At 39.2% G+C, this 144,179-nt stretch overlaps 8 protein-coding genes and 2 long non-coding RNA genes across 14 annotated transcripts in view; 4 read left to right on the top strand and 6 right to left on the bottom strand.

Annotated features, from left to right (window-relative positions):
- The window catches only part of LOC146481970 (exonuclease 1-like), a 2,720-nt gene extending 1,150 nt beyond the window's left edge, over positions 1-1,570 (top strand). The window contains exons 1-3 of the mRNA XM_085108042.1: positions 1-486; positions 579-698; positions 766-1,570. The exon at positions 1-486 is cut by the window's left edge and continues 1,150 nt beyond it. Of these exons, the coding sequence (XP_084964168.1) occupies positions 335-486; positions 579-698; positions 766-892 (399 nt within the window). The 5' untranslated portion in view covers positions 1-334 and the 3' untranslated portion in view covers positions 893-1,570. The remainder of the gene's footprint in view (positions 487-578; positions 699-765) is intronic.
- Positions 1,571-5,700: 4,130 nt separating this feature from the next.
- On the bottom strand, positions 5,701-10,510 carry LOC146481969 (uncharacterized). The gene is made up of 2 exons (XR_014864369.1): positions 7,295-10,510; positions 5,701-6,973 (listed from the first exon to the last, which is right to left on the bottom strand). It is a non-coding gene; the product is annotated as an uncharacterized LOC146481969 (long non-coding RNA).
- Positions 10,511-34,704: 24,194 nt separating this feature from the next.
- LOC146481968 (uncharacterized) lies at positions 34,705-35,612 on the bottom strand. Its single transcript, XM_085108041.1, has one exon. It carries the CDS (start codon positions 35,468-35,470, stop codon positions 34,871-34,873), a length of 600 nt encoding a protein of 199 aa, XP_084964167.1. The 5' UTR covers positions 35,471-35,612; the 3' UTR covers positions 34,705-34,870.
- Positions 35,613-40,015: 4,403 nt separating this feature from the next.
- Positions 40,016-42,376, bottom strand: LOC146481967 (uncharacterized). The gene is made up of 2 exons (XM_085108142.1): positions 42,244-42,376; positions 40,016-41,715 (listed from the first exon to the last, which is right to left on the bottom strand). The coding sequence occupies exons 1-2, from the start codon at positions 42,329-42,331 to the stop codon at positions 41,351-41,353; spliced, it is 453 nt and encodes a 150-aa protein (XP_084964268.1). The 5' UTR covers positions 42,332-42,376; the 3' UTR covers positions 40,016-41,350.
- Positions 42,377-42,520: 144 nt separating this feature from the next.
- LOC146481966 (ankyrin repeat and IBR domain-containing protein 1-like) lies at positions 42,521-69,764 on the top strand. Of its 2 annotated transcripts, XM_085108078.1 has the most exons (26): positions 42,521-42,644; positions 42,742-43,163; positions 45,392-45,448; positions 47,188-47,313; positions 51,453-51,509; positions 51,628-51,708; positions 52,778-52,817; positions 53,236-53,319; positions 53,458-53,528; positions 53,618-53,712; positions 54,771-54,852; positions 54,992-55,054; positions 55,856-56,028; positions 57,317-57,417; positions 57,721-57,802; positions 58,380-58,428; positions 58,621-58,694; positions 59,719-59,779; positions 60,215-60,301; positions 61,156-61,225; positions 62,361-62,512; positions 63,101-63,291; positions 63,601-63,643; positions 64,937-65,192; positions 65,954-66,217; positions 67,873-69,764. In XM_085108078.1, the coding sequence occupies exons 2-26, from the start codon at positions 42,780-42,782 to the stop codon at positions 68,049-68,051; spliced, it is 2,922 nt and encodes a 973-aa protein (XP_084964204.1). In that variant the 5' UTR covers positions 42,521-42,644; positions 42,742-42,779; the 3' UTR covers positions 68,052-69,764. The 2 variants fall into 2 exon arrangements, with proteins under 2 accessions (XP_084964204.1, XP_084964205.1); XM_085108079.1 differs by lacking the exon at positions 42,521-42,644 and having other exon boundaries at positions 42,780-43,163; positions 57,317-57,411.
- LOC146481965 (ras-related protein rab-11.1-like) lies at positions 68,905-76,267 on the bottom strand. 2 transcript variants are annotated; one of them, XR_014864385.1, is made up of 3 exons: positions 75,967-76,255; positions 71,439-72,769; positions 68,905-71,359 (listed from the first exon to the last, which is right to left on the bottom strand). XR_014864385.1 is itself a non-coding variant. In XM_085108124.1 (2 exons), the coding sequence occupies exons 1-2, from the start codon at positions 76,156-76,158 to the stop codon at positions 72,302-72,304; spliced, it is 660 nt and encodes a 219-aa protein (XP_084964250.1). In that variant the 5' UTR covers positions 76,159-76,267; the 3' UTR covers positions 68,905-72,301. The 2 variants fall into 2 exon arrangements, 1 of the variants encoding a protein (XP_084964250.1); XM_085108124.1 differs by having other exon boundaries at positions 68,905-72,769; positions 75,967-76,267.
- On the bottom strand, positions 68,905-86,114 carry LOC146481964 (uncharacterized). Its single transcript, XR_014864398.1, has 2 exons — positions 85,895-86,114; positions 68,905-70,229 (listed from the first exon to the last, which is right to left on the bottom strand). It is a non-coding gene; the product is annotated as an uncharacterized LOC146481964 (long non-coding RNA).
- Positions 76,706-100,121, top strand: LOC146481963 (la-related protein 7-like). Of its 3 annotated transcripts, XM_085108099.1 has the most exons (14): positions 76,711-76,736; positions 76,885-76,946; positions 77,708-77,829; positions 78,349-78,427; positions 86,258-86,358; positions 86,991-87,071; positions 87,882-87,958; positions 89,129-89,216; positions 89,634-90,253; positions 91,301-91,592; positions 92,280-92,339; positions 94,008-94,101; positions 97,867-97,958; positions 98,469-100,121. In XM_085108099.1, the coding sequence occupies exons 3-14, from the start codon at positions 77,731-77,733 to the stop codon at positions 98,550-98,552; spliced, it is 1,767 nt and encodes a 588-aa protein (XP_084964225.1). In that variant the 5' UTR covers positions 76,711-76,736; positions 76,885-76,946; positions 77,708-77,730; the 3' UTR covers positions 98,553-100,121. The 3 variants fall into 3 exon arrangements, with proteins under 3 accessions (XP_084964224.1, XP_084964225.1, XP_084964223.1); XM_085108098.1 differs by lacking the exon at positions 76,885-76,946 and having other exon boundaries at positions 76,706-76,819; XM_085108097.1 differs by lacking the exons at positions 76,711-76,736; positions 76,885-76,946 and having other exon boundaries at positions 77,213-77,829.
- LOC146481962 (uncharacterized) lies at positions 99,577-104,412 on the bottom strand. The gene is made up of 2 exons (XM_085108138.1): positions 103,876-104,412; positions 99,577-100,293 (listed from the first exon to the last, which is right to left on the bottom strand). The coding sequence occupies exons 1-2, from the start codon at positions 104,189-104,191 to the stop codon at positions 100,082-100,084; spliced, it is 528 nt and encodes a 175-aa protein (XP_084964264.1). The 5' UTR covers positions 104,192-104,412; the 3' UTR covers positions 99,577-100,081.
- A 6,168-nt stretch (positions 104,413-110,580) lies between these two features.
- On the top strand, positions 110,581-125,673 carry LOC146481961 (uncharacterized). Its single transcript, XM_085108110.1, has 7 exons — positions 110,581-110,661; positions 110,925-111,238; positions 119,647-120,059; positions 121,063-121,174; positions 121,773-121,907; positions 123,609-123,767; positions 124,479-125,673. Exons 2-7 carry the CDS (start codon positions 111,020-111,022, stop codon positions 124,599-124,601), a joined length of 1,161 nt encoding a protein of 386 aa, XP_084964236.1. The 5' UTR covers positions 110,581-110,661; positions 110,925-111,019; the 3' UTR covers positions 124,602-125,673.
- Positions 125,674-144,179: the final 18,506 nt, after the last annotated feature.

Raw genomic sequence — 144,179 nt, 5'->3', positions numbered from 1 at the left:
AAGATTTCAGATAGCACTAAAAAAAATTGTTATCTGAAAAGTTGAAGAGGCCGATATAGCATCTGTAGATTTTCATGTCTATACTATTAATCTTCAATGAGATTGCGGATGTTTATTTACCACAGATGTGAATGTCTAAAAAATCCGCGTCTTTGCAAAGTTGTTCATTGTTACCTCTCAGTACCAAGAGCTATGGCTTCTTGCGGTTGTTTTTAGCTCTCTTGCTTTGTGGCTTCAAAACAGGTGGTGTTCGCAGTATGATGGCGTTGCATTGTGGTCGTTCAGTCAAAATTTTGTCATTTGCTTCTTGACGCGGTAGAGTGAACATCGCACAATGGGGATTCACGGTCTGCTGCCATTTATTGTTAAGTATTGCAAAAAAAGGAATCTCCGTGATCTTTCTCGTCAAACAGCAGCTATTGATGCTTCCTGCTGGCTGCACAAGGGTTTGAGTGTGTCTTTCGCGCAGAGTGGAAGGCGAGATAGGTGAGAAGTATTTTGAAATTGTCAATCGATCCGATTCTTTGTTTCGGTTTTCTCATGTAAAAAGTTTCTTATTTTGTAATTTCCTTCATAAGGTTTGGTGAAATTTTCCTGAAATGTTTACGTACAGTGAAAAAGGCTGGTGTTACCCCATTTGTCGTGTTTTACGGTTTGTCTTCGGCGGCCAAAGCAGGCGAAAATGATAGGAGACGAAGGTGGGAAAAATTTTCTTCCATCAGTAAATGTAAACTTATGAGTCTTTTTTTTTCTACGATCACTTAGAGAAAAAGAAAATCTCCTCAGCAAAGCTGCGCAAGGTAACATTTCTTCCGAAGAAGCAAACAAACCCCGAAGTCAAGCCGTAGAAATTACGTTCGACGATATCACCGAGTGCATAAATGTAAGCTAAAGTATTCTTGTACATGTAATCTTATTACGCTTTTCAGAATTTTGCCCATGCAACGTTACTGAATAAATAACACTGATTAGACCCGATAAGTGTTTCGCTTATGGCTTTCAAGGCGAGATTTTAATGTAGAACTGCTTTCATTGAGCTCTGTCTAAGCTTCTAGTTCTAGTGACAACTGACATGTCCTTGTGTTTTTACTTAAAACTACATTATATCGATGTGTCACGAAGTACGCGTGATCACCGAATGTGATCTCTTGTTACATCCTTTCTAGACTGTTCACAGTCCCCCTATTTTTCCGTAGGATTCTCGAGACCGGTACGCTTCGATGGAACCGCCGCCATCTTGGTTTGTAAAAGAGAGCGCGATCTGGGGAGAGTGTCTAAACTACCGAGGGGAGCGGGAGTGGGTGTTATATAGTGAGGGAGGGGAAGCGAAAATTTTTTCCCGCCGCCTCCCAACTCCGCTCCCCTCCCCTCGGTAGTTTAGACACTCTCCCCAGATCGCGCTCGCTTTTACAAACCAAGATGGCGGCAGCTCCATCGAAGCGTACCGGTCTCGAGAATCCCACAAAAAAATAGGGGGACTGTGAACAGTCTACATCCTTTCTTTTACACGAAAAATAAAAAATCACTATAATCACGGTTTGACAAAATTTAAGTAAAACGAAACCTCATATCCGGTCTCATCGGCTCCTGATCCGGTAAAGTCTCTGTCCCAGCCTTGGCTTACTTTTGATTTTTGTAATTAGCAAACATAGTCATTCAGATAGGACGGAGGTTTGACTACTCGACCGCAACGAGTAGCGTGTTTTTCTCCTGTGACTTGAGGTGTTAAGTCGGCTCCAGATTGGGTAATAGCTGGGGCTGGAAATGTTTCTTTCCCTGGGCTCGAGAGAACAATTCCAGCCTGTTGCTTTTATGGTTGGCAGATTCCTCTGTTTGAGAAGGGGCTATCTGCTCTGGCAGTGTTGGCTCTACTGGAGGTAGCAAGGCCACAGAGCAAACGGAGGAAGAAATATCGAATCGAATCTTAGCCGTTAAACCCAAGTAAATCCCACAACGTTAGCGTACACAATGGCATAAAGAAAAAACTTATCCAAACCACTCCGAACGACAAGAAATACTCCATTCAGTACTTTACTTTACTTTATTGAATTCGTTGCAACTATTTCATAGTAAATTTGAGTATTTATTAAGGTAAAAAGGTAAACACCATTGAGCAGGACAGCCTTTAATATCACATTTTTGATCATAGGCGCGAAAAATCTCTCAGAAACCTAATAAATGGGTGCGAGCAAGACACGTTTCAGTTTGGTTTTGCTTCGGATTGGTTGACAAAGTGGACCGAGTTTTTGTCAACCAATCACAGAGTGTGAGTGCATATTTCCAGATAGGGCCTAACAAATGCTTTGTAAAACGGTATAAGCACTTCTGGTTTTCTAGATGCTACATTCCTAATGATCCATAATGTCATTTGGTTTGTTCTCTCAGTCATTCCTCTTATGCATTCCTCACAACAAATATTATCACCAGCAGAGACAACCACTCCCAGATCTCTTTCCTTTCCAGCCACTTGCAGGGGTGTATTACCCATCGTCAGGTATAGCAACACCTGGGATTGTCTTTACCATGATGTAAGACACGACACTTTTATTCGTTAAACTTCATTTGCCAAAAACAGCCCAAGTCTGATTGAATTGTTTTCGCGGTCTTGCTTTCCCTATTAGTTTTGAGTCATCACCAACAAAGGATCCAACCCTTGATCCTCTCTTGGTCATCAGCAAAAAGCGTGGTTGTATTCGTTGTGATAGAAAGTATATTATCAATAGACAGGAGAAATAGTAGGGGCGGTGGGTAAAACGGAGCCTTGTGGGACTCTAGACACGGGTTCCCATGCAGATACTCAGGTACTCGAACTTTCTTTTGTATACGAGATCCACCACATCGCCATTTTCTAAAATTGTATCTCATCTTAGAATGTTGTTTTGCCCGTGTTATTAGACGGGAATGGGTAGCCATGGTTCCATTTTAATCGCTTCTTCGTAACACGGTGGAGGGGTCCTAGGGGTATCTTCTGCTTCGAGCCCCATACCCAATGATGAATAAACTTCATCGATATTTTGTACAGCAGTAAAATAATCCGGCAAATCTATAGAAGAAGAAGTTTCATCAAATGGCTGATGATGAGGCACGTTGCAGTAAGTCAGCATAGGGGCTGGCGATTTTTCCACGTCCTCTGCGGGAATCTCGGAGACGACAACTTGAGCAGTCATCGAACTGTTTTGTCTTGCTTCACGAAGTCCACGAGATATTAGCTCCCATATTGTAATTAATCCAAATGAGAAGAAAATAATGGAAGCTACTACGTTTGCCCACATTAAGATCGAGCTCGGCCGGGGACAATCAGGACAAAATAGCACAAATGAGACTGTCATGCAAACGACACTTCCCACAAAACAGAACAACACCAGTATTGTAGCGAAAATGTTCAAGCTCCTTCCAGACAGACACTTGCACAATTCACGCGATATTCTGCTCTCCATGTTCATTGTTTCAGTGGTATTTACATTAGATGATGATTATAGTCTCTTTTTATGTTGTTTTGAAGGTCAGTTGATAAACACGTCCTATGTTGCTGTAATCATCTTAGTAATTTGTCGTTTTCCTTCAGACGTCATCACTTTTCCTTTTAAGCTTAAAAGCTTCAGAATTTTGTCATGTATGAGGGACATCCGTCCAACTATGCTTTCCAATATCTAACCAATCCATACAATAACAAGTTAAAACTCCGCGTGGTCCAATGGTATTTGAGCGGAAGTCCATGCAAAGCGGAACTGAACTGTAAGGATCCCTTTAGTTCAAACGGAACTCCTATAGGATGCAAAAATGGTTTTCATCATAAGTGAGAAAACGTAACAAAGTTTCTCATTTATATCTAATGTCCTCTTATAATTTAACCAAGGCAGACGTTAGTTTTGGGTTTATAATTATCAAACTAGTCAGCACTCAAGTTCTTATATATAGCTCAGGGAAACCAGACGTCATTTACGACCTCATTTGACCTAAGTGCGTTTACCTTGTTTCGTTCTTGGCGACAAAAAGTAGTTCCTCGTGACAGACAAACAACAACTAAAGTTCTTGTCGTTATTCCTAGAAACATTTTCAACCATTCAGCTTCAGTCCAGGAAAGTTACTCACCAATAGTGAAACAAGGCCACCAGAATTAGAAGATGACACCAAGAGGAAGTTTTTAGAATTTTCCTTTCGATAAGATTTGCTATATTTCACTTTCGCCGAGTGTCGCCGCGGATGTCACCAGCTGGATAGAAACCAACGTTTACCTTTTTCTGTTCAGACTACCACTGTATTGCCGGTTTTCACTGTCGATTTTTGACACGCCATTGAAAAAAAATCGAAACCATACCAATTAGATGATAAGTATATAAGGAATCAGTCCAAGTGTCAGTTCTGTGCGGTATTCCGTACTTGAGTTAAGTGACAACATGTTTCACACAAATTTATAGAGCCTAATATGGAGACGCCATGTTGGTGTCCATCGGAAATAGGAAAAAACATCTGTTCACTTTTGCCAGAAAAGAATTTTTGATATTTAGATGAGTATTTTCCTCAAACTTAAATTGTTTAGAATGCTGAAAATCACCCGAAGACAGCTCTGTCACGGCCGTCCTCATGATGTCACGCACGATGAAAAATTGGAAATTGAAATTGTTCGATTTTCAAAAGGAAGTACGACATCGAGCTAAGAAATTGTGAAAAGACATATTTTTAGGTAATCTTTCCTTGAAGAAGGGTAAAAATTTTGTAGGCCTGTACAGGCCCGCAAATGATCCCCGGACTGGAAATATCCCCAGATTGAACCGCAAATGATCCGCATCCCCATATTGGACCGCAAATGATCCGCATCCCCATATTGGACCGCAAATGATCCCCGATCGCCTCACCACAAATATCGAATGGAATGAACTTAGATTTGGGGATCTCTTGCGGGCCTGTACAGGCTTCCCAGTTTTGAATTCTAGAATTTGGCGATGTCACGTGAAAACCAAGACAAATTATACTCGAAACACAGTGATAGAGCGAATTTCAATTTGGTGTTGAAACCAAAAAAAATGCAATTACATTACCAATCGAAACAGACGTCAACAGCGCAATGAACCAATCGGAACTCGAAGTTTTTGTGGATCAGATCAATGAAGAAAGAGGAAGTCTTTCTCTCAGTACAGTATGACAGCCATAAGTATTAAAACATGAAGAGACTTCTTCGTAATGTTTTAATACAGCTTGCCATTGATTAAATTTAATTGTTTATAACATGTTTCAGCCGATGAGTAGCAAGGAGTAGTGAGCAAACGGAGGAAGAAAAATCGAATCGAATCTGAGCCGTTAAACCTAAGTAAATATCACAAAGTTAGCGTACACGACGGCATAAAAAAAGCTAATCCAAACCACTCCGAATGACAAGAAATCCTCCATTCAATACTTTACTTTACTTTATTGAATTGATGGTAAATTTGAGTATTTATTAAGGTGAAAAGGTAAACGCCATTGAGCCGGGCAGCCTTTAATATCACATTTTTGATCATAGGCGCGAAAAATCTCTCAGAAACCAGAGCCTCTAGATAACTCTAGATAACACGGGTTCCCATGCAGATACTCATGCACGTACTCCAACTTTCTTTTGTTCTACCAGTACTAAAATTCCGAATAGTGTTCTTGCATTGGCCGGTTATCCATGGTCCCATCTGTTTTACTGGAACTTTGTCAAACGCCTTCTGAAAAATCCAGGTATACGAGATCCACCACATCGCCATTTTCTAAAATTGTATCTCATCTTAGAATGTTGTTTTGCCCCGTATAATTAGACGGGAATAGTTAGCCATGGTTCCATTTCAATCGCTTCTTCGTAACACGGTGGAGGGGTCCTAGGGGTATCTTCTGCTTCGAGGCCCATACCCAATGATGAATAAACTTCGTCGATATTTTGTACAGAACTAAAATAATCCGGTACATCTCCTGATGAGACTTCATCTCTATTTTGTACAGCAGTAAAATAATCCGGCAAATCTGATGAAGAAGAACTTTCCTGAAATGGCTGATGATGAGGCACGTCGCAATGAGATAGCATAGGGGCTGGCGATTTGGACACGTCCTCAGCTGGAATCTCGGAGACGACAACTTGAGCAGTTATCGAACTGTTTTGTGTTGCTTCATGAAGTCCCCGAGATCTGATTAGCTCCCATATTATAATTAATCCAAACACTGACAGACTAGTGGAAGCTGCTACGTTTGTCCACAGTAAGATTGAGCTTGACCAGGGACAATCAGGACAAAACATCACAAATGAGACTGCCATGCAAACGACACTTCCCACAAAAGAGAACAACGCCAGTATTGTAGCGAATATGTTCAAGCTCCTTCCAGACAGACACTTGCACAATCCACGCGTTATTCTGCCCTCCATGTTCATCATTTCAGTGGTAGTTACATTAAATGACGATTAGAGTTTCTTTTTATGTTGTTTTGAAGGTCAGTTGATAAACACTTCCCTTGTTCCTGTGGAGTAACTAGGGAATACCCCGCCACTCCAAAAGTGACCCTGGATAGAGTCGGGATACGTGGCTACGCAGATACACAATGGACAATACCCGCCTGAATACCATAGGGGCTACGCGGCTACGCGGCTACGCGGCTACGTGGCTTCTCACAGAAGGAACGAGGCATAATCATACAGTCATGTACTTCTACGCGGCTACATGGCTACGCAGCTACGTGGTATCTGCGTAGCCACATAGCCACTCTTTTCAGGGTTACTTTTGGAGTGGCAGGGTATTCCCTAGATAAGCCGTTCCGGAGTTTCGTTTTCCTTCAGACGTCATCACTTTTCCTTTAGCTTCAGAATTTTCTCATGTTATGAGGGACATCCGTCCAGCTACGTTTCTAATATCTTACCAATAACAACTTAAAAGGCGTCGTCCAATGGTATTTCATAATTCACGTTTCCGCGTTTCAAGTGGAAGTCCATGCAAAGCGGAAGTGAGCTTCAGTTCAAACGGAACCTCTATTAGATACAAAAATGGTTTGCATCATAAGTGAGAAAAAGTAACAAAGTTTCTCGTTTATATCTAATGTACTCTTATAATTTAACAAAGGCAGAGGTTAGTTTTGGGTTTATAATTATTAAACTAGTCAGCACTCAAGTTCTTATATTGAGCTCAGGGAAACCAGACGTCATTTGCGACCTCATTTGACCTAAGTGCGTTTACTTTGTTCCGTTCTTGGCGACAAAAAGTAGTTCCTCGAGACAGACAAACAACAGCTAAAGTTGTTATTCCTAGTAACATTTTCAACCATTCAGCTTCAGCCCAGGAAAGTTACTCACCAATAGTGAAACAAGGCCACCAGGATTAGGAGATGACACCAAGAGGAAGTTTTTAGAATTTTCCTTTCCATAAGAGTTGCTATACAGTAAAAACCCGCGTGTAAGAACCTAGTGGTTTAAGAACCTGCTGGCAGAAATTTGCCATTTTAATACCCAAAAAAATAAGAACCTGTTTAGCCAAGCAAGATCAAGCAGGTTCTTATATATGGGTAACAGTTAAATTATGATAAACATTTTAACCAAGGAGGTGACTTTGAGATTGCAAATTTATATCGCAAGAAAATACCAAACCGTAATTTCAAATAAAAGTATTGATTTCTATAACAAAAACGGGTTTATATGAGTACAGTTGTGAATATATACTGTATATTTAAGGGCGAAACCCAAGTTAATTTATTTTTCTGGTAATCAACAACCATATCTTCTTCATAGAAATTAAGAACCTAATTAAGAATCTACTTACACTAAATTGCCAATAGCTACCCCAAAATACAAGAACCTATTTAGCCAGACTTAAAAAATGTAGGTTCTTACACGCGGGTTTTTACTGTATTTCATTTTCGCCCAGTGTCTCAGCGGATGTCCGTCACCAGCTGGATAGAAACCAGCGTTTGGGGATGGACCATTTTATTTTTGAGGGGGGGGGAGGTTGGGCAATTTTGTCCTGTTAAGAATTTTTTTTTTCGCCTTTGGGCTGTGCAAGAATTTTTTTTAGCACCTTAAGGTTGTGCACGAATTTTTTTCCGTCAATTTTCAGTTTTCGTATTCATATTAAAGTATCACCAAAAACGAGCACTATGAGGTATGCCTCTACAAGCTGCATTTAGTTTATTCAGTGTTACATGTTGGGTTACAAAAATAAATGAGAAATTCTATTCAGCTGAATTTCAATAAAAATGCCTAGATCTTTTTATCCAATGCTAGGAAATCAGTATTGAAGATCTTATTTAACCCTTGCAAATGTGAAATGGAAAGTGATATTTTGTGAAATGAATTTTATATTATACCAGATTCAGTGAAATGATTTAAATTCTTGTTTTAATACAAGAGATAGATGGAAATGATGTATATATGATATTTATGATATGAAGCACAAAGAGGTGAATTGTTATACAAATAATTACACAGCATTTTTGTCTGTTGAAATTAAATTATGACAAAAATTACAAATTAGTTTTTCATTTGCTCTTACGGGATCCTACAAGTAGAACGGCTCTCTCGAGTTTTTAGATCGTGTTTAATGGTTTTAAGTACAATCACACTACTAATAATTGGTAGAGTGGTTGTACTTAAGGTGGGGGTTCACCTGAAAGCCGTTTTCACGCCGCTTAAAATAGGTCAAATGGAAATATCTTATTTGCATTTCAAGCAATACAAAAACCCTCCATTCATAACACAAATCAATGATTTGGGGTGTTTTATGAATTTTTGGGTGATTTTTAGGTATATTTGGAGGGAAATAATTTTTCTTGAAGGATTAGTAAAATTAAAAGAAATAAGAAATGTTGAAGATTTAATGAAATTTTAAAATTAAAATTTGTAGTTAATAATTAATAGACGGATACCAAGCAAGTTAGTCCACTAGCAACCTGGGGTGCTCTTGCGTGGTCATCGACTGTCTGTTAGTGTTCCAAAAATCATTTTCTTTCTTCTATCCATTCTTAAAACCTCTTCAAATTTCACTCAAATTCAGGTAGAGCCCCACCTTAAACCCATTAAACGCCAAAGGACAATTTTAATAAGTCTCATAAAGGACGGATGTTCCAGTTTATAAGTAAATTGTTCTGTTGCACTGAGCTGCTACATAATTTTCAAAGTTGTGAAATTTGCATGCAGATAGTTTAATACAACGCCTGGTGTTATTAAGAAAAAAAAATGAATTGTATAAAGTTTAAATCCACTGTCCAAATTTGAGTCCATTCCATTCTATATTTGTGGTGAGGCGATCGGGAATCAATTGCGGTCCAATCTGGGGATCATTTCCCGTCGGGGGATCATTTCGAATAGTGTTGTTGTATTGGCCGGTTGTCCATGCTCCCGTATGTTTTACTAGAACTTTGTCAAACGCCTTCTGAAAATTTCAGGTATACGAGATCCACCACATCCCCATTTTGTAAAATTGTATCTCATCTTAGAATGCTGTTTTGCCCCGTGTAATTAGACGGAAATGGTTTGCCATGGTTCCATTTCAATCGCTTCTTCATAACACGGTGGAGGGGTGAGGCGATCGGGGATCAATTGCGGTCCAATCTGGGGATCATTTCCCATCCGGGGATCATTTCGAATAGTGTTGTTGCATTGGCCGGTTGTCCATGCTCCCATATGTTTTACTAGAACTTTGTCAAACGCCTTCTGAAAATTTCAGGTATACAAGATCCACCACATCCCCATTTTGTAAAATTGTATCTCATCTTAGAATGCTGTTTTGCCCCGTGTAATTAGACGGAAATGGTTTGCCATGGTTCCATTTCAATCGCTTCTTCATAACACGGTGGAGGGGTCGTAGGGGTATCTTCTTCTTTGAGCCCCATACCCAATGACGAATAAGCTTCATCGATATTTTGTACAGCAGTAAAATAATCCGGCAAATCTATTGAAGAAGGAGTTTCATCAAATGGCTGATGATGAGGCATGTTGCAATAAGTAAGCATAGAGGCTGGCCATTTCACGTCCTCAGCGGGAATCTCGATGACGACAACTTGAGCAGTCATCGAACTGTTTTGTATTGATTCACGAAGTCCACGAGATATTAGCTCCCATATTGTAATTAATCCAAACAAGAAGAAAATAATGGAAGCTGCTACGTTCGTCAACATTAAGACTGAGCTTGACCAGTGACAATCAGGACAAAATAGCACAAATGAGACTGTCATGCAAACGACACTTCCCACAAAACAGAACAACACCAGTATTGTAGCGAATATTTTCAAGCTCCTTCCAGACAGACACTGGCACAATTTACGCGTTATTTTGTCCTCCATGTTCATTGTTTCAGAGGTAGTTGCATTAAATGATAATAGTCTCTTTTTATGTCGATTTGAAGGTCAGTTCATAAACACTTCCTGTGTTGCTGTAATCAGTTTAGTATTATAAATTTGTCGTTTTCCTTCAGACGTCATCACACTTCAGCAGAATATTTTGTCATGTCATATTTTGTCAATAACAAGTTGAAAGACGTGGTCCAATGATATTTCATAATTCACATTTCCGTGTTTCAAGAGGCTATCTCTAAAACAGGGAACGGGGAATGGAGGAATGGGGAATGGGGAACGGGGAACGGGGAATCTCTAAAAGGGGGAATCTCTAAAATAGGGAATCTCTAAAAGGGGGAATCTCTAAAATAGGGAATCTCTAAAATAGGGAATCTCTAAAAGGGGGAATCTCTAAAATAGGGAATCTCTAAAAGGGGGAATCTCTAAAAGGGGGAATCTCTAAAATAGGGAATCTCTAAAAGAGGGAATCTCTAAAATGGGGAATCTCTAAAATAGGGAATCTCTAAAAGGGGGAATCTCTAAAATAGGGAATCTCAAAAAGGAGGAATCTCTTAAATCTCTAAAGCTTTTTTACAACCACTAGCTGTTTCGGCAGGCTTTTTTGTTGTCTGATACTGGGTAATAAAAACCGCGCCAACTGAGCCTTGACCAATTACTTCCTGGCTCGTAATCTCGTCCCAGCTAAATTTTGGGAGCCCATCAAACGCTTCAAGCTTTTTTCTTTTGCTGGCAAACGCCAATGAAAACTTGAGATTGTTATCCATGTTGACCTGAAGCCACCGACTTGAAAAAAGGTCGACCGAAGGTCGGGATGACATGTCTTATCTTAACACGTTCTTGCAGCCATTCCCCGCCATTTGGTACTACTTTAAGAGAATTTGTCTTTTTGGTATAAAAAAGCAGACGCTATTAAACCTTATATTCTCATTACTAGTCGTGTTAATTACGCCATGAAACGTAACCAGCCAGACACAATGAAAACATATTTAGCATTTGCAATTTGGGTGGCTTCCGGCCCACGTCAGACATGTCTTTATCCCAGGGAGATAAGCATGTCTGGTACCTGAGTGATAACATCATAGATAAGGTGAATTTTTTCCTTGACCAGTGAAACCTTTTTTTTTCTTGAAAAACATTGAGGGCGTTTGTTGCAACTTTCGAAAGGCATAAAAGGAAATTGGTTAACTTAGTTTTGGACATAAGAAAGGGGCGGCTTTTTTATTAGACATCGTTGTAAGGCCATTAGGGCTGATGGATCAATCGCCGAACACAAACACCGCGAATTTCACAATTGGCATTTTTGAACTGATCACTAGATAAGCTTTATGCAGGCGTAAAGACATCTGTCTGGTCCAGTCAATGATGGTCGACCCGTGTGACAGATGCCAGGCCCGGTTCCAGTTCCAGTCATTTTGAGTCTACGGCTTATTCAGAGATTCAATTGCGCTTTCATCTTTACCGTTTTGCAGTAAGATGCTGTAGAAAATTCGATTTCTCTTGCTGTATGTGGCCCTTTGGTATCGATTGGCATAATTTTTTTAGACCACCCCTACCGAAGATATTGCGGCAAGCGACGACGACAATTTATTTTTATCTTATATATCTAGTAATTATAACAACAACTGTCAATAATATTATTGGTTGTTGGCAAATGCTGTTAATGTCTCTTAGGAAAAACTTTACTTCTAAAACGTTCATAGATTTATCCAGTTTGTTGATAGATTCTCCCTTTTAGAGATTCCCCTTTTTTGAAATTCCCCCTTTTAGAGATTCCCCCTTTTAGAGATTCCCACTTTTAGAGATTCCCTATTTTAGAGATTCGTCCTTTTAGAGATTCCCTATTTTAGACATTCCCCCTTTTAGAGATTCCCCCTTTTAGAGATTCCCTATTTTAGAGATTCCCCCTTTTAGAGATTCCCTATTTTAGAGATTCCCACTTTTAGAGATTCCCACTTTTAGAGATTCCCTATTTTAGAGATTCGTCCTTTTAGAGATTCCCTATTTTAGAGATTCCTCCTTTTAGAGATTCCCAATTTTAGAGATTCCCCCTTTTAGAGATTCCCCCTTTTAGAGATTCCCTATTTTAGAGATTCCCCCTTTTAGAGATTCCCTATTTTAGAGATTCCCCCTTTTAGAGATTCCCTATTTTAGAGATTCCCCCTTTTAGAGATTCCCTATTTTAGAGATTCCTCCTTTTAGAGATTCCCTATTTTAGAGATTCCCCGTTCCCCGTTCCCCGTTCCCCATTCCCCATTCCCCATTCCTCCATTCCCCGTTCCCTGTTTTAGAGATAGCCGAACTGTTATAGTCTGAAATGTCAGCCGTCTCCTCTCCCGCGCCCCCTGTGGGTTAGGGAGAGGAGACGTCTGACATTTCAGACTAGAACTGTTAAGGATCCCTTTACTTCAAACGGAACTCCTATTAGATACAAAAATGGTTTACATCATAAGTGAGAAAAAGTAACAAAGTTTATCGTTTATATCTAATGTCCTCTTATAATTTAACCAAGACAGACGTTAGTTTAGGGTTTATAACTATTAAACTAGTAAACAATCAGGTTCTAATGTTGAGCTCAGGGAAACCAGACGTCATTTGAGACCTCATTTGACCTAAGCGCGTTTACTTTGTTGCGTTCTTGGCGACAAAAAGTAGTTCCTCGTGACAGACAACAACAACTAAAGTTCCTGTCGTTATTCCTAGAAACATTTTCAACCATTCAGCTTCAGTCCAGGAAAGTTACTCACGAATAGTGAAACAAGGCCACCAGGATTAGGAGATGACACCAAGAGGAAGTTTTTAGAATTTTCCTTTCGATAAAATTTGCTATATTTCGCTTTCGCCGAGTGTCTCCGCAGACGTCGGTCACCAGCTGGATAGAAAGCAATGTTTACTTTCTTTCTGTCAGTTCAGACTACTACTGTATACTAGACAAATTGCATTCGCAACACAGTGATAGAGCGAATTTCATGACAGCATGACACACTTTTGAAGTGAAGTTTGAGGTGTAAAGTCTGAAGTCGGAAGTCGGAAGTCGGAAGGCAGAAATCTGAAGACTGAAGGCGGAAGTCAGGAGTCCCTTCTTGGCTCTCGTGATAGAGTGGATTTTAATTGAGTGTATACAAACCAAAACCAATACAATTGCTCTACCAATCAAAACAGACGTAAACAGCGCCACCAACCAATCAGAACTTGAACCAAGCGCGGGAAAACGGGTGCGACCAAGCCACGACTAGTACTAGTTTTGCTTCTGATTGGTTGACAAAGTGGACCGAGTTTTTGTCAACCAATCACAGAGCGTGATAAGAGCAAAACCAAAGCAAACTGAATTGCTCAATTACTTTTGTCACTCAATAGGACATTTTCACTATGGCGTCCGTTGATTACACTACCAAAATCCCTCAGTTTTTTTTTTTTGTTTTCTCATGCTAAGTAGAGCTATTGAAAAAGGAAAACGAAATAAATGAATTCTGGTAATAATAGTAAATGACGCCATCATGAAAATGGCCTATTGACAATCGTTCAAGAGGTTTGGCCTGTACCCTGAAATAAGATTTGAAAGTACTAACCACCCCCCCCCCCCCCCCCCCCGCCAACAAATGAACATCTTCAGGGTCATAAGCTCCTGACATCTTCCTGGAATTGTCAATCACAATTTAGTTCCGTTTTAATTGTCGTTGCCGTTTATTCTTGAATTCCCTTTAAGAAACCACAACGGCAACGCCAACGACGTCGGTTGAAAATATAAATTTGCATTACTTGTACAAATGTCGTACCCAGATCTCAGTCGTTTCGGGAATGTCGCCTGACCGTGGGAGATCTGGGTACGAGATTATACTTGTACTACTTCACGCGCAATTCTTGACTTCCAATTCGTCAGTTCAACTAGTACAATGTTGCCGTGCTATCCAGTAACAGAACAGGTGAGAACTGTGTTCAAGTTGAGACAGAGAATGAAAAATTTACCGTCATGTGCTCGCGTTCTTCACAAAACCTGAATTAAATTATTTGGTCATTTTTATTATGATGCACGTGCAGTGCCTTTGTGTTTCTCGTTAAAACCTATTGTTCTGTGACGTTTCCGTTGCCGTCGCCGTAGCAGCTTCTTAAAGGGGAAGTATTACGGGAATTTGGTGTTATATCAAAAACTCAAAAACGTTTTCGATCAACAGAAACCTAAAAGTATTGCTGAAAATTGGTGTAGATTGTCACCCCAGTGTACTAAGACTATCGGTGAGTGTCTCTGGCCACAGATGGACTGGGTTAGAATGGACCGCAACTTGAAAAAAGTTCGGATAACTGTTTTCAAGTTCTTGCATTTTCGTTCCCAAAATGCACTAGAGCAGGTCACGAGTTGTTCCTTTCAAGAATTCAGTTTTTTTTTATTTTTCTTGATGTTCTAGAATTATTTTGTGGCAAAGTGAAGGTGTGGTAATGCATCATTTTCACCCCAAAAGGTCAAAATACCCGTCATACTTCCCCTTTAAACTAACTGCCGAGTTGTCGTAGATTAGATGGTGAATTTATCTGTGTCCCATCAGGCAATAAGAAAAGACACTGAATATAGATTGTGGGCGAAATATATATTAATTCATATCATTACAGTGCTTGCAGAAATCTCAGCCTCCATGAGAAACAGAATACGCCATGTTTGTTTGCACTGTTTCAATAGATTTGTGACAGCGAATCAGTTTGCACAGCTTTTGAAAGTTCCTCCCAAACTTTCATAATTCCATTCCATAATTCAGTGGAAGCAGGGAAGGCAACTTTTTAACCTTTCATTTTCATTGATTATATGAAAACGCCAGACTAGTTTCTGTTTCCATAGCAATAGGGCAAACTGTGTTTTTAGCCAATCACAAACCGTGGTGTCCAGTGTTTTTCTCCTGAGCGAGCTTTAGCTCAAGCATTATGAATGAGGAAAAATCCGTCCTCGATCATGGCCCGGTTGTTCAAAGAGCGTCTAACTTTATCCGTGTATAAATCGCTATCCAGCGGATAAAATGTACTCCAACCAATACATTTTATTCACTGGATAGAGAATTACCCACTGGATACAATTATCCGCTCTTTGAACAACTGGGAACAGAACCAAGGGATTTATGACTCCAAAAACTGAGATAATTGAGAGAAAAAAAAGGTCTTCCGTCTTCGGTATCTCTCTGTTTGGAAGATATAGCGATAGCCAGCAGTCTTGTTACAGTCAAACCTCTCTATGGTCTCGTCTCGGACTCGTCCGCACTCATTTATATGAATCCTCTCATTACAAGTGAAAACTCTAACGACGATGTCCGGCATCTCTCTCTATCGACCGGAACAGTTGTGTTCAGAGCTGGCCGTCTCTCCAACCGGAAAATTGTATTCAAAGGCGGTCGTGGAAGAAAGGTTCTTCATCTGCCTTTAGGCGCTTTGTCGTCAGACGGTGATGAGTTTTCGGGTTCATCTTCGGTGCAAAATCTGTCAGTCCTCCAATTATACATAAAGGAACAGCAAGAAGCCCTAAGACAGCCACTAAATTGGTGGAGTCGCCTTCTTCAACCGGCGAAGCGCATCCAGCACAATTGCCTAACGAAAGAAAAATGACCGCCAAAATAACCATGCTCCCCAAGAGGCAGACACATGCGAAAACAGGCGCTAATATGTACCCCAAATAAATTCTTGCCATGCTCTTTGAAAACATCGCGTGCCGTCTTCGGTCTTGTTCTTCTTAAGTCGTGTTATAGGTGTTCCTTACTTCGTTGTTTATCGGACCTGTTGTAAGGTCTTTAAGTCGATTCAGTTGGCCACCCCTTTGTTTTAAAACAAAAGATAGACTACGTGTTGTTTTACATTGCCTGCGTACAGAGGTTCAAAGTTCTGCCTTCTTAATTTCTACAACCGGAACTTAACAATACGTAAGAAGGAATAGTCTAATCCAAGTGTTTGACGTAATTTTAAAAAACAATATGGGTCAAGATCAACTAATTTCACAACATCATAAGTCAATATTAACGTCTCTGGACCATTAATTTGCATGAAAACGATCGTTTTACGGAAATTTCCTAAGGCAATGAATATGACTTTATTGCGAAAGCAAGGACGTGGCGAAGTTGTGCGTAATTAAAGTTTCATGGCGTTATGCTCGATCAAACTCCCAAGGTCAAAACGTGAGTTTCGTCATCTTTAGCCAGGAGGAAAAAAGAAAATCAAACTTTTAGATGCCGAGTCTTGCATGTTAGCAAGAGAGACTGAAGAGAGAGGGTTTTTTATGAAGATTCTAGGCCAAAGTAAATTAATCAAAACAACGTTATCATTATTAAAACTTCTAGTTAATTATGAAAATTTCCATAATTGAATGCAACTTTATAAATGCCTTGGATGGCTTTTTGAGAGGAAGACATTCTTATGAAAAACACTTTCACCTATGTCATAGTTCAAATAAAGATTAGATGAAGATTTAATATCCCTAAAGTATATTGACATTTTTAAGCAGGCTTTATCATCACATCGATTAAACCATCTCATAGAGGTCTCGGCTTCAACTCGATGATTTTTGAGAATAGGGGCTCTGTCACGAAGATTTTGCTGTTATGTTGAACAAAACTGCCCAAATATTTGACAAATAACCCCTTCTTTAACGTGGAATCACTATTAGAGCACTGGGAACAAAAGATTTCTCCGAGGAAAAAATAAACCACAATTAGTTTTTAGTGTTTTCTTGAAAATACACGAGACGAACTTGAAAAAATTCAATCCATTTCCATCCTAGCCATCCGCAGACAAAGATGATTGATAATGGTTCCTGTGCACTAGTAGGGTTATTGTTAACAATACTGAATAATTATTTCAACGTTTCCATCAATACAAATATGTTTTTTTGGCTATTCAAGGTGACACTAAAATCAGTTGGTGACACTGACAATGGAGATAACAATAGAGTGGAAAACGTCAGAAAATGAATGAACAGGACCGATTCACCATCAGTTTACAGATTAAATTTTGAGTTATTAGTAGACAGTTGCCATAATATTGGTACCGTCAGTGCAAATCTGATTGGTTAATCATCGTTGGCTATCATAGCTATTAACGTACGAACTGAGGAGCTATTAAGGTACGACTCTAACGGTATAGTTTTGTACCCTGAAGAAGGCAACGTTGCCGAAACGTGGGTTGAAACTCTTTTAAGTTCTCATTAATTAATTACACTGCGCAGTATTTCAATCTTTATCATAGTTATACATGTCTATATCTTTCGAGGGCTGCTTCGTTATATTAGAGAGATTTAGCATTGCGTATGCGTGAAACGCGAACGGCAAAAATGATCACGTGACCACAATTTTCCCGCCATTTTTCGCGTTTGCCGGTTGCCGTTTCTACTCGAAAACAGGCTATTTCGCGTTTGCCGTCTACGTGAGAATTACGTAAGTATTTCTTCCTTTTTTCTCATACATACAAGTAGTTAATTGTTGAAAACAAGTACCCCAATAATTTTTCCGGCAAGTCATACTAGGGCAAATTAAGTTTCATGTTTAAAAATCCTTCATAACTCACTCCTTACCGAACTTTTCTTCATGAACTCACTAGGGCAAATGAAGTTTCATGTTTAAAAATCCTTCATAACTCACTCCTTACCGCACTTTTCTTCATGAGTCACCACAGTGAGTCACAAAACAGCTTCATCGAAACTCGCAAAATTAAAGCTAAGCGGAAAGGGTTCATGCTATTTTACGTGAAACGTGAACCGGCAAGGTGATGCTTGCCGTTTCACGTAAACGCGATGCTAAATCTCGTTTACGGCAGACGGCAGAAATGACCACGTGATCATGTTTACCCAATATTTGCGGCTGGCTGTTTTCATTTTCTCAGTAAAATTGAGAAGTTTTGCGTTAGCATCAAAGGTCAAAATTATTTTGTTTCTCATGTGTACTAATTTTTTCAAGAAAACATAAACGCGAAACCCACGTTTGCCGTTTGCCGTAAAAGCGGTTCTAAATCTCTGTAATAACTTCCGATTTTCTCTGAAAATTTTCACAATATCTTAAGCAAGCCCTCGAAAGATATAGACACACTTATCCCACTTTCGAGGGTTTGCTCTGAGATAATGTGAAAATTTCCCGCGAAAATCGGAAGTCTTACCATGTTCACCCGATATTTGCGGCTGGCTGTTTTCAGTTTCTCAGTAAAATTGAGTAGTTTTGCGTTAGAATGAAAGGCCAGAATTATTTTGCACTATTCTTATCTTATACTTATTTTTTCAAAAAATAATTAAGTAAATAAACGCGAACCCACGTTTGCCGTATACCGAAAACGCGGTTCTAAATCTCTCTAATAACTTCCGATTTTCGCTGAAAATTTTCACAATATCTTGAGCAAGCCCTCGAAAGATATAGACGCGCTTACGCACTTACCCCCACGGGAACACTTTCTACGTTGGATCAGAAATAACTTTAATTCTTGGTTTTCACATGACGTCATAAAAAAACTAAAATTTATAACTTAACACAATTTCGGGTTTTTATCTTCATCACATAAAAGAAAATATAAATTTCAATCGGCTTGCTTGTTTTCAGCAGGATAGCATACTTTGCTTTGAAAATAGAGCAGTTTGAATTTTAGATTTTTGCGTAGTGCGTGACAGAAGCGATTGCTGCTCTAAACACGTCGCGTACATGAAAACATCGATATGCCTCGTGTCTTTTTTTTTTAGGTCTGATCGGCTAACATGTAATAGTCAATGTGCGAAAGTTCAGCAGAGAGAAGAAAGGCTTTGAAATAGCCAAGGTAGACTCCAGATGTTTTTGCTGGTTTCCGGCCGCCATGTTGGTGCCCATCAGACGGGGCACCAACATGGCGTTCCATACTAAACTCTGTAATTTTCCGTGGTACATTTTTTCGAATACACTCAATTATGAAATATCGCACAGCTTCGTGGCTTTCACACGTTGTTTATGTATCACTCTTCTACAACATATCAATTTCTTGACTTTATCTATTGAATGGTTAAGGATTTCATTTTTTTTTTACTTGCGTGACGATGTGTGAGGTGAAAACCACCAATAAGACATATGGGGTAGCATCCTACGAAAGAAAATCAAGAGAAAACCGACTGGGATTGCCGGAAAAGAACCAGAAAGATAAGAACAAGAATAATTTTCTTCCAGGGTCGTTATTCTAGAAATTGGCCAATGAGTTCCCACTGGGCGGGCCCCCTTCTGTGCTTTTAAGGGGCCCTTGTTCAAGAAAATGGACCCAAGAAAGGGGGCCTCAAAAAAAATGTTTAAACTTCTTTGTACAATCCAATCATAAGCAACTCAAGAAAGTGCAGAATACGAACACAGAAACAAACAAAGAAGAGGAAGGCAATTGAGACAGAAAGAGGCTATAAATAAGTATTTAGCGGCGGTCAAATCAATCTTATCGTCTGTGATGTTTTCGATTACGTTATTTCGGAAAATAAGTACTTATCCTTAGGGATAATTTTGTGCGGCCCATTTGCCGTGCCAACGTCAATTTTATGCGGCATTTTTTTTCAAATTGCGGAAATCATGCAAAGCCGGGCTCTAGAATACCATACAATACTTTATTGACACTCAGAGGGGTTTTTCAGTGACAATTTGCCATCATAATCAAGAAATAAAAGTTTAAAAACTGTACATAAATAAATATTAAAAATGATAATTGATTTAAGTAATTAAAAACGAGCTAAAAACTGGTGACGGGGTAGTTCATCGTAAAAAGTCTTTTAGAAGATACTTTCTTAAACTACGCTTAAAGCTATTCAAGCACTGGCTAAGCTTAATTTCAGGTGGTAAATTATTCCGTATATTAACAATTTTATAAGAAAAGGATCTCGGCCCTGTTTAAGTTTTAAATAATGGGATATTCAGTTGCTGCGAACTTCTAGCCGCCCGCCCACTTACGCTGCCTCTAAAAATAAATTTACTACCTAAATACTCTGAGGCCATGCCCGTCATACACTTAAAACAAACCCTGTTCTTCAGAGGTTAGAACCAATACTCCAGCTGGCCTCATGAATTATTGTTTCGGCACTTTCGCTTTCTTTCATCGGCCACGCCTCTGAGAGCAGACGCCTTTTCCGACTCACCTGTTTCGTTCGCCGCCCCTTCATGTCGGGTGAAAAAAACTTCCGGAAAAGGTGTTTTTACTCACGCAAACTAATCGGACGTTACTTCACGTCTATCAATTTTTAAGAGAACTGAAAAGTTCGCTAGCTGCGTGGTACTGTTAGTAGGACACATAACGCTATGAAAGAAAAGAGGCAACGTTTTCAATAGAAGTCCAAACGTTCCGCCGGTTTCACTTCGGCTAAGTGAACTTCTGTTTAAAATGCGCCACGCGACTTTTCCACGCGCACGCGCGCCAATCTCAAGTGAAGTGAAAATCCGCATTACTCCACGTCTATTTTTGCACTTCCTTGAACCGTATTGTCTTGAACATGAATTTAAATAGTCTAATACAATTATTTCAACACGTCAGATGGGCACATTCACGTTCACCGGAAGAAGCAATATAACCTTTTGACATAAAACATATTTCCCTGATAATGTTATTCTGTTTTAAAAACAAGATCGTCGCAACACGTTTTGAAGCGAATGTCCGCAATGATAGTGACAGAAATTACTCAAGGAGACGCGGTTTTGAGATGGTCGAAGTTTAAAGGAAGGATTTGTTTTGCATTCGGAGTACTTTGCCTCGTATCTGGTTTGGCTTTGCTGTTGGTTGTATTTCTTTACTTGAACTCCTGTACTAACTGTGACTCAAAGACAAATCGAAGATACAAAGGACAGACATGTGGGGCAGTTGCCATCATTCTTCTTATTATTGGCGTCATATTTACACTTCATCACCAAAAATCACTGCGAAAGTCATCATCTTCGCCGCCTGAAGTTGTCGTCTCCGAGATTCCTGTGGGAGATTTGGAAAAGACACCGGCCCCTTTGCTTCCTTATAATCACATTCCACATTACCAACCGTATGTTGAAGCTTCTTCGATAGATTTAGCGGATTGTTTTACCACCGGGCAAAGTAGCGACCATAATCATATTGAAGCCTCCTCATGGGATCTACCAGATTATCATACAGCTATCCAAAACAGTAATCAAGTACAAGTTGACATTTCTAATGGAGAACTACCTGAGTATTTTACTATTGTACAAAATATTGATGACGTCTTTTCATCTTTGAACGTGGGGCTTTGGACACAGGATGCCCCTAGGACCCCTCCCCCGTGTTACGCGCAAGCGCTTGAAATGGAATCGTTGGTAGCCACTAACACTACAATTAACCTGGCGTATCCAATCGATGACAATCAATGATCGTAAACGTAATTTAATTTATTAATTGATTTCGATATGTTTGATCCAATCGATAGGTCACAAACAGGGCATGTTATCGATTGTTATCGATTGCCAACACGTGCCATGCATCGAATAACGTTACTCTTAATTTTTCTTTTATACAATATTATTGTCCATTGTATTTATAGCATATTGCAAGACATCCGTTGTGTATGGACGACGAATATTATTGAGGACATTATGACCATATTTGACCATATTTGCCAGTTCTGCAATGTGTTGAATCTGGTGTTGAATAATAACATTTGCAATCTCGTTCCCAGAGCCCACGTGTCGCCCCAAGACACGGCGCTGACCAAAAGACACGTGGGCTCAGGAATGAGATTGTAACATTTGTTACCAGCCTGCGCATGCGTAAATAATACGTTTGATCGCTGTAGGATTGCTTCCTTGGTGCTGACCAAAAGGAACGCAGCCTCTCGGAACAAAATTGACTGGTTTTAAAGCTTTTCTTTTAGAAAGATACGGAAGAACGGTATCTAGAAGAATTTAGAGGAATAAGAATCAATCATGAATTAATTAAAAGAAACTTTCCTAAAGCCGTGAGTCAGTTTTGGAAAATACTATAAAATCTGCAATTCCACAGCGACAAACCGATGAGTGGTGCTGGATCACTTGGAGACCTGGATCAGCAAATTATTTCAAATAAAATCAACTGTACAGTCTGCCGCCAGTTTTTAAATTCGCCATAGATTTTATTTGCAAGGAATCTACAAAAGCAAATTTACCCCCGCCCCCCCCCCCCCCCCACCACACACACCCTCCCCGAACAGTTTGTTCAACCCTAGTTCCCAAGGTAAAGAGGGGGGTTGCAGTTTATTCGCTTCAGTTGAAAATTGCTCATCCCAGTATGCAAATCACCGATCACAATGCTGTTATGTCTATTATCCAGCGGAAGTTTGTATAGCCTGGTGAAAGGTATCTTAAAAGTGAATTGTCTGAACTGCTCGTACATTCTGTGTTTGTCTGATTTTGCACTTAATATGTTTTCAAAAGTTATTAAATTGCACTTGACAGTTTTTCTAACCACACCGTCCATGCTCGTGACCGTAAAATGCAGTCGCGTTCGTCAGTACGAGTTCCGTTAACTACTGATGCTTTCTATTACTACTACTTCCGCAAATGGACCAGTCATGTCCAATATAGACAAACCGATAAGGTCTGAAAACATAACCTCACGATCCGTTCCATAATTCGCGCCTGAATTCGTACCAATATAGGGTCACTTCTGCCTCAACAGTTAATTGTAACGTAAGTTAAGTGGTGTTCGCTTCAACTGAAGGTTTCAACGTTTAGTCCGGCGTTTGATGATGAGAGCCGAGAGTACTGAAGGACAACAAACAGTTTCGCAATGGCAGAAAGTAGTTTATTTATCAGCTTTTGTTGTCGGATTACTTTGCCTGACAGCAAGTGCTGCCCTGGTATTACTCGTTTTTGTTTTCTTGTTCCGACCTTGTTCAGTGCAGACCAACTGCCATCGTTCGTGGGGAAAGATTTGCGGAGGTACTGCTGTCTTCCTGTTTCTTGCTGGAGTCTTTGTGCTCTTTTTTCTCTACAAAAGAAGTCGACGAGAAATGCCATTTCCTCAATGTGCTGTGTCTGAGATTCCCGCAGAGGACGTTGAAAAAACTCCTCGTCAAATCATTGACATACAACCTTCTACCCATAATCCTCGTCGTTATCATGTTTATACTACGTTTTCACTGAACAGTGAAGCGCTCACGAACGTTACTCAGTCCATAGACAGCTTGCCGGATTATTTTAGTGCTGTGCTTTACAGCCCTGAGGATGAAGCTGTTGAGTCAGGCGAACCGACTACAACACCACCCCCCTTTTACCAAGAGGCCATTGAAATGGCGGCAATTGGAAGCTCAGCACTTAATTCCAGCGCTGTGGGTGACAGAAATTTCGTACCGGACAATACCGAGGATACTTAAAAAACCGATTATTTAAGATTTCTGAATCATGTTAATATTCGGCCGGGTATTCTCAGCATTAGGAAGCCAAGATTTATAAAGATGAACCTCACCGAGGAAGCCAGGCTAGTAATCTGCACGGAGAGCTGTCAATGCACTTTCAAGAAGTAATATTTGCTGACCGTTCTTTCGAGTTTGTCTGATAAAGCTGCAGTTTTCTTGTTTGCTCTGCCGAAAAGTGAACCTAGATTGATTCTGGAAAACTCAAAGATCAGTGTACTCTGTTGCTTTCACGTTGGAACTTAATCACTTTGAAGCTATGTGTTGAATATAGCGCCTACACTGCAATATGCACGATAGCAACACCAAGGAAGCTGATTATTCAAAAAGGGAGCGGTCTGCAAACCAAAGGTCACCACGTCGTCTTAGCTACCTAAAAAGTAGATTGACTTAGAACAATTTTGCTGTCATTTAAAAAAAAATCCTAAACAGGTATTTTTATTTAAGTTGGTCACGCCTGAAAAGACAAGCTCAAAAATAGACGCTGCAAATAAAGTTTGTAAATATTTTTAGTAAGCGAGCTAATGGCAAAACAAATACAGCACGAGTTTCAAGAGAAAACGACTTTATCAATATCTTATTGTCCGCAAAGTACTGTATAAACAAATTTCTTACGCAATTCTTTACTAAGCTTATAAGCTTCCTTTTGAGTCACAACATTGAAGGTTATTTTTTTAGAGGAGGTATGCCTTGCAATTGGACCTCCTGATCCTTTTGCTGTTTGCAAGTCAAGCTTGGCTGTGACCTTTTAACTGAAACGTTTTTTTCGACAATAACATCCGCCGAAACAGTGTTATGTATCTGTAATCTAGGACACAACCCACACGAATACCCTTTTATTAGTTTCTGTTTTTTAAACGCTTGCAATTTTGTGTTCCGTCCACAAGAATATGCCGTTTAGAAACGAAGATTTTAAGGCGAAGAAGGTCTTCAGTGTGAATTTTTTTGAAAGCAAAAGGTTCGCATCAGTGTATGCGTGTGCGGCTGGTGCCGTGATGTCCCAAGACACCAGTACCAACTTTTGACCAGTGCTCGACATACCAATGACGTGAAGAAAACAGCCATTTCGGAAAGGTGGAAAGCAGCCGGTTTCATTTCGTCTGCTATTTTCCACCAAGGGCAGGGCTTTCAACCTCCCACGTCTTCAAATATGGAGAATATGACTTCGCAGACAGCAACAACAAACCTCTTTTGAGTCTATGAAACAGTACCTCGAACTAGGGCGGGGGGGGGGGGGGTAGGGGGCCCCTAGGGACATGACTCTTTTGAGTCTATTAAACAATACCTCAAACTGGGGGGGGGGGGGGGGGAGGAAGCAGGGACATGACTATTTTGAGTCTATGAAACAGTAGCTCAAACAACAATCAACATTTGAGAATTTTATTGTCAGAAAGTCCAGTCTACGACAAATAGCAACCTTCGGCAATTATCCGGGAGAGTACAGACACAAATCTGGAGACCGGGAGATACGATTCAAAATCTGGAGGGTAGAGTTGACAGCCCTGCAAGGGGGAAGTAGGGTCTGTCCTGATAATCGTCACACTGGCTCAATTACTAGGTAGAGCAAACTGAAGTTCAACTGGGATGCTTGGAGCGGGCAGAGTATAAGTATGAGTACAGGAAGTCCTTACACAACTATGAATGATCACCTTTTTCTACAAGAGGCGGCCATTTTGTATAATTTAAGCTCAGTCGCATCGGGCCATCGCGAGGAATGGAGCCAAGCTACTAAATTTCTCATAAATCTCCGACAATAAGTCGAGAATAACAAACAGTTTTCCCAATGGTTTCTGAGGGAAACTCGGTCTCAATCCTAATGTTGCTCAATTGAGGCCCGTTTACACGACAGAAAAAATAGAACGGTTCGAACAAAAAGTAGAACGGCACGGATAGTTTCTTTCGTGTAAACTATGCGTACCCGACTTTTATCCGAGCCGTTTTTATCCGTGCCGTTCCACGACGGGACCATAGGCGCCTATGGTCTCGTCGCGGAACGGCACGGATATAAATTGGTTCCGTCCCAATCTTTTATGGTCTTGACCATCGTGTAAACATATACGTACCCGTTCCACTTGATTTGTTGCGAGCCAGCACTATTTTGTTTCCAGTCATTTGCCCTTGTGTGCATGCGTTTTCGGCTTTACCTCCTTACGACAATGGCGGAAAATCAAGAAAAGGGACAGAAGACGAAATCGAGAAAAAAAGCGACCCCAAAGGACGTTTGGGCTGATGAAGAAATTGACATGTTGTTGAATATATTTAGTTCGGAAACCATCCAAAGCTCATTAGAGGCTGCGAGGTCGCCAAGAGACAAAAACGCCATTTATCAGGAGGTGAATTTTTAAGAAAGCATCGTCAACTTCACAAACGCAAATAGAAACAAATGCCCTGGAAACCCCAAATAGATTGGCTAGAGACCGATATCCGTCAGTTGAGCCTAGAAAATACAGAAAAAAGGCAATCTTTTTTCTCATTTCGGCGGCCTTCTGCATTACAGTATCTTGACGTATTATGTCCATTCGCAGTTCATCAACAAGGAAGTGGAACGTGTTCCTGGAGATACGGAAGTTTCTATGCCATTCATCGTCAGAGTAAGGGTCGCATGTCAGGTAGAACCAAGCACTTGTAAGTTGCTTCTGCCAAATTGTTCTTTCCACAGCGGAGTGCCCGATTACTAATGCTAGAAGAACTAAACTGAACTTAGATTTTCGTTTCCGAAGAAATCTTCACCGCTTCCAAGCATATTTTGGTTTTACATTGCTTCAAAAGAGATCGACTTGATTTCCTTCTGGACAGCAAACGCGGCAAATAAAGTGACAATTCATCGTCCGTCGCCATATTGCTTCACGAGCACGCGCGGTTTAAACGAAATACACTGATCTACTGATTCATGCGGGCTCAATCATGTCCGGTCCCTAAAATTTTGTCGTGTAAACAGCCCTTACCGTTCTACCAACATTTGGGAACCGGTGCCTTTTTTATCGGAGCCGTTCCCTGATATTTTTCGTATAAACGGTCAAAAATTATTGGACCAGTTTTTGTTTCTATCCGAGCCGTTCCTCCCCTTCTGTCGTGTAAACGCGCCTCAAGTGTTCGTACATAATCAAAATGGCCGTTACCGTACTTGAGGCCAATAAGAAGAATGACAAGCTTGATCTGTCTTTGACGAGCTTTCGCACAGGTTTGCGAAATTTAGTTGAATTTATTTCGAATTAATTATTAAGTGATTGCGCCGACGAAGGAGACGCTCCCTAATCGAGTTGTCCCAATACTGTCCATCATGCCCAGCGCGCGCGTTCCTTAGCGCGAGAAATCGAGAAAAGAGGTTGTATGTCGGTGCCATTTTGCAACGTCACAATAGCATTATGAATATGACAGTCCATCATGCCCAACGCGTTTCGGACCCAGTGCCTACCGCTGTACACGTTCCTAAGCGCGAGTAATCGAGAAAAGAGGTTGTATATCGGATAGGATTGTATATCGGATAGGATTGATTGCGTCGACGAAGGAGACGCTTCCTAATCGAGAAAAGAGGTTGTATGTGGGTTCCATCTTGCAACGTCACAATAGCATTATGACTGTCCATCATGACCAGCGCGTTTCGTACTCAGTGCCTACCCGCCCTCTGTGCATGTTCCTGAGCGCAAGTAATCGAGATAAGAGATTAACTGGAGAAGTTAACAAGAAGTAACTGGAGCGACAGTACCCCCGCCGCATCCTTGGTAAGATGCCCTGTAAACACCTGGGACTGGTTGCATAAAACGTGTCTAAGATAACACGGCTGTTAACAATTGTTCCCAGACAACAACCTAATGTTTTGTAACAATACTTACAGGTTCATGTAATCTTAACATGATTTATGCAGCCCAGTTAGGTGCCTAAGGGCCTAAGTCGGCGCACTATAATCTTTGATTACTACTAGAAAAGAGTTTGTATATCGGATAGGATTGATATAAAAATAGATATTAATAATGTTTTGAAATAAAAAAAAAAAACCACACACACACACACACGGAATTCGGGTATATAACCCTTTCTCAGTGTGGAGAAAACCACGTTTCGTACCTTGAACCTACCTCTGTGCACATGCCTGTTTTGTAAGCGCGAGAAATCGAGAAAAGAGGTTGTATATCGGATATGATTGATATAAAAATGAATATCAAAAAGTGTCAAAAATGGTTTTAAAAAATCAGACGTTTCGCGTATATTAAACCCTTCTTCAGTGTGGTCATGTCATGCATCTCCGAGGAACTTTTCTTTCACCGTTCATTATAATAAGGTCACAATAGCATCTTGACGTCCCGCGTGCGTTTCGTATCGTTCCTCGTGGTTCCTGTAATCTTAACATGATTTATGAAACCCAGTTAGGTGCCTAAGGGCTTAAGTCGACGCACTATAATTTTTTATTACTACTAGTCTACAAAATAATTTTTCCGCCATGTAGACGGGAACGTTTACGTGCAAAGGAAGAACGATTACCCTTTTGACGGTATTCTATTTTGCATTCACGTACTCTTTACAATACGGTACAACTAATGTGTCAGAAATTTCTTGACCGTAAAATGCACTCGCGTTCATACGACTTCCTTCAACTGCTGATGTTTTCAATTTCTACTACTTCCGCATACTGACCAATACATTTCCATAATTCGTGCCTGAATCGGTACCAATATAGGGTCACTTCTGCTTCAAGTTCCGCGAAAGTTAACAAACGTTCGCCGAACGTTTAGTCTAAGCGTTTGATGATGAGAGCCGAGAGTACTGAAGGACATCAAATTAATTCGCAATGGCAGAAAGTAATTTATTTATCAGCTTTTGTTGTCGGATTAATCTGCCTAACAGCAAGTGCTACCCTGGTTTTAATCGTTTTTGTTTTCTTGTTCCGACCCTGTCCAATGAAGACCAACTGCCATCGTTCATGGGGAAAGATTTGCGGAGGTACTGCTGTCTTCCTGTTTCTTGTTGGAGTCTTTGTGCTCTTGTTTCTCTACAAAAGAAGTCGACGAGAAATGCCATTTCCTCAACGCGCTGTGTCTGAGATTCCCGCAGAGGACGTTGAAAAAACTCCTCGTCAAATCATTGGCATACAACCTTTTACTCATAATCGTCATCGTTATCATGTTTATTCTACGCTTTCACAGAACAGTGTTGCGCTTACGAACGTTACTCAGTCCATAGACAGTTTGCCAGATTATTTTAGTGCCGTACGTTTGTACAGTCCTGAAGTTGAAGCTGCTTTGTCAGGCGAACCGACTACAACACCACCCCCCTTTTACCAAGAGGCCATTGAAATGGCGGCAATTGGAAGCTCAGCACTTAATTCCAGCGTTGTGGGTGACAGAAATTTCTAGCCAGACAACATTAAAGATACTTGAGGGTTATCGAATACCCTCTCAGAGGAAAAGGTAGAAACCGACGGAAAACGTTAAAAGACGATTATTTAAGATTTTCTAAATCATGTTGATATTCGAGTATTCTCAGTATTAGGAAGCCAAGATTTATAAAGATGAACCTCAGTCACCGAGGAAGCAAGTCTAAAAATCTGTACCGAGAGCTGTCACTGCACTTTGAAGGAGTAATTGCTGACGGTTCTTTCGAAGTTGTCTAGTGAAGCTGCGTTTTTCCTGTTTGCTCTGCCGAAAAGTGAACCTAAATTGATTCTGGAGAACTCAGAGATCAGTTTACTCTATTGCTTTCACGTTGGAACTTAATCACTTTGAAGCTATGTGTTGAATATAGCCGGCGCCTACATTGAGATGTGCACGATAGCAACACCAAGGAAGCTGATTATCCAAAGAGGGAAGTCTGGAAACCAAAGCTCACCACGCCGTCTTAGCTGCCTAACAATAGATTGACTGAAAATAATTTTGCTGTCATTAAAAAATCAAACATTATGGAACTATAATGTTATTTATGTCGCGACATGATGCCCACGTGATAATCCGTTGCTAGGTACGTCTAACCAATGAGGTGTTAGGGCGGTTCCGACTAGGTTTATAGTTGAGATTCCTTGTCAAAAGCGGCCTTCCTTCCCTTGCCACCAGAGTGTTAATATCAAGAGAGAAGTTTTTTCCTCACATACCTATTCTCCTTAAAAAAGGATTTTTAATTAAGGTCACGCCTGAAAAGACAAGATCAAAAATAGACGCGTCAATAAAGCCGCCTTTACACGTTGAAACTTTTAGCTGAAACTTGTGTGCAACGGCAAACGAGACAAGTTTCACGAAGTGGTGTTACACGGTGAAACTCTTGTTTTTTTCACCACTGCGACCGTTGTGAGCCGTTGCAGAAGTAGAAAGCAGTTCTACTTTTCGTGAAACTTGTCTCGCAACGGAAGTTCGAAAAAGTTTCACGAAACCGACCACGTTACACGGCGCAACGCCTGCTGAAACTTGTTTCGCAGCGCCGTTGCACCCAAGTTTCAGCTAAAAGTTTCAACGTGTAACGGCGGCTTAAAGTTTCTGCAAGTTCCCCGGGCTTGCAAGCTGGGTGCATGTGAGCGCTGGTGATCTAATCCAGAAGTCGTGGGTGGAAATCCCACCGAGGTCAAAGATTTTTCTCTGACCTCGGCAAACAAAATTTCCTTCACAGGGTTAACAAGCCCGGGGAACTAATGGGATAGTAGTCTTCATGCTCAATAAAAAATAATTTCATTCCATTTCTATAGACTTGAAAGTAGATCAACTTGCAGTGACACAAGTTACAACAAAGCCATCTCCAGAGCCAGTGGATCCTTGCCCGCATGCTTATAGTACTTTAAAAAAAGGCAATGTTAAAACAGTTTAGGGGCTTCACCGTCATACAAGCATTCGTTTGCAACCCTTTTTACTTGGAAAGGGGACATTCTTTTAATGCTGTGGCCAAAAAGTGAAACATATAAAGCATTAAAAAAAAAACATTTTCAAGAATGGAGTTTCAAAACACAGCTTAAATTGTAAAGTGGAGATTTCAGATTTGAAAAACCTGCATTTATTATTTGGTCATGAAGCCAAAAAACGAGATTTTTTACTCAGAAATTAATTCACAAGAAAAACGAAACACGACGCAACTAACTGTCCGCAAAACCAGACTCGATACAAGGCAAAGTACTCCGACGTGACATACATAAAACAAATAGGCCATTTCCGAGTTGCTGTGAACCTCATTATGAAAGCGAGGCTAAGCACAAAGCTTTTCATATGACTAGTAATAATCAAAGATTAGGGAGTGCGTTCGATGGTCTCGATCCCAGGCTCTCTCTCTTTATGATGTCATCCGCCCCTGCAAAAAAATCTGCGGGGGATGCCAGATGTGCGTCCCAAGATCCATCGACCCATCCACGACAAGTCTCATAAAATCTCGACTCAAATCCGTATTAGAAAGCGTTCTTCCTACGTCGAACGTAAAACTTAGTTTTGTTTGCGTTCATAATGAGGTTCAAAGCAACCCGGAAATGGCCTAATTTTCCCAAAATTCACAACCAAGGTTAACTCGCAAACAACAAAAGGATCAAGAAGTCCAATTGCAAGGCAAAAAATAACCCACAGTGTTGTGACCCAAAAGGAAGCCTATAAGCTTAGTAAAGAATTGCGTAAGAAACTTGTTTATACAGTACTTTGCGGACAATTAGATATTGATAAAGTCGTTTTCTCTTGAAACTTGTGCTGTATTTGTTTTGTCATTAGCTCGCTTACTAAAAATACGTACAAACTTCTGAACTTGTACGACAGTGGGCTTCACGGCATTCAATAAAAACTAGTAATAATCAAAGATTAGGGAATGCGTTTCGGATAATCTCGATCTGCTGTGGACAAAATTGCGCCACTTGTCCTTACATTACTAACGGTCTTAAACATTACACATTTTCTTCCACAGGCGAAACCCGTAACATCACTTCACACATAACCTGTAACACCAAAAATTTAATCTACATGGTACAATGTAACCGCTGCCATTTACAATACATAGGTGAAACTAAGCGACGTCTCAAAGACAGATTCAACGAACATAGACGCCCAGTTGACAAAACTAACATTACATCCAAACCAACCACTGTTTCTGAACATTTTCTTTCTCAACTTAACCACTGCCACACTGACATGCAACTAATACCACTTGAAGTTATCCACTCCTCACGTGATTCAATCAGAAAAGCCAGAGAGTCTTTTCCTATAGATTTAGCGGGGACCTTGGAACCCCACGGTTTGAATAGACGTGATGAATTGTAAAATTTTTTTATTTTATTTTACTTATTTCCTCATCCTTTGGTACCACCTTGTAAACGTCATTTCCGCCGCTCCCATGTATTGCAACATCCTCCATAATATAATATTGTAATTTCATTCATATAATTTAGTAACATCTAAACCTGAAGAAGGCTGGTTTGGCCAGCCGAAATATTGTTTTAAAATATATTACGTTGTGTCAGCTTTGCAGTAGTCTTTGGACTTCTCATCGTCTATTTTTCAAGTTTGGCTGATTAGATCTCCTGTGAGATCCAACGTACAAGCAAGCAGGATCTTCGTTCACGGCTTTTGCAGTTTTTAAAATTTTCTCTCTCATTTGCCTCTTTTGGTGAGGATGTTATCTGCCGGCCCCTGCAAAATCGGCGGGGGATGCCAGATACGCGTCCCAAGATCCATTAATTTGTTGATTGATCGACTGGCTCATACAATCTCGAATCCAATCTGTATTAGGGGTGCATTCTTTCCACGTCTATCGCATTACATGGGTGCTACGCGGCTCAAGTAGTACTTTGAAGTCTGTTGGCCAAACAACGCACGCGCGCACGCGCAGGCATATACATACGAACCGTCCAAAAGTTTGAAAAGTAACGGTCTCCATTAACGTACTTCGCGTTTCATTACCGTGTGGGAAATGCTAAATGAAAAATTAATGAATAATAAGATTCGACGATGAGCTGCTTTCCTCAAAATTCAGAAGCAGAAACTTTCGAAAAAGCCGGTACTGAAAAGACACAAGAAGGGATGAAGAAAGCGGAAGGATTTAAACATGGATGGCTTGCACCTCACATTGAACACGATCTAACCAAATCTTTAAGATCCTCAGAAAAAGTGGAGCTGTGGCTAAAAGCTCATTTTTCACATCCGATAGGACAACAGTCGAGCGGTTATGTACAAGAAAACCAAGGACTGCAGCACGGGGAGAGGACACGCGCTACAGAGAGTGTGCTGACCAGTTTAGCAGCCCTGGTGATCTCATCTGGAATCATGTCGACATTTCAGGATGAAGAGAGCAGTGGACAATGAAGATATGAAGAATCACGGTTTAAGGAACCGAGTGATAAAGCAATACGCATGTTTTCAAACTAGATGCAATAGAAGAAGCATGATTTATATATTAGGTACTTTATTGGCCAAATTTCAGCCTTTAGGTTCCGTAATCAACCGTGCATTTACTGTACATACTAGTATTTACTGTATCCAGAGTGAATTCTCAGTTACTGAACTGGACTTGATAAGGAAGACTCAAAACTTTGCCTTTTACTATTCAGATTTGTGCCATTATTTATCAAATTTAGGGACGGATTGAAATACGGAATAAATCGTCATTAAGTGTAGCAACAATTGGAGGACCGGTCCGGCGTTTTTTCACTTTCCTCCTCTTCTCTCCCTACCCCCCTTCCCCCCACCCTGACTACACCTTTTATAATGCGCCAACTAAGTTTTCTTGAGGAACGAGAAAGCCGACGTAGCAAGAATAACACGAAGTCTGATAAATACAGTATTACATAAAGGACTCCGAGGATGTAGGACTATCGTTCTATCTTAACCGCGGTCAAAAATAAAAATACAAGAGCATTACGGGCTTTTTTACCTGCGGTTATCCCTACATCAGGTTGTCTCGTCACCAGTTTCCTCTCCACAACTTCCCTCCCAACCTCGTTCCCAGGGTCCTCTCACTTCTCGAGAAGACCCTCACACTAAAGGTCATCATTCGGACACTGTTATCTACCTTCCATTATTTTTATTTATTTATTTATTTTTTTGTTTTTTGTTTTTTTCAGTGATATGCTAAATTCTTAGCAACCGCATCTGATTAGCACATTGGGCAAACTCCCGCTCAATATGCGTGACCGTGCAGCATCTCTTGACGTCACAGGCTCACAGCTGTTACGTAGTAAAACAATAGCTCTGATACTGGTGAGGCATCTGCACTGATTCATTACCTCTATCCGTTGTCACACCTCTTAATTGGCATTCAAAATAAAGAAAAACCTTTGTAGGGAAAACCAGTCATACTTTGGCGGTGTTTACCAACTGTTATTGGGACTTTCATACACGCCAGATTGGAACTTTTGACATCGTTTGAAGGCGGTTTTTTTTTCCACGCACTATTAGTAACCAAAATTTGTGACTGTTTACATTTGTGACGCAACAGTCACCTCTGATATTGCGCGGAAAGCGAAATTGTTTTTGATAGTTTGGACTCTTGCTCCGGCAAATGGACGGTGTTTTGCCGAAAAAGTCGGGTCTTTTTTTGTTATCCGAGTCGCCTACGTTTGGCAATTGTCGGAGCGTAACCGGAAGACACTGAGGGGGTTTTAAATTACCTGCCTTAAAATTTTAAATGTTCACAGGCTACTACATAGACAAATCTGCTGGTAACAAGGCAAACTTCCTCCTGTCCATATGGGATTAATGATCGTGGGAGAGATTTATTCCCATTTCCAGCGAGACGGGAGGATCTAAAAGACTCATTAACTGATTAAATTGCTCCCTTAATCACTGCTTTGAACGATTTTAGGAAGGTTGAACACGGAACCCATACTGCGAAACTGCACTCAACAGCCGATATATGTACCATTACCGGAGGGAATTTACTTTGAAATTACACATAGTTCGCGTTCTATTTTCATTGTTTGTAGAGATTTTTTTGTTTTGTTTTGTTTTTCTTTCTGGCTAAAATTAATCTATTTTAAACCGTTGGCTTTCGCTTCTTTTGAAGAAATTAATCTCTTCTCTTAAATATGGAATTTTTATACCTAAAACAATCATGACCATTGCCACAAAGCATAATTGGTCTTCTACTATACTGAATCATGCACATACCACACGATATCTGAAAAAAAATTCGCTAATACAAAGTAAGAAATCCGCAAACATTTTTATTACAAAATTTACAAACACTATTTACAAAAGTACGTAATTAAATAAATCAAGGCGTGAATTTTTGTCTCGATCATACCGTGTGTTATGAGATACCCGTATGTTAATTTTTTATCTTGTTTTTTTCTGTGCCATACTTTGATTTCTACAGTCCAGTGTCCTCAATGGAATCAGACTGTGAACTGTTTGTTTTAACAACAACAATCGACGGCCATCGCATCACTTCTTCATACGCTGGGGGAGGTGTTATGGGTCCATCAATGTCTTCAGTCCAAAACCCGGAATTTGCCAGCGATGAATTACTAACTTCATCAATATTGTTAACAAATGTCTCGACAGGAGGCAAATTCATTGCTGCGTCCTCCCCAAAGACAAGTCTGTGAGGAATAGGATTATTAGCCAGTACAGGAGCAGGCGATTTTTCTAAGTCCGCCGCAGGAATTGCAGACACCACAACTTGGGCAGCCAAACTGCTGTTCGTTCCTTTACAACACAGTGACGAGGCAATTAGTAGAATTCCTACGAGAAACAATACCGTCGCCATGATTCTCATTACTTTAACCATTTCTTGGTCTTCTCGGTTTGGCGAACAGTCTTCACAGTCTCCGAATAAAATATACGTGAGGCTTGCCAGTACAAAACATCCGCCAATGCATACAAACCCAAAAACCATAGCCGTTACATGAAGCCATTTCTTGCATTTGTTTGATCGCAGTGTCCGTAAAACAACGTTGTCCTCCGGCATGATTGAAAATCTAGGGCGTACAGGACTGAAAAGCCAAGCGTTTTGTCTATGTCAAGCTTTCTGGGCGATTTTCTGTTCGTTTAGACGTTACGTGCTTGTAATCACAAAGGCTGATCAGAATAACCGGAAGTCGCTTGATCATCGCTTTTGTTGATTTCATTGACGTAAGCTACGAGAGCGCATCGATGCGTGACTTCACGTACTAATATTGATATTCTGAACACGCAATCTTTTTTCATTGTGGAAAAAAAATGTGTTTTTAATACTCTTTCCTCACCCTACATTTTACCAAAATTATAAAACTGTGATATGATTAAAACACACGTTCTAACGAAATAAAAATGACTGACAGTCGATCCAGTATTATGCAAGACCTTACTAGATCTTTCCACTCGGTGCCAGGATGTTTACGATTTTTTGTTTGCCGATCTTGTGAATTCAACCCTCAAACAAGCAGTAAAACCACTTAAAAATCTCTGATACGTGCAATTTGTGATGATCTATTTCCTGGCAAGCACTTGTTTCCGTCAATTGATTCATCAGAGTAGCCTCATCTGAGCAAATATAAGGGTTTTGACACTGACAAAAGCATTGTTGTTATTACATTACCTGCATCATTTATTCAACAGTAGGGACTAATTGAATCAGCACTAGGCACAAATTCAAGCTTTGTCAACATTTCCTTTGTTTGCCACAGGATGGATGCGCGATGCCTCAGGACTAAAATATATAAAAGAGCCGTTGAAAAAAAAAATCCCACGAAGGAAGTAAAAGTTCTTGATCTTTTGGCTCCAAATACAGTCAACTCTCACCTTGCGGACACGTCGCTATTATGGACACCCCGATAATATGGACACCATCTAAATCCTTCGCAAAAATTAATTACACACGTTTGACTGAAATAGAGGAGTTTTCTGTACTCTTTTTATTAAATGTAAAAGTGAAAGGTTTTCAGAAACTATTCGATAAAAATCCACATATTGCAACGCTACATGTCATACCCACAATTATTTTTTTGGAATTTTAAGATCTGCCGCCCCCTGAAAAAGCTACTATAGCTATAGATTACAAACAGCCTCTGAAGAACCACGTCGTCGCATTACTGAGGTGAGGCAATTCAAAGCCGACTAGCATTTCCTGGAGTGGACTCTATTTCAATCCAGCATTCTATAATGGCAAGTTGGGAACTCATATAAAAGGGATTTTGTTTAAAATCACATGCACACAGGGGTATTTTTCAGTATTTTTGTCACAAGTTATGCTAAATTTGTATTTATTTAAACAGTTAGTTCATACTGACATGAATTGGTTCTAGATCACCAATGAGATGAATATCAAAATAAAAGCTTTGAGGTCATCCTGCTAGCAGAGCCTTTCTTTTGCTTGCTCGATTTTGGCGTTCTCAGCAAAGAAAAAGACAAAAGGAGGCTCTGCTCGCAGGGTGAACTGAGGTTTGCAGCAAAACAAAGAGCGCTTCTCGTTTATATGGAAAAACCGGTTAGAATTTTTCGCCTAATGAGACAGTACAATTCTCGAACGCTTTCATCATTATGGAAAAAACGGGTTGTTCTGGTTGGAAGCATAATGGAACGGTCCTTTCTGCTGGAAATTTTTGGCAGCAAACCGCGTGAATTCACATCAAGGAGTATGGTTGTAGTGTGCCGAAGCAAATTATACCTGTTTTTTCCTTACAAGTGGAAAGAGTACAGCGTTCTCCAGCTGTGAGCCAGCCTCACTTCCACCTTCCACTTGTAAGCCAGGTCACCAAGCACACACTGAAAAACTGCATAGGCTATTTTAGTTTTTTTTGAATTTTTTAATGCAAGTACAAACATATATTTATAAACAACATTATAGTTACCAACCAATTACTATCAACGATTTACGAATACTTATACAGTTTCTTCAGTTAGTGACTAGCTAGGTTACAAGATATGCTTTTTGTTTTCTAGTTTTGACAGTAAAAGATTGAACTAGCACAAATTGACAATTACAAAAAAAAAAAAAAAACGACAGAAACTTAGAAAAACGAAACAAAAAGAAAAAAAAAGGCCCAAGTACCGATCAAAAGAGGTGCTTAAAGGTATTTTCGAAGGTAGTAAAAGTCTTGTTTCCGATAGCTTTTGTTTTTGAATATTCAGTTTTTCGCGTAGAAGTGAACTATCAAAGGAGAGTTTTGCGTCGTGTAGACAGCTGCAGTATATTGAGAATTTCGCAATTAGAAGTGTGTAGTTTAATGGATATCAATACAATACAATACAATATTTATTTTGCCATATACACAACATTTACAGATACAATACAAAATCTGTGTTCTATATTGTCAATGGGCTATTTTAGATGACGTGTAAAAGCAACTGAGATACAAATAGTGAACACACTATGTCAAAAAATGGGTGTACAGATGAAGGAGACGAGGTCAAAGGCTTATCGTCACCGGCCGCCCGCACTGTTCATTGCTCAATCGCGGAACAACTGAAAAGCAAACATTCCGCCCACTGTCGTGATTCAATAAGTATCCTTTTTACTTCCTGTCGGAGAAAGGTTAATGCTTTCGACTTCCTATCTGACTGAATGACGCTGAAGTTCTCAGATGAGATCACATTTCCGCATTTTTATGCCTTAGTCAAAACTAAATAAAGCACAATTTGGCTTAACGGGAATTACCCCGCCACTCCAAAAGTAACCCTGAAAAGAGTGGCTACGTGGCTACGCAGATACAAAGTGGTCAATTCCACCCCCTCCCCACAAGGAAAACCGTCAAAAATTAGAAGTACATGACTGTATGACTATGCCTCGTTTTTTGTGTGAGAAGCTGCGTAGCGGCGTAGCCACGTAGCTGCGTAGCCCCTGTAGTATTCTGGGGGAGAGGGGGTGGTATTGGCCACTTTGCATCTGTGTAGCTGCGTATCCACTCGTTTCAGGGTCACTTTTGGAGTGGTGGGGTATTCCCTAGTTTTAAATAAAACAATCATATAGCCAATTCGGCGCGTATTTATCTTTCGAAATCGCGCGGAAAATCGCTGGACGACGAGGCCGTTGGCCGAGTTGGCTAAAATCAGGGGATATTCATATTCCGCAAGATTAAGCTGGATAATTGTTTTATTGTTCAACACATTGATAACAATTTGCTTACAGAAAAACTGGAGACGATCCCTTATTTTGACATTTTTCTCCCCGACACACGAAATTACGCGTAACGCAAGAAATCTGTTGACTACGGATATTTGGGCAGTGTTACAATGAATAATATTATCGCATATCCAACGACGCTTGTGGAATAATTGCCAATATTTGTTTATAAGAGTTCCGTCTTTCCGGACCACCATCCCAGCCTTCGTCAACTCGTTAAAAATAGCCAAAAAGGATTAATTTAAATCATTTAATGAGCTTTATAGACCCTCCCATCTCACAAATAATCGCATGAAGAGAGTTCAAAAGGGCGAATACGGACGGGAGAAGTTCCGTTCCCAACACGTTTCAAGCGACATGATATTTCAGATAATTTCTTTGTTCGTTGTTCGATTCGTGATCACGCGCAATGACGTTGGCAAACGTCAAACGTTATTATTGGGCTCATCCGGAGTCATCACCGCGTGAAATTAGTAGGCAACTGACCTCGCGCTGGTTGACCATTCTACTTCTTGTTGTTACACCATGCTGACAAGAGCTAACCAGCTCGAAACAGCTGTCCACGGTTGCATTTTGATTCTCGGTTTGGTCTCTAAAAAAATGGGAGTTTTTAGTGGATTCCACGGGGTGGCTCTTCCATCCACTGTTTCCAGGTCGAATTGGAATTTGGAAATGTTGGTTTTTGTGGAGGGAGGAAAACCGGAGAAAACCCGGAGAAAAACCCTCGGAGCGGGGACGAGAACCAACAACAAACTCAACCCACATATGACGCCGAGACCGGAGGGAGGTGGGAGGCGAGTGTTCTCACGACTGCGCCATCCCTGTTCCCTGTCTATCATGTCGCTGTCGTGTTAAGTTTTCTACGCAGTCAGATCAGCCTTGCAGTTATTTCAGTTACTTACATTTCAAGTGACGTTTGCCTATGATTTTGCGCTAACTGAACCAGAACCAGGGATTAAATCGCAGTACGTGTGTTCCGCCTATGAACTAGCCCATTTCGATTATTGTAGTCATGTCTGGGGAAATTGCGGTAAAACATTGTTAGATAGACTACAAAAACTTCAGAATCGTGCCGCTCGCGTTTTAACTTTCTCGTGTTATGATTCTGATGCTGGGTGTTGATATAGCAACTTGGTTGGAAAGATCTGTGTACGCAGCGTCAAATTAAGAAAGCCTTAATAGTATACAAGTCTTTAAATGGTCTTGCTCTTGGTCATTTATGTAGTTTGCAACGAAACTGGCTACTCCTAAGATTAAAGCCAAGACTTCCGTTTTTTATCACAAAACGAAGCGCAAAGCAGCGGATAAAACATCGACGCTGGCAACGTCTCTTGAAGGAATTGAAGACGACATGCAAAAACTCCAGTGAATCTGAGCTAAAACAACTAAACGTGATCTGAAATGCGAAATAGGTCAGTTTTATACACCGAGCCGTTCAGTGCTTTTTATTTCAGTACTTTCCACTAGTGATGTTTGTTTCTAGCACTTCACAAAACGACATCATTTTAACAATTTTTTCTTGAATTTTGGGCAATACTAATTTGATATTATAGGTATGTGTCAATGCATATGCTGGTAAAATAATGGCTGTCCTTCTGAGAGAATTGTGTACCAATTTAACAAAATGCAAAGCAGACAAATATTATTGTTCATTTCTGACGTATTCGCTAAAATAACTGCATGTCACAAATATTATTATTGTGACATGCAGTCTTCAATATACTTAACAAATCGACGGCAGTTTTCTGCCTGTGCTGAGTGGTCTAGCCTGCGTCGCAGAGAGTCTATAAATCCCCGACTATATCGAGTTCTCTACAGGTATTGAGTGACAAGTCCGGCTGCAACGCAGGCTAGAGTGGTCCTACTTGAGTTTTGAACATTTTATGATGTCATTTTATGGTCTATAAGAGTATAGACCATGGAAAACTACTGTCGATTTGTTTTTTCCAAAAACATGGAAAAAGGTGTGAGTGGAATTGACTTTATTTTCCATTAACCCTTTAACCCCTAAAGCAAAACGACATTTTCGCCAGATCCAAGACTACAAACTCAATGTCCATGCATGATATACTATTTTAAAGCTACTCATGAGTGTATTTCATAACTGATATAATTATGAATAAGAAAAGTTATAGCTTTGAGATAAATGGCCTTAAAACGCAAAAATTTAAAACTTCCAAAACGCCCCAATCCTTGTGTATATTAGGTATACTTCGAAACTATAGCTTATTTTGCAGTTCTCAACAAGTTCATTAATGTGAGAGATGTCTTAAGACCCACAACTTCTAGGGGCAAAAGTTGAAAAGTTATAGGGGTGGTCAACCATATCACATATGCGAGGGGGTTAAGTGTTTATCCTTTTAATGAGTAGATCTTCACAAGACCATCTTGGTGTCAAAAATTCATAGAAATCTGTCAAATACTGACAAAGTTATGGCATTATGTGCCAAATGGCACTCTTAGGGATTAAAGGGTTAAGAAAGCCCACATCATTTGACATCATTTGTTTTGTCTGTACTCTTATAGACAATAGCTACGAGCCAATCAGTGCACAGGAATTTTCACCCTTACTGTAAAAATATTTATAACACCAGTCACTTCAAACTCACATGAACGTTTCAAAAGATTGCTTACGAGCAACCTTCTGGAGGTTATCCTAATGAATAAGCCTCAAAAGAAATAAAATAACTTCTTTAACACTTCAAATTCATATGATTGCACCCAACATTCCTTATGAACAACCTTCAGTTACCACTGTGATTTCTGCATGCCAGAAATAAGACCTTTGTCAGCATAATAGCGAAACATGATTCTTGAAATGCGATATTTCCCAACAATTCCTCGCCCCCTGTCAGTCAGGACACAGCGATTGCGTACACGTGTTATTGAACTATCCACTGGGAGTTTATCCATGTCGTCAGCTGCTCTCTTGCGCACAGCAGAGGGAAGAATGTCATTTTTCTTTAACACTCTCAAGTTGGAACGTTCCATTTCATGTTTTTCATACAGTGCTCTTCGCTTCATGTCCCTTCTGCCCCACCTTTTGAGGTAATTTGGTAGCAAATAGTATTTTTCCATGGGCATAGAGGTCTGTAATGATCTTGTGCACTGACCTTTGTGAGGAAAAAGGAAAACATCAACACCATTCAACTTTTCATTGATTAGAATGGACCGATTTCAATATAAAGTGGAAGCCTGTTAATATGACCACCTTCAGGCCCTGAAAATGTGGCGGTAATAAGGGGGGTGTCCCTGGGATTGAAAGAGAAGAGGCTATTACTCCTGGGGGGTACTCCTCAGAATTTTTTGGTGGGGGTGTGTGTATATTGAAAGGAAGTACCTCCCCCCCACCCCCCACCATGTTACTGCATATTCTACATTAGTTTCCAAGATTAACTTCAACATCGCTTTAGTATCAAAGGCGAAAAAAGATGAGCACTAAAGTGGAGTCATACACACACCTTGCCGTCTACCTGAAAACACACCGTTTCAGTTTATGAGCTTAACCATCGATCCAGAGAGAAAACATGCAGCTCAGCATGTGTTAAAGACGTGATAATTATTCATACAAATTGCAAAAGAAGGGTTTAAAAAGTACAATAAATGGCAAATGAACTCTTTGGAGTTACTAATGGGCTTACTTTTTAGAATACCCGATGAAAATAAGCCATGAAAACCGTGTAAATGTCCAACAAAGCACGTCCTCATCTCACTCAACCACGCCGCCATTTTGTTTAGCCTCGTAAAAGGAAAATTGAAATCGAGGCTGCCCAGCAAATCAGTTTAGTAGTCAGCGGTAGCCCTTCTAAAAAGTAGGGAACAGAAGTTTTTTTGGTAAACAAAGGCCCTGTTAGAGTTTCTTTTATTTTCTGTTTCCAGCTCATTGTAGTCTCACTTGTCGTTGTTCACCGACAACAGCATATCAAGAAAGACAAGGAGATGCATCTCTGATAATAGGAGTGGATTAGCGGGGTCAAGGACGGAAATGAAGATACGTGACAGAAGAATCCTTCGTTTCACATCGGCGTAATATAAGCTTAAGGTTTCGTTCGTTGTGTTAACACATGTTCCAGCGAAAACAGACAGGATTGCGGACATCAGAAACGTTTTAATTTCCGTTATCAATTTTGTTGTATTAGTTTGGTGCTTGGTGACCTTGTAATTGCTGGTTTTGCCAATGGGTAGTTCAACTTCCAAATTCCGCAAAGCCCTTCAGCGTGGAGAAGGAGTTGAAGCCATGCACATCTACCTGAAAAACCCAGACATAAAACGGAATCTAGATCCGAACTGCAGCTTTGGAGTTAACCATGGAGACAATACAGCGCTTCACTATGCGGCTACGCACGGTATGAAGGCATTTGTGCGGGAATTTTTAGGGGAACGAGCTAATCCAAACATACGAAATGGGTTGGGACAGAATGCTCTTCATTGTATTTGCACAACGTATCGTGGTGCTGAGTCATCTGTGGATAAAACCAGGGCAGAGTGTTTGTCAAATCTTCTAGCGTGGAATTCAAGCAGCCAGAACGAAACAGCTACTGAGATAGATGCAAAAGACGAGGTATTATGAACTTAATATATGAATTTACACACGTGCGTGGAATAGTTAAATAAACAACGTAACGATAGAACTTCCGTGTGTCGGCACCAGAGGTCATTAGAAGCTTCCTCTGGCAAACTCGCTGTTTCCACCTTTCTTTTTAAAGCGAGGGACGTTGATATCCCTTTCTTCTTATTTTTCAGTGAAGTTATGAATTGAATTAGAAGGCGCAAAAGAAATTGATAAAGATTTGTTTCACTTCAAGAAAAGATTGTCATAGTAGCTCTACTTGTTGGCTCTCTGTTATGGCTCGAACCACTTCTTTTTAGAATGGTTCCCTGAAGAAAATCCCACATTGCAATATTCATCTTAACTTTCATTCCTATATGCATTCAATGAAAAGCTAAAAGACAATGAGAATTTCTTGGTGGACAGTATGGCCTAAAGCTAAATTGAAACATAATGAACAGGTGTGTGTATTTAGACAATATGAGAGTGGGTTCCATTCAAAAGTGAAAGATTTTCATCATCATCATCATCATCATTGTTATCTGCCTCCTTCTGCCTGTCCGGGAAACAGAGCCTTAGAAACATTTCATAATTTTCTTAAAACTTCTCTTAACATCACCTGGAAATTCTGCTGAAAAGCTCATTAATTAACTCATTTGAATGGTCACACTCCAGGATCTGTACATAGACTTGAAGGTTTGAGTTACTGTAGTTTTCCTTGTGTATTTTGCATAAATGTGTGGAGTATCGTTGACAGAATTCACAGAATAATATTTGAGGTATTATAATAATGTTTCTTTGCAAGTAATTATGAGACAGATGAGAGACCAAACACAGAACTCAAGGTGCTAAATTATGATGGAACTGTTAAATTATTGAACAGTGTGCAAAAAACCTTTTTGTTTGGCAAAGAATCTGAAACCTCTACAATATTCTAATAGCTTGCAATTAAAAATATTCAGACTATCAGGGGATAAGGCACTTAATCAGCTAAGCTGTGTCATGAAAGGAATTATTTATGGTACAAAATAATAAATTCCTGGTTTATGTATTGCTTTGTTTTGATACAGTATTAAACCAAAAAGGAAATTTTTTAAAATATGTCAAGTAAAAATTTCAGCCAACTGTGGTGAACCAGTGTGTTATAAAAACTCTTGAAAGATTGCAATATCTAGCCAGGCAAATGTATTTTAGAGTGGCTTCTTCTTCACCCTCTTGATGAATATCAAAGAACAATCTTACGATTCATCATGTTTTGCTTCAGTGGGATCATAAAACTAATAAGTGAAACCAACTGCAAGGAAAGTTAGAATGGACTTCACCAAAATAAGTGCTGTTGATACTAGAAAGCCAATAATCAACATGGAACTCTCAGACTCTTGGTTTTCTTTTCCTGTTTTTTTCCAAGACATTGTCTTCAATCTATGATTATTTTTGAGTAATGAAAAGCTCAGTCAAAAAAGAGCTAGTTTTTATTTTCGGAAGTGATGATTTGGCTTACAAAATCCAGATTTCTCTAAATTAGTTCAAATTAGCTCTAAAGACTGGTTATAACCTTTGAAACATAGGTCCATAGCTTAACAGGGTTTTGCTAAAAAAAACCTGCAAGTTAACAGAAAAGAAACTCATTTCTTTGAGAATTTGTTTTTACTAGAGAACGTTACTCATCCATTGTAAACTTATTTAATTTTTAATATTATTGCTTTGTAAACCCATTGTGGCCATCATGAAAAGTCTCCATAAGTTGAATTTGATCCTTAAAATCAAAAACCAAAAATATAATATCAAGATACAGAATGTTTCTAACTTGATAACCTGGGCCCAGTTGTTCAAAGTCCGATTAAGCTAATCCTGGACCATATTCATGAACCATATTCAAGTTTAATACTAAATTTTGAATAAAGGCTCATAGAGATTTTTGTTCTTCAGTTTTTACTTAATATACTTTTCTTAACCACTATCTTAAAATTACCTTTTGAAAACATTTTTAATGAGGGAGATGAAAACCTCGATTAGAATTCATGGATTAGTGTTAATTGGCTTTCGAACAACCTGGCCCAGTCTGTTTGCACAGATTTGAGATAATTTAGAGAAATGTGGATTTTACAGCCAAATCATCACTGAAGCCCTTTGTCCACTAAACTCTTGATAAAAAATAGTTTTATATATATGCTTGTCACCGTAGCTCTGTTAAGAACAGGGATAGGAATGTCTGAACCATTTATTAAATTACCTTTCAGGCTGGTAATACTCCGTTGCACTATGCTGCTAGGTTTGGACTCTATCGCTGTGTTCAGGTATGCAATTTTAAACCATATATAGTACAGACACTTGGGGGGAGGGGGATGACACTCTCCTATATAAGCTATATAGGTATGTGCAGCACCAAAGAGCATGGTTATGGGCCTTTTTGGTCTGAAATAGGGTATAGATTTTAACCATTATTTTATTTTATTTCATTTTATTATTTTTTTTAATAAGAAAGTATTTTTATTAGCTTTACATAACACTAATAATACAATACTAACACTAATTGTGATAATTACAGTCCTGACTGTACTTACAATATAATTTTTTACCACTGACAATTGTTTCTAATCTCACAATCTGATTGACTAATTTTCCATTGTCGATAAGAGTCTAGACAACGCTGCTCGCATTAATCAGTGCACGGGAATTTTGACAGTTATGGTAAAATTTTCCTTTGACGTTCATATTGTGGTAAAAAACAAAGCGAATGTGGTTTGGCGTTGTCTGCACTCTTATCGAGAACAATATTCGTGATCACAGTGGTCAAAATTCGTTGTGGACTCATGAGGCGCACAACATTTTGACCACTGTGATGACGAATATTGTTGTTGATAAGAGTGCAGACAATGCCAAACCACATTCGATTTGTTAAGCTTACAATACTACGGTACTAACAAATACACTATTTACCATACTATGTACAGTATCTTCACTACTTACTTTTTTTATACAATTTTATTACTGAGCTTACTTACATTACAATACAAAAGCCACTTACAGTGCACTACTAAAAGGTACCTAGATAACAACCCATCCGCACACTCTACTTTTTATTTTTATTTCTAATTAATTACAATGTTGCAGTATGAACAGGTAAGCTGAACAAAAAGAAACGAGCGAAAGAAAACAACAACAAATAGGGTATAGATTTTAACCATTATGGTGTGAAAGTCTGAAAACAGATTTGGATTTTACAGAATGGGCGGGTGAATTCTAGAAAAATAGAACCAGATTCACAAAGTCGTCCTAAATTAAGATATGAGCTAAGTATTCTTTTGTGTTGGATAAACAATAAGTCTATTGGTGAGAAACAGTACTTAGGAGATATATCTATAAATTCACCTTGCTATGTGACAAGGGTGTCGTGCTGTAACAACAACACTGACATTCAACTTGATATTCTCGCGAAACTCTCATGAAAAAGTCAAGCGTAAGTACTTACAGTTTTTTTCACGAGATGAATGTCTTGTCTCTTGATACGAGACTCTCGTCTCTCGAGACGCGACTCTCGTCTCTTGAGGCAAGAGTTGTGTCTTGCTAGAGGGTGGTACTTTAGAGGGTTTCATGAATTTTAAATAATGATAAATCATTAATAATTAAAATTTGTTATTAATAAGGATGATATTGTACATGTATATATTGGTCAGAACAATCCAATTATTTCCAACAATTGATAACAAAATCCTTACCAATTCCTTTTACTTATACTATGTCCTCAGAGTCTGAAATTTTGAGACATTGTGCAGTTCCAGAAAATATTCATATTCCCCCCCATGGAAGGATTTCTGTTTTTCACCCACCATTCCCCCAGGAAATTCTACTTTAGCTTCATACTTTGCTTCTAAACATTCTGACTTTTAAGACCCCCCTCCCCTTAGGAATTTCTGATGACCATGGGGTGGGCATGGATCTTTTTCTGGAACTGCATATTTTCACTCTGGGACCTTTACATGAATTTCTAGATCTGTCACTGATCTGTTCAAGCCGATCTCTTTTTATTTTAAAGCTGTTGGTTGCCAATGGTGCATCACTGTATGAAGAAAACAAAAATGGCGAGACTGCCTGTGACTGTGCAATCAAAGGAAGATTTAATGGCATTGCCTCTTTCCTGGAGTCAAGAATGGTTTTCTCTGTAAGTACAGATTAGCTTCTTTATGGTAGCCTACAGGGGAGGCCTATTCTGGAGGCGAGCAAACACTCAGTATTTTCTTTGCTAAATGCCTTGCCGCCATCTTGGATTATGACGAGAAGAAGACTGGGGAGAGTACAAATTGTAGCCGAGAGGGTGGGTGTCAGGTAGAAAAAGGAAGGAGGGGGAGGGTAAGGAAACACTCTCTTCTACTCTTCTTTTACCTACCTACCTACCTATCCACCAACCTTAAGGTACCTACCTACCTATCTAGAACATACCTTCATGCTTACCTACATGTACCAATCTACATGTACCCACCATCTTACCTACCTATCCATCTTACCTGCCTACCTCCCAACCCACCAACCTACCTGCCTACCTACCTACCAACCCACCAACCTACCTACCTACCTACCTACCAACTCACCACCCTACCTACCTACCTATCCATCTTACCTGCCTACCTCTCAACCTACCAACCTACCTGCCTACCTACCAACCCACCTACCTACCTATCCATCTTACCTGCCTACCCACCAACCTACCTACCTACCAACCCACCAACCCACCTACCTACCTATCCATCTTACCTGCCTACCCACCAACCCACCAACCTACCTACCAACCCACCATCCTACCTACCTACCTATCCATTTTACCTGCCTACCTATCAACCCACCAACTTACCTGCCTACCCACCAACGTACCTGCCTACCTACCAACCCACCATCCTACCTACCTACCTATCCATCTTACCTGCCTACTTCGCAACCCACCAACCCACCAACCTACCTACCAACCCACCAACCTACCTCTCAACCCACCAACCTACCTACCAACCCACCAACCCACCAACCTACCTCTCAACCCACCAACCCACCAACCTACCTGCCAACCTACCAACCCACCAACCTACCTCTCAACCCACACCCACCAACCCACTAACCTACCTCTCAACCCACCAACCCACCAACCTACCTGCCTACCTACCAACCCACCAACCCACCAACCTACCTACCAACCCACCAACCCACCAACCTACCTGCCAACCCACCAACCCACCAACCTACCTCTCAACCCACCAACCTACCTGCCTACCTACCAACCCACCAACTTACCTACCAACCCACTAACCTACCTACCAACCCACCAACCTACCTACCAACCCACCAACCCACTAACCCACCAACCTACTTACCAACCCACCAACCTACCAACCCACCAACCTACCTACCAACCCACCAACCTACCTCTCAACCCACCAACCCACCAACCTACCTGCCTACCTACCAACCTACCAACCCACCAACCTACCTACTAACCCACCTACCTACCCACCCAGCAGTCTACCTCTCAACCCACCAACCCACCAACCTACCTACCAACCCACCAACCCACCAACCTACCTCTCAACCCACCAACCTACCTACCAACCCACCAACCCACCAACCTACCTACCAACCCACCAACCCACCTACCTACCTGCCTACCTCTCAACCCACCAACCTACCTACCAATCCACCAACCTACCTACCAACCCACCAACCCACCAACCTACCTACCAACCCACCAACCCACCTACCTACCTGCCTACCTCTCAACCCACCAACCTACCTACCAATCCACCAACCTACCTACCAACCCACCAACCTACCTACCAACCCACCAACCCACCTACCTACCTACCAACCCACCAACCTACCTGCCTACCTCTCAACCCACCAACCTACCTACCAACCCACCAACCTACCTGCCTACCTCTCAGCCCACCAACCTACCCATCAACCCACCAACCTACCTACCAACCCACCAACCCACCAACCTTCCTACCAACCCACCAACCTACCTACCAACCCACCAACCCACCAACCTACCTGCCTACCTCTCAACCCACCAACCTACCTCTCAACCCACCAACCCACCAAGCTACCTACCAACCCACCAACCCACCAACCTACCTGCCTACCTCTCAACCCACCAACCTACCTACCAACCCACCATCCTACCTACCTACCTATCCATTTTACCTGCCTACCTATCAACCCACCAACTTACCTGCCTACCCACCAACGTACCTGCCTACCTACCAACCCACCATCCTACCTACCTACCTATCCATCTTACCTGCCTACTTCCCAACCCACCAACCCACCAACCTACCTACCAACCCACCAACCTACCTCTCAACCCACCAACCTACCTACCAACCCACCAACCTACCTCTCAACCCACCAACCCACCAACCTACCTGCCAACCTACCAACCCACCAACCTACCTCTCAACCCACACCCACCAACCCACTAACCTACCTCTCAACCCACCAACCCACCAACCTACCTGCCTACCTACCAACCCACCAACCCACCAACCTACCTACCAACCCACCAACCCACCAACCTACCTGCCAACCCACCAACCCACCAACCTACCTCTCAACCCACCAACCTACCTGCCTACCTACCAACCCACCAACTTACCTACCAACCCACTAACCTACCTACCAACCCACCAACCTACCTACCAACCCACCAACCCACTAACCCACCAACCTACTTACCAACCCACCAACCTACCAACCCACCAACCTACCTACCAACCCACCAACCTACCTCTCAACCCACCAACCCACCAACCTACCTGCCTACCTACCAACCTACCAACCCACCAACCTACCTACTAACCCACCTACCTACCCACCCAGCAGTCTACCTCTCAACCCACCAACCCACCAACCTACCTACCAACCCACCAACCCACCAACCTACCTCTCAACCCACCAACCTACCTACCAACCCACCAACCCACCAACCTACCTACCAACCCACCAACCCACCAACCTACCTACCAACCCACCAACCCACCTACCTACCTGCCTACCTCTCAACCCACCAACCTACCTACCAATCCACCAACCTACCTACCAACCCACCAACCTACCAACCCACCAACCCACCAACCTACCTACCAACCCACCAACCCACCTACCTACCTGCCTACCTCTCAACCCACCAACCTACCTACCAATCCACCAACCTACCTACCAACCCACCAACCTACCTACCAACCCACCAACCCACCTACCTACCTACCAACCCACCAACCTACCTGCCTACCTCTCAACCCACCAACCTACCTACCAACCCACCAACCTACCTGCCTACCTCTCAGCCCACCAACCTACCCATCAACCCACCAACCTACCTACCAACCCACCAACCCACCAACCTTCCTACCAACCCACCAACCTACCTACCAACCCACCAACCCACCAACCTACCTGCCTACCTCTCAACCCACCAACCTACCTCTCAACCCACCAACCCACCAAGCTACCTACCAACCCACCAACCTACCTACCAATCCACCAACCTACCTACCAACCCACCAACCTACCTACCAACCCACCAACCCACCAACCTACCTACCAACCCACCAACCTACCTGCCTACCTCTCAACCCACCAACCTACCCACCAACCCACTAACCTACCTACCAACCCACCAACCCACCAACTTACCTACCAACCCACCAACCCACCAACCTTCCTACCAACCCACCAACCTACCTACCAACCCACCAACCCACCAAGCTACCTGCCTACCTCTCAACCCACCAACCTACCTACCAACCCACCAACCCACCAAGCTACCTACCAACCCACCAACCTACCCACCAACCCACCAACCTACCTACCTACTTACCTACATGTACCTCTCTATCTACCTACTCACCTATCTACTAATCTACCCAGATACCTACCTATCCAACCTTCCTACCTATTGGTCTATCCACCTACCTACCCACAAACCTGCCTAAACATACTTTTTGCAATCTCTGCAAAAACATATTGTTAGTAGATACAGTCAAAGACAGAAGCGACATCAAACTAAGAAGCAAGACATGAGCTAGATAACCATCAGCCTTTAGCAGCTGAACGCCCGGCTGCTGCCATGTTTGTTCTTTTTGTCCCTAGTTCTAGGATCTTCCAAGTGAAAGGAGTATACATGGTGCTAGGATCTTCCTAGTACTACGATCTTCCTATCTCTCAGCTAGTGGTTGTAATGACAGTGAAAATGGTTTACTATTAAATGTCAATTCATGTATACTAATTTTTATAATGTCTCTTTTCTTTGAATAGGAAAGTTCAAGTGCTATTGCTGTTGATGATCCTGTGTTTATTGACAATGACGACCAGGTAAAATTATAATGTTTTGTAAAATATGTGACAGAGGATTTACAAAGTAAATTATACTGTCTAATTAATATAAGTTTGTTCATGATGAAGATAATTATTTTTACTGTATATCTTTTAGAAACAGTATCGAGGTCTCTGTGCTCAGGATCTGCAAGAGGCCAAGGATTTGATGCTTGTAGAAACTGCTGACATGCTGAGGGTAAGAATAGTAACATGGTAATTTAATAGTGGATCCAGTGGGAGGGAGGGGGGGGGGGGGCTACATGAGAATTTAATAGTGGATCCAGTGGGAGGGGGGAGGGCTACATGACAATTTAATAGTGGATCCAGTGCCAGTGGGAGGGGGGAGGGCTACATGAGAATTTAATAGTGGATCCAGTGGGAGGGGGAGGGCTACATGAGAATTTAAGAGTGGATCTGGTGGGAGGGGGGAGGAGGGGGCAGGGCTACTCAAGATAGTTTTATACAGGGATGCTCCACCCCAATTGCAAGGTCCAAACCTTTTTATACACCTTTTTTGAGAAATAAAGGTAACCCTTCCATAAACCTTCCATAGGAAATTGTACCCCTTTTCACATACCTTCAGTAGAAACAATCTGACTATCTTTTTTCGTTCGGTCCGTTTGAGATATTCCTAGCCTTTTACAGCTTTTTCGACAAAGGTTGTGCAAAAAAGCATAAAAGTGTACGCGACAATGCTTTAGGTAGTCTGGGAAATACCCAATAAATTTCAATAAAAGCCCAGAATCCATATTGCCCACCATCTCAACTCTTCGCTGTACGGTCAAGGCGTTATGGATTGTGAGATTTTATTGAAATTTGTTGGGTATTGCCCAGACTACCTTGCGGCATTGTCGCGTACACTTTTACGCTTTTTTGGACAACCTTTGTCGAAACAGCTGTATACACCTCAATACTGACAAAGGAAGCCCTTTCGGGCAGAGCCTTCCCGTATAGTCCATCATGGGGGTACCCCCCCCCCCCCCCCCCGGGTAGTGGATCTTATAATGTTCTAAGATTAGTCTCTTATGCCCTGTGGGTGGCATGTACAGGGTCTATCATTTGAGGTACCCCCCCCCCCCCTGAAAAAGGTACATCTTTTGGACAGAGCCTTCCCATATAGTCCATTATAAAGAGTACCCCCTCCCCCAGTAGTGAATCTTATAATATTCTAAGGTTAGTCTCTTGTGCCCTGTGGGTGGCATGTACATGGTATGGCTTGCCTCTACGCATAATGTAAGATTTTTGTTCTTTTATGTCACGATCAGGTGCCATTGTTCACTGCTGAGGGTTTACTAAGAGATCATGGTAAGTAAATGCCATATTATGGCTTGTACTATTTCACTAAACTGCGTCCAAGTCAAAGTACTTCATTTGGTTTAACATTTTTAAAAATGAATGTTGGAACATTTACATTTGTGTAAAGTTTGAACATTCAAACATTTTTAAAGTAAAAATAGAAATTTATGTTCAGTTATCTTTTTGTAGTTTGGTATCTTGAATGTAGCCTTAGCCCTTTAAGCCCTAACAGTGATCAGCATCAAATTTCTCCTAATAAGAACAATGCTCCTTGAACCCCTGAGGTCATGAGAATTAAGGATATGATCACCCAAGGTGAATTTTCTTGAAATGTTAATAACTTCTCCTCAGTACTTTTGTAAGAAAAGTATGGGGACAAGATAGGAGAATTTGTTCTTTGATCATAACTGTTTTTTTATCTCAACAGAGTGGTCCAAGGAGGCCCTCATTGAAGCCTGGATGGCTGATCCTGTTGCTGCTTGTGAGAAAGCTGGAGTCACTCTTCCAGAGAGTAAGTCAATGATTTAAACCCTTTATGCCCCAGTGGTGACCAACATCTAATTAAGGAAATGTAAGTGTGAATGTGACATTTTTTTGTCATTGATGCAATTCTAAATTCCTCTATTGTCATTGTCATTTTTTTAACCAGATCACTTGACTGGCAATGCTGAGCTTGAGGAGAAATCAAAACTTTCAATAAAAGGCAATTTTAGAAGTGCTGTAAGTATGTTTGTAACATTCATGATTGTAAAGCCCCCTCAGTCTCTTTAACTAGTGTTGCAGTAATTGTAGTTCTGCTCATTTGACAGGAGGTTTGTTCCATCTGTGATGAGGAAATAGTACATGAAGATGTTCCTCTGTCTCTTTCTTGTGGCCATGAATTCTGCCGTTCTTGTTGGGAAAGGTGTGTATGAGGGTCAAGCCTGAAGAATAAAGGGCATCTATTAATTTAATTAGCCATGATGTAAAATACAGTGGAACCTTGTTAATATGACCATCTTCGGGCTGGAAAATGTGGTTTAGTAACGTGCTGGTCGGATTAACGAGGTTGTAAAACTAAGGAAATTACTGGACTTTCATTTCCTTCGGGCACCACAAGTGGTCTTAATAACGAGGCGCTCGTAAGGCGGGGTTCCACTTTAAGTAATATTGTGTCGGGACTTGTTATCAGTTCCTTCTGCATCCTGGCTAGGTCAGGGTCCACTCCTCTATAGTAGGAGATATAAAAATGCAAGGGAAATGGGTTGTTTCTGTTATAGTTGCTATTGTAACATAGTAGGTTGAGCGCAATCACACTCATTGGATGAGCTTCTTCCAATCACTGTCCTGTTCCATAATCTTGGGCAGAGCTGTCCTTGTCAGTTGGGTATCCTGTTCTAGTGATCAATATATGTTTTTGCTAGGTAATCTCAGACCTTCTTTTGTGTGGTGGGCCCCAAAACAGTCTTTTTATGGTCATTTCATAATTACCTCTCAATTTCATTAATAATTAGTTTGTTTGAGAAGTTATATCAAACACTCGTCGCAGTGTTTCATCACAATATAAAAAACCTTAAAAGTTCGTCAAAAATACTCTGTTATGCGTCGTATTTTCATCTCTCTTCTCGGTGTTTGATATGTGATGAAACACTGTGTCTTGTGTATGATATATTACATCAATAATGATCATCCTGGTGAGTGTAGTCCCGAGAAGGACCGTTTGAGGTGACATTGACTGATGTTTTTACAACCTGAATGTAAGTCATCATCAGAGTGAAGTATTTGTGGAAAATCAGTAGATGGTATGAATGTCCCTGGTTATTGACCCAATTGGTCAATGAAGTCGAGATGTTATTGGTCATTTGTCAGTTAAGCTGTGAAACATAGACCAATCAAGTCAAAATCCAGAGACATTTATACCATCTACTGACTGGGATACAGTAAAATAATTTAATATCATTTGACTGCGTGTTCCTTTGGCAGTTATTTGAATGTCAAGATCAAAGAAGGGAAGGCACACAATATACAGTGTCCAGCATTTGACTGCAGTGCACTGGTTCCTGTGGTGAGTACATTTTAATAATGTAGACACTTGATGCTTTCAATGGATCTCCAAAATGTCTTAGTCATGAATAATGTATTATTTCATAAAGCAATAAATTATAAGATGTTATTTAATTTAAGTGACTCATTTATTTTTCTAGGAAACTATTGAAAGTCTTGTCTCAAGAGAAATGGCAAGAAGATACCTTCAGTTTGACATAAAGGTGAGAATCATCATCATCGTTATTATTATTGTTAATAATTATCGTCATCATCATCATCATCTTTGCTACTATTAAATTACTGTTTATTACATGTAGTTAATGATAAATATATAATATTTAGTACACATAGAATTAGAATTAATTTTGGCCACCCTGATAAGATTTTGCTGTTTGGTCTGTTCATCATGGTCTTGACTGAGTGAGTCGTGTAGTTAGTAAGCACTCTATACAGGCCAAGTATGTGAACAATTTTATCATTTACAAATTACTTTAAAGACTTTAATGCAATTGCTTATTCCGAACAAATTAAACGTTATCTACTTGCGAAGCAACAACTAAATGAACCCTATTTGTAACTACACGGTGTTATGCTGTTCCTTAATTTGTAAGCTTCTGTACCAATAACCTTACAAGAAACTTGTCTGAACATTTTTTAAAACTACTTTTAGCTGACTTTCACTGTAAACTTGTAACAACAAAATATCATAATCTTCCTTTATTAGTTATTGTAATTTATTCCCTTAGTTCTTTTTTTTTAAATCTCTTCATTTTTGGTTGCTAACCTGTCATTAATTTCTAAACGTCATTACGTAATATGGAGGCCGACTAGAAAATCGGATGGTTAACTTGGGCTCCTTCCTCAATCGCTACCTCAAAAATTTTTCAAATGTTCACATTTTTTTCAATTAAACAAAATTGTACTATGCAAGAATGTAATTATAATGATCTTTCTAATAATCATGACCAAAATAAAGGTGGTTGTTGTTGTACAATTAACACTGTATACTATATTCTTTTCAGGCATTTGTAGAAAGTAACCCCAATCTGAAATGGTGTCCTTCCCCTGGGTGCGGCCAAGCTGTGAGGCTGCCGTCAAGCATGCTGCCGTCACTACCTGTTGCTGTGGAAGGAAGCTCCTCAGAGGAAACAGAGCCGATGATCGTTGATTGTGGCAAGGGTCACTTCTTCTGCTGGTGAGTTAGTTGTCATCCCCTTCCTTGTTATCTCATGCTTCAAATGTTACATACCGGTACTTTAGCTGTTTTAACCTTTTAAGGATGGTGCCTACTATTGTTATTGCGCAGAAGTTATGCGCATCTCATGATACTCGGGTTTCCATGGGTGGTGGCTGCTAATAGAAGGATATTCTTGTGCAGTTTTAATCTATTCGAGGAAAGCAGAACTTAGCAAGTGCTTTTGGTATCCAAAAACGAAATTGGGGGTAACCATGCATTTTTCAGAGATAACAAAGCTTCAATTTGAATAAAAGATGCCTTATATTGCCTTGTGTTTTTACCGCTTTTGAGAATAATAATTTATTGTTGCTTAATTATCACTAAAAAATGCGTGGTTGCCCCCATTTCTAATAACCCTAGTGATTAGCATCAAATTTCTCCTTGTAATATCAGTCCTTGTTCACCCCCTGAGGTCATGAGAATTAAGGATATGATCACCCAATGGTCTTGATGTTTTAATAACTTCTCCCCAGTACTTCTATAAGAAAAGTGTGGGGACAAGACATGAGAGTGTGGTTTTTGATATTAGGGGTTAAAGGGTTAAAAGATCATACAATATTGAAAAATTTCCCTAATCCATTGTATACTGTGCTCTGATTAGTATCCCAATCCTTTCTTCCCCATAATCTCGGATGTGTTGTGTTGGAGAATACCCAGCAGTATTGTAAATGCAAACTCAATCATTAAATCAGTCATAGTTTCCAATAGCAATAACTTGGGGTTAGAAGGGGGAGAAGGGGGGGGGGGGGGGGGGGTCTATGAAAAATATTTTCCAGTGCTTGAATCTAAGCTCATACTGCTTTTTCTCATTTTCTACTGAATCAACCCCTCCCAGGTTACCCCCTCCCCTTCCCACTGTACCAATTATTATTTTTTTACAATAACTGTCAAAATTCCTGCGTGTTGATTGGCTCGTAGCTATTGTCTATAAGAGTAAAGACAATAAAAATGACGTCAGATGTAACATGCACACTTCTCAATGGAAAATAAAACTAATTCTGCTTGTACTTTTTCCATGTCATTGTAAAAAGCAAATCGACGGCAGTTTTCTATGGTCTATACTCTTGTAGACCGTAAAATGGCGACATGAGATGTTCAAAACTTGGCAGTGAAACAACTCGCCTGCAGCTCATAGTTCCACTTGAGTTTTGGAAATTTTATGATATCATTTTGTTGTCTATAAGAGTATAGACCATAGAAAACTGCCGTTGATGAAAGCATTGAACATTTTATTTTTGAATGACAGGCACTGTTTACATGAGGCTCATGCACCTTGTAGCTGTGAACTGTGGAGTAAATGGCTGAAGAAGATTGCAGAGATGATGCCAAAAATACCAACAAGTAAAGGTTAACATAACACTGCTATTTACAAATTATGTCATACTATTTTGTCAGTTATTTTGTCAACAAAACACAACAGAAAGCCGTGGCCTATTTCCTTTCCATGATTTTGAAAACCAAAAACAGTCATTATACCTGTACGCCACATGGGGATGTGTGGTTCTAGATAATATCCATACCTCCCCATGGACGGTATTTTGGTTGGACCCCCCCCCCCCCCCTGAGAATTTCCAGTTTTACTTTAGCCACAAAAACTATGTTAAGCTCAGCCCGTGTGGACCCAAATGTGATTTACTTTTTTTAATGCAGATGTTTCTGAGTGTCCTGAAACAGAAGCTGTTGCCAACACATTGTGGCTGGTAACAAACTCAAAATCCTGCCCCAACTGCAAGTGAGTGTGCTATCTTTAACTGCTATTAATAGTAGCCAAACTGGGGGTGACACTAGGAGCCAACTACTGGCGAATTTCTCCATCTGAAAAGGATCTTATCACAGGCTGAAATTTCAACAGAACTTATTAAATACTTTAGGCTAATTTTAAAGGTACACATGCAGTCCATTAAAGGGCCAGCTGGTTTTATCAATGAGCCTACTGAGGTTTTTCTTAGCTACATCCTTGGAAAACATTCTGTTTCTCAAAATAGAACAATTCTATGCCAGAACCACCTACCCATTGATGCCATAAGGTTGCACTTTTGCCCAGCAAAAAGTGATGTTAAATGATTCTTTAGGTACAAAAAAACTGTTTTAATTGAGTGAGACAAGGGAGGACGAGTTAATGTACATCAACATGTGGCAATATATTGTGAAGAAAGGTTTTGTTTTCTTAGTGTAGGCTTTCAATATTTAGAAACATTAATTAAGAACTAATATGTTACTAGTTAGCCAAGGGTGTTCTTGCCTAATGCTCCTCATTTTATTGTAGACAGAGGTTTTTTAGTTTTTAACAACAAAATTCTGTCGTTTAGATCACCAATTCAAAAGAATGAAGGTTGTAACCACATGAAATGTACAAAGGTATTCCTTTTAAATATTCTCAACTGTTGAAAAAAATATTTCCAATTTTTCTTTTAATTTTGTTATTTATATAAAGAGACTGAATTTGGTTGGTGGCTTGAATATTTGGCTCTGTCAGACCAGACAAGATGCTAGATGTTAAGTTATAACCTAATGTTTATTAACACCTTGTTGGTGTGCTTATTTTTTTAGTGTAAATATGAATTCTGCTGGGTTTGTCTGGAGCAATGGAAGAAGCATAGTTCAGCTACAGGTGGATATTTTAGGTTGGTATAAGAATGTGTCTTTACCATTTTCCAAGTTGGCATCATTTAGGCCATGGATCTGATTCACTCTTTATCCCAGCTGGGACATAATTTTTCAGATCAGTGAGCAGTTCCAGTCAAACCCTGCTATATCAAAGACACCATTGGCACCAGATAAAGTGTCTATATTGTGAAGTGTCCTTATTAGGAAGGTTAATTTTAATGAAAATGCATGGAGTGGGACCAAGAATGCTGCCCATAATATGAGGTGTCCATAGAGCGTTCGGTTTCACTGTAAAATTCAGTACCTGGATGTCAACAGGGTTCTCAATAGTGTTTTGAACAGCAGTTGCTGCTATTTTCAGCCGTAACATTGAAGTACATGGCCATAGCTTGGGCCCATAGGGCCTACTGATCAAGGCGCTTTTACAGCCGTAACACTTACTAGTTACAACCTTGACAGGTGTTACGGGTTACGGGTTCAACTGAGAACCCTGGTCAAGGTTGGAAGTTGGTTGTGGTGCTTCTCAATCAACTCCATAACAGCATAAAAACACCATTCAGACAAATGTCATGTCCAAGGTACACCATCCATCCATACGTCCACTCATCAATAAGTAGTATAGGCAGAGGGACTAATAGTGGAAGTCTAGTTGTGTTTACTTAACTGGAAGTCAGCAATTACAAGTATGACTATGCTTTGTTCTTCTATCCACTCACGACCATACGATCCATGTGACTCCAGACTGTGGACAACATTTTTACCCTCCCTAGCAACTTACATGGTTTTTTATCTCTCACGACTAGACCTTAAGATTTGAGCAAGCAAATAAAAAATATTCTGTCATGTATGTTTTAAGGTAAATAGTGCCACCTATGTAGGCCACCTTGGCAAGTTTACAACTACCGGTAACAACTTTACCTTACCTTTTGGAAACATTACACACCACGAGCATACATAATCTCTTGTTTTGGGTTTGCATACTTTGATTGAATATGCAAATGCCAGGCAAAAAAACATTTTGAATTTATTTTTTACCTGCAGGTGTAATCGATTTGAAATAGTACAAAAAGTGGAGTCAGAATCAGCTAAGCTGGTGACAGAGGTAAACTAAAAATTAATGCAAAAACGGTTTTTGATGTTTATCCCAATTAAATTGTCATAGACATCAAAAACACTTTTTAAATTGTAATAAATTTTATTGCTATTTTACAAAAAAGAAAATAATACAATCTACATTGAATCTGTGTGCTTTGCTCACTTGTGAGAGATCTATACACTGTATATATGTTGAGTTGTTTCGAATAATATCCCCCACCCCCACTTCAAATTCCACTTTAGCTTCATACTTTCCTTTTACAATTTCAGCTTTTGAGACCTTCCCCCTGAAAATTACTGGTGGGGTAGGAGGGGGGTGTAGATTGCTGAAATTGGTCACTGTATATATACATATATACATTGACAAAGCTTCATGAAATGGTATTGACAATCCAACTTTTGAACTTTGTTATTGATTATTAATTATTTTTTTTCACAACAGGCAAGCACAAAGAATGCTCAAGTTCAAGAATTAAACTGTTTTCTACATTACTACTCTCGTTTCAAGAATCATGAAAATAGCTACAAGGTAAATAATTTGTCTGTTTAGAAGTTTGCCAACATCTTAACTTCAAAATAAATTTTTGACTCTATCAGTACTCAAAACTAAATAAATATAAATTATTGTTCTTCTGCATGGTGTTCGCAGGTTTCTAGTATCTTTTTCTTTCCATTAATTTATTTACTGTTATAAACAAGTCTTTTTGCTGACAGTATTTTTATATGTGTTCTTTAAAGTGCTGATTGGCTCGCCACTGGTCATGATTTGTAGCTTAAAGGAACTGTCAGTGTCACCAGCTATTTTTAGTGTCACTTTGAAAAATAAAAAAACATGTTTGTATCAATGGAAATGTTAATAATGGTACAATTTTGTTGGAAAAAAAACCTACTAATGCACAAAACTAGTATTAATTATTTACGTCTGTGGATGGCTAGGATGGAAATGGATTGCAACTTGAAAAAAGTGGCCAACTTTTCCAAGTTCCTCATGTGCATATGTTGTAGGTTAAAATGAATCTCAGGATAAAATGATTTCAACCTAGGTTGATTTGTATTTTCCTTTGTTTCAGATGTAAATTACCCAACCCTAACAAAAGAAAATACAAATCAACCTGGGTTGAATTCATTTTAACTTACAACACATATTTTTGGAGAAATTGCTAAAAACAGATTTTAATTTGTTTCTTTCTCTAAGAAATCTTTCATATTTTCCTCCCGGCTGTGCTGACTAACAGCAATTTCACGTTAAAGAAGGAGTCCTTTATCAAATATTTGAGAAGTTTTAGCCAAGATACAGCAAAATCTCCATGACAGCGCCCTTTAAGTTTATTTTACAGTCATAACAGCATTGTTCCAGACTAATTTGAATTTTGTCTTTTACAGTTTGAAGAACCCTTGTTAAGTACAGCTAAAGATAAAATGACAGCTTTGGCTCTTGCTGCTATGGAAACAGGTATATGTCATAAATTATTATATTTGTGGACCATGTTATTTCCTTGTGTCTTGGCTGGAGGATCAAAATAAGTTTTTGCTTGGGAAGGGTGAGGAGAGATGTTTTTTCCTGATACCCATTTTTTTTTTTTTTTTTTTTTTAATGCAAGTTTATTCCAAATAAAACATAACTTACAATAATAACATTTCTTACTAATTAAACAATACCACACGTTACTTACAATACCATAGCATAACTTACAATAACTTAACTTAAATTGTACTACTTACAGTAAATGCAAAAAGAAAAATAGGAAGTTACGAAAAGAAAAAAGCTACATACAATCAGTTTACTATTAACAATACAAAAACTGGAGTTTGCACAATGCTTAAAACACTTATTAGATTCTGACGATGAACAAAACACAATTAAAAAAGCGTGAATACGGACAAAAGTACACATTTCCTGGTAGTCTTATAACACAGGGGCCCACGTTTCCATAAATTTCTTTAAGTTTTTATTTTTCGCAGCAGTTGTACGCAGAATAGTTAGTTTGTTTTTCAGACATAAAAAAAAACCTTCAAAGTTTAAGTTGATACCCATTTAATTAATGAATGTTTGTGAGTACTACTGACAGTATTACGACTTAATCCTCTACACTCGAGCCTCCTGTGGAGCATAATGCCCATCCTTAAATTGGTTAAATGCATTGACTGAGATTGATTGATTGATTGAATGATTGGTTAATAATTAACCAGTAATTAATTATTGATTGATCGATTGATAGATTGATTGGTTAATTGGTTAATTCATTGATCAATTGATTGATTGATTGATTGATTGAGTGATTAATTGATTGATTGATTGATTGATTGATTGGTTAATTGGTTAATTCATTGATCAATTGATTGATTGGTTAATTGGTTAATTCATTGATCAATTGATTGATTGAAAGATTGATTGATTGATTGTTTGAGTGATTGATTGATTTGGTTAATTGATTGATTGATTGGTTAATTGATTAATGGATTGATCAATTGATTGGTTAATTGGTTAATTGATATATCTATTGTTGGATTGGTTAATTGGTTAATTGATTGATCAACTGATTGATTGGTTAATTGGTTGATTGATCAATTGATTGATTGACTCACAGCGGCTGCTTTGGCTGAAAATGCAGACACATCATTCATTGAGGATGCTGTGCATAAATTGCTTAGTGCAAGAAGAGTGCTCCGATCTTCATATCCTTATGGCTATTACCTCACTGGTAACAAGGACAAGAAAGCAATCTTTGAATCCATGCAGGTAAGATATTGCAGCCTGCATTAGAACATGGCATCCAATCTATGCTTTAGAACGTCATTGTGCAGATTAATGGGGGTATTTGCAATGTGCAGTTCCAGAATATATCCATACTCCTCCCATGGAAGGTTTTTTTGTTTTGCACCCCCCGTCTCCCCGGGAAATTCCAGTTTAGCTTCATGCTTTGCTTCAAAAATTTTGACTTTTAAGACCCCCCTCCCCCTAGGAATTTCCATTGACCTTCCATGGGGTGGGTAGGGATTTTTTCCGGTACTGTACAATATGTTTGAAGAGCTCAGTGTATAACTTGACTTATGTCACATAATATCGGTCTTTGTTTTTTAAGCTCAGACTCGCTGAAGTTTTTGCATGTGGCCTTGAATTCCTTCAGAAAACATTGCTCCAATGTTTTAGCAGCTATTAATGCTTTGTTTTGTGATAAAATAGTAAAACCATTAATGTAGGTTTTTATTGCAAACAAAGTCCAGAGCAGCGGATAAAACATTGCAACAATTAACTTTAAATTTCCTGAAGGCATTTAAGGCCACAGTTCAAAAATTATATATGTTTCATATATTTACATTTATTTAGACTGAAGTAGAGGAGGCAACAGAAACTCTATCACAAATGGTAGCCAGGCCGTACCTAAGAACACCTCGTGCAAAAATCATCCAGACCACACACCTGCTGCACAGAAAACAACAAGACTTCCTCTTGGCTTTGTCACGTGGAGTTATTCCTGAGGATGATCAGTTGCTGGAACACAGCAGCTTCGTACCCAGGTTTGTATGGTAGTGGTCTTATCCAAAGAAATTGTCCTTCTTAATTATTATCATGACTGGGATAATCACCTTATAGTGGTGGTGTGGTTTCTGTGTCTCTATGACCCCTAGAGCATTGGGTGCATGTACTGGTGGATGCCCTATGCTCCACTGGGAGTACTAAGAATTGATGATGATGATGATGATGATGATGATGATGATGATGATGATGATGATGAGTACCAGTACTCAGAAACTTTGGACACCTCTAATCTATAAATTATACAATTACTCGCCTTCTGTTAATTAACTTGTTCCTTTTCATGGCAGGTTAAATCTATTCTCAGCATTAGGTGCCAGTCGAGACAGCGAGGTAAGAATAAAGAAAATTGTATTTTTTGTATTTTTTTTATTTTTTGTCCCAGTTTAATGAGGGTGACATTTAAAAGTCGGTTACAACTACAACCGGTTGAATTGGAAATTATAACATGTTTTTTGAGTAGAAGGGAACACTGGAGTACCCAGAGAAAAACCTCTTGGAGCAAGGACGAGAGCCAACAACAAAATATTCAAGCCACATATGAAGCAAAGTCTGGGAATGCTCTCGTCACTATGCCATCCCTGCTGCTCAACAAAATTATTTTTATTAATAATTAATAATTATAATATTGTTGAGGAGCCTCATAATTCCAGTATGTGACTTGATCATTTTTAGCACTAACAGAATCGCCAGCAGAATTTGCAAGCAGTAACCCAGAACCCGAAGTCCCGAATTAATTCTCCTTTCACAGTTGAGGAGGTAGCATGGCCTGGGGGTTAGGTTGCAGGAATAATTATTTATAATCTGGGAGTGGACTTGCAATGTAGAGGTCCTTTTTTTTGGCGTCTCTATGATCATTGTGTGTGGATTTGTAACTTTTACACAATGCATGTTGTTGATCCAAGTTATATCTAAAGGCCATGCATACTATATAAATATGCAGCCAGTTATCCTGTAGTCAGTTGGAATTTTTAAACATTTGCTTTAATAATTGCAATTGATGTAGAAAGAACACACTCCTATTACAGATTGGAGATTGTATGGGACAATGTTGATTGAATGAATGGACCTTGAGACGCATATGTGGCATCCCCCGAAGATTTTGCTGGGGTTGATGACATCATCACTAACTTGGCAAAGGAGAGAGAGCCTGGTGACATCGAATGCACTCCCTAATCTTTGATTATTACTTGTTCAATAATATTTAGGGTCACAGTATTTAAACTGAGAATGATGTATTATTCAGTAATGACACAGGCAAACTCAGAAAAAGAAATTCTAAGTGCTCCTATCAGGAATCAAACCTTAAACCTTCCAATTACTAGTAAGTTCAGATGCTCTACCACTGAGCTACAGGAGACTCGTGGGAGCTAAGGTTTAATGGCCTGGTTGGGCTTACCAGCAACTGTGTCAACCTTTATGGTACTGTACATGGTATCTAATGTCTCCTAACATTGCATACTTGATCAAACATACAGGTCATGAGTATGTGGGAAATAATCACCCAAAATAAATTGCCTTGAATTTATTTGTTTAAAAACAACTTTTCCCGACTGATGCCTTTTAATATATATGGAGACCAGTGAGGAGAGTTTTCATTTTGATGTTGGGTTTTTTCCTCTTCAGTCTGATGAGGATGAGGACAACTATGACGAAGTTCGCAGCACAATCGAACAATCAATTATTAAAGAACGTCTTTCGCGCTTAGCAAGGTTGGGATTAAATCCTGAACACCTTCCTCAAAGTGGTGAAGAAGAGGGCCAAGCAGCTGCTGTCATGGAGGTGCTCAACTGTGAAGCTATCCACAAAAAGTTCAATCTGACTTCCTGCTACCTGTGCAAAAAGGGGAATGGTGAAGACAGGAGAGAGGAAAGAAAGAAAAGTAACATGCTCGCTTCATCCTTGTTATTTTTTGTAGTACCAGAAGATATCCATACTTCCTCAAAGGAAGGGATTTCTTTTAAGACCCACTAAGGCAATTTTGATGTGACGCACTTGTGGACGTTTTAGGAATAAGCGCTATAGAAATAAATTATTATTATTATTATTATTATTATTATTATTATTATTATTATTATTATTATTATTATAACCCCTCTAGAATTTCAAGTCTAGGCGGAGCGAGGGGGAGCGTATTGGGATATGGACATTTTCTGGAACAAATGAATGTTGGTCAATTCAGTTGGTCAATTTCTAGGATAAAGCTGTATATTAAGCTAACTGGCTGAATTTGAGCATTAAAATTTGAAACTATGTTCCTGGCACATAGCCAGTCTGTATACCAAATTTGAAGAAATTTAGATTCCAAGGCCAAATTGTCACTTTTGTCCATTTTCCCGGCAATAAGCCCTTCATTTACTTATTGGTGATATAACCCATTCACCCAAGTCAGGGGCGTCAATGTCCAGTGTTATTGAAAGGCTGAGAGCATATACATTAACCATCTTTCATCACACCTTTCATCACTACTGTTTAATACCTTTCATCACTAATTCATTTCATCAGCCATACCCACCTCCTTAAGGGATCAACATTTTTTTCATGTGACATATTTTTCCCTAGTTGCCGGTTATCGCTATTAATGTAGGCAACTCTAATGTCAGTTCTCAAATTATTTTCTGTGTCCTATATTTTACAAACCAGGGCACCAACAACGGAGCCAGCCAGTTGAAGTTGACGAAGAACTTGATGTTGATTTCATGAGGGCCATCCAACTGTCCTTACTACAACGCACCACACCAGTTAATCAGCAAAGCCGTCAATCATCCTCATCCAGTAGCTCGGCAGGTTCAAGCCGAGATCAGGCACAAGGTGTGCAGGGACAGCAAGACTTGTCAATCTTTTCTGCTGATAGTGCATCCCTTCAGAGAGCCATAGAGCTGTCACTTCAGGATTCTGCTGTGCCAGGTAGTGACAGAATGTTTGGTTATGATCAAAATGTTGATTTTTGTGTACAACCTTCAATTTTAGTTTTTAACAATTATTAAAAAGCAATGAGGGATCACACACTTCAGAATTTTTGGAGAATGGATCTGGCGGAGGGGGCATAAAAAGTTTGAGGGTTTTTATGTTATCATCATAATTATTTATTTGCTCTAACTTTTTTTTCACAATCTACAAAATATATGTTATAAATTATCCATTCAAAACTTATTAATACAGTCAACTCTCCCAAAGCGACCACTTCTCGTAAGCGACCACCTCCCGTAAGCGACCACTTCGTAAACAACCGTTTTGTTTCTCACTCAGTTAAATACTGTTTAAAGAGCTCTCTCGTAAGCGACCACCACTCAAATTTCTAAGGGACCGCGACCACTTTTTATGCCAGGAATTTGACATATTCTTTTGTTTTCTGTTTCCGGTAAGCAACCACCCAACATATTCGCGTATGATCTGAGTAAATAATTTCTCAGAAGTAACAAAAGTTCAATTTTTAATGACGCTTCCCCAGACAACTGAAAGTTTACAGACAGAGAAGATTACTATGATTAGATCTGTAGGTAAATGGGAATTGTTACAGTGATCTGTTCCAAAATGTTACACAAAGTTTCATCAGAAGAATGAATAGATGTAAAAAAATCAAATAAATTAGTTTCTATTTGCCTAACTTTAGCTGCTAGTGTAATATTTTTAGGTAATTAATTTATCAGTCCAGCAGTAGGCCTATTTTGTTGATCTTTCCCGTAAGCGACCACCTCTCGTAAACGACCACTTTGTCGTACACCAAGGGTGGTCGCTTACGAGAGAGTTGACTGTAATTCATAAGCCCATTGACCTATCAAATGGTTGATAATACATCATGTGGAGTGACTTTATATCGATAAACCTCCTCCTTATTAGTATAGCTGATAAAACACTCCTCATTAGTATGCGGTGTTTTTCTCGTATGCTAATTTCCAATGTTCACAAAGCATAATAATTTATTTATTGTTATGAACTCTGTTCACACACACTTTTCCAGGAATGTTTCTGAAGCTGTTCAAAAAACTTGCAGCACATGTTTTATCTGGTCTAAAACCGAAAAAACACTCCTGCTCGTTTTTGAAACGTTACTTAAATATCACCAAAAACCTCTATGCCATTGAGTTCAGTAATATACTTTAAATGTAAATACCTGTATTTTTTATATACTGTTACAGTCATGTACATTGTGAAATGAAAACTGATTTGGTCATAAAAAAATAAGGGACAGAAAAGTAATTAAACCTTGTCTGTATCTAAACATTAACTCCTACAAATCTTGGAATGCTAATCACTCCACAAAATAGAACTCATGCAAGAATGTAATGTGTTCCAGAAAACATCCATACCTCCTTCCTCCACAGAAGGGATTTTCTCTAAGACCCCCCCCCCCCCCCCCTACTTCCCCCTCTGGAAATTCCAATTTAGCTTCATACTTTTCTTTAAATTTTGTGCCCTTCAAGGACCTCCACCTCCCACCCAGAGAAGTGAATGGAAATTTTGGGGGGAGGGGATGGGGTATGCTAGATAAAATGTTTTCAAGAACTATACACAATACTGGACATAAACATTTTCCCAAAACATAAATTGTTTGTTATCAGATGTCTCTTCTGATGACGATGATCTCAAGAAAGCCATCAAACTATCGCTGCAGGACAGTGGCCTTACCACGGTGGGCAGTGGCAATAGTCAAGGACACACAGACAGTTCTTTACCAAGCCAACAAAAGAAACAACCACCGGATAGTGACAGTGATAGTGAATATGACTTCTGTATTTAGATAATATTAACTTTTGAAGGGATTTCTGTAATTAGATGAACTGTATTGCATTTGTGGCCTTGAAACCCAAAATTGCTCAAAATCAGCTCTATTTTTCCCTTGCTTACATGCATGCATGCAGACTAGAATGTGTTGAGAAGTAATATGCCAAACACAAGGAAGAGTGTTTCATCCGATTTCCAAATGCCGAGAAGTGTGTTGACAAAAACAAGGTACAGCTGTGCATTTTTTTACCAACTTTGAAGTGTTTGGAAATTGGACTAAACACTCTTTTGAGTGTTTGATATCATAGCTTCTCAAATCATTAATAATATTATTCTTCGAGAAATTCAAAGCAAAAGTTCACCAAATTTCATGATAATTAAGATCACATTTCCAATAAACCTCCTTCCTCGCATAGTGATTTTCCTCTGTATTCTGGTCAGGAACTATTATTATTATTATTATTATTATTATTATTATTATTATTATTATTATTATTATTATTATGAATTTGTGAAGCATGGTTCCTTGTTTATTGTTCTTAGAGTGAGTTATTTTTTTACTTTTCCTTTAAATAGTCTTTAGAAGAGCAATTCACACAAAATGCTTCATTGATTTCTTTTGTTTTTACTAAGCAATACAAATTTTTAATAATGCCTTACTTGTTAATGAGTAGTTTCAGTTTTAAAGGCAAACGTAACGTCACTAATTCTTCAAATTTAATCCTGTAAGTCAAAAATTGTATGTACTCAGATGTTTGAAAATGATCCTGCTTAAGTCATGCTTCAATCTTTGAGAGTGTGGTTCAATGGCTTTTTTACATAAAGTTGCTAATATAAAGACAAAAGGTTGCATAGTCTTTTTTCCCCTCTCCCTTCTTTCTTCTCTCTTTTTCACCGTTCTGAACCTTCTCATTTCCATAAAACCCATGATTCTGTATCATTTCACAAAGAGCATTAAGTTTTTATCAGCCATGCACCCTTTCCAAAATTCGGGTTGACATACAAGGCTATCTTTTTACACAAATATATCCAGTCTGCAAGCTGAAATGGGCTAGAGCTGATTTAGAACAATTAATTATAAAAAAAATTCTCATTTTAAGGCCAAAAGTGCACTAATTTTTATGCCCCAACAAGCTCTTTAATCAGTCTGCAAATTAAACTCAGCATTTCCATGATTTACCGCTTGCAAACAGAAACTGAGAGCAAGCAGTGTGATGTAACTTATGACTGGTCTAATTAACACAAAATGTTCATCACTGACCCAATTCTAGTTCTGTTTTCTAGATTCAGCATTTCAATGCATACAGACCGTCAAACACAAGAGTGCTCCTATACATTCTTCATGTTTCAAGTTTGCCAAAAGCCTGGCAATGTTTTATGCTACTGAATTAAAATAAATTAACTCTTAAAGGTTATCTAAGGTATTAGTAATAGCTTTTGTACAAATAATATAAAAATGTCATTACAAGTTGTAACAGGAAATGTTAAATCTCTGGTTTTGTTGAACTTGTGTTAAAAGTCAAATGTTGTTGTAACCCGTTTCAAAGAACTCAAAGTTCTGTTTCAGTTTGTTTTGCAGTGCGCATCCAATCGTGGTCTTGTGAATTTTTAAATAAATCTGCATAAATTCTGGGTAATCTTACAAAAGATTAATGCATGTGATATACACAGTGTACCATTCAAGTTAATAGGTATAAAATTTAATAAAATAAATTGCGTTGTTAAAGTATTCTTAGTTAACTTTGTTGTTTCTTGCAAAAAATCTTCTTTTCTGTACCAACCACATTCTGTCACTCTATTTTTCATTCTCTTTATCAGTGTTTTTTAATAATTATTGGGAGTAACTACATCAAGACAGTGTATACCACAAAGAAGCATTGTAAGGTAACTTTTCTTGAATCTTTTTCTTTGTTCATCTCCACATACCAGTAATACACCAAAACAGTAACAATTATTGTCAAAATATTTCATCTAAATACCAGAAGTTTCAATCAGCACTTCATTGAATGTAGTGAAAATCTTTTAAACTCTGTTCCCAACTTTTCCTGAATAGATATTTAAGGACAGTGCCTCCTAATGAAGTATTTTTGTGTGGTTTATGGTGGGAAAAGCAGATCTTAGCAAGAGCTATTGAAATCCAAAAAGAATTGGGGGTAACCACGCATTTTTTAGAGATAATTAAGCAACAATTATTCTAAAAAACAGCATTTTTTTCCAAACTGAACCTTTTTTTATCTCTGAAAAATGTATGCTCACCCTCACTTTTCTTTTTGGATACCAAGAGCGCTTGCTAAGTTCTGCTTTCTCCGCATAGTTTTAAACCTCGCAAAAATATCCCTGTATTAGTAGGCACCACCCATAGGGAACCTGAGTATCTTGAGATGCGCAGAACGTATGCACAGTAACAAAAGTAGGCACCGTCCTTAACAGTTGAATGATCACGCAGACTCCAAATTTCATAGAACCACCTTATAAAGGGTAATAAACGGCACTACAGGAGAGCAGTGACAGGACAATAACAATAATTTCAGTAGCCACAATTTAAAAAAAGTTAGATTCACTTCATGCGACATAAAAAGCAGTACAATATACAGCATGCTAAGTATTGCTTAATTTGAATAAATGGTTGCACGTTATCTACATGACATCCAACATTGTTACATGTATTATGTAGGTGTTAAGGGTAACAGCCCACTTGAACAACAACAACAACAATTTATTTACAGATTCAGATTAAAGGGCTTGTCCCGCAAATAGCCACAAAGCTAGTCGAGGCGGGACAAGACGAGCACGAGAACATAATGGAAAAAAAATTACAGTAAATTACAAACATGCTGGAAAACGGAAAACTTAACAATAGAAAAGAGATGAAAAGGGAAAAGGAGAATCAGATTATACTGGCAAAGAGAAGGACATAGATGATCAGTTTTTCATTTGGTCAATTAGTTAATTACTTTACCCTCCACCTCATAATCCTCCTTTACAAGAAGACCACATCTTAAGAATTAATTATTTTATTTATAATTTACTGATAATAAATGCCATTTTCCTTTAAAAAAAAAACCACGCACATCCATACATAATTATACGTAGTACCTCTGGGAGCATTGGTCAATGACTTCCAATAGAATCCTAAAGTGATGATGTCACAAAATCTAAATTCTAAGTTGTTTAATCACTCTATTAGGCTCAATTAAGAAATTACTTTGATTCCACTTCTTTTAGTACATTACTCTGCTAACTAATACACCATGTGAGAACCTTTTTAGTACTTTACAAGTCTAGAGAACTACCAATAATAACTTCTGCTAAGTACTGTATAGCCTGCAAATAGCAGACGTATTTCCGGTCGTACCTACGACTGGAAATACGTCTGCTGTTCGCAGGCTAAGTACTGCAGTACCGCTAACATAATTCACAGCAAATATGGTAGTTGCCAAAATGCAAGTAGCAATATAATTCGCATGGCTTTATCTGGCCAATCAGTTATAATACCAAGTACTTTGAAACTTTAATATTCCATTATTGTCTTAAAGGCACAAGGGCTACAAGTGGTGTTCTTGGCCAAAAAAATCAACAAACATTTAATACTTCAAGCTTGCCCAGTTTTGCATTTAGGGTGGATCTTATGTGATGAAGGTTGATCCATACAGTGTATTTTTTTTGGGGGTTTACACTAGTTACAGTAACAAATAGTAATAACATTATTTTGTACTTCACAATTTTGTTTTCAAGTGACATTTAAATGACCATAAATGTACTTTAATTGCAAACACTGGGTTGGGATATTATATTTTATTTCTGGACCAAAAATATCTCTTCTGCTCTCTGCACTACGCCATTCATTTACTTTCCAAATAAGATAGAAGTTCACTCCCTAAAAAGGTAAGTTGATAAGCAATCTGTTTTGCTGTGTTCACCTGTTAAATCAATCACTAAATTAACATCCATTAAACAAGATGGGTTCATTGCCCTCAATATTTTTTCTCAAAAAAGGTGACCACCCCACTCTTCTAAGACAGTAATATCACCGCGCTATAATTAACTGCAAGTTGGTTGGGTAAACTTCTCAAGCCACCCAACTTGCAGAAATTAAAACCAACAATTTTATCATGAGAGCCATTACTCTTTACACTGCATTACATCACATTGATGGGTACTACGAATATTGCAATTTGTTCCACAATTTACAAAATTCATGTTTTATAGAAATTTGATAAAGACTTTATGGATAAAGTTTATAGACTCTTAATAGACATTAACTCATCACAGCACACTGCAAGGACAATTGCTCTCCTGCTTTGATGCCTCGTTTACTTCAACAACATTGCCTTTCCCCTCTGTGGAGCCATTGCTTTGTCCTGGCATATCAAGTTCCTTTCGAATTTTTGTCAGCTGAACTTCATGCACCTTTTTAATTGTCTGTGTAAATGCTTCTTCTACATTTGTAGCATCCAAAGCTGAAGCTTCGATGAACGACAATTCTGATTCGCTTGCGTATTTCTTGGCTTCGTCTAAAGGCACGGCTCGTAGATGTCTCAAATCGCATTTATTTCCAACAAGCATTGTGACAATGGAGGATTCTGCATGTTCACGTACTTCCAGTAGCCATCTTGCGACATTCTCAAAGGTTTTCTGTTTGGATAAATCATAGACCAGAATGGCACCTACGGCTCCTCTGTAATATGCACTTGTGATTGCTCGGTAACGCTCCTGGCCAGCGGTATCCCACACCTTATGATAAAATAAACATTCATAAACATGAAGACTTCCAAAGAAACTCTCCACCACCTTTCAGTATTCTACCCTTTTATTATAACATGACATCAAAGTAGAAATTGAGTGGAATATTTTGGCTATCTTGCATTACCCCATGACAACCAGTTCGGTCGGCGATGATCAGTGATCATGTGACTTTGAGGAGTCAGATGACCATGAGAGCAATGCACAAAAGGAAAGAATAAAAGAGCAAATTCTCCTTTCTTGTTCCCATACTTTTCTTATAAAAGTGCTGGAGAGAAGTTATTAAAATATCAAGAAAATTCGCCTTCGGTGATCAAATCCTCAATTCTCATGACCTCAGGGGTTGAAAAAGCATTGATACTACAAGGAGAAATTTGATGCTGATCACTGTTAGGGCTTAAATGGTTCACACCTCGTCTGTGTCAGTCACTTGTTTTTTAAAGAAAGGTAATAACCTAACTTCTTGTTATTTATTCATCAGCATTTTGCTAAAAAAAAAAAAAAACTAGGGATGAAATGATTTGGCTTCATCTCAAAATGACATGTATCACAAATAATGGTCACAATTAGGTTATTTTGGATTCAATATACACGCCAACCCAAGCTTTGTTTCTGTTTCTTCGGCTGAATAATTCATTGGTGCAGAAAGCAAAATGTTGTGCTTTCGTTTGAAGTGCATTGCCAAATTCGTGGTGTTTCCCGATTTAGAACTCACAGTGGTAAAGCAAATTTTGCAAGTAGCAATGTTTCTGTCTGCATCTCTGAAACCAAAATGCCTTAAAACAGGCGACCGAAAAGATGACAGTGGGTCCTTGAGTTTCACTAGTTCAGTGATTTTTAATTTGCAAACACGTTCTTAGGGATCTCTTGCAACAAAAATGTTGATTGGATGCTGGAAAACTCTTTTGGCCAATCAGGTAAGTTTTATTATAAGTGTCTGCCATTTAAATAGAAAATGGCACAAACAGATCAAAAATCAAATTGAAATGTTTGTATTGCGATTCAACTGCACCGTGATGAATCATTTTACTCCCATCAAAAACTTATATACAAGTAACAAATTAAACACACTTGCATATGATTGATCTTGGAATTGACTACAGCATCCTGTGTAAATCTCTAATAGAAAAATGTCATATATTGGTAAACTATGATAATCTGTGTGAGCGCTCTCCTGAGAAGAACTGTTGTTAGAGACATTGACTGAGGTTTTGACAATCTGAGTGGAAGTCAAAATCAGAGTCAAGTACACTGAGTATCATCAGTGTGATTTATAACCAAAGTCCCTTATATCGATGATGTCACCTAACAGGAGTACAGTAGCTTGAGGCACCCAAGCAATAATTATTGCTCTGGGTGCCTAAATATTTTGCTGAAGCACCTAATATTTCACAGGTCAGCTCCTAATATCTCAGCATTTGGCCTTGTCGGCTCCTTCAAAATTTTCTAAGGTAATAGGCGTGTATATAAATATACCATATGAAAGTGAAAATAAATTATGTATTTCTCAAACTCATTAATAATTCATGAATATAAAACAAAGGAAATAACTTCCATGAAGGAGGTTTGAGAATGTGATCTTGATTATCATTAAATTTTGGTGAACTTTTGCTTTGAATTTCTCCAAGAATTATTAATGGTTTCAGAAGCTAGATCAATCACTCGAAAGAGTGTTTTATCTGATTTCCAAACACGTCAACGTTGGTATATAAAACTTGGCTGCCCCGTGCTTTTTCAAACCCCCTCTCAGGGTTTGGAAATAAGATGAAACACTTTTCCAAGTGTTTGATATATTACATGAAACCCAATGTGTTTGAACTTTCATCTCTTCAGCTCTATGGGTATAATATTATGAATTCACAAAATGACCAGCTCCCAATTGGCTTGATAGCTCGGTTAGTAGAGCACTGCACCGGCATCGCAGAGGTCTTGGGTAATTCCCGGTGAAACTACTCGAACCAAATTGAACATTTTAGTTATCGAACTTAATTGAACTTAATCAAACAATTGGGTTCAATTGAGTTCAACGATCGAACCCAATCAAACTCTCACAAAAAAATTGGAGCAATTGAACCCAATCGAAGTTGGGTTGAGTTTGATTAGGTTCGGTGGCCAAAGTTGGCATACATTAGATTAAAAAATGATTAAAAATGATAACAGTAGTGGACCATAAAATGATGTTTCAGTAAAGCTACACCAATCTGTCGTTCCTTTCACCTTATTCTTTGTTGTTCTTGCACGCTAAAAATGACTTTTCAAAATTCTTGTCTTTTTCAACTGATGGTTTGCACAGTTCGATTGGGTTCAGAAATCGAACGGTTTGATTGTGCTCGAACGCCGAACTAAATGGTTCGGTTAGGTTCAATTGAGTTTGATTGAGTTTGATTACCGAACAGTTCGAGTAGTTTCATCGCGGTAATTCAAATCCCATTCAAGCCTGGATTTTTTTTTCGTTTTTCTGGCTTTCTTTTTGCAGTGGATTAAGTTCCATACATAACTGTGTGATGATCTCTAATTTATTAATACTACTTGTTGATATGCAATTCATTTGAGTCTGATGACGCATATTCCTCTCAGCTTGGCGAAAAGCCAGTCAGTCAGTTTCATAGTCCTAAATTCTTAGGACTCAAGTCACCCAGACGACATACCAACCGACCGTACGTTAATGATCAGACACCTCAGCTCAAACCATTCACAAATAAAAATGTAAGTTTGCAAAAGTCGAGTTTACTTTTTTATTTTTGTCACACTGTAATGCTTTTATGGGAGCGAGGGCGTTTGTTTCCATAAAAAAAAAAACAACAAAACCCTTAAAACAAAGGCGTCATTTCAATTCATTGAAAATTAAATTTGTAAGTTATTATGTATTTGACATGGAAATCCATATCAATAATTAATTTAGGGATTGTACTTGCAAAAAGTGAAGCCTTTGCATTGTTAATGAATAAAACCATAAAAAATAAGTTTTTAGTTTTATTGGAAACCAGATTGTGAGAAAGTTAAGAAGCCATCGAGAAATCTATTTGAGGTATGCACATCGGCGCGCAAAGGGAAATTTGCAACATTTTTATTTTCGCACGTAATAAATTCACGGACATTTTTCCCGCTAAAATAGAACCCTTGACAATATTAAAAGTTTATTAAGCCGTTCTTTGCAATAAAGGGTAAGAAATTGAAAAGAAACAAACCTGAGCTTTGATGACCTTGCCATCAACGGTGATGCTTCTTGTCGCAAATTCCACTCCTATGGTTGACTTCGATTCCAGGTCGAATTCATTCCTCGTGAAGCGAGAAAGGAGGGACGATTTTCCAACTCCCGAATCCCCAATCAAAACAATCTTGTACAGGTAATCGTAGTGGTCATATCTAGCCCCGGCCATGGCGTTAGAACCTGCGAGATCTGCAAGTTACCGCAGCAAACTGAAGTAAGTAATCCTGCACGTACTAAGGAGTTACACGTCTATAACTATGCAGGTTTTTGTCACATATCACGTGACCCCAAGCGCGCATACCTAGCAGATTGCGCGCGCGTAACACGCGAGCACGCGCGAAAGTCGCTGGCGACGAGTTTCACGTTAGTGATCTTTTTTTTATCTTTTTCTTCCTGATCTGCTTCTTTATTTTTCAAATGTATTTAGCAATCAAACAACAAATTCGCCTTTTTTCTGGTAAGGAAAGTGAAAGGGCAGGTCAGGATTTTAGATGTTATGGAGTGCAATAAATATTACTAAACAAAGGTTTTATTCAGCTTGGATTCAGCTTACTTTTTATTTATTTCTGTTTTTGTTTGTTTCTTTTTTTTTTTTTTTCCAGGATTCCACGGTCCTTCTGATCTGTTTGTTATGACTCCGCGAAATACCGTGAAAAAATCACCCTGGCAGGGAGCCAGTGGAGCCTGGAGTACTGGGACGATCAACACAGCCACCTGGCCTGCAAATGGCGGACTCGTCTTTCGAAGGTCTTTGACAGCTTCATATCTAAAATTCTATTCTTATTTGCAGCGTAAACCTAACGCAGAATTCTTATATCAAACTATAGATGGTAGGTAGAACCTAAAGTTGGTGAAAGGTTTTGCAGGAAAATAGCTAAAACTACTTTGTTTTTAGAGGCAACACCAAGTAGACAGAGCTGAATTCAGTAAGTTGTTATAGACTTTACCGTCGGAAACGTACGTATTCTTGACGTGTTTTCTGTAATATATTTTGCAAAAGTGGTTTATGTTTTTTAATCTTTCAGGATTTAAATCGTATTTCTAACCTTGGTTTCTGGGGTAGTTGTCGCTGAATGCTATGTTCCATGCTTCTGCATACAAATTTAAGCTTAAGCTTATTAAACTTCTGTAATAATTTTTAAGAACATCTGAACCATTAAGGTTCAATTTTAAGACTTTGCCTCATAAAGTGCCTCTACTTCTGATGCCACTGCCACTTGTTGGGAAGTTTTCCTTGTAGCTTGCAACAAAAGTACAAGTTCCCCATTGAATTAAGGGTCTTTATTTTCTAAGAGGTCTAAGAGTTGGCTAAGCCTTGTACTTCGGAGTTCACATGTTATTGAAAGTAAAAGTAACATTTATTACTTATGCACTGACAATTCTCTCTTTTGCAGGTTATTTAGCAATTACTTCCACAAGCGCATGTTGGCTACCAGGTGATAGATAGCTAACGAGGCGCGCAGTGCCGAGTTTGTTATGATCATCTTGTATCCAACAAGCACAAGTGGAATAATCGTTTTATTTCAAACAAATGCACAAAATTGCCAAATCTTACCGATTTAGTGGTATTATCTTCCCCGGACGCGTACTCTTACCATATTTGTGGGGTATGGTATAATGGCTCATGTACCGTGGCTGCTAAACAAATCAAAAATTGGGAACTGCATTGTCCAATGCCGGAGTCAGCTTTTAATAATATGTTATATCCTTAATTTAAGTGGAATTCAAATAAAAGGAGGCCATGAATTCTCAAGATTTGGTGCGGTTATCAACAGACCGTGAAATGCAAAAGAAGCATAAAAAAAGAACCAAGAAAATAAAAGCACAACTTCAGGAGCAGGTAAATATTTGAGTTCTTGTTGTTCAATCAACTCTTACCTTTCAAATAGCCCGATATTTAGGATAAGAGCTAAATTCCTAAATTTAAGGAGCTAAATGAATGGAAGTAACTCCCACTATTACAGAAATTATTGCGGAGACTTCATATGGTCCCAAACTAAGATTTTTATTGTTTTGCTTTCATTACAATGGACATCTTGGTCTTATTAAATGACATACGGTTGAACCTGTATTAAGCGGTCACCCTCGGAGAATGACAATGACATCGACAACCAACAGATCATAAATAACAGAAACCAACAAAGTGTATCAAAATCCACCAATCACAGCATATGATTACTGTATGACCTTTGTGTAAATATATGTCTGCTAAGATGATTGGCAGCTGTCACCTGTCATACACTGTATTTGAATGTGTGACTTCAGAGTCTGCATGTTATTTAAAGGCACAGTAAAGGACTTGATTCTGTGCTGGCTTTATTTGGAAGGAAATTGAGTGAGTTACATCGTTTTAAAACAGGTTGAATTTTACTTTGGTGATGCAAACCTTCAGAAAGATCGTTTCATGACACAAGAAATCAGCAAGCACCCAAAAGGATGTAAGTGCACTATATTTCACTATATTTTCAATCTACCATGCTTCATGCTGTAAGACTGCCACATGCATAAGGTTTCAAAATTTTTGTGACATCTTTCTGATAGCTTCCATTTTCAATTGTGCAGTTCCAGAAAATATCCATACTCCCCTCACAGAAGGTTTATTGTTTTGCACCCCCCATCCTCCCAGGAAATTCCATTTTAGCTTCATACATTGCTTCTAAAATTTTGACTTTTAAGACCCCCCTCCCCCTATGAATTTCCAATGACCTTTCATGGGGTGGGTAGGGATTATTTCTGACACTGCACATTGACACTCCAATTAAATACAAGGACTGTGGAGGTTGGTGTGGGCTCAAAACTAAAAGCTGTTAACAACTCTGCTTTGTACAGTTCTTGTATTTTAACCCTTTAGTTATGCCCCAATCTCAACATGCATGTTCATATCACTGTTCATTCTACATGTATAGTCCTTAAGGTCAATTTAGCCAATACACCTTTTGCTTACAACTGTTACATGCGATTTCTTTAGCACACACTGCTTACATAATGCAAAAAGTTGTATGTACAACTCGTCATTTAACATTGCCTACACCTACGATTGTCATAAGTTTTAAAAACATTTCATAATCCTGTGACATATTATGTGTTGTGTACATCAAGTTGTAAGTTTGATTTTCACAAAACAACAATATTATTTGTATCATAAGCTTCTCATCAACCTGTTGCATCTACCAAAGTCATCGCCATGTAAATTGGCCTTTGTGGCACTATGTGAGGAATTGTGCACAAAGATCAAGATATTCTATTGGTGATCATTTCCTTAATTCTCCTGACCTGTACATTTGATTAAGTGGTGATATTGTAAGGAGAAATTTGATGCTGAATACTATTGGGACTTAGGGCCTCTTCAAATGGGCTGGGTAACTGGGCTGGACCAGTAGGCGGGACAAATTTGTCTTCCGTTCATATGGGAAATTTAATGCCAGTTACCGAGATGAAAAATGTCCAAAAGGCCCCCAAAATACCCGTGGAACCGCATTCCGACTTGTTAGCCACCTTACAAGCCATGCGCAGTTGAAAATGTTGTGTCACGGACAGTCCCGGTATCCAGGCTGGAGTGTTCATATGAGTAAAATTTCCAGCTCTTAAAAACCGAGATCTCAGTAACCAGGCCAGCCCGCCTTCTCATATGAACACATCAAAAAAAATGTAAAGAAAAGAGTGACGAGGCGAGATCTCGGAAACCGAGCCAGCCGAGTCAACTGGGCTCATATGACGAGGCCCTTAAGGTGGCCGAACACAGTTTTCCACGCGGTCAGCGGTTTTGTTTAAAAATGTGGCGCGGGTTTTAAAAAGACAAACAAATATGGCGTCGACGGCGACAAAAATTTTTTCTCATTGTTCGCGTTGGTTTAGTAAATGCAGTATAATTTCGCCGTCACCAAGAAAAGCTTGCGTTTTTTCACAAGTGAAGCCCTTTTTCAGAGCATGTGGTGTTTTTTGTAACAATTCTGTGACAGAAAATGGTTCTCATGATCGCGAGACAGAAAATTTTTCGCGAAAGACTCGCGTGCGTAATTATGCACTTTTGTTTGGGTTACCATTTGCTGTTTTGGTTTCCACTGCTTTTTCAATTCCTATTGCATTCTGTGGAAATGAAGACGATACTCCCGTGAAAGCAACGACGACGTCTGCAAGCTTCATTTTTTCTCGAGCACGAAAAGCTGAGAAAAGAAAAGCACAAACGGAGAGAGCGCGAGGTGAAATATGTAAACGCCAACTATTTGAAGAAGATACAGAAAACCTGACCCCACCTGCAGTCCTGATCGAGCCTCGTATCCTACGAGAAAACCCTCCTCAAAGACGTATTGAAGATCTGGTAAGTGAAAACATGCGGCTGCAGCTTCGTTGTCAGACTTTACATGTCGTTTATTTTCTCAATTGCCCGATTTCACATTTTTCCTTGTTTACACTAGTCTTTCACCGGAAGAGAAGATGCAACTTCCAACAAAGCCGAGTCCATTTTGCTGGATGGATACAGAATAGTTGACCTGGGAATTATGCAGCAGAGTTTGAAATCCTGTCAACAGTGTAACTCCGGTAAAATATACCTTGAATTGCATTATGAAAAGGCTGAGTTATTGGTTTTAGGAAACATTTATCCAATAATTTATTGTAATTTTCAAGGATGAGAGATTTCTTATACTGAGTTTGATTGCTGACCACTTTTCCAGAAAACGCAATACTGTCTCCCTACTTCAATAAATTAAAATTGTAACTTGGTTCTGAGGTTTAGAGGAATAAAACAAAGCCAACCAATGTGTTATTGTACTCTGAACTTTAAGGTGATTTCTTTTGTTTTATTCCCCTATGCCTCACAGCCAAGTTAGAATTTTAATATATCAAAATTGTAATATTGTCAAACCCCATAAAAACTGTCTTCGTTTCCCTGTAAACGTGAAAATAACTATTGGCTTCGCCTTGCCTTTGACATATAGAACCAAAACCTGACATATCTTGTTTACATATTGAATATGCCTTTTTTTAATTAAAACATCGACCATCAGCTTGTAAGAGCATCCAGTTTTGGTAGGTCTGGTTTCACTTGCTAAGAAAAACCACCATTGTAAAAATCATGCCACTGAGCTTAAAAAGTACACACACATCAAATCAGTACAAAAATAATAAACACCTAATAGCAATAATGTTGACATACAAAAAAGAAAAAAAAGGGCCAAATAGGAATACAAACAAACTGTGTGTATTCTTCTTAGATTTTCTTGCATTTATTCCCAATTTAGCAACCCTCCTAGGTCACTTTGTCATGGAAGTACAGTCATGCAAGCCATTATTGATTGAGCCAATTAATTTATGGCTTTTTCCATTTTTTACATCACATTATTCCAATTAGGTGTTCAAGACTTTCCCATCAGATATAATTATCATAATAATATTCAAACACATCATTCATGATGGTTGTGTTTTATTTAACAGCACTAGTTATCACCTACAATGTTAAGCATCTAGGGGGAGCACAACATATGGCATTTGGGTCCGGTGTCTGGCCATCCTCCCCCTCCCACTGCTTAACAATGATAGATGAATAATTATTATTATACAATCAAACCTCTCCCTATAATACAGACAGAAATGATCTTTTTTCTAACAGTTTCGGTAAAAAAATTAAACAATGCTACAAATTTGGTGTACTGACATTTTGGCAATCAGTGTTATGTTGTGTTATAAATTTACAAAAGCTTGGTTAATTTTTTCAAGTTCCTATTGTGAAAAGGAACCGCTAAAAACTGATTATAGTTTACTATTCCGTGGAGAAATCATTTCATATTTATAAAAATGAACATAAACATGCTAATCACCAAATTGCATTTGCAAACATTTGCAGATTTGCCAGATTTCCTAAACAGAAATGCTTTCTAATAAACTAAAGTACCATAATTTCATAAACAGAAAACAACACAAAACTAGCAAAGAAAATAAACAAATGAAATCACAAATTAACTCAAAGGTACACATGTAGGAATTTCAAGTTTGCAAGAACAACATATCACTTGTTTGGAAGACTCACTGGAGTTAATGTTCTTGCCTCTTGAACATAATATTAATACGCTATATGTTTTAACTTTTAGGACCTCTTTCTCTCTCGAATGCTGTGAAGGAAATAAAAGAAGGAAGTGCAAGCATTATATTGATTGTATGTGAAGATTGTGGGACACAAAATAAAGTGGTTACATGTGAGCAACACCGATATGGGAAGCGAGGCCCAAAAGCATATGATGTCAACACCAGAATTGCACTTGGTGCCATTGACAATGGTATCGGTTTTACCCACATGAACAATTTTCTGACAACGCTAAATGTGCCAACGCTGAACAAAAGTGCCTACAAAAAGAGGGAGAGGGAAGTTGGGAGGGCCAGTGAAGAAGTTGCTTCAAACTCCTGTGAAATGGTTTTACAGGATGAAATCAATGCTGCAGAGGAAAATGGCAAAATTCCTGATACCGATGGCCTTATGCCATTGTCTGTATCATATGACATGCAGTGGTTAAAAAGGGGCAGGGCAAACAATTCATTAACTGGACATGGGGCCATTATAGGGATGAAAACCAAGAAAATTCTAGACTATGGGTGCGCAAATAAGTTTTGTAGAGTCTGCACAGCAGCCAATTCAAAAGGCAAGCAACCTGTTTCGCATGATTGTCGAATGAACCATTCAGGCTCTTCAAAAGCCATGGAAGCAGCTGTGGCTGTGCAGCTTTTTAATCACGCACCCAAACATGGAGTTAAGTACTCAGTATTTATCGGTGATGACGACAGTGCAACAATTGCAAAAATTCGTGAAGAAGTACACTATAAAGTGGATAAGTGGTCTGACACAAGCCATGCAACAAGGACAGTTGTAGGGCATTTACAAAAGATCAGTTCTGAAAGAAAAAAACAACCAGGAGAATCACCTCTTTCCCAGAAGGTCATTGACTACTTTCGCAAGTGTTTTAGCTACTGTCTTAGTCAAAACAAGGGAGAAGCAGAAAGGTTGAAAGTGACAATGAAAGCCATTGTTCCTCATGCATTTGGGGACCACCGGGAATGCCAGATGCACAAACTTAATTGGTGTGACCATGCTAAGAATCCTGAGGAATATCATCACAAAGATTTACCAAATGGAAAAGATCTCCAGGGTGAAAATTTAAGAACAGTGTTAACTGATTTGTTCGAGATATATGCAAGTGACCTTGTAGTTAACAAACTGGTCGCAAATGCTTCTTCGCAAGTTAATGAGAGCTGGCACAGTACTGTTGGTTCAAAAGCGCCCAAAATCCGCTTTTATGGTGGGAGCGATTTGTTCTGACCAAAGGGTTGCGTCTGGTGTTGCACAAACAAACTTGGGGAAACAATATTTACTAGATACCCTACGCTGTCTAGATGTAGAACCAGGAAATATTATGGAGACAAACATTTCAGCAATGGACAAAGAAAGGGAAGCTGAAAAAAGTCCTCGGTTGAATTCAAGAAACGACGAAGAGAGAATTTCATAAAAAAGAAAGCGAGAAATCAATCCGATCAAAACAAAGAAGGAGTTACTTACCAAAGTGGGGTGTCACTAACACTTGACCCCCAGCTCGTTGAACAAGCCACTGGTGTCACAAAGGAACGATTAAAACAGTTCGAGAAAGAGGTCCCTACTTTTACTAAGCGACCAACCAAAAAAATCTTCACTTCCTATGCAGATCATCTAAGCACAAATTTGGCTATAATTTCATTTGACACTGAAACAACTTGTGGAGGAAAAGAAGCCGAGATTATCCAATTAGCAGCACAAAATGAACTGGGTCAAACATTTTCAAGGTTTGTTCTGCCAACGAAAGACATTTCTTTTCATGCGTCCAGGATAAATAAATTTCAACTAACAACAATCGGCGGCAAGAAAATTCTTCACCGTGGTGGAATCCACTTGGAGACCGTTTCACAAGCCGAATGTCTTGAGTCGTTTGTTAATTTTATAGCGGAGTCTAAAGACCAGACAAATGATACAACAGTCATCCTGATCGGCCACAATTCCTGTTCATTCGACACTCCCGTGTTTCTGAGAACTGTGCTGCGCTATTCGCCACATCTAATCCCTGAAATGAAGGAACTGAACGTCCATTTTGCTGACAGCCTTGCCTTCGTTCGCAAGCTCATCCGAGAGAAATGCGAAGCGCTAAAAACCGAAGAAGGGTCATTTGTGAAACCAAACCAAGCTGCTGTATACAGAATTTTATTTAATGAGGACTTCGAAGGCCATGATGCTCTTGAAGATGTTAAAGCGTTGCACAAAATTCTTCTAAACTCTCCTCTCGGCACCTCCGTGTGCGATATTGTAAACAACAGCCAGACAATGACGCTCGAATCAGCAGTAGAACAAATGCTCTATCTTGACCACAGTTATTCTCTCCAACAATCCTTCCAAGGAACCCTCTGCAATTCCCGTAACACTGGCATTATCAAAAATGGATTAGCGAAGAAACTGGCTGACTCTGGCATCGGCTACAAACACCTTCAACATGTGTTTGACAAACATGGCGAACAAGGCCTCCTTGCAATCCTGGCCAATCCAGCGACATCATCAGGCAACTCGCCCACTCGTCGCACTCCTCGTGGCACTACTGATCCAGTTGTCCTTCATCGCATCGTAAGCCATTTCAAAGGAAGACTGCACTAAAGAAGTATTACTGTTGTGACCCCGCTCGAAGAATCGAACTGAGCCGGAATCAAGAAAGCCAGTTAAATGTTGCGCATGCGCAATTCATCGAAAAATTGAGACCGAAAATTTTGTGATTGTCACATCGGAAACACGCTGATTTCTCACGAACCAGTCGTTAAAATTTCATTAAACTTGGCAAGAAAATAATTCAGCAAAAATGAAAGCGCCCCGTCGTAAAAAAATTAAAGTTTAACAGAGGAAATTCAAAAGAATCCAAAATTTGTCGTGAAAAAGGTAAACGGAGAATTGTAGAAAATCAGTCTATTAAAATGTTGTTAAACACCTATAGAGGTCAAGGATTTTTTGGGAGTTCACTGCATGCTATTTTTTGAAAAAAATCTAACGACTGAATTTTCTATAAACAAATGAAAATATTGTTTTTAGCTACGTTTTTAACCAGCACTGTCACCATGGCAACGTCATGTAGCAGGGCCAAAATGCAAAAAATAAAAATATGTGTGACCAAACTTATCACTCTCCAATTTATGGCTCCCAAGTATCAACAGCATGAAAATAACAGCAAATAAGGTTCAGGCGTCTAAAAACTGTGTTCGGCCACCTTAAAGGGTTGATTACAAGAACAGGAAGCAGAGATGGCACTTTGGTTGGAGCACTTGCCTCCGTATATGCCTCAGGTTTGATTCCCAGACCCTACGTCATGTAATTATGGCTTGAGTTTGTTGTTGGTTATTGTTCTTGCTTCAAGAGGTTTTACTCCAGTCAATCTGGTTTTCCTTTCTCCTCAAAAAGCAAATTTCCAAATTCCAATTTGATCTGGAATCTGAGGGCCACAGGTTTGTCAGTCATTATTGGACTGTTAAGTGTCACCCTTGGTTAATAAAGGTAATTTAGTCATTTCCCTTAATAGTCATCAAACTAGACTCCCAGGCAGCATTTTTAGGGGACTTGTATTGTGGGAAGGAGGTAATATGAGGCCCCTAAGGATGATTGCATGGGAGGCTATCATCAAACAGATCCCATCAAAGGTTGGCTAAAGCTTATCAAGAACTTTGACAAATTGCAGTTAAAGAGTAGTGCAAAATTAAGGACAGTTCCCCCTAATACACAAGTATTTTTGCACAGTTTATGACTATGCGGGAAAAGAAGTTCTTAGTATGGGCTACTGGAATCCAGAAAGAAAATTGGGAGAGCTGGGCCTTTTTTTAGACTTAAGCAACAATTATTCTAAAAAGCAGTAAAATACAAAGCAATGTGTGGCATTTTTTTCGAAATTAAAACTTTATTATCTCTGAAAAATGCATGGTTACCCCTAATTTTCTTTTTGGATACCAAAAGCACTTGCTAAGTTCTGCTTTCTCCGCATAGTTTTAAACTGCACAAAAATATCCCTGTATTAGTAGGCACCACCCGTTGGAAACCCGAGTATCTGGAGAATGCATTTAGCGTATGCACAGTAACAAAAGTAGGCACTGTCCTTAATAGTCATTTGAAACAGATCCCATCAAAAGTTGACAAAAGTTCATCAAGAACATTGCCAAGTTGCAGTTTAAGAGTAGTACAACATTAATTACCATCATAAATTTGCATGTTTTAATTTTTTCCTTAGATGTTGCAATTTCAACTATTGCCAGCTTCAACAGAATGAAGCAGATAACTGATGATATCAACCTTGTTGTTAAAGCCATGAAGATGTCTTCAATGCTTGAGGTGCTTTTACATTACACTTCAAAAACTCATTATTAATTCATTTGCCCATTGACCTATCAAATGGTTGATAATACATCACGTGCAGTGACTTTATATCGATAAACCTCCTCCCCATGGTATACAGGTTTTTTATCAGCTGATAAAACACTCCTCATTAGTATGCTGTGTTCTATCGGTGTTTTATCAGCTGACATATTTTGATGTGAGTCACATCGAAACATGTATTATAAATTAAAAAATATTGTGATCTTTTTTAAAATCCATTAATCCATTTGCTGCTTTCTCAACCATTTGGTCACTAAAGAACTTTTTTAAAAAATTGATTTTTCAGTGGAAAGCAGCAGATAAAACATCGCAGGAACATTCACTGACAGAATTTAAGGCCACATGTAAAAACTCCGGTAAATCTGAGTTTAAACAACAAAAAGTGGTCTGAAATGTGACATAGGTCGGTTATGCTCTGAGGTTCTTAATATTGGGCTCTTAATATTGCATCTTGTGCAGTTCCCTTCTCATGGCTGTTGTGGAGCTGTGTTCCCTTTACCCCCAAATAAATATTACACTACTGTTTTGCAAAGTTTTAATTAAGCTTTAGGAACTGTGGTATCAGTCAACTTCTTTTCCATTTTCAGGTCAGCGAAGATGACACAATGGTGAGGCGTAAAACTCCTGTTCCTGAACCAAGAAATGTTGATGCAGAAACAATTTATGTTGTAAGTATGATTGATAATGTTTTCTTTTTGCAAAAAGAAACATAGTTTGAAAACAAAAACGATCCAATGTCATGATTTTTTTTAAAATTATGCTGAATGACAAGACACGTTGGGAAACTATTTAAAAACATTTAAGGGAAGTGGTCAAAACTACTATACTCAAACAGGACCCACGAAACCACAAAAAAAATGGTTTTCTCTGCCCGCACCCCCCTTCCTCAACCTCAAAAAGTGGTGTCTTTATTGCATAGCCACCCCTCTATCCAGCAGTAGAAAAATGACAGTGAGATTCAAACCTCACTTTTCTTGATTATCTAGCCATGTTGACTCTTGCTAGCTGAACATTTCTGTGTCAACTCAAATTTATAAGGAGGCAGCGTGGTCGAGTGGTTAGGGCGCCGGACTTGAAATCCGATGGTCCCGGGTTTAAGTCCCGCTCTGACCGCTAGCTGGAGTTGTTTCTCGGTAGCCCCAAGTTCAACTCCTCGGCCGCGCTTGTAAAAAGCCAGCTGGTCTACCTCCTGCCAGTTGGGATTTTTAACCATGGTATTTTCAATTTGTATTATTTCTTTATGAAGTTTAATGCTCGGCCCCACTAGCACTTGTGCTATAAACACTGCCGAGGGTAAATAAAAGTTATTTATTTATTTATTTATTTTAAAGCCAATAAAATTTTTTCAGTAGTGTTCATGAGACAGGTGATGACTTCGATAACCCCCCTACCCCAGACAAGGTGGGTCCTCTTTGAACAAACTTGTTATGACCAGTTCCCTAATTAAAGCTAATTTAAAATCTGACTTGATGTTGTAGGAAAGACTTCCACCTTATGCCGATCATGACTGGGTGAAGGGAATTTTCAGCAAGTATGGAAAAGTGGTATATGTCAGGTACAGTTAAGTCAATATTTTTTAAAGTGTAATTAGTTATCTCTACGCATTGCCATAGTATCACTTGAAAATGCAAACTTTACATCATCTACTTCATCTACAGTATTTATCTATCCCAGAAGGTAAGCATCTTTCAAGGATCTGCAACAAATCCTTACAATTGCTTTTAAAAATCATTGCTGTAATTTGTTATGATACTTCCAGATACTCAGTGATTTGATGAGGATGTAATAATGATGTAAGCCCTAACAATGATCAGCATCAAATTTCTCCTTGTAATGTCAATCCCTATTCAACTCCTGATGTCATGAGAATTAAGGACATGATCACCCAAGGTGAATTTCCTTGATATTTTAATAACTTCTCTGAGTACTTTTATAAGAAAAGTATGGGGACAAGATAGGAGAATTTGTTCTTTGATATTAGGGCTTAAAGGGTTAACAGCAACTAGTAAGATCCTCAAAAATCTTTGAGGGTCCTTTCAATAAATAATAATCCACAAATATTGTTGCACAACCCTATAAGAACCTAAAAAATCTTGCATAGTCTTTTATGATCTGTGCAAGATATTCAAGGTCTTTGTAATAATTTGCAAGATCTTCAAGGATCTTTGAAGATTACAAAGTCATGGCCCTAAAAGATCCTCAACAAGATCGTGTGAGTTCCTTACACAGATCCTGAAAGGTTACCAAGAAACTCATTGTCGTACATTTGCACCAGGGATTTCCATGTAAAACATTTCACTCTAAGGGAGAGTTCTGACTGAAACTCAAGGAAAGAGTAGAGAAACAGAAGCAGCATTTTTTTTCTTTACAAAAAAAAAATTAGATTTCTTTGAAAATTTGTATATCACAGGATTAGTTGTCTTTATAATTTTGCTAACTTTTAATGCGGCAAAGTCGTTTCTGACCTTGTCTTCATCTTTATCTAATATTTAAAAATGTCTTGTTCTTTTTAAAATGAAAATTAAAAATCAGGGTTCTTGTTCTGACAATGTCTATCTCGTGGAGTTCACTGAATTGTAGTATATGAAAGTTAAAAATCAGAAGAAACTATGTAAACATGAAAAAATAATAAAAACTACAAAAAAGAAAAAAAGAAAAAATTTCACTCTAAGGGATAAAACTGAGTGGATGGAAAAAGCTAGTTTCTTTTTTCTGTCACATGTAGCATACCAAGGTTCAGGTACACAGGAGAGATCAAAGGATTTGCTTTTGTGGAATTTGAATCTGCCAAGGAAGCTCAAGAAGCAGTCCAGGTATTTGCTTGAATTCACAGAATTTCTATCCCAAACATTGATTGAATTCCTTCAGGAAAGTTTGCTCCAATGTTTTATCCACTGCTTAGCACTTTGTTTGCAATAAAAACCTATGATTATGGACAAGATTTCCATTTTTATTACAAAACGAAGCGCAAAGTAGTGGATAATACATTGGAGCAACGTTTCCTGAATGAATTCAAGGCCTCATGCAAAAATTATGTTGAATCTGAGCTAAAACAGCAAAAAGCAATCTGAAAAGTCATTTGGGTCTCTTATGCTCTCAGCCCTTCATTTTCAGGAAGAATGGGGAGGGAAGGGAGGTACTTGACCCATATTTCTCCCTTCTCCCCAACCCCCCCTCCCCCTGCCCACCCAGTGCAGCTAGACATTGACAGATATGTTGTTGTTATGTAGATTTTTAGCAAAGGAGGGAAACACAAGCAAGATATTGAACCAGAAGAAAAAAGTGAAAATGGCGTCACCGCAGATGAGTCGAGTGAACAGCAGAAGGTGTTAAAGGGAAAGAGAAGGCGATCACACAGTGAATCAGAAGTTGACACGCAAAAACACAAAGAAAGAAAAAGAAGGAGGACCATTAGCGAATCATCAGTTGATTCTCCGGACACAGAGCAACATGGAGATGTGAAACAGAAACGTAAGGATTTGAAGAAAAGTGATGGTAACAAGGTTAAAGATGATGAAGAGAGATTGGGTGGTGAGGGGAAGGACCATAGGGTTAAAAAGAGTGTCCAGTGGGAGCAAGATGGGCAAACGGCAGGTGTTGGTAAAGGAAAGAGTGTAGTGACATCTATGCTGGGACGGAAAAGATCACACGATGAGTCTACGAGTAACGAGGAAGGTGTAGACCAGAAACGACAGAGATTGAGTGAGAGCTCTGATTCTCATGCTAAGAACAGTGCTGTGGAAAGCGGCGAGGATGAAACAGCCGAGGGGAGTAAGAAACACAAGAAAAGGAAACGGAAAAAGAAGGAGAAGAAGGAAACAAGATTACCACATCTGCGAGTGATTTCCAAGTTAGTACAGTGAACTTTATTTGACTTCTACTCCTGTGAGCCCTCTGGGAGACTCCCATATAGAAGTGGCAGGGTGATCGTTGTACCTTTTAGGGGTTAAAATTTGTGCTTTGGTACCTTTAGAGTGCTAAAATAAAAAATGACTTCCATCAGAGGTGTGGTGGAACCTGTTAGGGTATAAAGGCGAAAAATATGAGAGGAAGTAAATGTCAGCCAACTAATTTGGTCCCCTTTAGGAGTAAGCAATTGTTCAGACCACACCCACAAGACAGAATTCTAGTACCTTTTACCCAATTTGAGGATTCTTTTTAAAATTTCCTACAATTAAGGACGGTGCCTACTTTTGTTACTGCACATACGTTCTGCGCATCTCGAGATACTCGGGTTTCCTATGGGTGGTGCCTGCTAATACAGGGATATTCTTGCGTGGTTTAAAACTATGCAGAGAAAGAAGAACTTAGCAAGTGCTCTTGGTATTCAAAAAGAAAATTGGGGGTAACCATGCATTTTTCAGAGATAATAAAGCTTCAATTTAGGAAAAAAACTGTCATACATTGCTTTATATTTTGGCCCTTTCTAGAAATATTGTTGCTTAATTATCTCTGAAAAATGCATGGTTACCCCCAATTTTCTTCTTGGATTCCAATAGCTCCTGCTAACATCTGCTTTTCCCGCATAGTCGTAAACCACGCAAAAATACTTCTGTATTAGTAGGCACCGTCCTTAACCCCATCACTTTTATATGGGAGCCCCCCCCCCCCCCCTCCCCCCTCCCGAGACACTCAGTCGTATCATCTGTTTCTACCATTTAAATGTGTGGATGAAATTCTTTTGTACTATAAAACACACAGTGAAAAGTGTGTTCAATTCTGATCATTTCTTGACCAAAGGTTGTGAAAATTGCTAAAGATTTCCGAGGAAGATATTAACTTTCATTTGAAGGCTATTTTTAGTAATTTAAATCTTAAAAGCGCCTTAAACTTTCAATTCTTTAAATTTGCTAAAACTTTGTATAGATAAAATCTTAGATGGTTACTTCTGTTGCAGGTTGGAATGGCTACAACTAAAAAAGGAATACAAGAATTTACAACGGGAAGCTATGAATAATTTGAAGAAACAATTACAGGCAAAATCTTCGCCTGACACAAACCAAGAAGCAAGCCAGGAAAAGAAACAATCTCAAGGTTTACATGCTAGTGCTGCGACAGGGAAGAATAGCAATAAAACGTCCAAAGACCCACATGAGCAAAAAAGGGAGGTGAAAAAACTGTCATATGCGCCTGGGGTGGTCTTAAGGTTCCACTGTCAAAATCATGGTACAACCAAGAAAGAATTAAGGGTAGGTGTAGTGTTTTGTTTGGTTTTGGTTTGTTTACCGAGATAGTATTGTAGTTTTAACTCTGGCATTGTGGTGTGTTGTTAGAACTACTCTTTGGCTTTCAGTTGAATTGTTGCTTTTTAAGATTTTACCTGTTGGCTAAAATGTTGGACCCCCACCCTGTGCAGCATAAATAAACAGCACCACGGGGACGTACTGCTCAGTAGCTTTCATTGGATTATATCTAGAGACTCAAAAGTTAGAACCACCTTGAACAGCGTAATAAACAGCACCACAGGAAAGTACTGCTCAGTAGCTTTCATTTGAATGGTCACACTTCAGGATTTCATTCATTTACTAAAAAGTTGACCATACCATACAATACAGCACAGTGAGTTTCATATGTTTACATTCACAGCGAGCTTAATACAATGTAATACAATAAACAGCACCACAAGGAAGAACAGTTAAATAGCTTTGATCTGTATGATCACACTTTAGAACTCCATTCACAAACTCCAAGGTTGCACAGCTAGTAAAATGGGACCACACTGAGGAAAGCACTGGTCAGTAGCTTTCATTTAGATTGTAACACCTTGGGTTTTCATCCGTAGATTCAAAAGTTAGAGCCGCATTTCCAGCTCAGTCTTAGGCAGTTACTCGTACACCGTTGTTGTAGTTTTTGAATGAGATCTTCCTTGTTTGTAGGCCACGTTTTCTTCATATGCACCTGTAGCTTATTTGGATTTGACAGAAGACAGTTCTGAGGTAAGAAAAATTTCAGACTTGCTTGGTTGTTGTTTTTAACATGTGTTGATTACTAACTCAGCTTCAAAAAACTTCCACTCGTCCGCCCGTCCGAGACGAGTACTCTCGTGTCTCGGACGAGTGGATTTCCAAAAGCACTTGTCCTACGGGACGAGTAGAGTTTGCCTAAAAAAAGATGTTCTTTTCTACTTGGACATTAAAACTAGCCTGAGTTTCGCGAAGTTTGGTTTCTTTTCATGGTAACTTTCCCGTTTTTGCTTCTGTTTTCCGAGAATATCCGGTTCTGTTGTTCCAATGATGACTGGGATCCACATACCATACATGGAAATGACAACCTCGTTTGAGACAAGGCTTCATTAACACTTGAACGAGGCGATTACCGTTGTGGCAAGTTTTGTGATTATTAAAGAAGTAATAAAACCTGTGAAAAAATATGAAGAAATTTGAATTTCAAAATTCCAACCAACATGGAAAAAAGAATTTCCCTGGGTTAAAATTGACGTGGATAAGAATGAAATGTTCTGCATTGTGTGCCGCAAGTATCCGACAGTAGCCGATAAAGCGAGCCGGCTTTATGGTGGATCATCCGCCACTGGTTTTCGCCGTCACGGATTCTCTTGTGAGTCACGAGAACAGCCATTCTCATTACTTTTGTTTTCAACGAGCTAAAAACGAAGAAAAACCAGAGCAGGCGCCGCTACAGTGAATAAGCCGTAAAATCGACGAGGAGTCAAAGGAGTCATCTTAGATCGCAGTTTTAATGCCTCATCGATGTGCTACATTTTTTCAAGTCGTGTATAAAGAATGTGAGTGATCCCCGATGTGTCTGTGCTGTATGAAATGGTGTTGTATTAAAAAGTGCAAAGAACAACATAAATTGAAAAAACTGTTAAAATAAATACTAGAGATTTGGGACAAAACAGATTATACAATTTCTACGGTTTTTTATGACATTTTGTTATTCACTTTAATAATTTTTTCGGACTAGTTAATTTAACTTTCGGACAACCAGAATCTGAACGTTACTCGTCCAATGGACAAGTGGAATAAAAAAAAGTCTTTTGCCCTGCGGGAAGACCTCAAAATTTAGAGGATGGCCGATGCAGCTCTGTGCGTCGAAATCTGGCCTCTCCCTTCGTTTTATTTCATTAAATAGAAGAAAGATCCTTGCAGTTATTTACGAAACTTGGTGTTCCGCGATGACTTACGTTGGGTAAATAACTGCGAGGGTCTTTCTCCTATTTAATGCCCTTACAAAGGTCTTTTCAAACACTCCAAGAGCTTGAGTTACCTGTGCTCTCTCGTCTATGACCTCACTGCCAAGGTCCCTTCCCCTCCTCTCTGGCTTCCCTGCAGTAATAACACTTCATTCCAGGATGACATTAAGGACCTTGACTTTAACGTCCAGTCTGTACAATCACTCCCCAGACATCACGCCGTTTATAAATGTTATTAGGTTTCAATATTCAATACACAATTGTTTTCAGTTTTTCATTTTATCCCCTTACTCCCACGTATCGCTATCTTTGTTATCTTGTAGTTTTAACCTAATAGTTTACACGACCCCACAAGCACTTCCATGCTTTAAACCTGATCATGTTTAAATAAAAAGATGTGTTGCTGCTGTTGTTGCGCCTCACTGCTTTATTTTACTCATCTTATCTTCAGGGTTATGTTCGCTTCTACACAGCGGAAAACTGTTCTTCAGTCCTCAAGGCAATGTCATCAACAAACGATGAAGTTAAGCTTGAAAAACTTACAGGTAAACTCTAGTTAGATGTTGTTTCAACTGCTTCGAACCTTGTTTGGCAAAGGTAGGACAAAAAACGCCATGGACTTGCATCCCATCCCAGGGGTGGGGTAGGTGAAATTACCTCGCCTCGACCCTCCCCACCCCCGTCTTTTTACTCATGCTACAGAATTCGTAGCTAAACGCCAGTGCTGAAGAGGCAGCCTGAAAGACCGGCGGAAATTAAGTCCAGAGGCAAACTGGTTTATTGAATCCATTTGGTTAAGCCATGCATTTTGTCTTTTGTTTGCAACACCAAACCAATTTCTGCTCCGGGTAGCAAACTACAGTTTTGCTACGATGAATATTTATCATTTTTTGGCGTTAAGTAGCGTAATCTCCCTGACAATGTTTGCACACAGCTTTTTTCATAACGGTGTATTAACAATGCAAGACAAGAGATTCAACCGTTAAGTGTTGTCCAATACACACAAACGGAATCCAATGGAATGGATTGGCATTCCATTGGTACACTGAATTGCATCTCATTAAGGGGACTTAGACTATTTTCGCTACGGTTCGGTTTGAGTTTAGCTGGATTCCGTTCGTCCATTGGTACCAATAGAATGACTTGGCATTCCATTGGAACACCATTGGTGAATTGCATCTCATTAAGGGGACTTAAACTATTTTTACTACGGTTCGGTTTGAGTACAGCTGGATTCCGTTCGTCCATTGGTACCAATGGTACGATTGGTACCAATAGAATGACTTGGCATTCCATTGGAACACCATTGGTGAATTGCATCTCATTAAGGGGACTTAGACTATTTTTACTACGGTTCGGTTTGAGTACAGCTGGATTCCGTTTGTCCATTGGTACCAATGGTACGATTGGTACCAATAGAATGACTTGGCATTCCATTGGAACACCATTGGTGAATTGCATCTCATTAAGGGGACTTAGACTATTTTTACTACGGTTCGGTTTGAGTACAGCTGGATTCCGTTCGTCCATTGGTACCAATAGAATGACTTGGCATTCCATTGGAACACCATTGGTGAATTGCATCTCATTAAGGGGACTTAGACTATTTTCGCTACAGTTTGGTTGGAGTACAGCTGGATTCCGTTCGTCCATTGGTACCAATGGTGCGATTCGTATCAATAGAGTGACTTGGCATTCCATTGGTACACCATTGGTGCATTGCATCTCATTAAGGGGACTTGGACTATTTTCGCTACGGTTCGGTTTGAGTACAGTGGGATTCCGTTCGGCCATTGGTACCAATGGTACGATTGGTACCAATAGAGTGACTTGGCATTCCATTGGTACACCATTGGTGAATTGCATCTCATTAAGGGGACTTAGACTATTTTCGCTATGGTTCGGTTCGAGTACAGTGGGATTTCGTTCGTCCATTGGTACCAATGGTACGATTGGTACCAATAGAGTGACTTGGCATTCTATTGGTACACCATTGGTGAAATGCATATCGTTAACACATGTAAGCCGTTTGAAACTTGAACGAATGGTCGATTGGTACCATTGGTACCAATGGTACAAATGGAAAAGTAGTCAGTCGATTGGTTAACCATTGGAATCTGCATCTGAAAACAAACGTCATGACAAGCGCGTACGCATGAATATAACTCGTTCTTTAATCCATGAACCGAAACAAGCGCGTTACGTATGAATATAACTCGTTTTTTAATCCATAAACCGAAACAAGCGCGATACCCATGAATACAACTCGTTATTTATTCCGAAACAAGCGTGCTACGCATTAATATTACCGGTAGCCGTTCTTTAATCCATAAACCGAAACAGGCGCGCTGCACGTGAATATACTTCGTTCTTTAGTCCATGAACCGAAACAAGTGCGTTACCCATAAATAAAACTCGTTCTTTAATCCATGAATCGAAAAAAGCGCGCTACACAGAAATCAAAATCGTTCTTTAATCCATAAACCGAAACAAGCGCGCTGCACGTGAATATACCTTGTTCTTCAGTCCATGAACCGAAACAAGTGCGTTTAATCCATGATCCGAAACAAGCGCGCTTCACATAAATCAAAATCGTTCTTTAAATCCATGAACCGACACAAGCGCGCTACACATCAATATACCTTGTTCTTTAATCCCAGAGCCGAAACAAACGAGGAACACATGAATATAATTCACCCTTTAATCCACGAACCCAAACAAGCGCGGTACGTATGAATTTAACTCGTTCTTTAATCTATGAACCGAACAAGCGCGCTACACATGAATATGACTCGTATATTCATGTGTAGCGTTCTTGTTTCGGTTCATGGATAAAGAACGATCGAGGTATATTTACGTGTAGCGCGCTTGTTTTGGTTTATGGATTAAAGAACGACGTACCAGTAATATTCATGCGTAGCACGCTTGTTTCGGTTTATTGATTAAAGAACCAGTTGTATTCATGTGTATCGCGCTTGTTTCGGTTCATGGATTAAGGAACGAGTTATATTCTGTTTGGAGCAGTTGTTTCAGTTCATGGATTAGAGAACGAGTTATATTTATGCGTAGCGCGATTGTTTCGGTTCATGGATTAAAGAACGAGGTATATTCATGTGCAGCGCGCTTGTTTTGGCTCATCGATTAAAGAACGAGGTATCTTCATGTGCAGCGCGCTTGTTTTGGCTCATCGATTAAAGAACGAGGTATCTTCATGTGCAGCGCGCTTGTTTTGGCTCATCGTGCATTAAAGGACGAGATATATTGATGTGTAGCATGCTTGTTTCGGCTCGTGGATTTAGGAACGAGATAGATTCATGTGTAGTGCGCTTGTTTCATGTTGTTTCGGCTCATGCATTAAAGAACGAGGTATTTCGCTTATATATCTAGGAAGATTCAAGTCATAACGTTTGTCTTGAGATCCAGATTCCAATGGTGAACCAATCGACTGACTACTTTTCCATTTGTACCAATGGTACAAATGGTACCAATCGACCATTCGTTTTCGCATGGCTTACAAGTCAGTTAATGAGATGCAGTTTACAAATGGTATACCGATCGACTGAGGAGCTTACCATTCGTTCCAATGGTACGAATCGTAACCAATCGACTGACTACTTTTCCGTTTGTATCAATGGTACCAATCGACCATTCGCTTTCGCATGGCTCACAAGCCAGTTAATGAGATGCAGTTTACAAATGGTATACCGATCGACTGACAAGCTTACCATTCGTTCCAATGGTACGAATCGTAACCAATCGACTGGCTACTTTTCCATTTGTACCAATGGTACCAATGGTACCAATCGACCATTCGTTTTCCCACGGCTTACAAGTGTTAATGAGATGCATTTCACCAATGGAATTCCGATCGAATGAGGAGCTTACCATTCGTTCCAATGGTACCAATCGTAAGGCGTCTTTGACAAATCGTAATCTTTTACCAATGGTACGATTGGTGAGGGTGTTTTGACGATTCGTAGCCGTTTGTGTATATTGGACATGAGTGGAGTCAACCGTTATAACTCTACCTCGTGCAGTTACGCAAGAGCACTCGCCTCCCACCAATGTGGCTCGGTTTCGATTCCCGGACTCTACGTTATATGTGGGTTGATTTTGTTGTTGGTTCTCGTCGTTGCGCTGAGAGGTTTTTCACCGGGTACTCCGGTTTTCCCCTCTCCTCAAAAAGCAGCATCTCTAAATTCCAATTTGCTCTGGAAAGTGTCCCCAATTTTTTAATAGTGCTCTGCGCTAAATACATTGAAGATTAAATAAAGTGATGTATTTTATTTGTTTTTTGTTTTTTTGTGCAGAAGAGGCAGAGAAGGATTATTGGGAGAAGATAAATGCTGATCGCGTGGCTACATATAATTCCAAGAGAGAAAAGAAAAGGGGAACTGAAAAGGTACATTTGCAGACCAATCTCATGAAAAATACTGAAATTGCAGTCAGGAATGAACGTAATGTAATCTTAAATGTGTATGATTCTGACTCGAAAAAAACGTTAAAAACAAAGCGTTTATCAAAAAACTTAGCACGACGTTTCGGCCGAAAATCTTCGGCCTTCGTCGTTTTAAAATCTTCGGCCTTTCGTCGTTATTTGTCATTTTTTAAACCAACGAAGGCCGAAGATTTTCGGCCGAAACGTCTTGCTAAGTTTTTGATAAACGTCTTGTTTTTAACGTGTTTTACGAGTCAGAGTCATACACATTTTAGATTACATTATGCAGTTTTTTTTTTTTTCATTCTTTCCTTGGTCTTTAGCCATACTGTAACAAACTATGGACCCTATGCAAAATGGCTGACATTTTAATATTATTAAAATCAAAAGAATATTTTACCCAGCCTCAGTCACACTTACAGCTACCATCTGTTCTCAATTTTTCTCAGTTAAGTTTGGTTCCTTGATATCTAGGTCGCAAGAAAAGCAGAAGCACTTCAAGTGCAACGACAAAGTCACATACGATTTGACGAAAGTGAAGACGAAGGAGAAACGTGAGATGAACAGCGAGTGTCTGTTCATCCGCTATCATCCAAGACAAACACTCCTCGATGTATTTTCAAGGAGTCGAGTGGCGACTGGTTGGATATAAACCCTCTGTGATTGCTGCGTTTCACCAATGTTGAAGCAGATCATTGAAGCTTCAAGTGTAGACATTTTGGATGTGTTATAAGTTCTTCAGGCAGATGAGTGTAGGTAGCGTAGACCGTATCCTTTTGTAGAGCAGGATGGATACTCTTAGAAGTAGTGTATGGATAGTCAAAACTTTAGTTTAAACTTTCAAAAAATGAAAAGTTCCAAAGAGTGAGAATTCTTAGCGGTAATTGTAACACTTGTTTTGCTTTTCACCGCTGGGGATTGTCCTGGATTTTGCGCGCGTGTCAGTTTTTCGCCAATATATCGGTGGCTAATTGCGGCTGACCAACCCAGCGCTGGCTTGGTGTATACTTAAATAATTCACCTCAGTATTGGTAAATATCCAGCATTATTATTCAACACATTGTAACACTCTTCAAATATGTTCATCGTGCACTGAATATTTGTCGTCAGTAGTCAACAGATATCATACCAATATACGTAATTTCGTGTGTCGGGGAGAAAAATGGCAAAATAACGATCCTCTCCAGCTTTTTGTCAATAACACTGGGCTTTGTTATCAATGTGTCGAAAGCAATAAAACAAATATCCTGCTGAATCTTGCGGAATATCGCCTGATTTTAGCCAACTCAGCCTGCGGCCTCGTCGGCTAAGTATCGGGCGATATTCCGCGCGATTTTGCAGGATAATTGTCAACTATCCACCTCTTCTTCGGAGAGTAATAGTTAATTAGAAAAGGTGACAGGAATGGGAAATTGAAGTACCTTGTTCCAGACTCTCAGACAGTTGGGTCGGCGAAGAGTTAAAATCAGAAAGCAAACGTGAAAATGAAACGCGCGCGAAGGTCAATACATTTCTTTGGTTTTTATAAAGAGTGTAACACCAAAGCCCCCTCAGCCGATTATTGCCTCAGTCCCTGTTGTTATTGTTCCGCGCTGGTTGTTGTAGAACTTGAGCCCTTTGTGCTAAAATCATTGTTTGTCCTTAACAACTAGAACTTTGCTCAAGAAGCAAACAAACGCAGTACCTAGATAGACCAGTACAATTTTAAATTAGTTTTAAATTAAAGGGAAAATATAACTGACATCTTTCTTACAACTTTTCGTTCCACAGTTACATTTGTGTTACGAGCGTTTGCGTGTAATTTTAACGTTTTCTGAAAGTGAGTTTGCGATATCAAGATAGTGATCTCATAGACACATGACTTCTGTGAAGTTATTTTATCATAAAGAGGAAAGTAAGCGAACCAGGTGTATTATCTAATAAGTAATTATCAACTTATTACTATCTTACTTTAAGTTTTTTTACTTTAAAGTCATTAAAATTAGTTATTCGTCCCAGTCCCCAGTCATATTTCGTGCTCACTATTCGGTCCCAATTTCCTCTCTACCTACTCTTTTCAGAGGGACTGGGAACGAGTCAGTCACGTGTCAAGGTGAGTACAATAAAGTTTCGGAATCATTAAGTTTATATTTTTCTGCAAATTTCTTCGCCTTGCTGCTCTGTGTTTTCTTGTGTTTTCTCTTTCTGTTTAGTCTTTCTTCTTGTTCAAAGAGTCCTTCTTTATCCCATCTGTCGCAAAGTCGCGAGTTCTTCATGCGATTCCAGAGATCTCTTTTTATGCAGATGAACAGCAATAAAACTGGAAGAAAAACAATGATTTTAGCTTTACGTTTGGCAAGCGGTTTTGACTTTACGGCGAGATTAATGCTTTCAAGCTTAATTGAAACTTTTAAACTCTACTTAAAGGGACTTTGTCACGCCAAGCGCATGCGCGCGTTGATGAGAAGCACTTTAAAATCGTTCGCCGAAGTTTTTTAAATACCGTCGGAGAGTTGAGGAAACTGTTTTCATCTGTTTGAATCGCATTCATCTTCGGAAGGCTAGCTGAATTTTTTTTATTAACAAAACTTCTTTAGTAATAACAGAAGCCCTTTGTTGCGATATTTTTGAAAGCTTTTGTAATGGCGGGAAAGCAAAAATCCCGCGACGAGTTGCATGCAGGACTACTCGGAATATTACGTGATCGTGTTCTTTGGAACCTTTTCCGTTTTTGGAATGAACGGAATAGCATTCAGTTCATTTTGCTTCCGATTCTAGAATGAACTGAATATGGTTTGGAATACGCTCTGAATGTGCCCTTTTGGGAAAGTTTTGACGGACAAATCGCACGCGCCCCACGAGAGATGTCCTTAACGAACCGTTGAATCCAACAAGCTTGCCTTCGATGACGTCTTGCGCTTCGCAAAGCCCTGAGAATTCACAAGGACAAAGAATTGTTCGTCCTCAACTTTTGCTACCGTTTTTTGCACATGTTACTGGTCGCAATATTGAGAAAACAGCCCAAAAACTTGCAGTTACGGGTAGAGAAGAGATTTCTTGATGTTCCACCCTGACAGTTGCGCGTGCGCCGATGTATTGGCTCTCACTGCATTCTCGTTTCCAGACCCCGCGCGTGTTTTAGCCAGCTTTCTTGGTGCTGACCGAAAGGAACGCAGCCTCTTGGGAACGAGATTGCTCTCATTGCCGTCAAGAGTGTTACGTTTCCAGAATTCCTCGCTCTTCCGGAATTTTTATTTTAAACCTGAACAAGAATTCCCAGAATGTGCTAAAGGAATGTACTCTTAAAAGTGTTTTCAGGTTTCAATATACAAGGACTCGTGATTTACCTAAAAAACAAAATGGCCGCCCGTTTCTTCGCCGATCTTCTGCAGCGATCACAGCGATGCAACAATTTTTATTAAACAGCAAAGTAGCTAAATTCCATAAAACAAAAGTGGCGTAGAAATCTCGGCTCATATACAGGTTTATCTGTATGTTGTGCAAGCCCCGAATTTACTCACGTTTCCAGAATTCCTCGCTCTTCCGGAATTTTTATTCCTCATATTCTGTTATTTTTAAACCTGAACAAGAATATTTAGATTGTAATATGGGATTGCATCCTTAAAAGGATATTCTGGCTTCGATATATCGTGACTCGTGATCCAGTTACTTCCGGGCATGTAAAAAAACAAAATGGCCGCCCGTTTCTTCGCCGATCTTCTGCAGCGATCACAGCATTGCAATAATTTTATCAAACAGCAAAGTAGCCCTCGGCTCAAATACAGGTATGTCTGTAGGTTGTGCTACCCCCGAATTTACTTCAGTTCAACTGAAGACATCGTTTACTCCATCCCATAGTTTCTTTTCTTTTTCTTCCGCAATCATTCCTGAATAGGAATACTCGTACAGAATAAACAGCAATCAAGTTCTTTGGTAACTTATTTCGGTCTTATTAAGTTGTTATCTGCACAATCTGCTGACAAAGGCAAAATGAATGGAACGACTGCACTTACAAACGAGGAAAAAAATTCAAATGCGGTTTATAATTGTCCTAGTTTGCGTATACACATAACTTTTGAATTTTGTTGCGGAAGAAAGATGTTTTTAAGAAGATGTCAGAAACGTGTCTGGTTTCACGTTCTTTGGTAACTTATTTCGTTTTTGGAATGTGTCGAGGGGTTTAAAAATAGTATTTTGTTGTTATCTGCACAATCTGCTGACGATGGCAGAATGAATGGAAATGGAACGGCCGCACTTACAAACAAGGAAAAAATGCGGTTTATAATTGTCCTCGTTTGCGTATACACGTAACTTTTAAATTTTGCTGCGGTAGACAGATATTTCTAAGTAGATGTCAGAAACGTGTTTAATTGGCTTTTCTGTGCGTTAAACTGCAAAATAAGGCTTCAAAGTTGTATGATAACAAAGTCTAAAACGAGCGAGTGAACGATAACTCCTTCGTTGCGCATGCGAGCACTCACGAGTTAAAAAGCATACAGACAAAAGTAGTTGCCAGGCCGGCGGGACGCATTGTTCCGAGTGACAGGGAAAGTCCCTTGCAATTGTCCAAGTACAAGTCTTTTCTACGTCAAGAACAGATCAATAGAAACCAAACTTGCTGAATGAGCGAAGAAAGGTCTTCAATGTAGTGGCGCTAGAAAAACTTCGAGGAGAAGCTACTTTGCCAACGGCAGTCCATAATTTAGCAATCCGATTAAGGTAAGAAACCTGAAATTACGTGTTAGTCCTGCAAGACGGAATTTTTAACATGATGCTAGGATTGAAGTTTTGCGCAACAATAGAGAGATTTAGCATCGCGTTTACGGCAAACGGCAAACGCGAGGCTGAAATTTTCGCTTTGATGTAAAACAATGAGTGTTTTTGGTTTAAGCTTATCTCCACCCAGTCGGCGACAACTATCGAGCAAACACGAAAAAAACTGAGAGAGAAGTGTGTACACAAGTTTATGCATTTTAGAACAAACAGCGGCTTGACGTTTCCCGTTTGGCGTTATCCGTAAACGCGAAGCTAAATCTCTCAAATGAAATTCTGTTATCCTTTGAAGAGGAAAAGATGCAGCGAGACTAGCGAGTGAGAGCAGAATCTTTTTCCTGCTTTATAATAGTTTCACCCGCGGCGAAAAGATAAAGAAACGCTTTTAACGGCGGGTGAAATAAAAGCTGGAAAACGGGCATATGCTCTCTTAGGTACAACATAGTTGACAAACTGTGCCAACTGTATGGAGTTAAATCTTTCGTAACCTTGGAGCCGATAGCTAACTCTCAAACCAGGTAACATTGTGCGGAAACGTAACATTGTTTATATCGGTCGCCAGAAGGGGAGGCTCGTTGCTTGTTTTGTCGAGCAAAATTGGTTTTGCTTGATTCAAAAACATTTTCTTGCTTGTGAAAGGCAAAATTTGCTTCCGCAGCATGTTTGCTGCGGGACTGAACTTGTTAACATTTGCGTCTTCCGCAATGCGGCGCGGCAATGTTTTTGTAACAGTCCTTTCAAGGTTAGGCTCGCCTTATATACGGCTCTCTAGCAAGAAACCGTACTTTGTAATGTACGTGATAAACTGTCAGGGCTATGTTTATTCAAAGGACTTTTTCCGGGGGGGAAGGGGTAGAGCTTATTATCGGAAGGATATTTGAGTCTGAGATTTGCATGGGGGAGGGGGTTATATTCGGGACAATTTTTAGCGCAACACAGCGCACAGACAATTTTTTTGGCAACATGAAGTTTTGGGGAAAAAGACGGCTTGAAATGTGTTGCAGCAACAAATTTCTTGTCCGCCTGCTATACGGCAACGCAACTTTTAACGTTAAAACGCGTTCCGTGTAACATTACCTTTATGGGTTATTTTCATGCGATTGAATCAATACAAAAGCTGAGTACCTACCGATAATCAAGACCGCTGAAATCGCAGCACTAACAATGGGTACTATTAGTGGTTCTGGCTTGTCGCAACTTTTCCACTTCCATTCTCCGCAACCATTCGTCTCTACTTCTTTGTTTGTGGCGCCGTAAACCTTGCATAAGAGCTTTGCCTCACACCAGAAACAGACAGAATCGCGCACGCAAGTTTCACAGTTCTTTGCACTGCTGCAAACCAATGAAGATGAAGTCGAATTTGTTCGTTGACTATAAATCTTAGTTGGTCCCAAAATAAATACTGTAATGACTGTAGTGAAGAAAATATTCCAGGCAAAATTCATACTGCACGAATATCAGTGCCGTCTCGGCTTTCGAGATGCATTTGAAGTTGTTCATGTACGCGCGCAACGCGTAAAGACGTTAATTCGTCAAGTTTGGAAATTTAAATTTGCGCGCGCATGAGCGGAGGTAAAAGGAAACGGCCCAATTTTGCGAGATCCAGAAAAAATAGCATCTCATTTATTTTTATAAATTCAATGCAAGCAAAGATACAGGTCGGAGTAAAGAACAGGTGAGTTAAAAGAAATACTCTTGATGATCAGCAAATTCTCCTAAGTATGTTTGTATAAAATTATATGGGGCCTTTAAAGAGAATTTAGCAGTTGTTGGTGGGTTTGTGCGCTAGCGATTTTCGTTATAAAATTTCGTGTAAGTATTTCGTGACACGACTCACGTAAACGAATAGTTTGTCTTGAAAGCTGTCCGAATATTAGATTTCAATTGGCATAAAAACAATTTGCATTCAATACCTTCCTTCGCCTTGCATTCTAACTGGTTCCGTTGAGTTCACATCAAGTTAAGGTAAGGAAGTCTAAGCGGTTGTAACATTTTAATGTTCATGAAATCTTACATTGTTAGGGCTTTCCAACGAGAATATTTAAGAAAATCCTCTGCCTTTATCTGCTTTCCAAATCGTTTTCCCGATTTAAAAAAGAATATTTGTGTTCGATTCGCTAACAAAATATGTGAAAAAAAGCACTAGTCCCATATTATGCATGCAGAATTTTAAAATTGTAGAATTTTGAAATTTCAGAATTTGGCATGTAGATGTGAGCGCGTTGATTGTAAAAATTCTGTATGCCGAATCTGTCCCAAGGATCTGCAAGCCAGATCTTGAAATCTTAAAGTTTTCCATGCCAAATCTTCCAATTATTGTTAGTCTTACTGAGATAACCCGCGATTCGTAATTTACAAAAATGGCGGACGCCTGCTCCTCAGGCAATTCATTGCAATCTTACTTCCGGTTTTTCGGAGAAGCGGTCACAAGAGTTCTGGGAAAGAATTAATGAATTGTCGTTGTTTTGTTACTTCTCCTAAATACACAAAGGCCATAAAGATATGTTGGAACGGCTACACTTTGGAACGTTAAACTGAGTCTCCACTGGATTAACGTAGAGAGGTAAACAAAATTTATGAACACCACAGCGTTGAGAAAAGGGTAATATGTCCGTAATAACCAAATGACGAGAAACTGAGGTCCTTAAGGCGCTGCTTAGCTTATTATAATTTTTCAGTTGGCAGCGTATCTTGCAACTTATATCGGAACAAAATTGCAACACAAATTGTACGAAACCAATTGTCCGGCTTGAAGCAGTAACATACCCTGTGCACAGTGGACATTTCGTTATTCTAAGAAGAATGCCGTTCTGCTTTTCGCAGCGTTTGCGGCAATCAGAAATGGGGATATTTCCCTGTTGCAGCCGATATAATTACATGTGTAATATACAAAGTAATTGTTCGTGCAAGTTTTGTCGCAACTTTCTTATGCATGAAACAAGTTGGATCGGAAAAAGTTGCGTGGGGTAACACTGTGTTTAGCCTACCCGTGTCCTGCACTGCATGAAATTTAGACGCATGTTAATTTAGGGACAATTTGGTGATAACTTATCGTGTAGTTTATCCTTAAGTAATCATCTTTCATTAAGCATCTTAAGGTTTAATTTAAGATACGACTTCTGCAAAGGGGTTATATTTAAAATAACAACAAGTGCTTTATTAGCTTTTATTTGCATGACTGTGAAAAAAGGGATTGCGAAAGCACACAGCTTAACTTCATCAACGAGGATGGATAGCGATTTTTCTCGGAAATCGAAACTTGATGAAATATTTAACAGCTTGGTGAAAGTGAAAGTGAGGCTGGAATTGACTGTTTTCTGGAATTCTTAGAGTGCGTATTAATGAGTGTTTTTAAGGTTTTTGTACGGTAAAAGTTCTAAAAACTTCAAACCCAGCATACACAATGTTGTTAGCTACAGCACAAGGGCGAATTTCGCAAAAACAATATAGGTTTGGCTGTGCAAGGTTCGCAAGGTATTGTGGTAAAATGCACAGCCTGTTCTTCATATAAGAGTTAGGTTTTTATGCTCACTTGTTTAGTTTTTCATATGAAAAGCGCTGAGGTTTGGGGTCAACTCCGGCCTCGATCCCACTCAAAGGCCAGGTCACTAAGTAAAGTGATATTCCAAAGGGTACGGGTGCGATGTTAAACCATTATTCGACGAGCGCTCGTTGGATATGAGTGAGATGATAGCCAACGAGGCGCGTAGTACCGAGTTGGCTATAATCATATAATACAGTGAAAGTTGCGTTAAGTGCTTAGAGAGTTCAGAAAAGTGTTTTTCTCAAGTTCGCCGAAGAAGCTCACGTTTTTAACTCGTGAATGCGCGTAGCGCAATGAACGAGTTATAGCGATAGTTGACTGTCGACTTGGTTGGTTAGTCGGTTGGTCGGTCGGTCGGTCGGTCGGTCGGTTTTGTCGTTAACTTTTGGGCGTGCACAGTGAATGAGTTTTAAATTCAATTAGTGGAAAAAAACACGCGAACATTTGTTGTTCACGGCGCATCAGGAAATTCTTATTCAATATGTAGAGAATAATTTGACGATCATTTAGTGCAAGAATGGAGATTTTTCGTTCAATCTGAGCAAAGTTACAAGTTTTTTCAGTTTTTCAGAAAGTCCGGGGTCGTAAACTCAATTAGTGAAAAAAAAAAACGTGAAAAATTTTTTCACGACGCGTCAGAATTCTCTCATTCATGCCGTAGAGAATAATTTGACAATCATTTTAGTGTAAGAATGGAGATTTTTCGTTGAATCTGAGCAAAGTTATAGGATTTTTTCGTTTTTTCTACGAAGTGCGGTATCTTTTCAGAATTAAAAATAATTTAATTTAGAGATAAATTAATTAAAAAATAATTTAATTTGTCAGTTTTCACGCGAAAGCGGAACGTGCCATGTCACGCATCATTGACGTCGTAAACAAAATTATGCAAATTTCTGGTGAAATGAACACTTTAAGATCTTGTCAGCTTTCATAGAGGTTTCAAAGGGAAAATATGTTTCATTTTCGAAATTTACAACTGGTAATTTATGGGAAAGCAAAAGGACGCGGTCGATAAATAATTCTTATTTAGCAAGAGCTTGTTATAGTTCATTATTTTTACTTGAAGATTGCGTGGACTGAATTCCAAAGGAAAAATATCACGCATTTATGTCGGGCATGAAATGTAATGCGATACTTTGTTGAACAGATTTTCCTTTGTGAGATCGGCTTGCCCTACAGTAATTTTGTAATTTTAATTCCCAAAAAAACTTCACTTGCCCATCGGGCAAGTGATGGTTAGAATCCACTAGCCCGATCGCAAAATCCAGTAGCCCCGGACTATCGGGGACACGAATTTGCATGACGTAGCTGCACATGGCGTGCTTCTATGAACTTTAAATAACAAAAAAACACGTGATTTTTTTTTTTTTTTTTGATCGGCGCATCAGAATAATCTTATTCAATCTGTAGAGAATAGTTTGACAATCATTTTTATAGTACAAGAATGGTTATTTATTTTTTATTACATAATTGGGCAAAGATATAATTTCTTTTAGCTTTCAAGGAAGTTTCCTTAGCCGTCTAAATTTCAATTACTATGTGTCATCTGCATTCACGAGTTGGCTCACAGGAGCCTTTGATCAATTTAGCCGCGTCTAGCTTGTTGTACACAACAACAAAATCTTATCAAAGTTTCGTTCAGTTTTCTGATTTACCCGCTCTATTTTTTCGCTTATGTTTGCATATATTTTTTGAAAATGTATTGCTTCATTCAAAATTATTGATTGGAGGCCGAAAACTGTGTAAAAATGTTTATTATTTACACCACCGCGCGATCGGCTGAAAATGGCGAGCTTGCCGGATTCTATTAAAACCTTCCCGCACTCACGAAAATCTAAATTTTTCGTACTCAATAATTGCATGCTCCCTTCAAGCCATTATAAAGCTAGAGCCTTAATATAATTAAGGATTCCTTGTTTTCCATGATAACATGCTAATCTAAAATGCACTGAAAATAAATCTTACACTGGCCGGCTATGAATAATTTCTTTCCGAGCAGAACAGTTTCATGTTCTGTTTTTTCTGTTTTGTTTTGTTTTTGTAGTTTTAACTTGAACGAAAAGCCATATAATAAACCTTTATTGACCAAGCTTGTTCGGTCAAGATGGCTGGATATTGGCCTCGTTCTTTTTTTTGCGTTTTTATGGACCGAGACGAATCCAGCCATTTTGACCTCACGCTTGGTCAATAATTAGGCGCGAAGCGGCGAAGTAAATATCCACCACTTTCACCGACACAGAGGTGAATAATTGTTTTAGTATATGCCACACAAGTTGAATTACTAGTGGAGCAAACAATTATTTTATTTTTGACAATGATTATACCGACATATGGTCAGAAATTAAACTGGTGAAAATCTCGCCGTATTACAAAAATTCCCGTCTCGCTTTCCTGCGGAAAAGTAGAACTTCTGGAGGCACTTGTTTAACTGCCCGGGTGTTATTTCTTCAATTGGTGTTTCTCTTCGTCTTGAAACAATGCTGCAAAGTATTAGATGTTTCATCTTTTACTTTTATAGTGCTCGAAATTTTACGGTAACTTTGAGTTTCCGCCTTAGATTATGAGGTTGGAAAGATTAGACAACTTACCACTGTTATGCCATCAAACCAAACTTTGTTGCCATTTTTGTATTTTTTGTAACACCCGCCTCCCTTATCGAAATATTTTCCCCTTAAATGACCGTGGCGAAACGGGAAGCCATCTTGTTTCTCTTCGGCTGCTCGGGGGTGAATAGTAGTGCTTCATCCTTCCTTGTACTTGGCTAATCACCTCCGAGCTAGCCAATCAACGCGCGCGAAAAGCACTATTCACTTGTGTGGTATCAGGCCTGATACTAACGCATATACATTTGACATTTTTCGATACCGAATATCGTCGTATTCCAAGACTTTTCTGTGATGTAATCACCTACGCTCCAAAAAGATTCTTAATGGCCCGCATGCCAAATATTTACGTCATCGCCAAGGTAGTGCCCGGATTATATAACTGAGCCACGTAACAGTGCTATGATGACCTCATCAACAGCGCATCACATCAACAACATCAGCACACCAACATGCAACAGCACATACACCAGCGGGAAAATATTAGTTTTTGGCGCTAAAGCAGCCTTCAATATATAAATATTCAAGTGAGCGGTCACGTGGGTAGTATCCAAAGGGATTTAAACAGCCGATATTTCTCGCCAGCATCGATATTTTTCAAGGAAACCCAGTATCGATGATATTGAGTGTGTGGCATCGATATCGACCTACTATTAAAGGACCTGAAGTACATCAGGTCAGATATTAAGAAATTTGTGTGGTTGATAATTGTTTAATATTCGGTAAGTGTGTCTATTTTTGGTATGAAACTTATCCCGAACTATTGAGTCAATTATATTCTTACAATAGAAAAGAAAATGAGTTTCTTGTTTGATTTGGTTACATCTGCAAGTGAGGTACAATCTTTAAATCTAAAGGGAGTTGGTTTCTCTGCCGAGTTTAAATCACGTTAGACATTCGACAAATTCACTGAGCAACAATCAGATATACTCCCAAAAGGTCACTCCAAGTGAAAGCTAAATTATTTACTCAAGGCTCTAAATTTGGAGTCTGTGGATGGAATTTTCAATTCAAACGAAAACTGAGCAGTACTTTCCTGTGGTGCTGTTTATTATGCTGTGCAAGGTGGTTCTAAATTTTGAGTCTGGATAAAATCGAAACTGTGACTATTTAAATAAGAGCTTTTGACCCCTGTTGTTTTGTTTATTTTCCTGTTATTATACTGTTCAATTTGCTACAAACATCTGAACTTTCAATGAACATGATCCTTAAGTGTGAGTTAAAGCAGTACTTCGGCTATGCATAGTAAGGCGCGCTCCACTCGTTTTTGCGACATTTTACACAATCATTACTATTCTTTTGAGCTCGGCTGTTCGAACGCTTACTCAGTGAAGTTTTGGAAATAGGAAAACTTTCTTTTAATATCGTTTTCTGTCATTCAGACGAATTTGTTCAATATTTTATGACAAAGACGTTGCTAGACGGCATAGGCAAACAAGAACACTGTAGTACTTCTTTCCGTGGAAAATCAATCGCGCCGTCAGTTACCTTTTTTTACTGCCAAATTAGCGGAAAATATGAAAAGTTAAGGTAAATTCGTTGTTTCAGGAAAGAGAAGCTGACAGCCCAAACAAAAATGTTCCCTTATTAAGCAAATTTCCCGCGCGACTGTTTGTAATTGTATATTGGAAACTAAAAATATCCGGGGAATCCCCTACTATCGTCAGATTAATAATGAACTAGGACAATTATAAGCGTAATTTTATACTGTGATCTCACTGACGTTCCGCGCTTTGAATTACCCGTTCTTTACTGCTTCGAATTGAAGGTTTGTGAAAGTTTCTTGTTATGTGTGTCAGTTGGCTTAATAGTACCGTTTGCTCTTCGGGAGTTTGTGAGTGTCGTGTAGTGTTGATTCAACAACATGAAAGGATTTGTGAGCAATTTGAATTCAAGATGGCGCTGGTACATGCTTAGTGAAGCATTTTTCTCTTCGCTTTCTTGGAAGTCGTTTGAGGCAAACCGGGTCTTAGAAAACAAGGAAGATCTTATCCTTTTGTCATAGTTTTAACATTTCACTTTCTCATTCAGCGACGGGAACCGCCTTTTGAGTCCACCGTCGCTGAAAAATCGATGAAGCTACCAATTTACATTTCAAGCACTGTTGCGTTTGAACACGACGGCGAATGTCAATGGAACCGACTAGTTCATCGCTAAAGGACCTAGATGACCTAAGAAAGGAAGCCGAACGACTTTCTCACGAAAACAACCAGTACTTGGGCGAGCTCAGCAATGGCGAAATCTTCAAAATGCAGCTTAAGGAGACTCGGAAAGATGCCAAGCATTTGTCGAAACAAAAGAAGCGACTGCAAGCTATGGCCGATACAAGAGCGGCAAGGGAAGAGGTAATACAATATCCTACAATTAATAGTTTATGTTCTAGTTTATTCAGGCGAGGTCAGACTTGGATTAATTTGTGTAAATGGAACTTAAACCGGACTTTGCACTTTTCCCGCCTACTTCGCGAGCGTTGAACCATGAACAGCTTCGGCAAAAAGGGTGCACTACTGAATTTATCAGTATGCAAAACACTCACCAATCATGTGTAAACAAGAAAGTAAAAGGTAGTGTTGTTTGGCGGGTCAAACTTTTTTTTACTATTATTATTTTTCTTTACCAAATTTTGCACTGATGGAAAGGTCGCAGGAGACATTCGGCGGTTTCTCTTTTTTCCGCTTTTTGCTAGCTCGCCATTTCTCGATAGCGGAGGCGTATACTTTGTGAATGATGAAGCTGTTTGTAATTCAAAAACTGCGAAGCTTTCCTTTGTTGGTACTCCCACGCGGGCCTAAAGCCTTTTAAAGCTCGTTCCAAAAGGCTGAAGTAAAGGACTTATTTGAACTCGCTTGTCATGTGAGTTTTCGCATCACGGCTGAAAATACATTGGGCTAAAACCGGGGATCGGGCGAGGTCCACGCCAGGTTTAAATATAACCTGATCACAGCTTGCAAAATCAACCGGATTTTGTCGAAACAACTGTAAGACTAGGCGCCTATCCTCCTAGTTCAGTCTAGACAACGAGACTAAGCTCCATTTGAAGACCTTTAAACGGGCTACAATTGACCGGACGTTTGCAGAACACTGCAGTTGTTTCATTACGCCAAAGCAAGAGCTAAAAAAATCAACTTCTTGAGGGTAAGTCCTTTTTCCTTTTACTTAAACAGGATGCAGTGAAAACGACTGTGGTTTTTTCCGAGGAACTCTAAAATTCTTAAACGTGACTTTCGTAGCCATAGAGCCGTGCGTAAAAGCACTCTTCTCTATGATAATTTTTTTTTCTGTGGTGTACGCAAAATTAAAATTCACTCATGCGACGCCCACACAGTTCGTCACCGCTTGGCACTCAATATCAAAACTCCGTTATCTCTTAATTTACCAAAAGGGAATTTCCTCCTTAGCCGGCAAGGTCAGCTGTTTTAATCTTGCTGTTTCGTAAAATACCGAGGCTATTCGATTTTTAACATCGGTGGAGGAAAAACGTTTTGTATTAAAATTTGTTGGGTGCATGGATATTAGGGGGAAAACCCCTCGCTGTAAGGAAATATGATTTTTAAGCGTCCTTTCGTTTAATACCTGAGATTGTCACGAGTAGGATTATAGAAAGGGAAAGGTTTTCTGAAGGAGATGAAATTCCTAATGGGTACGGACAAATTAACTTGTTCAAACCTGTAGGGGTTTTTTTAGACGAAAAAACGGCGAAACGTTTCGTTTCCGGCGAAGAGTAGCAAATATGGGCATCTATCTGTGTCAGCCGTTCTAAGTTGAATAAATTTGGTAGTAAAATTAATTGATAACCTAATATAGTTAAGTTATAAAAATATATTCACTTGGGTTATTTTTGGCTTAAGACTGATGAAAACAACTTTGAACTCTAGGTTTGTTTTTGTTGGAGAAGTCAAAGACGCCGTGTGCCTACAGCTGTCAATCTTCAATCTACAGCGGATATTCACAGTGGTTAGGGGTATCCCCGAGCTTACGGAAACAGGAATTTTTCGGTTTCCAGTGTCATAAGGAATATTTTGTTGCATTTACAACAGTGTTCACATGAAAATGTCCACATTAATTTAAATCTTTCGGGTTCAGCAACTCCATGTTCACATTGCTTTAGCACGCTATAGCTTATAACTGTCACAGGGACTTGGCGTCATTTCAAAAACACTCCAACATATTTGCATTTAAAACAAACCTAAATTAATGTCCAGTGTTGTTATAAATTATCACCCCAGTGTGCTAAAAATGTCTATAAGTGCCTCTGGCCATAGATGCATATGGACTGGGTCGGAATGGATTGCAACTTGAAAAAAGTTAGGCTAACTTTTTCAAGTTCTCTCATGACGGACACTCGGCGAAGACATTTAAGCAAAATACTTTAGATGTTGTCTTCTGTGTTCACAGGTCGTTTTGTGCCCTTCTAAAAACCTTTTTTGTAAGCTAATACAGACTGTTCTGTTCGGGTGCTTTAGCTGTGAAATTAGTTGCAGAAGGTTTTAGAAAATGGAATTTTCTAGCTGTTGTTGGCTATACGAAAATACTAGCTGACCTTTTTTTCGCGTTTTTAGCGACATAATTGGCCCTTCAAAAACGAAATGAATTAGTTTCCTAGTGTTACGAACTTTTAAGCTGACATCATTGTGTTGAAGGAAACTATAGATTTCCTGTACAACTAAATCTGAATTTCTGAGGCGATTAACCCTTTAACCCCTAGCATCAAAGAACAAATTCTCCCATCTTGTCCCCATACTTTTCTTATTAAAGTTGTGGGGAGAAGTTAGTAAAATATCAAGAAAATTCATCTTGGGTAATCATTTCCTTAAGTCTTATGACCTCAGGGGTTGAATAAGCATTGAAATTACAAGGAAAAATTTGATAACAGATATGCACAGAAAGGAACGCTGGGTGCCTCTGGCATTTTCGTCTCCAAAATGTGCTAGAATAGAACATGAGTTGTTCCTTTAAGAATTCATTGATTTGTTTCTCTTGGTGCCCTAGAATGATGTTTTAACTTAGATATAGATGACTTCGCTCAGGTTGTCGAAACGTCAGTCAAAGTCACCACAAACAGTCCTTCTCAGGACTACACTCACCCGGATGATCATAATTAACTTACTTATAAGGTTAGATATTGTTGCCTACTATTTTCACCTAAAAAGTCGAAAATCCCCATAAAACTTCCTTCCTAAGCTAAATATAATAAGTTCCTTTACCCTCTCTACCCATTGCCTTTAAAAGGGACTGTTTACCACTCCTCTCTTTCAACTGCAAAAACAACGGATCGTTGTGAAATTGGGGTTACATTTGTACCGTTGACAGTAGCTACACTAATTGGGAACGGGCATTTTTAAAACAGTTTATCTTTTGCCTTAACACCATCAGATGCCTGACAGAGAGAACTGACGTAAGTTACAAACATCATTCCTGTTTTCCAATCCGAGTTCCTAAGCCTTCGTTACTTGAAGTGTTTTTCGGGCAAGGCAAAGTTTGAGTGCCGAATTGTGCAACAGACGCAAAGAGGCGAAGAGAATGGAACACACAAGTTCCTTACTCATATTTCTCCGCCGGTGAAGATGGAAAATGTTCGCAGGAATAACATGACTCCCTGGTTATCACCTTGATGAACATCAACCTTTTAAATTAGAACTAAGCTTTTTCGCCAAATTAAATGAATGAAATTCCTCCTTTTGGGCTAAAGCAAATCTGGATTTCCTTAAACTATTTTTGAACAAGTTACGGTTATTTCTCAGAAAAGAATTTTCCTTGTTTTGTTGCTAACCTGGTGTTACCATGCCAACAAGCATGGCTCCCGACCTTTTAGTTTCTAGTATCACCGGAACTAAACCATTTTGTTCTTATCGCCTTTGTTCAGTGTTGTTGTTTGTCTGTTTTGTCTACTACGCCCACGTCACTAAAATATTTTCCTAAGATCTATTATGTCATCAAATTCCGCCGACGGTTGGTTTCGTTGTAATAGGAGCAAACTAGCCGAGGAGAAGCTGGGGAAGAGGCCTACCTATTACCCAGTCTCTCCTCCTTTTTTTTGCTCGTTCCAGTCTCGCCGAGTCGACTATCAAGAAAGGGACTACTGGCAGTCTTCTAGGTAGCTGTCTTGGTTGGTGTATCTCTACGAAAGCACATGAATTTATTAAAAGTGGTAGCACCATTGCATTTCGAGGTCAATCTGTCAACTGATCTACAGCGTTAGCTTAGGGCATTTGATTGGAACGCGGAAGTTTGAAAATAGCTTAGTGACCTGTAGTTTTCATCTGTGTTGTTCGAATATAAACAAACAAGGACTGTCTCTTATCTTTCTTATATAACATCGCTGACGGTCGCTAAATCGTTGGCCTAACTCTGCATTCCGAGATCACTTGCGTTTATACGGAAATAAGTCACTAAAGACTCCATTGGATTGCTTCGGTCGCTATCCCTTGATTCCACATCATTACAAACGTATTGTCCAATTGGCGAAAAACAGTCTTTCAGAGGATGTAAATTTTCCTCCGATTATACGCTGCCGACCAAAGAGCTTATTTTGCATTTATTTTAATGAGAGCATTCAGATTGAAGGCTGACCAAATTGTTTGTTTTTAAAACTTTGATTATTAAAAGGGGAATCCACCTAATTTAATTAGACAAAAGCTATTCATAACACAGAAGATGTTTGTATCCAGTGACGCCAAGCACTTCCGGGCTTTATTAAAGGAACTAAAGCAGCGAGACGGCAACGCCAACGAATACGTCACTTCAAAATATAGTTCCACGCTGTTTCAACAACGTCGCGGTTATTCCAACTCGTTCAAATTGTTCAATGTTGCCGAACAATCCAGGAACGTAATTGGTAGGAACGCCGTTCAAATTAAGAAAGAAAATGAAAACATTACGGTCTTGTCTTCACGTTCTCCACATAGCTTTGAATTTGGCCATTTCACGTTGTTGTTTTGCAGAGGACGGCAAAAAATGTACAAAAATTTAAAACGCAAGTGCAGAGCGATTGTTTTTCCTACTTAAACCTGTTGTTTTGTGGCGTTCTCGTTGCCTTCGCCGTCGTCATTTCTTAAGTTCCCTAATTATTTCCCCATAAACGCCTCTGGAACAACCTTGCGCTCAGTTTCGGAATGTTACAAAAGCAGCGAAAAGTAAAAGATTCCCTTTTATGGCCCTATTCTCAAGCTTTTTAAATTAAGCTCAATATTTTTGATTGGTTCAATGAACAATACTTTCGTCCTGTTTATTATAATCTTGTTAGAATAACAACAGTATATTACTTCCGCGTCGTCAATTTGCATATAAAATTCCCTCGTCTAATTTCCCTAGCAAACTGAAAGCTGCTAAATTTGGTGAAATGATAGCTCTAAGCTGCTGTATTAATCACATCCTCAACAAAAGAGTATTTAACTAACTACATGTAAAAAGAAGTGATATTTTAGAAAACTCCAAGGAATGTTAGAGGCTGTTCTGTGTGGCAAGGATATTTAGGTAACTACGTTAAATTTTTTTTTCGTCACGGTTAGTTCAGTTTGTTTTGCTTTCCTATATCGATGTTTTCGGGGCTAGGAATTTTGTGTTCCCTGAATTTGAATTCCTATTCGAAAATTCGACTTGAATTTCCGATATAATGGTGGTGTCAGTTTAGCCGGGTTAAACACAAATTTTATTGTTCTGGCTCCCCTACAGCTATTTGTGACTAGCCGGCCAGATTTCATTAGCCAGAGCTGTTATTTAATATTCAGTTATAGTTTGGCCACCCTCTTGTTGCTGTCTTTTGCTATGGATGTATATAATATATGTTAAGTTGGCTTGACCTTGTCGCGGCGTCATCGAGCACCAATGTTGGAAACACTGTTACTTAATCTTGAGTGAAACAACTCGCTGATTATAGGTATACTTTCCGTTTCTCGTGAAAATGGCTTACCAACCGAAACGAAAAGAAGCAAATTCATATTTTCAATTAACCACCGGTTGGTCGCTAGCTCGTTAGTGTCTTTTGTTGTGGTGGGTGTCATGTTAAACCCACTTGACAACATGTACACTGTTCCTTTATCTTGAGTGAAGTAACCCGCTAATTTTATCTATACTTTCCGTTTCCCGTGTGAATAGCTTTCCAAACGAAACGAAAATAAGTGAATTTATATTTTCATTTAAGCACTGATTTTAATCAACTGACTGAAACCTATCAAAGCATCGATTTTAGCGTTTAGGCCGGTTTAATACAATACAATACTTTAGTGAGAAATTCGAGAAACCAGGACTCAAGACAAGTCGTTTTTAATAGTCCGTCTTTGCCTCCTCCAGGTTCTTTTTCTGGTGATTTAGTCTTCGAGAAATATGTGATTGCTTTAATAAACCAAATTTATTGCAAAGGGCAATGTTTCAACTACTAGCGCTGCTAGTCTTGTTCAGGGACAGAGTTCCAATTAAAGAGAATAACGACTCGAAAAATGTAAATTTGACCATTAACAACTTATGTTTATTTCATTTCATTAATTTGTTTCTCCGCTCCTAATACACAGGTATTAACTAGTTACAAAAAAATGAATATTAAATTAAATTAATAGATATTAAATTAAACTTATGTTTACATTCAAATTTAAATATTTAGAGCCGTTATTTTCTCTCACTGGAACTCTGGCCCTGAAGAAGACTAGCCGCGCTACAAGTTGAAATATTGACTCAAATAAAATTGTCCTTTGCCTTAGTCCCAAAAGTAACCAGCTTCTAAACTCTCCTTACAATATAAATTCTTGACCAATTAAACAAGGCGGATATGAGTGTAAAGAAAATGATCACCAAATCCTGATGTTTAAACAAATTCTCCCACCTAGAACCGTAAGAAATATATGACAGACAGTGAGGAGAAGACACATGTTGATATCGGAGTAACGTTGTGGAGCTATGCTCGGGGCTGGACCTCAAATCTTATCGTCTATGGTTAAAATTCTTCTCGCAATCTACGTTCAAGGAAGTACCTTTCCATTACGAAAGTTTGGTTTTATCTTATAAGGTAATTTGACCTCCGTAAAGAGATTCACTAAAGCTCGACACGTCTGTCAGCATTCGAATCTCTTTACCATGGTCAAATTACCTTATCAACTGTTGATAAAACTAAATATTACGTTTCCAGTCCCCACCAACGCAGCAGCGGAAGTTAACCCTCTTATCTTGCCACTACGTTTTGCATACATTTTCAACAACCTTTCCATTATTTATATTTGTAATACTTATTAGGACCAAGTGTTGTTTTTGCTCTTGGGTAAAACCAGTAAAAACGAAATTGTAGCTAGACAAAGATTTTGTGATTTAGGGCCAGAAAAAGGTGTGTGTTTTCATAAGCTTAATGGTTTGGCCTGAATAACGCCTGCCTCGAGAAGTTAATAACTTGGTAGTGACGTTTAAGGAATAATAGAACAAAAGATTGGTTCAGGTTCGTTTAATGTGTTTTTTAAAGATATATTGTTTCAATGAGTAGTCGTTTAAGAGTATTTTTAGCTGCGTTCAAGCGACTTTAACATTTCGTGGATCACCGCACGTTTCTGAGACACGCTGAAATGCAGGTTAAAGCACTTGAAACATTGCGCGTAGGCGAGCATAAGTTTTAGCAGGATGTGACTTCTGTTCAGATATATGCATATGTGGATGGTTAGTTGTCATCATCCGTAGCTATCAAAGTTAGTAATGTAGCCTTATTAAGGCGCTGTTTATACACTAGGCAATTTTTCTTGCAACTTGTCTCGCAATTTTGTTCCGACACAAGTTGCACGAATCGTTGCCTAGTGTGACATGCCCTGAAACGAACATGTCTCGCAATTTTTTTTCCGCAATCGTTGCGAAAAGTAGAAGTCGGTTCTACTTCGTGCAACGGTGACTGCAACAAAAACGTTGCGAGGCATGTTCAATCCAGGGCATGTTACATTAGGCAACGATTCGTGCAACTTGTGTCGCAACGGCGCAACGAAATTGCGAGACAAGTCGCAAGAAAAATCGTCCAGTATAACAGGGCCTTTAAACATTTCCTTATGGTTTCACGCCGAGTTAGACCTGACTGCGGGCAGCCGTTATCTTATGCTCAGATGTTACACTTAAACGGAAATGTGAAAATTATGCAAAACGATCATGAAACGTGGAGGGGTTCCGCTTTTCTCACGACGAAGCCTCGCCTTTCGCTGAATCCAAAGCGCGCTACGCCGGTAAATTAGGAGAAGAAAGAGATGTAATACCGAATTCTTGACACACAACAGTCGTTCAATTTACTGCTGTTTGCAAACCCGAGTTTTCAACAGGTGAAATTATACGCTGCATGTGATTCGCGGCCATGGCTATCCGAGAACAACAATGAAATCGCTTTCAACTTCACTTGAGTAGTTTGCGCATTTCCGTACGCATTGTCGGGTCCTCAGTTTCTGGAGGAAAGGGCAGTGGAATCTGGTGGCTTTGGTGTCTTGCTCACTGCCTGAGGCTATGCCATGCTGATGGTCCAATCAAGAGCGAAACAGCTGTCCTTGGCTGTCACCCTACGAATACTTTGGGGTACTGTGCGATACGGAGCTCTGTTGGTGCCACGCGCGCGCGTATGATATCTATACACGCGCGTACGGGGTGTTCCCATGCGTGAGGTTCTTTCCAAAGCAAGGAGATGTATTTTTGTGTCGACTCATATTTCAAAAGCTCGGCCATCACACAACTATGATCTCTGCTATAACTTGCACATATTTACGCCTTTTTCCTTTATTGATAGCGTATTTTGTTCTTATATTTTCAGACTCCAGAGCAACTTTGGTTCACTTCGAATTCTCAGCCGGAAAGTCAAGCTCCTCCGGACGAAAACCTTTCTACCTCTGATAAACCATTTCACGAGCTCCAACCACCGCAAGCCTTCAACTCAGCTCCTTCTAGCGAAGGAAGTTCATTTCATTCACAAGAAAGTTTCCCCACTCCTCCACCCCCACAAGGATTTTCAATGAACGGTCATAGCTCCCCAACCCTCCCTGCTGCTCCCTTTACAAATGGCCCAAGAGCACCCGAGTGGGGAGCACCGGATGTGAATGCTTTGCAGATCGAAAACCGGAACTTGGTAAGAATCAAGAGAAAACAAGAGGAGCAAATAGAAAACCTCGTGCAGGAAGTGGCGTCAATGGGAACAAGGTATAAAGACCTCGAGAGCGTTGCTCAGCGGTAAGTTACTATCTCTGGATGCCCCTGAACATCAAAAATTGGCTACTGTGGGGGTGACAGAGCCTAGGCGTAGTAGCCATCTGGCGACAGTTGTTCAAAGAGCGGATAACTTTATCCACTGGATAAGTCGCTATCCAGCGGAGCAAATGTACCCCCAACTAACGCTCTTGGCAAGTTTTCCACACAATCCCATAGGGCTATCGGGAAAATCTTGCACACATTTTATCTTCCGGGTAGCGACCTATCCAGTGGATAAAGTTATCCGCTCTTTGAACAGCTGGGGCCTGGAATGGATCAGCCCAGAGGTTTAGCTTCCCTTGTGACACAAGGAACAAAAGTCCTCTCAGCTTGTTGTCTTGATACCTTATTCTCGAAGGCGGTAAAGGCCCTGATTTGCCATTTGATGTGGTGTGGAACGTGAATGAAAGGTTACATATTTCAGTCGTCAAATCTGATTTAGTAGCCACCAATCAAAATTTTGTGAAGGACGCAGGCTTGCCACAAATCATCTTAAACTTTTCATCCCTTATGTCAACAGGCAGATTCCCTTCACTGTTCTCCATACCATTCTTGTGGTACTAGTTAGGAGAATTTGTTTAAACGTCAAGGCATTTTTTCTTTGGTGATCATTCAAGTCACTCTCATCACCTATGTGTTTGATCAAGAAGTGATATCGTAGTGAGAAATTGGAGGCTGGTCACTGTTGGGCCGCCGCGAAATATGAGCTAGATAAGGGGTTTAGTTTCTTAAGAAACTGTGGTGCTGCGTCGGTGGGAAGTAGAAACAATTATTTGGTTTTATCAACTGAGTTTGTCCACCGTAAAGAGATTTGAGTGCTGAAGTTTCGAGCGTTAGCCCTTCGTCAGAGCGAATTGGGGGACGAGGTCGGGAAACACTTAATATGGCAAAGCAACTGGACTTAGGTCGAAGATGTGAGCAGTTTTTTTGAGAAAAAAGATCTACTGTACGTTAAGTAACTGATCTTTTCGTTTCTTTTCTTCAGCCTTGAAGCCGAAAATCAGCGCCTTTCTCAGCGAATCAGTCAGGCACACTATGGACAGATGCAAAGTTACAACTTGCGACCACACGAGGAAATAGAGCTCTTGAGGGCACAGGTATAGTTGAGTGTTTAGTTTAAACAACCTTTAAACCTGTTCGTTAATGTGCTGTTTGTTTTAAAGGGAACCTTCACTCTGACAACAAATTAGAGTTAAATTGTCGGAAATAATGTCTAAATTCTAAATTATAGTTTAAAACGTAGAAATATCATACAAGTGTGCTAAACATTAGATATAATTAGCGCATTTTTTCGCTTTTAAATTTCCCGCGCGCCGCCATTTCGGATTTTTGATGTCATACAGTTGCCAGCAAGTGGAAGTTTTTTAGCCTGTGAACAGGATCCGAAGTGGGGTATAGGGCTAAAATAATTATTAAAAGAAAAATCGGCGAGTCAGGCTCGATATTTGTCTTTGCTCTATAATTTTAAATAAGATACAGTGAGTCGAACCTCCGCTAACAGACACCTCTCTTAAGCTGGCATTTTTTTGGCCGCAAGGGTGTCCGTTTTTGGGAGGCTCGACTGTAGTATTTTCAACAATTTAACGTTAATTTATTTCAAGAGTGGAGGTTTCCTTTAAGTTAATATTTTCTCAACAAATATGATAGTTTCCTTCTTATTACACGTCAATTAACGAACGTTCTTTCTGTCCACAGTTAAAAGTTTATGAAGATGATTTCAAGAAAGAGAGATCCGAGAGGGAACATTTGAACACACAGAAAGAACGCCTAGAGAGAGAACTACAGGAATCCCAGGCAACTGTTGCTGGTCTCCAGCGACAGCTTAAACAGGTAAATTCTTAAACAATAGTGTGTTTCTGTCGAGAGAAAATTTAACAATTTTCCTGCAAAATCGCGCGGAATATCGCATGATACTTCGCCGACGAAGCCGTAGGCTGAGTGGGCTGAAATCAGGCGATATTCCGCAAGATTGAGCAGGATAATTGTTTCATTATTCAAGAAATTGATAACAAAGCACAGTTTGATAGATGAGTTAATCGTTTGTCTCACGATTGAGTCACAAAGATGTGGATCGCGACGTTTCGACCGCTATACTGCTGGTCTTCATCAGGCGATGGTGTCGACGTGACAGTATAAGTAGCACCTTGGTTTGTGTTGATTGGTGCGTTTCGATCCTCTCTTAGGCTGTTGTTGATTGGAGGATTTCGATCCTCGTCGTTCAGACTAGAAATTGTTCCCTCGGCCGTCCGCCTTGGTACCGATCGGCTCCTGTGTTGTTTGATCGTGGGCATCCACGCTCCCGGAATTTCAGTTCCATTATCCATCCCTATTGATGTTGTCAGGGTGAAGTCTTATGTGAATGGCCTCTTTAACCCTACGGGTGTACCAATGTGGGTCTCGGTCAATAAACTTAACCTCATCCCAGAGCGGATAGTGGCCCGTCGCATTGCTGTGTTCTGAAACGGCGGAGGATTGGGTTCGAGCAAGCCGTATGTCTCTATCGTGTTCCTTAATCCTTTCATGCATAGATCTTCCCGTCTCTCCAATATAGATCTTGCCACACTCACAGGGAATCTTGTAGACTACTCCGTCTTGTTTTGCAGGGTCGACAGTGTCCTTAGGTCGCACTAGGTGAGATCTAAGTGTTGTGTCAGATCTGAAAACTGTCCGTATGCCTTGCTGTTGTAGGCAACGGCGAAGAACCTCTGATAACCCTTTGACGTATGGTAGCACCGCAGTAGATTTAATTTCAGGCGCTGGTTCTTTTGTGGCTGTTTGTTTCTTTGTTTTCGTAATGTTTTTCACAAACGAAAACGGATAACCGTTAGAAACAAGAACCGATGAGAGGTGTTTCTTTTCTTGCGAGATAACTGATGGTTTAGTTATGAGGTTAGTTATGAGATTCGGATGGCTACCTCTCTACCAGTGTTTACAGAAAGCCTACACACATGAAAATTCGCAATTCAGCCTTCGGGCTGCCATGTATTGATTATTAAACTATCTATCTATCTATCTACACTGACCAATACCTAGCGTATGATTCACACCACCCGCAATCTGTAAAACGCGGTATTGTCAAGTGCCTGTACGATAGATCGAAACACCTCATAACTAAACTAATAACCCTAGTGGTAGAGCATCCGAACTAGTAATCGGAAGGTCTTAGGTTCGACTCCTGATAGGAGCACTCGATTTTTTTTTTTTTTTCGAGTATGCCTTGTTACTTAGTGAATAATATATCGTTCTCAAGAAAATTAGACATCCAATGAAAACTATAATTCTTTAAGCTCCAATATCCACATGCCTCCCTCTTTACTGTTCGCTGTAAATTTCTTATGATAGTACTTAGGAGAATTTGTTTCAGTAAAAGACAAGCATTTCATCGTTGTTGATCACGTCGCGAGATCAATTTAACCTTGTGAGACTCGGAGGTGAACGATAACGTTCATTTCAGTAAACTTGTCGCAACGTTGTTTTTTTTTTTGTTTTTGTTTTGGAAACGAAATCATTTTTTAACTCTTTCAATTCTAGGCCCTTGCAGGAGAGGGTGGCTATGGTGAACCACGTGACCTTCCACGTGCACAACTCATGAACCAGCCCTACTACGATACCTACCCCGCGAGGTACCCGTTGGATTATGGGATGGCACGCACATATTCAGGTGGTTACATTGGTCCAGGTGCTAGCAATGTAAGTAGAACTACTCCTTTCATTCATCTTGTTAGGTATTGAAAAACATGCTACACTGTAAGAAAGCAAGCCGCTGCTGTTTGCATAGGGTTATACTTATTACTGCTTCGCCTTCCAATTTTGCGATGTTCGCTATACTTGAGAGTCCACCGGAGAAAAGGGTCAAATAACCAAGCAAGAAAGTTCTGCCTTTGCACTGTCATCTGCTTATGGTTCAGTAGAATTTCATGTGGCTTGCACTTCAGGATTTCATCCCGTGATACAAAACTTAGAACCACCTCTTACAGCAAAATGAACAGCACCACAGGAAAGTACTGCTCAGTAGCTTTCATTTGAATGGTCACACTTTAGGATTTCATCCAGAGAGTCAAAAGTTAGAACCACCTTGTACAGCATAAAAAACAGCACCACAATAAAAGTACTGCTCAGTAGCTTTCGTTTGAATGCTCACACTTCAGGATTTCATCCACAGAGTCAAAAGTTAGAGCCATCTTGTACAGCATAATAAACAGCATCTCAAGAAAGTACTGCTCAGTAGCTTTCATTTCAATGGTCACACTTTAGGATTTCATCTAGAGAGTCAAAGGTAGAACCTAACTGAGGTCCCCCCCCCCCCCCCCCAAAAAAAAAAAAAAAACATCAACAACAACAACAACCCCGAGTCGTGCCTTATAAAACTCTGATTAACAACTTTTTTTCTCGCATTTCCAGGACGTTCTTCGACGTGGCCGAACGCCATTTGTCCAAAAGTCATTCCTGTCACCTGACATGACAGCTGTCGTTGATCGTGACTTCACCGATGGATCAACCAAGAACGCGCCAAAAAGCATCTAACGTGTGACCGTGTTGATTGCTTGGTTTTCTTTTAGAGCCGTAGTGGCCCATTTACGCCAGGCCTCCCATTTAATCCTGTATTTCATTTGAGCAAATAGGTGGCTTGTATTAGGCTGATTCTACCAATCACCAATGTGAACACGAGGGAGATGGTTTTGACAAGGCCACGTGCAGAACACGTGTAGTTAAGGCGGAATGTGGGAGTGTAATCGAAATATTTATCGTGTCGCAATTATGTTTTCTAGCTAGATCATAGTCTCTTTTTTTTTACAGCTATAATTTTGTCTAATTTTTGCTCGCTAGACATGCAAACGCCGGCAAAATTTGCAGAAAACTATAATTGTAATAACTCTCCATGAGGGTATAGAATTCAGTTTTATAACTGGTATAATAATTATCAGGCCTGAAATCATAAATAAAAGTAAAGTAAAAAGCACTTGTTCTCGCTGACGTTATGTTAAAGTTTATCCTTTTTGTGTCACACTGGAATACCCCACTGACGGACAATGTCGATTTTGAGGTTTGGATCCAAAATAAAGGAGCTAAGGGAGCTTTCCGTTTGGAAGAACTAGTTGGGCAGACTGATTATTCCGCAGACTAAATAAATCATTTTCGAGAACGTCTCGGTGCTAGTCCTTCGAGCTCCTTCAAAATGGCGCAAACCATTTCTAGAATGTGCATTTTAAGTGCTTATACTCTTCAAGATGTCGCATTCAAACTGATTGGCCAGGGTGGTCAGTTTTGGCCATTTGGAAAGAGCCCTTAAAGTTCTTTGTGGATTTTTTACTGTTAAGGTATCAGCCGAGGTAGAAATGGAGATGAAGATTTTGTCAACGATGTTCATAATCAAACATTTGATCTTTGCGTTGTGTGCCGATTGTTACAGAAAGTGTGGGATTTGTATTTTGTTAAACCGTAGCGGTCTTTGTGAGTCATTTGTATATGAGTTTAAACAGGCCTTGCAAACGACTGAACTAAGTTAAGTATTGATTAACTGTAAATGACATGTTTTTATTGTAATACATTATATTATTATACAAAACAGCTGAAAAAAATAAATAACATGAATATGTTTTATCTGTCTTACTGAATTACCGTAAAATTTCGAATATAAACCCACCAAATCTGAAACGCAAACACGTGCTTCCGATTTTTAGTGAACAACACACGTCCTTGGACCGTTAGGGTTAAAATTCTCACCCGAAAATAGGCCTCAGTCTTTGACACGTTAGAAATTCATTTGAACGGACAAATGTTACCCCAGGGGCTTATATTTGGTTTTATTATTTACTTATATTCGGTTTAGTATAGAGCGGTTTTCAATCGATAGTCGAACGGATACTTTTTGTTTTACTACGGTCTGTGATTGGTTAACAAAACTCACGCTCCAATGGAAGCAAGACTCGCACGCGTTTTCCCGCGCTTGGCGCCGGTTACATGTATTTTCTTCGAATTCTGATTGGTTCATTGCACTGCTTGCGCCTGTTTTGATTGGCCAGAGTAATTGCTTCGGTTTTGGTTTAACGACACGAAAACCGCTCTATATTATCATAAATTTAAGTTAATAATGCAATCTAATTTGATTTCTGTCTTGTTCTGTTTGCTCGCTTTGTATAAATTACAAAGTTTGTCTTCTCTTTAAAAACATTGATTAAAAATTATTCAGTTCCCAATGATATTATTTGATACAAACAGGTTAGATTGTTTTGTAAAGGAAATCTTGAGACAAAAAAATAAAAAAACTTTTCTCGAAATATGTGCTGATTGTACTATACAAAGTATATCCACTAATTAGTATTAGACAAACCTATATTTTTAAATTTTCCGTATTTAAATATTTACACCGAAAGCAAAATGCTTTAAAATAACTTATGTATATAATAGTTCGAGGATCTCATTTTAGTCACGATATAGGGCTGATGACGTCTGATTCTGATCCAGGAGAAAGAAATTGTGTTTTGATAAAAAACGAACAAAGCTGTTTGTGTTCCTCTCACAACTCCCAATCTTTATTTTCAGACGTAAGTCTCATTTGTGTCCAGGCAATCTTACACTTTGAACTTCGTCAGCTTCCGTCTGGCTTCGTCTCACCTTCGCTAGTTCATCGCTGGACCGAAGTGCAACGACACTTCTTGCTGTGCAAGTATCTGTGCTTTTGGAACTTGACCGGAAGAGAGGGACAGTGTAGCGTCACAGTTTTCATGAACGACCGCTGAGGCAAACAGCTGGTACAGGATTCAAACAATGGCTGCTGAGAAGCATGGTTTGGAATGTAGAGCGAGTTACACTGGCCATAGCAAAAGTTGTTCATAACTTGCACTGGTAAACAGCCTGGGATTTTGATGGTCTGTTTGAAGGGGCGTGTTTTGCACCAGTCGTTTTTTAGGTCTGACTTTCTCATTATGAAGACATCGTCTGCATCACTCGATGTTATTCCATCTTCCTGGACCTTGGAGGGTCTTGCAAGAGTTGTTCCAAATAGGAAACAAAACAGATAGAGTACGCAGAATTGCATCTTTATTCTAAAAAAAAAAAAACAAAAACAAAAACCAGTCTTTTTAGTATTGAACGATAGTAGCTGTTTTGGACCAAGAGCAACGAGCAACCGTCTCGGCTAACCGAACCATTTCATTCTCAAGTTTGTTTTCACGAAAGTTTCTGAACGATTAAAGAATTGACACAAGTTCGGCGGTGCTTCAACTAATCTCGTATTCAGATCTTCTCTAATATCCATACCTTCCACTAATCTCGTATCTCAGGTCTTTTGACTCGGATGATGTCTTTCACTCAGGGCCCAGTTGTTCAAAGCCCGATTAAGCTAATCCTGGATTAACGAGAACTTTGATTCGAGTTTAACTACTAAACAATAGAGATTTTTCAAAAAGATTTTTGCCCCTCCGTTTTGACTTTGACTTTTCTTTACTATTAGCTTATACGTTAGATCTTAACAACATTTTTAACGAGTGAGCTGAAAACCTCGGTTAACTTTTATAATTAATCGTGGATTAGCTTTAAATCTGCTTTCGAACAACCGGGCCCAGGTTGTCAAAACATCAGTGAATGTTACCTCAAACAGTCCTTCTCAATGTTCTCAGGACTACACTCACCTGGATGATCAAAATTTATCAACTAATGATGACATGACTCATGGTTTCTTAGGGCTTCCTCGCCACTTTCCTTTATTACTTTACGATTCTGTAAATTACATATGGTGGCAAACATTGACTCCAGGGTCAAAAACGTTTACAAAAAGATCCGGGTACGAGATTGTGTTGAGTGCAACCACAAACAGGGAAGCCTTTTTGAATTTATTAATGCATCAGTAGTTTTCTTTGCAGGTTTTCTTTATTCTATTTTAAAACCTCTCAGCTTGATGTTGCATTCATAAACAGTGAATGACTTGTACGCTTGAGCTATCTTTTTCTTTTCTTCGGTTTTTGTTTCAATGACAAGTCGTTGTCATGGCAATGAGCTAACGATATTTCCAAATATGGTGCGATATTTTTCCCGCCAAAAACTTGGCAGCCGCGGCAGCGGATGCCATTCGTAAAAAATCTTCTTTCTTTTTGTTTTCCTTGAACAAGATTTCTTTCGACTTCAACGGAGATGCTTTGAGGTAAGTAACTAAGTTTTTACATGGTTTTTAGTGTAGTTATGTAATAAATGACCGCTAATTAGTTCAAACGTCGGCTTTCAGTTTCTAGCGGCAAACTTACAGCCCCTGTTTTTATATTTGTTTGCTCGTGCGTTTAAAAACATAAGCTTATTATATGAATGAGTGGTGCCGTTCATCGCTTTGGAAATTTTCCCATCCACACAGCGCTTTTTTAGAGAAAGGTTAATCATCAGACAAAAAGATTGTGAAATAGCGGTTGGCAAAGCCTACGCTTTATAAGGTAAGGTTAAATATCAAAGCTTGGCTTGCCAATATCTTCTTGACAATTACCAATTTTCCGCCATGATGCTTATATAAGCTTAATTAATTAGTGACATTAACAAATTCCATAGTGAAAAATTATGATAACCTTAGTAAAAATCTGCTGTAGTTCAAGTATTTAAAAGCAGATAAAAAAGTAACATCGGGTGATCGTAAGCCGGACACACAACATGGCGGACGCTCGCGACGCCTGCTAAAGCGATTTATACCATTTGATGTAATCTTTTCTTTCAAATATATGTTCCCGACAATACTATAAAACTGAAATTTAGAGATATAGTATCGTTTTAGTTACTCTTTAATTTATAACTTTCTTGGAATCGTTCGCATAGTATGAAACAAAAATTATTTGCTTTAAGGTCTTAAGCGCTAAGTTACCGAATTTCGACTTTTTGTATTATCTTTCAAATGAAAGCTATTGAGGAGTACTACTTCATGCGGCGCTACTTATCATGCTGTACAAGGTGGTTCTAGCCGGTGGTTCTAGTCAGTGGATGAAATCTTAAAGTGAAACCATTCAAATGAAAGCCACTGACTGATCAGTACTTTCTTGTGGTGTATGTTGTGTAATGCTAGCTGGTGTAATTAAACGTAATGTATCACTATTCAAATGAACACTACTTTTGTCCCGGTTTTTGTTCAGTCTATTACTGTGTTGTAATTTGTTAGTGTGTTCCTTGCGTTTGTGGATGAAATACTAGAGAATGACGAAGCATTCAAACTGAGTAAGAGCTTTGAAGCCGTGCTTTTCTCAAGTTCAGTAGGTACTGCAGTTTATAATCCTTTACAAGGTGGTTCCGAGATTTTTTTATCTAAAAACGTGAGCACTCAAGTGAAAGCTCAATATTGTTGATCGGTGCACGGTTGTCATTGCTGTCTATGGTGTTTTTCATTGCGTTCAGTTGTACGTTTAAATCATTCAAGTGACAGATTCTGACTAAGCAGTTCTTTTGCAGGTGTTACTGTTTATTTCTTTTATAAAAGCTGGTTCTAACTTCTGAATCTTTCCTGAGGTGCTGTTGATTATGGTGTACACTAAAGGTGGTTCTAACTGTTGAGTCTGTGGATGAAATCCTAAAGTGTTACCATTTAAATGAAAGCTACTGAGCAGTACTTTCTTGTGGTGCTATTTACTATGCTGTACAAGGTGGATCTAACTTTTGTGTCGTTGAATAAAGCCTAAGGGTTTTCTTTTTGTTTTCGTTTTCTCCTATCGTTTGCCTGTGTATATGCCTCCAAAACTAGCGGACATTCAGCGATAAGCTACCAAGCAATATTTTACTGTACAGCTATTCACCCTCCAAGCTGCATAAAAAAGAAGTGAATGTTTTGTGGAACAGGAGGCTCCATTATACAATACGCGGCAAATATGTCCAGAAAGAGAGATAGAAGAAATAGTGGATGTAATTAATGGTTCCAAACAATTCACTTAAGTTTGTAATAGAACTCTAAACAACTCTCTTACCTGTAGGCTGTACTTAAGATTAAGAAAACAAATTGCACTGATACGTTTCCGCTGCAAAATCTTCAGAAAACTATTAAAACTGATGCAAATACAGTATTTATAGAGTTTCAAGGACATTATTAACGTCACATGACGCACCCTCCCGTCAAACTGGCGACACCTTCAAATGACTTTGCAACTCTTACACGATCACGTAAGCGCTTATTTCAAGCACAATTTTCAGGTTTTTGTATGTAATGTAAGTAAGTGAGTAATGTTGTAAACGCTTTGAATAAAAAAAAGCAAAATTTTCAAGAAAATACTCACTTTGCCGTAAAAAAAAACGCTTCCATGTGAAAAAAAAAAAGTTTGAAATTTGCAACAAGCAAAATTCCTTGTTAAATTTTCAATTTGTGCACTAGAGAATTTTTGGTTAGCCTTGTCCTGTTCGCTTTTATTGTTATGCGCATTTTTTTTTTCTTTCTTTTTTTTTTTTTTTTGTTTGGTTTTTTTTTTTTTTTTTTTGCTTGTTTTGTTTGTTATTATTATTTTGGGGTTGGGGGAATTCAAAGCAGACAAGAAAACTCCACGCTCTACGAGACAGTCCCCGAAAAAAGCCTATTACAAAGGCTTTTATTTCTTTATTTCTTCCAAAAAGGTGTACAACAGAAGACAGTTGTGCTAGAATTTCCTGACAGTACTTACTGTTAATTCAATGTCAAAATTTATGAATAAAAAAATTCAGTACTTAGCAACTTCAACTAACTGTTGCCAAACAAACACAAAGCCGGGCCATGTTTCAAATCATTTATCGCAAAAACGTCACAATGACATCGCATGTCGACCCTTTTTCGTGAATCTAACCACAAACATTACTTTTTTCTTAGAACCGTCTAGTCAGGAAGTTCAAAATATTGGCTCGAAAGGAAAACCTTTAAGTACCTTACAAGAGTTCCTTTTCCTTTGTAGACGTGTCCAGTGTTTCCTAATTCAGTTTAAGGCCTTCATTCTAGCCATTCAATTGAAATACATTGAAGGTCATTAAGATGCCGGTAATGTTACGCAATCGAAAAGCTACGTAAATGGTAATCTGCGCCTGCAAGTTACTGAAATTGATTTGTTACAAGAATAACTAGCTTTTATTATCCAAATGCACTTTTTGTACTGTTTGAATTAAGCGCGTAATGAGTAGAGCTCGAATGTTCGTCAGCAAATCGACTGTAAGTACCTAAAATAAAATACGACAACATACTGTGAAATAGCCTCCCACGCAGTCGTTTTTTAGGGGAGGTAATACGAGTCCCCTAAAAATGACTGCGTGGGAGGCTTACTGTGACAGAGCGTTTAAGTAAAGCAGCTACCTCGTCATGAAACTCTCTTCCCATGAACATCCCTTCCTCAGTAAATGTAAAGAACTTTAAATTTAACCCCCAGACCTATTTATTCAGAGCTTCTTTCTGTTGACTTTCTCTGTGAAATTTTTTATTGTTATTACTTTGTTACTATCCGCTTTAATTATTGTAAATGTCACCTCGTCATAGGATTGTTGACATCATATGGGATTGTAACTATTTAGGTACTATTTTTGCAACTTAGGTTTTACTTTTGTAACCGTCACCACGTCATAGGATTGTTGACATCATATGGGATTGTAACTATTTAGCTACTATTTTTGCAACTTAGGTTTTATTATTGTAAATGAAACTACGTCAAAGGATTGTTGACATCATATGAGATTGTAACTTTTTAGGTACTATTTTTGCAACTTAGGTTTTATTATTGTAAATGAAACTACGTGAAAGGATTGTTGACATCATATGCATGGGATTGTAACTATTTAGCTACTATTTTTGCAACTTAGGTTTTATTATTGTAAATGAAACTACGTCGATGGATTGTTGACATCATATAGGATTGTAACTATTTAGCTACTATTTTTACAACTTAGGCTTTATTATTGTAACTGTCACTACGTCATAGCATTGTTGACATCATGTGGGATTGTAACTTTTTAGGTGCTATTTTTGCAACTTAGGTTTTATTATTGTAAATATCACTACGTCATAGGATTGTTGACATCATATGGGATTGTAACTTTTTAGGTACTATTTTTGCAACTTAGGTTTTATTATTGCAAATGAAACTACGTCATAGGATTGTTGACATCATATGGGATTGTAACTTTTTAGGCGCTATTTTTGCAACTTAGGTTTTATTATTGTAACTCACTGCGTCATAGGATTGTTGACATCATATGGGATTGTAACTATTTGCGTACTATTTTTACAACTTAGGTTTTTAGAATTGTAAAGCGCTTAGAGACGTTGCAATAAGCGCTATACAAACTTTTATTATTATTATTATTATTATTATTATTATCATTATTATTATTATTATTATTACTACGACGCAATATTCGTACAGTTGGTTATTTGCACTGTTAAAAAACCGGTTTGGAGGTTACTCGTACAGTTAAATACCTGTTTTTTTAACGCGCGCAAGCTCGCGCATCATGCTTCAGGTTTCCTTTTATTTTTCTTTCAGAAAAGCTTAGTTGGATAATGAATCTCTTAATAAATGATTTGGTGTATAGTATCGCTGTCTATTTTAACTCGTTTGTATTTTGACGAACCCACAATAATATATATGTATCCGTTCCGTCATGATTTGTACAGCTTGACGTGCGATGTGCCATAAACTGTTTCATGTACAATTTGCGGAGACCAAGACGGGTTGAAATCACTGAGTCACGCGAAATTATGTATCTAAATCTTTATTCCGAAGTTCTATCATTTCATGTTCTATATTAACCCTTGTATCTTCATCCCTCACTGCAAAATTACGGACTCATAAAATCAACAGCTCCTACTGAGTTGGCTTAATAGCTCAGTTACAGTAGAGCACTGCACCGGCATCGCAGAGGTCATGACTTCGTGGGTTTGAATGCCGTTCAAGACTGATTTTTTAGTTTCAGGATTTGTTTTGGCAACTGCTCAAGTTACGTACATATAAAACTGCGATGATTTTCCATGCATTTAAAGCGGGAAGCGAGTAATAGGTGTTTCGCGGATAACAGTTGCGTTTGACATCATCCTCATTGAAATTGAATTTCTTTTAGAAAAAAATCCAGTTAGTTTTTGTTTCTTTCGAGATGCCGCTAAAAGTGGTAAACACTGCATATGCCTTATTCTATGATTTTATAGATAATAAGAACAGCTATATTACGAGTTGCTATCGTACACATTTTCTTTGTTCCTGAAGCCGTCTTGGCTATGGGTCAAACGCGGATCAAATTGCTGTAAATGTATGGGATTTAGGGCCGACTTTGGACCTCTGTAAGTCGGATTTTGACAACGTTAATGCAAGTTAAAAAATATATGTCCAAAGGTTGGTATTTTCGTCAAATATGCAGAAAAGAAAGCCGAAACGAAAATTTAACGCATCACTACAAGCCCTTCTGATCATAATATGCAAATCGCTGCGAAATTACAAGCGACATGACTAAAGATTCTCTGACTTCTATTGACAGTACGCTCTGGTGAATGATGTAACTGAGATATATAAAAAGAATTGTAGATTTTGACAGTCTGTCAAATTTGAGTGAAGTTTTAGACGTTCAAAAGTCGACCAAAATCTCACCTTTTTACTGTAATTTTAGCCGTGTTTGCTCCCAATCAAGATGGTGTCAGAAACAGTTAAAAGCTCTATTGTCTGTGAAACCATATATTGAGCTTTTTTCTGGTCCACTTCGGTTTCCCTGTTATAAACCTCCTACGCTCCAGCTGTAAACCGGTCAGACAGGAACATTACACTTGCAATACCGGATCCTACAGGTATTAAGGTGGTTCATTTTGTATGTTCTTTTGTCCCTTTGTGGTAAAATGACGAAGTACTGAAGGGTTTAAACGCACTGAGACTCAAAACTTAAAGCTTCCTTCTACGTCACAATGTACAGCACCAAGGGGAAGTACTGGCTAATAGCTTCCCAGTAAAACGATGCACTCAAGAATTTAAGTCACGTTGGACAAACTTTAGTTACAAACGTTAGAAACATTTCATTCTCTAATTCTCATTCTCTTTCATTCTCACTCGTTCTCTAAGTGAAAGAGTCAGTAGCTCTTTTGATTCAATAAACTGTAAACACGATGTACTCTGATCATGAATGTGATCTACAATTGGCAAAAAGCTCTGTTGTCGGTTTTCACCACTGCAACTCGCAATCAACCCAAAATAGTCCATTTAGCATATTCACTTGCACTATAGTTTATTATAATAGTCATTTGAATGTATTTTTCGGTTGGGTGAAGGTTTGACCCTCTAAAGGACCTGAAGAACTCGTGTTCACCACGAGATGAAGGCTTAGTCATTCTTTTTAGTCAGTTAGAATGCCGGACGAAGCCCACATCAGGCAAGCTACTCTCTAAACCTACTTGAGAATGAAAGTGGAAACTGGACAGTACTCTAAAAGATCCTGCTCAGCACCTTTATTTTGAATGCTCACACGTATGTATTTCTTCTCTGTAGACACACTCAAAAGTTGGGGTAAGGCGCCTCACAGAGAATAATAAACAGCAACAAAGGAAAGTACTGATTATAACCTTTTGAATAATCACACTTAAGGATTTAATCCACAGACTCAAACAAATAGTTCTAAACAATTTGTAGGGAACAATATACAATACCACAGGAAAGCACTGTTCGTCTCATCTTTCACTTGCCGGAATGGCCACATTTTAGGATTTCCGACCATAGGCTCAAAATTTAGAAACATAAACAGCACAGTAAACAGCACCACAGGAAAGTATTACTCGGTAGCTTTCATATAAGTGGTCACACTTTAGATTTCATCCACAGACTCAAAATGTAGAACCAAGCGGTTATACAGCATAACAAGCAGCTGCACAGGAAAGTATTGCTCCGTAGGTTTTATTTGAATTATAGTCTCAAACCTTCTATCCTTTTGGTACCGCATAAGTAACTGTATCTGAGAGCAAATAGTTCCACGAATATGGCCACACTTAAGAGGATTTCATCCAAACAATTAAGATGAATCAGAAACAAGCTTTTAAGGTTGACTTCAGTAGAGGTGCTGGGGTTGGATAGAAAGCGCTTGTTAGCGTATCGATTTCGCGACAAGAACTTTACAGGACAAACAAGCACTCGGATGTTCACTGAGACATAAACAGATCAAAAAAAATAAAATAATCACAATCCAATCATGTTGTTTTTGTTCACTTTGTGAGTCCTTTTGTGATTCCGCCGGTCACCAGCTTGGCGCCTCGAGACGCCCTTATAACAATTCCTATCGTAGACACGTGCAATTTGTGGATAAGAGGTACATTTCGCTCTAAACAGCGTAGCGATGTGTGGCCAGAGAGGTGTAAATTTTATACGAAGTTGGCCGATCCTGATTGCCGCACGTTAATGATTTCAACGCGACTCCATCAAATTGCGTGCTAATCTCTATTAACAAGATATTTATTTAGATAAACGTCGTTTTCTCTGCTCCTTGTGGTGGCATTGTAAACACGCTTGTTTTCTCTGCGGGATGTTATTGTTTGTGCTCTTAAGTTAACTTTTTCCCGCTGTTAAGTTCAACACGCGACCAATGTTTGATTTGTCTTCAGCCGTAAAACAAGGCTCGTGCGAAACATCAAGGGTATTCCAGGAATTTTAATTCCGTAATACATCAAGTAGGTCGTTGATTAAACCGCTTTTAAGCAAGAACAAGTTGTTACAAGTGTGAAGCGAGCAGGTGAAGCCATTAATGAATTCTGCCCTCATTTTGCGAATGATTGAATTACAGCTTTTGCTAAATAGCTTTCGATTTACTCCGGATAAAAACTGTTTATTTTTGGCTGAACTCTTGATCCTTTGGCACGAACCAAACTATCTACGTGCTAAGATTTCTAATGAACTCTTAGAAGAGTTAAAAATGCATAGCAAAAACAAAACCATCATGAGTCATCGTGTTGTCGTCCGTTTTAGTTGTGTGGGTGTACTTAGAATGACGTTATCTTGTCTTCACCCATGAGAAGGAAACTGCATGACACTCAGCCTCACTGAAGCCACATCCCAGTTTTCGTCACCATTCATCAACAGCATATAAAGCGTAGCCAATTCTCGATTTAATGCATGTCTAGGTTTGAAAGATTTTTCCTTAAGCAAGGTCAAAGAACTGCGCTGCAATTAGGTTAACATCAACATCACCGTCTGTATGGCATCATGAATTTTGCTACAGTTTTTGACTGTTGCATTATTTCTTTAAATGATTCCTTTTTAGTTTGTTCTGCGTAGGCAGACCCTGACAACAAACTACTTTTGATTACAGTCCAACTAGAAAGTTACAAATTGCAAGTTTTTTATCTTGAGTTCTCAAGAACGCGAGTCAGTTCCTTTTCAGCTTCGCCACCGCGAGTTGACAGAAGTTTTTGTCACCTTGACTCGACAAACAGATTCAAGTGAGCGGCTTAGACTAGTTAAGTCCAGCTAAAAGCATAATAAACGAACTCCAGTTTTCGTGTCCGCTTGCCGGAAAAGAACTGTTAGTAAAATGTGCTAAAACTGATTGCACAATAGCAGTGTTTTGAAACGAAGAACAATTCCTTGCCAGTTTGTGGTCAGAACCTTACGTGAACTTTGTCAATTGACTATTCATTGATGCAAGGCGCTGAAAGAAGCGAACACGCAGCAAACGTTTGCTAACTTGAAAACCCAAGTATTTTCTCGTTCAAGCGGTTGCACAAGGTTCCTTGCTAATGAACTATAGAATAAGTTTTTTATACACCTACAAGGCTATTTTTGTACTGCGCTCTCTTTTTAGTGACTGCTATTAGTTTAGTATCTCTGATGCTCTCACCGATTCACGCAAAAAGAGGGGAACACGCAGCTACAAAATTGTCAAAAAGCTCTAAGCACTTTGTTTGTTTAAAATGTTGAAAATGCTTCCTTTCTATCGAATTATATGTACTATCACCCTTACTGTTAAGGAAGAGAGCGACCTTACCTTGTATCTCGTTCTCTTCCGACTCCGCGCGAGATGTGTATTGTACAGTGTCCTGTGTCAAGTGTCTCAGTCAAACAGGCTCCGCTAAGAAAATAGACGGAAGCTGATTATTCCAATTTGGGGTTAGTTAAAATGCAGTTAATTAACATTAGCAGCTCGTAAGTGTCGGTCTTCCTTTGGAGTTGGGAATAATTCTTTGTGATTGGACCTCAGTGTGTTATTAAAGGATATCGCAAACGTAGAAATCATTAGACCAGCGACACTTGGACTATTATCACTCTACATATCAAATTGGATCGACCATGCCCTGTTGTTAAACGCATATGGCTTGTGCTCTTTCGCGCACTGTGCAACGACTTAAAGCTTCAGGAAAAATTTTGCGCACAGATGAAATGCACCTCAGTAGGTTGAAACGCAAGCTTTTCACGTCTCTTTTGCTTATCAACGTATGCTTATTGTTAAGGATCGTGATATATGCGTTAATATCGTTTGCACGAGTATATCTTTAATAATCAATATTAACCATTAGACCGTTGTAATTGAAACTGTAATCCTTCTCGAGTCGTTCATGACTAAGCCACTGGCGCCTTGCTGACCGAGAGAACCCTATGGACTAACACTTTGTAATCACTTCAAGCTCCATAGCGATGTAAATCAACATGCACAAAGCTGCTAAGCAAGTGTCGTCAATAGAAAATGCGCAAATTTAGAAGTCGTTTGAGGCAGTTTGTCTCTGGCAAAGCATGTAGTGTTATCATGTTGGTTCGTGTGCTCTAGCCATGTTGTCTGGTCGGGTTTCACCAACATAATACCACGGATGCCGCATTGTTTCTCTTTTTAGCAACTCCAGAGTTAACGACTTTAACCCTATCATTCCTAGAATTTTCAAGCCCCGTGTAACGTGTTTTTAGTCCGTGGATGAAATTCCTAAGTGTTGCTGAACAGCAGCTTGCTAGCTGTTGTTCTGTCTGCTACTTGTAAAAGGTGGTTTTAAAGTTTGAGCTAACGGATCTAAAATTTAAGGTGTGTCCATTCCACTGAAAGCTACTGAGCAGCATAATTTCCTCTGGTGATCTTCAGTTGCTTTGCTGTGCGATCGTGCTGCTGAAAAATGAGTTCTCTATGGGTGAAAGCTGAAAGGGTGACTATGCAAAACAAACTAAAAAAAATCCTGCTATTTGCATCTGACCTTGAACAGGTGGGCGAAAAGCAATCTAATTGAACAGACGTTTCTGTTTGTTTTGTTGAATTTTTTTTTTTCAATTTTGTCAATATGCAAAATACAGCGTTTAAGAGATTATTTCCAATTGTCATATTAGGTGCTGTAGGACTTGCAACGTCTAAAAGAGACCTGATTTCACCTACGTCATTTAGCGCCTTCTAAATAGTCAATTTGTCGTGTTTCTGTGCCAAATAAACAAGTACAATTGAAGTGATCTATTGTCCAGTGGCTAACGATCTAGCACTAAAACAATGAACTGTCAAAATCTTGTAATTGTGCGGTTGAGCGAGGTATTCATGTAATTAACTAAATATGCTATCAGTCTCAATTCTAAGCATGTTAACAAGTGCTTCGTGTAGCGACAAACGAATCTGAGTTTCAGGAGTCATTAGCAGCATGGTATCGCTTCTGTCTTGCTATTTAGCGCTGCGTGTGGGAACGGAGTTTAATGCGCGGTGGAGTCACGCAAAAGCGTTTAAGAAATTCTTGGTCTCGTGGTCTCCTCGAACCATTGTTATTTGGCGACATGATGACTGACGGGAATCACGGACAAATGGCTAGGTGACGTCATTGCTCGAGGCAGTAAATCTCGCCACATTTCACTGGTGCTCATACAGGAGTCCAGCTCGCGTTCATGCAGAAAATTTATGCCGCAAGGTTTAAAAGAAAGTACACGCGACCACACGTGGGTGACACGGAAAACGGAACGCCCTGAGGATGCCACGTTCTCACCTTGTGACGTTTGTGGTTTGAACGTTTGAGCTGGTGGTCTTCGATTTTAAAATGTAATCATTCATTTGCGGAAAGCCACCGACAGTTCTTTCCTGTCGTACTCATTATTGTATTGCAAATTAAGAGGTCAATTTAGGTTCTCGTTCCTGCAATACCGGCAAAATTTTATAAAATGCCAAAAATGTCGCAGCAGCGACTGTGGGTGGTTATCGGCAGGTCTGGGCCTTGTCGGAAATGATGAACAGAGCGTATTTGCATAAAATTAAAGGCCTTCAGTTGGACTATTGTGGGTTACCATCTCTTCAGCAGAAGTGTGCTGTTTCCGCACCGGAACACATGTGATGAGAATAGGCTGAGTAAGATAACTGTCGCTCATTTGAAAGAATGAAAACAAATTCAGTGAACTACAACGAGAGCGGAATAAAGTAGAACTGAATAGAGTCCCTCTTATTGTACCTTATAAATGCATCCAGGAATGCTTAACTGTCCCCCTGTTTTCTCTCCCCGACTTTTTACTGAGGACAATAGGTATCCCAACTGATGAAGTATGAAACCATTTTGTTGGGTTTCCTAAAGAGTTCGCCGATGTCGTGATTCGTCAGTTTATACACCTGGATGGTGAGAGACAATGTGGAGCAAAGTTCCTTGGCTAAGGAAGGAAGCAATGCCAATACAAAAGAAAAGAATGCTTTCGAGGCAGCACTGCTTTCACATCGAAAGCCAAGCACGCCTCCTCTGCTTGAAATATTCCCAAATGCAGTGAACTGAAATTAAAAGTGTCTAAATAGAAGCCAGTGGCTTGGAGATTAAAGAAACGACTTAATTTTGTTTTAAAGTTTACAGTAAAGTTTCATCCAACGTGGTACTTAAATGGGTCCACGTGATCTGTAAAGTGCTTAATACTCTAAAATCTTTTCTCGGTTGGAAACAAAAACGCTAATATTCTAATCTTTCTAAGCCCGCGATAAAACAGTATCTTGGTCTTATGATTAAAATACTTGGAGAAGAGGAAAATATTTTCCTACATGATTGTGGGTGGATCAACTTTTTGCCAGTCGCTGATTATTTCTGTGTGTCGAATGAAACCAAACTTGATATAAACAAACTATTAATATTCTCATCTATCTAAGCCCTTGAGAAAACAGTATCGTGGTCTTATGGTTACTGAAATTCTTGGAGGAGACTGAGGAAAATGTTTTTCTTCATGAATGAAGGTGAAGTAACTTTTTACCAGTCGCCGACTATTTCCGTGTGTATCGAAAGACACCAAAACTGATAAAAGGAACTAAAAGAAGAAGAAAAGAGATAAAGATCTTTGCTTTCCGTTCTTGGAACTCAATGTTAAGCTAACCGTGAAAAAAAAAGCACCTAAAAGAAAACTTGACAACCAAAACGAAGCTATAAGATCAGTCAGGCCGAGGCAGAGTGTTCAGTGTCGCAGTGAGTGGCGCCGATGTAAAAACTTGATAAGAGTGCATCTTGATTCAATAAAATTTAGACTACAGCAAGAGAAACTGATATTTTGAATGCATGAAGTATCGAATAGTAATTGTTTTAATTAAAGAAGTAATGGCTAACATGCGGCGATAATCGAGTCCGAAGATTGCATCTGCCTCTATTCTCGCACCCCACGGTTGTCTTTGAAAGTTTTTGAAAGAAAAACCAAGCGACTGATCTACCTATTTTTCCACTCATTGCAGCGAGTTATTGGGTTTGCAAGTATAATTCCAATTGACGTTAGCTGCTTATAAAATTATTATCGTCTTGTAGGTAATTGGCGGTTTCAAGAACGAAGACCGATTAAACTTCGAGCTTCCTTTTAATGGTAGAGTCTGTGATGCATCTGTTCGAAAACTTGCCCTTGAAGCGTTTTAAAAGAGGAATCATTGCGCGTCTTATCTTAAAAATGCAGAAATATTAGATTCTGGTGTTTAAAGTCTTTATTGCCATTTCAAATTGAATGATGAGACCAGCTGGCCGTATTGTCCTTGAACAATTTTCGTTTTCCTGAACAAAATTAAGATCAAATCTTTTAGGCAATTATAGCTTTAATTATCACTTCATTAGCATTCGCTAAATACTTGCCGACATACCAAGAGTGATTGGATAATTAGGTTGCTATTCACATCCTGTGTTCTTCCGGTGTTACTCGACCACGGAATTGTCGGAGCCATTTTATTGATCGATGCTGATAGTCCTACTGTTGAGCTTCAGTCGATAATAAAACAGGATCAGCACTCTTAGTCCCTGAGGTGCAGAAAGACAGAAGTCCTCCGAGATCATAGAGAACAATAGGATCGTCATATATACTTTGTGCTAATTTGACATATCAGATACCTTACTTTCACTATTAAGTCCAGCCGGGTTCTATTGAAATGCCCTCCAAAGCATCTTAAAAATTCTCCCCTCCTCCTTATTACACCACCCTACCCAACCAGCCCCATCCCTCAGATTTTTCTGTCTCCTGAATCCAACTATTCCAACTATTCCAACTACAAGAGGAAGTGCGTTGGTGTAGTGGTTAGCGTCGGATTTTCAATTGGAAGATCGGAGGTCGGTGGGTTCACAGTGCCTTTCTCTACCTAAGGGTATAAATGGGTATAGGTGAAACAATGCTGTGGTCAGAATTACCATCAATTCCAGGGGCATAGTAAGACTAATACTCCAGGTCACTTTATGCTTGGTATCCTGTGATGACTAGCATTCCATTGAGGGGGGGAGTAGTAATACTCCAAGTCCCTTCGTGTGGGTATCCTATGATGGACTAGCATCCCATTCAGAGGTGAATGGTAATAATACAAGTCCCTTTGTGTGGGTAACCTTTGGTTTTGTATTCTACTGAAACGTCCTCCGAAGCATCTTAAAACTTACCTTTTCTCCCTCCATTACCCCCACCCTAGCAAACTATAGGTCCTCTATGGATAGCAGTTTTTATCTGGTACAAAAACTAAAGGAGTTACCCTATTGAAATAAAGGTTTCTTATCTTATCTTATCTTAACTAACCCCAACCCTCAGATTTTCTTTAATAAATCCAAGTCCTTCGTGTGGGGATCCTGTGATGGACTAGCATCCCGTGCAAAAGAGGCTTCATGCTCATATTGGTCACCTTGGCCTGAAGTGCGACTTTACCTTGCCCTGTTGTAAATACAAAGCAATTTGCCATCATAACAGCTATTCCTTATACTCCACCTAATGCTTCCAAACGTCATCTACTAGTTTTGTTTCGTGATATTAATTTTTTTCTGTTTATTATCAATAAGAATATGTTTCATAAAGCATCCCTTTCATACGCTAATAAGCTCCTGTCTTTATACTCTTGACTGTCATTTTGCTTTAGTTGAGTGGTCTGTCCACAGCCGCCAGCGTGGGACTTGGTAGTGAGTTGCATGACTTGTAATACGCCAAGCTCCGTATTACATAGCTGAATAATGTCATATTCACAATAGGAGCAGCATTTACACGGTATTTTTTAACAGTTACCTGAGTGAATAGTAACACGCCTATAAACATCCTGAAACTGTTTCGAAAAACTTACAATGTCCATTTATATAACACTCGATCATCCACCTTTGGAAACTTTTACGTGCAAAATTCTAGACCAGAAATACATAAACGTTCTTTTTCGCGATTTGGCCTTAGACTGTGGAATGAGATATCGCGTCGTATAAAAGATTTACCTAAGAAATAATTCAAAGGAGGATTTCGCCGGCTCCTCCTCAATATTTTGGTAAATGAAAATGACTATATTGAAACGCCTATTATAGTACAGAAAATAGGTCTCGCCAATTAGTTGCAACTCGTTATTTTTTGTTTTTCTTTAATTTCTCAACTTTTTTTCTTTCTCTTTTTTTGTGTTACTCGTGATTTCCTTTCCTCCCCTAAATTTTATTTGTTCTACCTTTGATTGTAATAACTGCAATAATATTAATTTTTATCCTTAAACAGTTGTAAGTCTGGCCCTCCTAGATTAGCTCTCGCTACCTGCGGGCCAGTCTCTCTTTATTTTTGAATTTTTGAATAAACTCTTTTTTTTAATAGAATTTAGTTCCGGAAAAGAGCCATGGTAGTGTTTATTTGTTTTGTTTTTTTCTCCTTAGTAAAGACATTTCGTGCGAAAAAGTAAGTCTTCACTGAATGCCCCTCGGCACGAAGATTACACTCTAGCCTATATATAAGACAATAAAAATCGAATTTTCACATTTGACATTTTTGACATTTTTTTTTTATATTCTCCACTCTTACTGTTACATAGGCTCAAAATACAAAAATTGAAGGTATTAATAACATAGACTAAGAAATAGACAAAAATACAATTCAAATGGAGGAGAGGAGAGTAGAGTGGCCCCTCTAGTGAAACTTATACTGTGCCCCTTTAAAGGAAGTAAATTGATAAGAAAAGTAACTAAGTAGAATAGAAAAAAATAAGAAAGATATAGCAGAAGGAAAACAAAGAGAAACGAACATAATTGGAATAAAATATCATCAATAATGAGCAAGGAATGTATCATCAATATTGAGTGAATTTGAATGCTTTAACCACGCACAACGATTTGCACAAATTGAAATCCCTCGTTATAGTGGTTAAGGTGGCAATACCAGTAAAGTTACTGAACTGCCTTGGCTGTGTATATAGAGGGTTGAAACAATTTCAGATGGATCAAGCGAGCAATTGTTACGGATATAGTTTCTAGGCTTTGCTTTAAAAGATGAGAGAGAACGAGTTAGGAATTCAGTATCTTTACCTAAAGAATTAAAATACTGAAGATCCTTAGCAATGTACTATACTGAAAATTGTCTAAATAGTAATGTTTGTTCTACAAAGGAGGCAAGTTCAGTAAAAGCATGAGCATTTATTACATATTATAAGTGAGTAGGTGGGAGAGTTGTTTAAAGAAATAAATCAATTTACCTAATACGTCCTAAAGAAAGTGGCTGCCTTGGCTGCTATTGCACTAACGTTCTGCGTACATCTCCAGATGGTCCAAGAGAATTAACGGCGGCTCCTCTGAGGTCCTTATACTGAGATATTTTTGCTCAGCTTGTAGCTATGCGGGAAAAGCAGATCTTAGCAAGGACTATTGAAATCCAAAACAAACATTGGGGGTAATCATGCATTTTCCCGAGATAATTAAGCTTCGATTTGGAAAAAAATTCCATACGTTGTCATATATTTTAAAGCTTTTTAGCCTTATTGTCGCCAGTTAAGGACGGTGCCTACTTTTCCTACTGCGCATAC

The sequence above is a fragment of the Pavona decussata genome, unplaced genomic scaffold (assembly GCF_977016875.1).
Source record: "Pavona decussata unplaced genomic scaffold, jaPavDecu1.1 SCAFFOLD_48, whole genome shotgun sequence".
Taxonomy (NCBI): Eukaryota; Metazoa; Cnidaria; class Anthozoa; order Scleractinia; family Agariciidae; genus Pavona; species Pavona decussata.
Note: the sequence above shows the minus strand (reverse complement) of the source record. Positions and strands in the feature narration are given on the sequence as shown.

Bases quoted from the DNA above. Each gene is read 5' to 3' on its own strand.
- LOC146481961 (XM_085108110.1), top strand. From the start codon at position 111,020: ATGTCAATGGAACCGACTAGTTCATCGCTAAAGGACCTAGATGACCTA. The intron at 111,239-119,646 runs GTAATACAATAT...TTATATTTTCAG, and splicing joins CAAGAGCGGCAAGGGAAGAG to ACTCCAGAGCAACTTTGGTT. The intron at 120,060-121,062 runs GTAAGTTACTAT...TCTTTTCTTCAG, and splicing joins CTCGAGAGCGTTGCTCAGCG to CCTTGAAGCCGAAAATCAGC.
- LOC146481963 (XM_085108098.1), top strand. From the start codon at position 77,731: ATGAATTCTCAAGATTTGGTGCGGTTATCAACAGACCGTGAAATGCAA. The intron at 77,830-78,348 runs GTAAATATTTGA...GTTTTAAAACAG, and splicing joins AAGCACAACTTCAGGAGCAG to GTTGAATTTTACTTTGGTGA. The intron at 90,254-91,300 runs GTTAGTACAGTG...CTTCTGTTGCAG, and splicing joins CATCTGCGAGTGATTTCCAA to GTTGGAATGGCTACAACTAA.
- LOC146481965 (XM_085108124.1), bottom strand. From the start codon at position 76,158: ATGGCCGGGGCTAGATATGACCACTACGATTACCTGTACAAGATTGTT. The intron at 72,770-75,966 runs GTTTGTTTCTTT...TTTTATCATAAG, and splicing joins GCAAGGTCATCAAAGCTCAG to GTGTGGGATACCGCTGGCCA.
- LOC146481966 (XM_085108078.1), top strand. From the start codon at position 42,780: ATGGGTAGTTCAACTTCCAAATTCCGCAAAGCCCTTCAGCGTGGAGAA. The intron at 54,853-54,991 runs GTGAGTACATTT...TTATTTTTCTAG, and splicing joins GCAGTGCACTGGTTCCTGTG to GAAACTATTGAAAGTCTTGT. The intron at 55,055-55,855 runs GTGAGAATCATC...TATTCTTTTCAG, and splicing joins ACCTTCAGTTTGACATAAAG to GCATTTGTAGAAAGTAACCC.
- LOC146481968 (XM_085108041.1), bottom strand. From the start codon at position 35,470: ATGCCGGAGGACAACGTTGTTTTACGGACACTGCGATCAAACAAATGC.
- LOC146481962 (XM_085108138.1), bottom strand. From the start codon at position 104,191: ATGAATTTTGCCTGGAATATTTTCTTCACTACAGTCATTACAGTATTT. The intron at 100,294-103,875 runs GTAGGTACTCAG...TTTTTCTTCCAG, and splicing joins TTCAGCGGTCTTGATTATCG to TTTTATTGCTGTTCATCTGC.
- LOC146481967 (XM_085108142.1), bottom strand. From the start codon at position 42,331: ATGGCGGCGTGGTTGAGTGAGATGAGGACGTGCTTTGTTGGACATTTA. The intron at 41,716-42,243 runs GTAAGCCCATTA...TTCCTCACAAAG, and splicing joins TTCATCGGGTATTCTAAAAA to GTCAGTGCACAAGATCATTA.